General features: G+C 37.9%; 13 protein-coding genes, 1 long non-coding RNA gene and 1 pseudogene across 18 annotated transcripts in view; 12 read left to right on the forward strand and 3 right to left on the reverse strand.

The window, feature by feature from the left end:
* Positions 1–11,803, forward strand: part of LOC131306658 (MATH domain and coiled-coil domain-containing protein At3g58400-like) — a 15,568-nt gene extending 3,765 nt beyond the window's left edge. The window contains exon 7 of the mRNA XM_058333047.1: positions 11,475–11,803. The gene's annotated coding sequence lies outside the window, so the exon portion shown is untranslated. The remainder of the gene's footprint in view (positions 1–11,474) is intronic.
* Positions 11,804–18,901: 7,098 nt separating this feature from the next.
* LOC131306684 (uncharacterized) lies at positions 18,902–19,830 on the reverse strand. Its single transcript, XR_009193973.1, has 3 exons — positions 19,637–19,830; positions 19,200–19,249; positions 18,902–19,027 (listed from the first exon to the last, which is right to left on the reverse strand). It is a non-coding gene; the product is annotated as an uncharacterized LOC131306684 (long non-coding RNA).
* A 5,235-nt stretch (positions 19,831–25,065) lies between these two features.
* Positions 25,066–31,302, forward strand: LOC131306674 (cadmium-induced protein AS8-like). 3 transcript variants are annotated; one of them, XM_058333075.1, is made up of 4 exons: positions 25,066–25,222; positions 29,527–29,773; positions 30,233–30,496; positions 31,081–31,302. In XM_058333075.1, exons 1-4 carry the CDS (start codon positions 25,220–25,222, stop codon positions 31,092–31,094), a joined length of 528 nt encoding a protein of 175 aa, XP_058189058.1. In that variant the 5' UTR covers positions 25,066–25,219; the 3' UTR covers positions 31,095–31,302. The 3 variants fall into 3 exon arrangements, with proteins under 3 accessions (XP_058189058.1, XP_058189059.1, XP_058189060.1); XM_058333076.1 differs by having other exon boundaries at positions 25,067–25,227; XM_058333077.1 differs by lacking the exon at positions 25,066–25,222 and adding an exon at positions 29,246–29,341.
* A 3,727-nt stretch (positions 31,303–35,029) lies between these two features.
* Positions 35,030–36,334, forward strand: LOC131306923 (STOREKEEPER protein-like). Its single transcript, XM_058333354.1, has 2 exons — positions 35,030–35,464; positions 35,564–36,334. The coding sequence occupies exons 1-2, from the start codon at positions 35,030–35,032 to the stop codon at positions 36,332–36,334; spliced, it is 1,206 nt and encodes a 401-aa protein (XP_058189337.1).
* Positions 36,335–44,063: 7,729 nt separating this feature from the next.
* On the forward strand, positions 44,064–45,392 carry LOC131306924 (uncharacterized). Its single transcript, XM_058333355.1, has 3 exons — positions 44,064–44,313; positions 44,355–44,701; positions 44,808–45,392. The coding sequence occupies exons 1-3, from the start codon at positions 44,064–44,066 to the stop codon at positions 45,390–45,392; spliced, it is 1,182 nt and encodes a 393-aa protein (XP_058189338.1).
* A 65-nt stretch (positions 45,393–45,457) lies between these two features.
* Positions 45,458–47,300, forward strand: LOC131306925 (uncharacterized). Its single transcript, XM_058333356.1, has 4 exons — positions 45,458–45,809; positions 45,861–46,188; positions 46,287–46,452; positions 46,509–47,300. Exons 1-4 carry the CDS (start codon positions 45,458–45,460, stop codon positions 47,298–47,300), a joined length of 1,638 nt encoding a protein of 545 aa, XP_058189339.1.
* Positions 47,301–50,222: 2,922 nt separating this feature from the next.
* Positions 50,223–52,957, forward strand: LOC131306926 (MATH domain and coiled-coil domain-containing protein At1g31390-like). The gene is made up of 5 exons (XM_058333357.1): positions 50,223–50,399; positions 50,598–50,668; positions 51,889–52,058; positions 52,185–52,502; positions 52,926–52,957. The coding sequence occupies exons 1-5, from the start codon at positions 50,223–50,225 to the stop codon at positions 52,955–52,957; spliced, it is 768 nt and encodes a 255-aa protein (XP_058189340.1).
* A 27-nt stretch (positions 52,958–52,984) lies between these two features.
* Positions 52,985–54,463, forward strand: LOC131306927 (ubiquitin C-terminal hydrolase 12-like; annotated as a pseudogene).
* A 16,542-nt stretch (positions 54,464–71,005) lies between these two features.
* On the forward strand, positions 71,006–73,607 carry LOC131306928 (uncharacterized). The gene is made up of 5 exons (XM_058333359.1): positions 71,006–71,293; positions 71,378–71,603; positions 71,691–72,062; positions 72,591–72,982; positions 73,065–73,607. The coding sequence occupies exons 1-5, from the start codon at positions 71,006–71,008 to the stop codon at positions 73,581–73,583; spliced, it is 1,797 nt and encodes a 598-aa protein (XP_058189342.1). The 3' UTR covers positions 73,584–73,607.
* Positions 73,608–76,682: 3,075 nt separating this feature from the next.
* On the forward strand, positions 76,683–81,044 carry LOC131306655 (MATH domain and coiled-coil domain-containing protein At3g58410-like). The gene is made up of 6 exons (XM_058333043.1): positions 76,683–76,774; positions 79,508–79,649; positions 79,735–79,904; positions 80,022–80,304; positions 80,402–80,568; positions 80,793–81,044. Exons 1-6 carry the CDS (start codon positions 76,720–76,722, stop codon positions 80,948–80,950), a joined length of 975 nt encoding a protein of 324 aa, XP_058189026.1. The 5' UTR covers positions 76,683–76,719; the 3' UTR covers positions 80,951–81,044.
* Positions 81,045–99,185: 18,141 nt separating this feature from the next.
* LOC131306654 (protein RESTRICTED TEV MOVEMENT 3-like) lies at positions 99,186–105,610 on the forward strand. Its single transcript, XM_058333042.1, has 7 exons — positions 99,186–99,309; positions 102,474–102,615; positions 102,699–102,868; positions 102,982–103,264; positions 103,361–103,530; positions 103,807–103,963; positions 105,312–105,610. Exons 1-7 carry the CDS (start codon positions 99,261–99,263, stop codon positions 105,313–105,315), a joined length of 975 nt encoding a protein of 324 aa, XP_058189025.1. The 5' UTR covers positions 99,186–99,260; the 3' UTR covers positions 105,316–105,610.
* Positions 105,611–107,084: 1,474 nt separating this feature from the next.
* LOC131306656 (protein RESTRICTED TEV MOVEMENT 3-like) lies at positions 107,085–118,175 on the forward strand. Of its 3 annotated transcripts, none has more exons than XM_058333045.1 (7): positions 107,085–107,360; positions 115,451–115,592; positions 115,674–115,843; positions 115,959–116,241; positions 116,337–116,503; positions 116,718–116,874; positions 117,876–118,175. In XM_058333045.1, exons 1-7 carry the CDS (start codon positions 107,318–107,320, stop codon positions 117,877–117,879), a joined length of 966 nt encoding a protein of 321 aa, XP_058189028.1. In that variant the 5' UTR covers positions 107,085–107,317; the 3' UTR covers positions 117,880–118,175. The 3 variants fall into 3 exon arrangements, with proteins under 3 accessions (XP_058189028.1, XP_058189027.1, XP_058189029.1); XM_058333044.1 differs by lacking the exons at positions 115,451–115,592; positions 115,674–115,843; positions 115,959–116,241; ... (1 more) ...; positions 116,718–116,874; positions 117,876–118,175 and adding exons at positions 108,103–108,244; positions 108,323–108,492; positions 108,608–108,890; ... (1 more) ...; positions 109,367–109,523; positions 110,477–110,756 and having other exon boundaries at positions 107,130–107,360; XM_058333046.1 differs by lacking the exon at positions 107,085–107,360 and adding an exon at positions 113,257–113,379.
* Positions 118,176–123,693: 5,518 nt separating this feature from the next.
* Positions 123,694–126,700, forward strand: LOC131306929 (mitogen-activated protein kinase kinase kinase 20-like). Its single transcript, XM_058333360.1, has 4 exons — positions 123,694–124,494; positions 125,257–125,344; positions 125,434–125,549; positions 126,515–126,700. The coding sequence occupies exons 1-4, from the start codon at positions 123,694–123,696 to the stop codon at positions 126,698–126,700; spliced, it is 1,191 nt and encodes a 396-aa protein (XP_058189343.1).
* A 3,906-nt stretch (positions 126,701–130,606) lies between these two features.
* Positions 130,607–133,025, reverse strand: LOC131306647 (probable polyamine transporter At1g31830). The gene is made up of 2 exons (XM_058333031.1): positions 132,837–133,025; positions 130,607–132,377 (listed from the first exon to the last, which is right to left on the reverse strand). Exons 1-2 carry the CDS (start codon positions 132,837–132,839, stop codon positions 130,917–130,919), a joined length of 1,464 nt encoding a protein of 487 aa, XP_058189014.1. The 5' UTR covers positions 132,840–133,025; the 3' UTR covers positions 130,607–130,916.
* Positions 133,026–138,406: 5,381 nt separating this feature from the next.
* On the reverse strand, positions 138,407–139,165 carry LOC131306930 (putative B3 domain-containing protein At5g66980). Its single transcript, XM_058333361.1, has 3 exons — positions 139,094–139,165; positions 138,559–138,943; positions 138,407–138,438 (listed from the first exon to the last, which is right to left on the reverse strand). Exons 1-3 carry the CDS (start codon positions 139,163–139,165, stop codon positions 138,407–138,409), a joined length of 489 nt encoding a protein of 162 aa, XP_058189344.1.
* Positions 139,166–141,990: the final 2,825 nt, after the last annotated feature.

Here is a 141,990-nt window from a genome sequence, read left to right on the forward strand (position 1 = left end):
CATCTTACATCCCTTGTCCCTGTGCTCGCTCATTCGACAATGTCGTTGTTTTCTACTGCTACTCCTCTCTCTCGCCAAACAACCTTGGGTTGCTCTCTCTCTCGCCAAACAACCTTGGGTTGCTCTCTCTCTCTCTCTCTCTTGCGCGCATGCGCACTCTTTCAAAGAACGACCCGTGCACTGGGTGTCCTACGTCCTCTTCTTCTATCTGAAATCAATCTCCTCTTATTGTTTCCACCTCTGTCTAGACATTTGAGGTTCCTCGCTCTTCTCCCACTCTTTCTCTGCAGCAGATCTCTTCAAGGGATGACTCGGAAATGCCGCATGGTAGGCTACACCTCTCCAACATCTCATATCTTGTACTCCTCTTCAAAATATCGCACGAAAAATGAACTTATCGCAACTAAATTCATTACTCCGGCAATATCTCTCCTCATCAGTCAATGTGTCGAGAAAAAAAGTAAGTTTCCTGTTTCCCATGAATCCATAACTGATTTCTCCTCATCTCGACTCATACTGCAAATTTATCGCACAGTAATCTCCCATCTCGGCTCCTACACCTTCTCGGCTTGGTAACGTGATATCCAGTCATATCGCGTCAAAGCTCCTCTCTCGGCTCACGCCTACCTCCAATGTATCGCGATTAGACGCGATAATTACTGAGATCCTCTAAAAATCTTGGCTGAATATTTGAGACGAGCATATGCCACGACGGCCGTTACCACCGTACGTCTTACGGAGGCGCGTGAGGCATCCTCCGACATCCTTCTACAACTGGCCTTACATACCCGGCATCGTCTCGTCGTAACGATGCATATCGTGGTCTAAAAATCGTATTTGGATTGCATTGATTTTTGACCAGGTCTGGTTTCACCATTTCTCTCACAGCGGAAGCACGACTGTTGGTGGGTATAGAGATTCACACACTAAACTCACAACTCTAATTCATTGATTAACTTTCAAGAAATACTAATTACAAACTGCACTAACACATCTCACTCTCATATTTCTTCTCACAGACACTGATGGTGGGAGGAGTCCCCCGCAGGGGCTCCCCGAACTCTCTCAGCTCTCAGCTCTCACTCTTTTCCCACAGAAATTACAATCCCTACAAGCATAGATTTATATACTACACAAACAAAGCACAGCCATACAACCACACCTAATTTCTCCACTCTCCAATTGAAACACCGAATAATGCAGCTAGACTTGGCCCATGTCCATTACTCTGATTTCCTCAATTGTTTTTCTGTCTCTTAACTCCTCACAGAAGACCCCACAACTAATTAAGTTTACATTATCCCAACACTCCCCCTTAAACTTAATTATCTTCTGAGACCCAAACTTATACATAACCTGAGCAGCCCTTAGCCACAAGTTCTACGCCTAATTGTGCGACTCCCATGCAGAGACCTGTGTTTGTCTTTAATAATTTAAATGTTTCATAAGTGCTTGAGTTATTAAAGTGTGGAATGTGAAGTGAATATGTGATTTGGGTTTAAAGTGTAAGACCTTGGTAGTTGCGTGAATTGATGAAACATTTTGATATTTGGAGGGTGTGTATTGTAATTTGGAGTATATAAGGGTAAGTTTGGGGAAATTCCATTATTTACCTCCTCTCATCTCTCTCTCTCTCTCTCTCTCTCTCACTTAACCTCAATCCACCAAGATCCTCCACAAATCCTTCATACCCACCACATGTCCTAGACCTTGGGTTGCTCGCTCGAAGAGGGGTGTTCTTGGTTGAAATCAAATTTGAGATTCTAGGATTGCTTAAAAACTTGTATCTTTGCTCTCAAATTTCGACGTAGGGTTTTCTTGCTTTCTTTACGTGTTTAAGGGTTGATTTGGTGCCTATTTGTTGCCTTTGATTGCCCATCTTGTGCGTGGATGAAATCTGTAAATGGAAAATCGCATTTTGAAACCTAGCTAGTATCGATACCTATGTTTTTTGTGGTACCAGTACTATCCAAAAGTTTTCGATTCTGTTCAGCTAGTACCCGGTACCATATTTTTCCCAGTTCTGGTACTAGGGACTAGTACCTGTACCTCGTTTACCCCAGTACCTGTACTACCTGGAAATTTTCAGAAATATTCTTTCTTCCCTGATTTAGACCCCAATCACTTCTATCCTATTCTAAACACCCCAAACCACTTCATAACATTGAAATACATAATCCTATGATCCCTGGGATATTCGTCATCCGTAGCTTCACATTGAACGAGATTTGGATATCGTTATAACTTTATTGTTTTTGCTAAGCATTATAACTTTATTTGGTTGCTTAGAAAACATATTTGACTCATTGTGTTTTGATAAGACAATTGGGTTGAGTTTAATGATAGAAGTGGAAACCGACGGGTAAGGTGCTAGGCAGGGGGTAATGAGATCCCTTAACAGACCCGGCAGGAGCAATTGCTTGAAATAAATATATATACAGTCATTTTCAAATGAAGAAAAATGAAGAAGTCCTTATTTTAACTAAAATAAGGACCTCTCCATTTCTCCCATTTTCCGTTCGAATTTCGATGATCCGAACCGCTCAATGTGTTCAGAACGTGATTTTAAGAGTACGTATGAGGAATCAGCAAAAAAAAATGATCGGGAAGGGCTTCATCTGAGCAGTTTTTATTTGAACCGTTCGATAAAAAAACAAACAAAAACTGCTCGGATGAAGCCTTTTCGGTCATTTTTTGTTGTTGATTTCTCGCGGGTACCCTTAAAATCACGTCTTGAACACATTGAGCGGCTTGGATCATCGAAATTCTATCGGGAAAGGGAAGTCCTTATTTTATTAAGTTAAGGTGGTTCTTAGGAGAAGAGGAATATATATATTCTAGACCTACCAACGCGTGAGGTGCTAGCCAGGAGTAATGAGATCCCTAAATAGGCGAGATCCCTAAATAGGCCCAACAGGAGCAATTGCTCATGACACATAATGAGGAAATAAAGTTGAGTTACGGATTTGTTGAAAAATGTATGCATTATAATTTGTGAAAATTTATATGCATCTCTATTAATTATTTTGATGATTAATTCAATGATATTTTTATTCGGCAAATACAAAATTATCGAAAAGTCGATTCCCGAATTAAATATTTTCGTGACCTTGAAATATAGCATAAAGTCTCTTGGATTCATGATTTATATTTACAAAGACTTTATTGAGCTCAATACATGCTTTAACGGTTTATTTAGATGAAATTGTGAGCCACAGGTTGACGAACCGGCTGACAAGCCGGCTGTCTGAACAGAAAGCCGTGACAACCGGAAACCACCGGACGACCACCCGGATGACCACTCTGCCAACGGCTAGTTCCAACGGCTAGTTTCCAACGGCTAGTTCCAACGGCTAGTTCCAACGGCTAGTTTCCAACGGCTAGGAAGCATATGGATGGCTATATAAGGCATCAAGAACTCATTAATGAGTACATACACAAGCTACAACATTCCATATTATTGCAAGAGCAAATTCTCAAAAGATCAAAGCCAAAAATTCTCATTGTTCTTCCACTTTCATATTATTCTTGAGAGAAAATTTGTACAAGTCGTGAGCGATAATTTTCATACCTTCTTCACATACTTGTATTTCCTAAGTGAGTGTTTGAGTCAAACACTTGAAAGCTTAGAAGACCAAATTCGGGTTGGAATTTGGGTGTTATTGTTTTTGAGAAGTTTTCGGAGAAAATTCTTGCGGTTGTGCTAGCTCCTCGGGAAAGCTAGAGGCATTCGGTTCTTGTAAGCACCCGCAAGACTTACAAGTTGTAATCTTTTAAAGATTAGTCTAACCTTCAAGTAATTGCTTGAGGAGAAGTGGAGTAGGGCCGGACCGTGGACAAATCCGGACCGAACCACTATAAACGGGTTCTATCTCTCTATCTCTCTATTTTGATTGCATACTTATTGTTTGCATATATTGTTAGAGATAAATTTTTATTGGTAATTATTACTAGCAATCCTATTCACCCCCCCTCTAGGTTGCATAATTTGGGTAACAATTGGTATCAGAGCCTCGGCTCTTGTTTGTAGATTTAACCATCTAAGAGTTAAGATCCATGGCAACCACTAGTAATGTTTCTTGTATCGAAGGTCAATCATCCAATAGACCTCCCTTGTTCACCGGAGAAAATTACTCTCATTGGAAAAATAGAATGATGATCTTTATTCAATCCACGGATTATGATCTATGGAAAATTATCAAAAATGGTCCCATTATTCCTACTAAGAAAGTTGGGGAAGAGACTATGCCTAAATCAGATTATGAGTGGAGTCATTTGGAAAAGGCTTCAATAGAAAAGAACTATAGAGCTATGAACCTTCTTTTTTGTGCTATTACTCCCAATGAATATGATTGTGTTTCCGCATGTGAATCGGCTAAAGAAATATGGGATAAGTTAGAAATGTCACATGAAGGAGATAGTCAAGTTAAGGAGTCCAAAATTGATATTCTTGTGCATAGCTATGAGCTCTTCAAAATGAAACCGGATGAATCTATATCTCAAATGTTTGCTAGATTTGCTAGTATTACTAACGGTTTAAAAGCTCTTGGAAAGATTTACAGTCAATCCGAAATGACAAGGAAGGTGCTCCGTTCCATGCCAACCAATTGGGACACTACCACCTCCATCATCCTACAATCCAAAGATTTCTCAACATACACGATGGACAAGCTCATGGGATCTCTCATGACGGAGGAAATGCATCACAACCTCAAGGGTGAAAAAGAGAAGAAAGTTAAGGATCTTGCCTTCAAAAGTACAACAAGCAAATCAAAAAGCAAGGAGGATTCAAGCAACGAAAGTGAGGATGATGAAATGGCGCTCATCACAAAAACGTTCAAGAAACTCCTCAAAAATAGAGCATCTCACAAAGGCAGAGGATTTTCAAGAAAAGATGGAGGCAAAGAAGAAAATAGTAAAAAGGATCCAATCATTTGCTACGAGTGCAAGAAGCCCGGCCACATCAAAAGTGAATGTCCATATGCAAAAAAATATTCAAAGAAGGACAAAAAGAGAGCTATGATGGCCGCATGGGACAATAGTGACGATAGTAGCTCCGATGAGGACGATGAGCAACAAGAGGTCGCTAACTTGTGTTTCATGGCCATCGAAGAAAACGAGGTAGATCTCGACTCATCCTATTCCTTTGATGAATTATTTATTGCCTATAAAGAGTTGAAAGTAGAATTTGAAAAGGTTGTTTCTAAAAACAAATTTCTTAAAAAGGTTGCTAAAGATCTTTCACTAGAAATAGATGATTTAATTGAAGAGAAAGATATTTTGGAGGAAGAAAATGAAAGTTTAAGAACCTCTTTGGAAAAAGAAAAAGAGTATTTGAAGGATACTTCCAAAAACGAATCTTTAGAAAAACAAATTGATAATTTAACTAATTCTCTTTCAAAACTCACTAATGGAAAAGAAAGTTTAGACATTCTTCTTGGAAAACAAATGGTTTCTTTTCACAAGGCCGGAATTGGTTATAATCCCACTCAACACAAAAATCTTTTTGAAAAAGATGTTCCTCCTTCTAGCCATTCTAAATTGACATGTCATTATTGTGGTAAAATTGGTCATATTTCTCCTACATGTCCTATGAAAGGATACTCATCTTCTAATGCAAAAAAGGTTTGGGTTCCTAAGAACCGTATCAATGCTAACCTTCAAGGACCCAAGATGATTTGGGTACCAAAAGTCAAGAATTGATGTGCTATTGTAGGTATGCTTCAAAAGTTCTCTCAAGGAAGGAAGTTGGTACCTTGATAGTGGATGTTCAAGACACATGACCGGTGACAAGAGGGCTTTCAATTCTCTTTCGTCTAAAGATGGTGGACATGTCACATTTGGAGACAACAACAAAGGTAAAATCATAGGAATCGGCAATATAGGTAATTCTCCTATTATTGAAGATGTTTTACTTGTTAATGGTTTAAAACACAATCTTCTTAGCATAAGTGAATTATGTGATAGAGGAAATCGTGTTATCTTTGAAAAATCCAAATGTATCATTGAAAATGACAAAAGCAACAAGACACTCTTCGTTGGACAAAGATTTGAAAATGTATATGTTTTTAATCTCAATGATTTAAGTAATTGTGATATAAAATGTTTTTCCGCTTTGAGTGAAAATAGTTGGCTTTGGCATAGGCGCCTAGGACATGCAAGTATGGATGCTATTTCAAAACTCTCTAGAAAAAATTTGGTAAAAGGTCTTCCTAAAATCAAATTTGAAAAAGATAGACTTTGTGGTCCTTGCCAACAAGGAAAACAAACCAAGGTTTCTTTTAAGTCCAAAAATGTTGTTTCAACTACTAGACCTTTGCAATTACTTCATATGGATTTGTTTGGACCAACTCGCTCTCCAAGTCTTTGTGGAAACTATTATTGTCTTGTTGTTGTTGATGATTTCTCTAGATATACATGGGTGATGTTCCTAGCTCATAAGAATGAGGCTTATCCTAATTTCACTAAACTTTGTAGAAGAGTTCAAAATGAAAAAGGCTTTGTTATTTCTAACATTCGTACGGATCATGGAAAAGAACTTGACAATTCTTTATATGAAAAGTTTTGTGATGAACATGGTATTGGTCATAACTTTTCCGTACCTCGTACTCCTCAACAAAATGGAGTAGTAGAGAGAAAAAATCGTACTCTGGAAGAAATGGCCCGCACTATGCTTTGTGAAAACTCTTTGCCAAAATATTTTTGGGCGGAAGCCGTTAATACCTCATGCTATATTTTGAATCGAGTTTTAATTAGGCCTATCCTCAAGAAAACTCCTTATGAGCTTTGGAATGGTAGAATACCCAACATTAATTACTTTCATGCCTTCGGTTGTAAATGTTATGTATTAAACAATGGAAAAGATAACTTGGGTAAATTTGATTCAAAATCGGATGAAGGCATCTTTATTGGTTGCTCTCTTACTAGCAAAGCATATAGAATTTATAATAAGCGCACTAATCTTGTTGAAGAATCTATTCACGTTTCCTTTGATGAATCTAATCCTTGTGCTACTAAGGATGTTGTTGATAATGATGACTTAGAGATTACACATAAGATTCATGACTTGACAATTCAAGAAAAAGTTGATGGTGATACTCAAGTAGAAAGCTCTCAAATCAAAGAAGATGAAGTTATTAATCAACCTCAAGATGCCATGGGAGACAACCAAGATCTTTCCAAGGATTGGAGATTCGTGCAAAACCATCCAAAGGACTTGATTCTTGGAGAAGTTTCGAAAGGGGTAACCACTCGCTCGTCTCATAGAAATTTTTGTGAAAATCAAGCTTTTGTTTCTCAAATTGAGCCTAAAAACTTTCCGGAAGCTCAAGATGATGAAAATTGGATTTTGGCCATGCAAGATGAGTTAAATCAATTTGAAAGGAATAAAGTTTGGGCATTAGTACCTAAGCCTCTTGATCACACTATTATAGGTACTAAATGGGTTTTTCGTAACAAGCTAGATGAATCCGGAAATATTGTTAGGAATAAAGCTAGACTTGTTGCTCAAGGTTATAATCAAGAAGAAGGTATTGATTTTGAAGAAACTTTTGCACCGGTAGCTAGATTAGAGGCTATTCGCATATTACTTGCCTTTGCATCTTTCAAAAATTTCAAGCTTTATCAAATGGATGTGAAAAGTGCATTTTTGAATGGGTTCATAAATGAAGAAGTTTATGTCAAACAACCTCCCGGCTTTGAAGATCATGTATACCCCGATCATGTTTTTAAACTCTCAAAAGCTTTATATGGTTTGAAGCAAGCACCACGTGCATGGTATGATAGACTTAGTTCATTCTTGCTTGACAATGGCTTTACTCGTGGAAAAATTGATACTACTCTTTTCATTAAAGCCAAAGGTAAAGATATGCTCATTATTCAAATATATGTTGATGATATTGTCTTTGGTGCCACTAATGATAATATGTGCAAAGAGTTTGCTAAGTGTATGCAAGGTGAATTTGAAATGAGTATGATGGGGGAGCTTAACTTCTTCCTCGGACTTCAAATCAAGCAAACTAATGAGGGGATCCTAATCAACCAAGCCAAGTATGCGAAAGAACTTATTAAGAAGTTTGGCATGGAAGGATCAAAGCCAACGAGCACACCAATGAGCACATCAACTAAGCTAGACAAAGATGAGAATGGTAAGGCCGTCAATGAAAAGATGTATCGAGGTATGATCGGCTCATTACTTTATCTCACTGCAAGTAGACCGGATATAATGTTTAGTGTTTGCATGTGTGCTAGATTTCAATCATGTCCTAAAGAATCGCATTTAAAAGCTATTAAACGTATCTTTAAATATGTTGGCGGTTCTCATGACTTAGGATTGTTTTATCCACGTGGAGTTGCATTTGATTTAATTGGTTATTCGGATGCGGATTTTGGAGGTTTCAAAGTTGATCGTAAAAGTACAAGTGGGACTTGCCAATTTCTAGGGCACTCTCTAGTGTCTTGGCATAGCAAGAAACAAAATTCCGTAGCTCTATCTACCGCCGAGGCGGAATATGTAGCGGCCGGAAGTTGTTGTGCCCAAATATTGTGGATCAAACAACAAATGGAGGATTTCAATTTGCAATATGATCATATTCCTATTAAATGTGATAATACTAGTGCAATTAGCTTAACCAAGAATCCAATTCAACATTCTCGAACAAAACATATTGAGATTAGACATCATTTTATAAGAGATCATGTTCAAAAAGGGGATATTGAACTTAACTTTATTAGTACCGACAAGCAATTGGCGGACATTTTCACAAAACCCCTTGGTGAAGAACAATTTTGTTTCATTCGACGAGAACTCGGCATGTCTAATCATTTATGAAAAAGTTGTGTTCTTGATGTCAAAAGTTTTTTTTTGGATTCAATGTTGAGTTGATTGAATTCGTAAATATCATACTTGATGGAGAGTACAAATGATCTTGATAAAGAAATCACCCTCCAAACATTTTATCATATGTTTCATTTTCCTGTGTTTGGTATGAAGAAAATCAGTTTTATGGTCTTTAATGTTACTCCTCTTAAACGATTTCTGGACTTAACCTGCATTTGTCAGTCGGATGTCCAAGCGGATGTCCAACCGGACAACCGTGAGGTTGAGACTTATTCAAGCTTTTGCGTTGCTAACTCTGATTTATTAAGTCTGTTACACTTAGTTTGTATGAACTTCATGGCTTAGTGCTTAAATTGTCTCTTATATACTTCGCCGATATGAATTTCTTGTCTCTAAGCTTGCAGGGATAATCATTCTCGGTAATACCCCTCGCATTCTTTAAAAAGCTCTCTTTTAGGGGGAGCATGTATTAAGGGGACACAACAATAAACACCCGAACACAATTTTCTTCCCCTATTCTTGTTCTTTTCGGCGCCACCCCTATCCTATCTCTATTCGGCGCCACCCCTATCCTATCCTATTCGGCGCCGCATCCCCTATCCTATCTCTATTCGGTGCCGCATCCCCTATTATCTCTCTTTCGGCGCAGCAATTCAATCAATTCGGCGCACCATTTCAAACAATTCGGCGCAGCATTTCAAACAATTCGGCGCCGCATCTCTATCCCTTATCCTCAAACACTTCTCTCATACTCTATAAATTCAACAACACTCTCTCTATCTCTTCATCTATCTATCTTTCCTTCTCTCTCGGCCTAAATCTCTCATCAAGCAATGGCAAACATACCGCAAAGGTTACCGTTTGAGTTTTACGAAAGAGATGCCGAACGAGCAGAGTTCAGGTTGTTTATCCAAACCATTTGGATGCAACTCTTTATCTTCATTCTGCTGTGTGCGTTACTTACCATGAGAATACCACCATGGTTCGGATGGAATATAAATGTGGATACTCTGTGGTATTGGATTGGCATTATAGCTGCCGTTGTAGCAGCCATTATTCGAGAATACGAAAATCAAGGACGCCAAGCTCTCAATGAACGAAGATAGAGTGCTACAGGGCAAGAGCGGCATGGTGCTGGAACCATGGCCCTATTGTTTTTCTCTTTTTAGTTTTTTTTTATGATGTCACAGGGGGAGAAAAAGCCAAGTTTTAATTGATCTATCTTGCCATTTTGGGCAAATTTAAAAAATTGCTTGCTATGATCTGATGATTATTGCTATTACTCGTTGATCGTAGATAACTGCTTTGGTGCATGTATTAAGGGGGAGATTGGCATAACTCCTACTTGAATAAAAACTATCATTTTGTGTCATCATCAAAAAGGGGGAGATTGTTGAAAAATGTATGCATTATAATTTGTGAAAATTTATATGCATCTCTATTAATTATTTTGATGATTAATTCAATGATATTTTTATTCGGCAAATACAAAATTATCGAAAAGTCGATTCCCGAATTAAATATTTTCGTGACCTTGAAATATAGCATAAAGTCTCTTGGATTCATGATTTATATTTACAAAGACTTTATTGAGCTCAATACATGCTTTAACGGTTTATTTAGATGAAATTGTGAGCCACAGGTTGACGAACCGGCTGACAAGCCGGCTGTCTGAACAGAAAGCCGTGACAACCGGAAACCACCGGACGACCACCCGGATGACCACTCTGCCAACGGCTAGTTCCAACGGCTAGTTTCCAACGGCTAGTTCCAACGGCTAGTTCCAACGGCTAGTTTCCAACGGCTAGGAAGCATATGGATGGCTATATAAGGCATCAAGAACTCATTAATGAGTACATACACAAGCTACAACATTCCATATTATTGCAAGAGCAAATTCTCAAAAGATCAAAGCCAAAAATTCTCATTGTTCTTCCACTTTCATATTATTCTTGAGAGAAAATTTGTACAAGTCGTGAGCGATAATTTTCATACCTTCTTCACATACTTGTATTTCCTAAGTGAGTGTTTGAGTCAAACACTTGAAAGCTTAGAAGACCAAATTCGGGTTGGAATTTGGGTGTTATTGTTTTTGAGAAGTTTTCGGAGAAAATTCTTGCGGTTGTGCTAGCTCCTCGGGAAAGCTAGAGGCATTCGGTTCTTGTAAGCACCCGCAAGACTTACAAGTTGTAATCTTTTAAAGATTAGTCTAACCTTCAAGTAATTGCTTGAGGAGAAGTGGAGTAGGGCCGGACCGTGGACAAATCCGGACCGAACCACTATAAACGGGTTCTATCTCTCTATCTCTCTATTTTGATTGCATACTTATTGTTTGCATATATTGTTAGAGATAAATTTTTATTGGTAATTATTACTAGCAATCCTATTCACCCCCCCTCTAGGTTGCATAATTTGGGTAACAGGATTGATTAATTGATTAAAGTTGTGCAATAAAGAAAGCGTGGGATGATTGTCTGAATTATGAACCATCGAAGTTGCGTTTGTTTCCATTGTACCTGAGTCACTATGCTTTGCTTTCACGATGCATACCTTTTGTCATCTCATTTGCATTTGCATATAAAGATAGTGTAGATTTTTCTACTGGGTTAGTGTAGCTCAACCCTTCAATTTTCAGGTACAAATTAGAGGCAGTTACATGGAGTGACGTGCATGCATGGATTGACATATTTTTTGAAAGCTAACCATGTGGAGTTACTTTACCATCTTTTGTAAAAACTCTTTTTGGAAAGATGTAATTGTAACTTATATTCGTCTTCTTTTGACGTTGGGAAGTTGTATAACACTGAACTTTCTTTCTAAATCCGTACTTATGTAATTAGTGGGCCGTTGTGCCATGGATGTATTATTTTGGAACCAATGGAATTGGGAGTGTAACTTGTGGAGATGGAAATGGTTAACTCTTTTGGGTATTATGTTATATATTGAGTATTTTATTTATTGAAAGTTATATGAATTTATGTTTAAAATTGTGGGCGTGTCATCCCAACTCCCGAATAAAGTTCCTGACAAACACCTCACAGGTAGGCCTTCCTCTCACATGCTCTCACCTGTCATTTATGTCTCACAATTTAGTTTAATTCTCAACAGAGGTTAGCATATTATCCATTATGTGCCCTTGCTGATGGGTTTAAAAAGGAGGTTGGGATCCCTATATTTGTGCGTGGTCACTGGTGACTTGGTGGTATTGGGTATGTTGATGGGTTGAAGTAATTCGAGTTACAAAGAGAAATCAATAGAAATGTTAAATGTTAGATGAAATTTCTTTTAGCTTTTCAAATTTTTACATCCATTGTGCTATGGGTATTTAATACAAAACCCCAATTACTGCATGAGCTTTTCTCATCGGACTTGTAGCTGATGCGTTGTTTGTCATTTTCAGGTGATCATGCACGATGGCTTATTTTTGTTTTTGTTTTGGAAGGTAGTTCTGATGGAGTATTTTATGCATAGTATAGACTTCATGGAGTGTTTTTGCCTTAAAATTGTTGTGACAACAAAGACTCTTGTATGGGGGCTTATGTACATTTTTATGGGCAATGATGAATGTTTTGTTAGGTCCTGTATTTAAGCTAAATAGAATTTGGGCATGCTAATTACTTTGGATTAGCGATCAAAGCTTCATTATTCTTATAGCAAAAATGTTTAGAGACAATTACATATCGTCAAGCTTTGAAATGAATTTTTTCCTTGGTGCTTGCTTGAGCAAGAAGGAAGGAAAAGTGACTATGAGGAGGCAAGATTGAGGTGGTGACTTTTTGCTACTGCTTTGGTTTGATCACAGATATCGAACCTCGAGTTGCATTAGAAATTAATCTGGCATACCGCATTAAAGTTGATAAGTACATATATAATTTTATACATTGCACCTAAAAGGTTTCTGAAAGACCGAATCCTATTTCACAGAGCTCTAGTTGTTTTGCCTGGTGATGTGATGAATGATATTTAAGACCGAAGTATTGGTTTCTTTGTCTTTTAATGTTAAGGTTGATTTTGGGTGCATGGGTTATGTTATTGGCGTTCGAATAGTGGACTTTGTTGGATAGTTTATGCTTTTGGTGTATCTTCTAGTTCTTATTGTTGCTTTTATCTCTCTCTCTCTCTCTCTCTCTCTCTCTCTCTCTCTCTCTCTCTCTCTCTCTCTCCATAACTTCTTGTCCCGTGCAAAATCAAAGCCTCACTCCTCTGCAAAAAAGACTGGCATTAACAATGTACCGCTGCGCAGCAAGCCTCGCCTCGAAAACTCGGTGTCCTTTTGATTTTTAACTATTTCACGTTTCTTCGTGCCACATTGTCGTTTCGAAGTTTTCTAATCTATATTCTTTGACTATTATTGGGCCCGGCTAAATACAACTGCGAATTTGCTACATATAGCCAATTCCCAATTCATAAGGAGGAATTCAAAAATTTCCTCTTATGAATTGGCTACATGTAACAAATTCGCAGTTGTATTTAGCAGCACCCGCTTTGATTCTAATCAGATTCGCCCGAAATAGCACCCATCAACTTATTTCCGCTGACCTCTGTTGGATTAAAAGGATGGATGATAAAATTGGCGTCAAAACTTCTAACAATGCCCTTCTCAATGGCAACACCCTCTAATTTGGGGGTTCCTGTCAGTAAATCAAACACGAGAGAGAGAGAGAGAGAGAGAGAGAGAGAGAGAGCCTAGATTGAATAGAAACTTACTTTCCGAAAAAACTGAATCCGTGGGGAGGGGAAACAAAAAAACTGTAGAAACTCATATGCCAACACCGGTTATACAAAACCCAAATTGAATAGAAACTTCATATGCGGATCAAAAAAAAATGTAAACTTCATATTACCATGGGTTTGAGTTTCTATTCAGTTCCGTTGTAATTTAATGCCAAATTTTTTTTTCTAAATTTTGTGTCAGAAATCAAGAAATTGTAAAAGGAAACAGAACTGCAATTGAGTAGAGAGAGAGAGAGAGAGAGAGAGAGAGAGAGATATTTTTACGTGATTTGAGGGGTGGTGATAAGGGTGGGTAGTTACCAATTCAGTATTTTACAAATTCGTTTTTTTTAAAGTTAAAATGTCCAATATATCCTCATAGTTAATTGTTTTGTATTGTGTTGGTTTTTTTTAAAGGGCATTTTTGGAAAAGGAAAATACATGACAGAAGGGAGACACCAAAGTAGTGTTCTTCCTTTATATATATATATATATATATATATATATATATATATATATATATATATATTAGAATAGAATTGTTTTGTATTGTGTTGATTTTTTTTAGAGGGCATTTTTGGAAAAGGAAAATATATGATAGAAGGGAGACACCAAAATAATGCTCTTCCTTTATATATTAAAATAGATGTTTTGTATTGTGTTGGTTTTTTTTAGAAGGCATTTTTGGAAAAGAAAAATACATAACAGAAGAGAGACACCAAAATAGTGCTCGCTCTTTATATATTAGAATAGATGTGTGGGCTCCCCGCCCGGCGCGTGCTTGAAGAGTCGCCACCCGGATTTTTGAGATGAATAATCCGAGAAACTGAGAGTTCGTTTGAGAGAAAAATGCATTTGATCTAGTAAAAACATCGAGGCTTTGGGCCTGAGAGCCACGTTACGAGCGGAGAAGGTTTTGTTGAAAAAGCATCCCACTCACCCGGTAAAAACCGGTCTTTACTTAGCATTCTAAATGGGGAGTTCAAAATCATTCAAAAACTTTTAACTTTTAGAAATGAAACAGGTGGCACGAAAGTCATTTGTAAATATGTGGCAAATGTGTACAAATGAACGAGGTCATGTACAGTGGAATGGAAACTGGAAATGAAATAAGAATGCTAATGTAAACCAAAATACCGTGCAGTAGGATGGAATGCCGTGCGGCGCTCCTAATGTTCTTCGAAACTTTTATGATTACTCACGGTGGAACAAAACACTGCACGGTATTACCGAAACACCTCGCGGTACTACCGATATACCATAGGAACGCCGCGCGACACACCGAGTGCTGTACAAGAACTGTTTTTGATCTTTGAAAATGTAAGGCTTATGTGCGACCCATACCCAGTACAGAAGACTGCGATGGCCCCACAAGGCCCCCCTTACGGCTATGAGCTTGACCCATACCCAGTACGGAAATAATTTTATTAGATTTTCAGCTCACTTTGGCACGTGAGAACATGCTTGAAAGCCTTGTAGAACTAAGACCAATCTGGAAACAAAAATGAAAATACTGCACGGTATTACAAAATGCCGTGCGAGGTTCAAAACATCTCGCACGGTATTTTGTAACCCGTCTATGTTCTGATTTTTGGTACTGTTGAATATACGGTTTATTTGAAATCCAAACCCAATATAGAAAAGACTAGGATAGGCCTCAGAAGACCTCCCCTAAAAACTAAACAAGGTTTAGCTTAAGGAAATCGATTCATACCTTCTTGTAGGCTTGGATGTGCTTGAGGATAGAGGAATGGAGCGGTTGATTTGGACTGAAAATCCCTTTTGAGCTTGAATGGGGATTGAAGGATGTGAAGATATTTGGATGCTTTAAGGTGGAAGTCCTCCTAAGTCAATAGTTTACTGGACTTAAGAGGAGAGGAAGAATGAGGGTATTTTTAGAGAGAGAGAGAGTCTAGAGAATGCAAGAGTAACTTTCTTTGGAGTTGAAGGGGTGTTGTAGAGAGAGAATCAAGAGGGGTCCTTTTTCTCTAAGAGGAGGGGTGTATTTATAGGCAAAAATATGTTTGGAGTGCACCCAAAGGCAAAAAATGTGAAAAACGTGCTCTAGACAATCTGCTGACGCGCATGGGAATTGTCAGATGCTCCTCCTGACGGTGTTTCAAATTTCAAAAGGCCGAGCGGTCTATTGAAATCTCGTGCGGTGGAGTGATTTTTTGAAATGCCGTGCTGCGTTTCTAGAATGCCGCGCGGTTTTTCGAGACAGCACAGCACACTGAATTTCACGGGGGCCCCCCAGACACTCCCGAACTTGGATTTGAGCACGGTTCAAAGCGTTGGAAAGCTTGTCGAGTCCTCTTTCTAACCCAATTGGTTTCACTCAAAGACGTTTTATACATTCAAATGTGTGCCCATTTTACCATCAGTATGTCATGGAAAAAGTTGTTTTTGACCAAACAAACGCATTTTTCTCTTTGCAATTGAATCGGGGGCCACCTTATACGTTTGGGAAGGGGTTTTCTTGAGGTGTAGAGAAGGAGTAACAAAGGAGCAACAATCCAAGCCTCGAAGTTATATTTTTCCTTATTTCATCATCGGGATGTTTAAAGGCCCTCCGAGATCCGGATTGTAGTGTCTACAAGATGTTTTGTATTGTGTTGGTTTTTTTTAGAGGGCATTTTTTGAAAAGGAAAATACATGACAGAAGGGAGACACCAAAATAGTGCTCTCCCTTTATATATTAGAACTAGCGAATGCCCGTGCCTGAAGGCACGGGTCAAACAATGAGCAAAGGGAGCACCGGAATATGCGCAGGACAAATTGAGGTGCAAAAAATATTCAAGCGGGTCAAAAGTTTCCAAAATCAACAAATCACCCAACACACATAATAAAAATTAAATAAAGTCAAACTGAATATATATTTGTAAAACTTAACGTAACAAATAAAATGTCATTATGAGATTCCCAATATCTTAACAAAGCTCTTATCATGACGACCCCATCGTTCCTTTGTCAGTCCTCGACATTCCTACATAAATAAGATTAAAAATGTGAAGTGATTTATGTATAATCTGGGTATGACAATGAAATAAAAAGGACAACTTATAACACCTACAATCTGTGTAATCATTTATTACCTTTGAAAATGTGCAAACATCCTTCTCACCAATCAACTTTTAATACGAAAGTCACAACAGAGACACAATGGTTAAGATACGCAACCTTTGGAGCAACAATAATAAACACGTATGAGCGTCCATAATATTGAGAAACATAGTCTGTGAGCATTTGCACCCCATTATCTTGGCAAAACATCACAAATAAAGGTATTGCTATATTATTTAAATTCTATCTTGGCAAAACATAACAAATAAAGGTATTGCTATATTATTTTAATTCTATACAGTGTGATTTTGATCTAGCTTTTAAGTATTCACCATTAACATTAATTTCTTCAGATTGGATGCGACACATTGTAAGATAAATTCTGCCTTCGTATCCTTTAGCAAGAGCTCCATTGAGCCAGTGGAGTCTTTCATTGCAATCTTTACATTATATCTAAGATGCATGCAAATAATTCAACCGCTTTGGATGTGTTACATCTAAGTTGTAGTACTCATTATAAAAATGAATACCTGGTTACGGTTTGGACATCTTCTTGTCCGCATTGATTACACACAACCCAACCATACTGATCTTCAACTTGCTTAAAGCATGTATTGCATAAATCAATCCATAGGTGTTCAACATATATTTTTTCGATGCGGCCAATAACGCGATACTATTGTACGCACGAAAAAATTCACAAATTCGAAGTGTATGTATATAATGAAAAAAAATATTAACCATGAAATCATGTACGGAAAAATCTTACATTGGACAGCATGAACGCAAATTGGTTTATTCGAATTCTCTTGGCATTTGAAATTATTAGTGTCTATGGGAGCGAAAATCCATGAGTGCGATTCCATGCTACCAACTTCTGTGCATTTTTGTCTTCGGCGAACCTAGATTAGCACGTAATTTTTTAGAACAATTAATCAAACAAAATAATACTCATCTCAATTATACATTGTAGAGTATGCATCAACATATTAGTTTGATTCACTCTATATCCAACTTAGTTTGGTTCATGCAACATCCTTTAATCTAGCGAACAAAAAAAAAAGTGCAAACTACTATGTGTACCAAACTAATTGCTTAAGTCATTTAGTTTGCCTTTAGGGCCCAAAAAAAAAAAGTGCAAACATCTCTAACGCTTCAATTCGTCCCTTTCTCTTTCGGGCACATGAGAAAATGACTCCATTTAACACCTTTTGATTCTCTATTTGAAGCCGTAGCTTGCTGGCTTTGCTCTGCCCTTGGGTTTGTCAACCAACCTATGGCTATCTTGATGCTCGATCTCTGGAACTAAAGGTACGCTAAGGAAAACCTTGTACAGTACAAAATAGAAGGAATGAACAACAGAGCAGAGCAGAGTAGGAAGGGATTTCCCCAGACCAGACTTTGTTTTGTACAGCTGCCTATTAAACAGTATTACTAATAGTTCTCATAGTCTCTAATCTAATCTGAGAACGGAATGAAAAGAAATAAAAAAAAGGTGAACGGTCAAACTGCATGCAATTGACAGCCAAAAGAGAGAAGCCAGTTGCGGCACACTGACACTGACTATATCCTACCCCGGTGACCAGAGTCATTTCCTTGTTTAACCATCATATTGAACGGCACCAGAAGCATTTCCAATGAGATGCATCAGCAACAGTTCAGTGGGAGTAAGGTGATGTTGAAGATGTGTCAACCTACGTTCAGGAATCTGACTCATCTATGACAATTACCATGTCCCTCAACTGATATACCTTGTCCAACCAACATGACTCTCCCTTGAGTTACCAAAAAAAATCCATGCAAATGGAAAGCGATAATGAAAAACAAAATCCATATGAAATCATTTGTTTAGCAATGAAGGTGGGAGAGTGGTTACCTTTGACCTCGGTGGTTCCTGCTACTCCGATGAAGGCAAAAAAGAAGAAGAAAAAACTACTCTTTGTCGCTAACATAAACAAATGTCCGGCTGTCTCTATTGAGTCTCTCATGCTATCCAAATTACAATAGTTCAAGATCACCAAATTCGTCTGCCATGCTAATGCGAGACAATGTGGCAACTCCTATAACAGGTGACTTCTTTTAGATAAGCATGAGATGGTGACTTCACATATACTCGGTGATATAGAAAATAAATACAGAGATGGTTACAATACCAAAGTTACGAAGAAAAATAGCCACATTACAGGTTAGTCATATTTCAATGCCAAACAAACAAAAATAACCAAATGCCAAACAAATTATCGTAATGACCAACAAAGATTGAGTCTCTTAACAGAATCAAAGAGGACCATTTCCAATCAAACAAAACAAAGGCCAAAGATAGGTTCGAGATTGATTGCTTAAAGTCTTTTCATGTCGTCTCAGTTGAGTTTGAAAGAGCATATTTTGGATGTGGGTATGGTATCTTAAAACCTGTAGAGCAAAAATCAACAACAGTTAATAAGGCAAAAAGGAACAAACTCCATTTGCCAAAAGACATGCTACCTTGATTTTTCAAACAATAACTATATTGGAGTCAAAAAGAATTAAAGGAAAATAATGCAAGTACTTAATGCCCTGAAAAGAAAAACAATGTTTCTTTTACCTCCAAAAGCACTTTCAGACTCACTCATTTTCATCCAAGTACTTCATGCCCTGAAAGTTACAGTAATGATCCTAAGAACACTAAGTTCCAAACAAAAAGTAGCTTCCTCGAATAGGCATAAACAATAACGCAGCACAAAAATATAAATCACCATTTTGGATGCCCTATTTCTTTATAAACAATTTCTCATTTTGAGAAAGATTTTTACTTTTAATCTCTTTCCCTATACCCGATAACACCATTTTGGATGCCCTGTTCCTTTTATATTCCCTACAATTTTTTCCAGAAAAACAGGCAGAATATAGAAGATGAGAAGGAATTTGATTTCCCCCAAATTCTCTTTCTTTATCTTTAAAGCCATAAAAAAAAAGGTTGCGACCAACACTAATTCAACAATTAGGGTTACAAAATTGGAAAAAAGGGGAGCTACAGTATACCTGGACGAATGAGAGAGAGAACCCGAAATCAAAATAGAGAGGGGAGTGGCGGTGGGTATGGCGGAGAGAGACGATTGACAGAGTGATGGAGGGAAAAGAGCGTGTGGACTGGTGGAAGTCATCGGCGGCTTGGCGTTGGTGGGATTCGGAAGACGAAGACGGAGAGGTATTGTTGGTTGTGTGTGTGTGTGTGTGTGTGTGTGAGAGAGAGAGAGAGAGAGAGAGAGAGAGAGAGAGAGAGAGAGAGAGAGAGAGAGAAGATGGAGCAGATCGGTTTCTCCAAAGAGAGAGACGATGATGTGCTCCATCGGTGGCTGCACTTCCCTTTTTTGGAAGGATTCAAATAATATTTCCATAAAAACTGTGCTCTATTCTTGCCCTAATAATGTTAAGTATTTACAAAAATGCCTTTTGTAAGATGAAGGGCAGAGATTTATGTAAGTATGAGGATAAATCTAGAGCGTTGGTTATCTTTTGGATTCAAACACAGCTCTGTTTTATTATATAGATAGATGGGTATTCCCCGATCCGATAAGCAAATGGGGCGGGAATGATATTTGCTTCCCTCGCTTCGTTTTAATTCGATCTGACTCCGATTATAGGTAATTATATTTTTGTATGTATATGTTTAAATAAATTTCATTATTTTCATATAATAAGAGCAATATATCAATTAATAAAATACTAGTAGTTTATACCTTTGTTTTCTTTATTTCTATTTTTTTCTTAACTTTCATCAATCATTAATATCTTGTTTTCTTGTCAAAACACTCTAAAAAAAATAAAATTAGTCAAATTATTACTTTGAATGGGGACCCGATTATTCTCCGACCCCGACACCTCCTTGATTTTTCCCACTCCGACTCCAATCTGATATAGAATGGGGTGGGTTCGGGGGACGCCAAATCCGACTCCGATCTGCTCCATTGCCATCCCTATTCACAATGTGAAGTTTGGTTTTTCTTAATTTATATCTTATGTTTCTTAATATTAATGTTGTCCATTGAATTTGATTTTGGACCATCTTTTCGGGATTTCTTTCCTAGGAAAAGAAATTAGAGGATTAAAGACCTCGTATATAACAAAAAATAAATAAATAATCTAGTGGTGACGAATTTATATAATTTGGGGATAAATTTTTTTCTCAATACAATGGTAGTATTTTTAAAATCGTTATTGTGGTGGTCGCCGCTACTTGTTCCCGAGCCCCCTCGCTCCATCCTTGACTATACGTCTTTTTCATAACCCTTTTTGGAAGTTTCAATGTCTAATGGTAATTTCTCTTTTGAATTATTAGCTCATGATTTCCAGTAATTGTCACTCTAAAAGACTACCTAATACTTTTAGATAGAGGTGGCAAATGGGTGGATTTGAACAGATTAAAAAGGGTCGCGGGTCAAATATGAACAGGTCAAAAAGTAAAGGGGTTGAAATGGATCGGGTCGAATATGGATCAAGTCAAACCCAAACCCACCCGATCCGTTTCCTTTTTCCTCCCTCCTCTTTCCTTCTTTTCATTCTCCACTGTCTTTCAACTATATAAGCCAATTTTTAATTTTTTTTGTATTTGTACGTTTCACGTCAATTTTTTGTCAATTATTGGTTATATTCAAAGAGAGGAATCAAAAAATTAAAAAATTATGGTCCAAACCCACCCGACCCATTTTACTTCATTTTCTCTCTAAGCTAAAATATCCAGTATACCAACGCCGGCTTCGGGTGCGTTTGGATTAAAAATTGAGTGATTTTTTTTTCTTTATTTAATTTTTTTTGTATTTATTTATTTTGCATTAACTTTTGTAGTTTATTGATTCGTCTCAACGAGAGGAATCGAAAAAGTAAAAATTTATGATCGAAACTCATGATTTTTTTAATTAAGACAAAATAAGTAAAAAATAATCTATTTCTTAAAAAAAATCCGAGTTTGATCAAAAAAATTTACTTTTTCGATTCCTCTCAATGAGACGAATCAATAAGTTATAAAAATTTGAAGCAAAATTAACAAATAAAAAAAATTTTGAATAAAGAAAAAAAAATCATTTTGACTTAACAAGCCAAACCCACCCGAAGTCTTCTTCTATGTCCTTTAACAGAAAATCTTATCCGTAAAGAAGGTTTTATGGAGACTAATCGTGCACGTCCAAAGTGTTTTTGGACTGTCCGGATTGAAAATCAATTATGACCGGTAACAATTAATTTGACCGGCCATAATTGAAAACGAATCTCAGCAAAATTAATTGCGCGAATGGATGACTGAAATTGCACCGCTTCACGAAGCCTCTGTGAATAAGATTATCTCGTCCATTAATATTCTTCATTTGCAACTCAACTTCAGTTCCTTTCTACTTCAATATCTCTTTCTCTCTCTCTCTCCTAATTTGGGTTTGGGTCAGTACTGTGGATCTCAATTGCTATACACGACTGCACGTTCATTACATATTTACATACCAAAGAAAATCAGCAAAACCACAAAATCCATATTAAACCCATTTTCAATTCATTTAAACCCACGTAACAATATGAGCTGGTTGGGTTGAATTATAAGTGGGCAGTTTTGGACGGGTTAAAAAATATGAATTGAGATGATCACATCTACTTTCTGGGGTTAGTTTTCGGGAAAATTTCAAAATGCCCCCCAATTTTTACATCAAAATTCAATTATTCCCAACCTTTCAAAAACTTCAATTTTACCATCAACGTTATCTTCCGGTAATCAAAACTCCCTCTTCCGTTCGAATGACTAATGGATTTCGTTAAAAGCTCTGTTAAATACCGTCTCTATCAAATTTTGATGATCCGAGCTGCTCAATGTGTTTAAAACGTGATTTTAAGAGTATTTGCAAGAAATCAGCAAAAAAAATGAACGGGAAAGGCTTCATCTAAACAGCTTTTTATTGAACATTATTCAATAAAAAACTGGTAGATGAAGCCCTTCCCGGTCTTTTTTTTTTGTTGATTTCTAGGAAGTACCCTTAAAATCACGTTTTGAACACATTGAGCGGTTCGGATCATCAAAATTCGATTGAAAAAAGGGAGGTGCGGATCGATCTGGATTTTGTTCAAGTCCAAACATCCAAATTTTGCTTTGGTTTGCACCTCCCTTTTCCGATCTAATTTCAATGATCCAAGCCGCTCAATGTGATTAGAACATAATTTTAAGGGTACCCGCGAGAAATCAACAAAAAAAATGATCGGGAAGGACTTCATCTGAATAGTTTTTTATGAAACTATTCAATAAAAAATTGTTCAGATGAAACCCTTCTCGGTCATTTTTTTTTGCTGATTTCTTGTGATTGCCCTTAAAATCATATTTTGAACACATTGAGCGGCTCAGATCATCAAAATTCGATCGGGACGATATTTAACGGAGCCTTTAGCGAAATCCATTTGTCATTTGACGGAAGGAGGCGTTTTGATTAACGGAAGACAACATTGGGAGTAAAATTGAAATTTTTAAAAGTTTGGGAGTCTAATTGAATTTTGGTGTAAAGGTTGTGGGGTATTTTGAATTTTTCCCTTAGTTTTCAAGAACCTGAACAGAATACAAACCTGGACTCACCCTCTCCGATCCTTTGTTAGCAGGCCAAGCACATTGATATGTGGGCTGCTTATCTGCATTTGATTAGATGTGGAATTACTAGGATACCCCGAATTTCATTGAAATCTTTCTTGGGCTTTTTTTTGTCAACAGGTGAATTTTAATTTAGGGCGCTGTTATTTGCAGCCCTCTATTTACTCCCATAGCCCGTTAAAAATTTTCAATTATACTTGACAGTTAGTTACCGAAATTGAGATATATTTTCAGCATCCAATTACCGAAATATAATATTTTTTTCAACAGATATTTACCGAAAATGCATGTTCGGCAGTTGTTTACCGAAAGTTGAACATATTTTCGACATGTAGTTACCGAAATATAATCTTGTTTTCAACAGTAATTTACCGAAATGTTATTTATGATTTTCAACAACCATTTACCGAAATGTAGTGGGCTACGGGAGAAAATAAAGGGCTGCGAATAGCGGCACCCTTAATTTAATCAATGGAGGCGGCTATTCGCAGTCCCGTATTTTCTCCTTTAGCCCGTTAAAAATTTCCAATTATACTCGACAGTTAGTTACCGAAATTGAGATACATTTTCAGCATACAATTACCGAAATATAATATTTTTTTCAACAGCTATTTACCAAAAATTTATGTTCGGCAGTCGTTTACCGAAGGTTGAACATATTTTCGACATGCAGTTACCGAAATATAATTTTGTTTTCAACAGCTATTTACCGAAATGTTATGTATGATTTTCAACAACTATTTACCGAAATGTAGTGGGCTAAGGGAGAAAATACGGGGCTGCGAATAGTCGCCCCCTAATTAATTTGAAATGGTAGAGTACATGAGTCTAGGATATGTAATTAACCCTGTGGGCATCCGCCCTTAATTAAATACAAATACAACTAGGCATATTATCGAATACATGAAAACCAACATCCATTTGTAGCCTCAAATTTGCCGGTCCGTCCTCGCATGCGTTACCTTCTTGAAAGCTAAGTTTGACTTCCGTCACACCTAACTGCTGCAAGAAGTACCTGCAATCGTTCAATAGAGCACTCAATTGGTGTGTTTCATCGTAATGTGCAGCAAGTAATTGGATCATGACTATGGAGTCCGATTCAACTTTCAAGTTTGATATTTAAAGACTAGATGCTAACTGTAATCCATCATGTAACCCCCAAAAATTTCAGCGGCTAGACTTGTTTTGTTAGAGAAAAACTACTAACATGTATTTCACGTATGCATTCAAGGCACACAAGCGGTTCCCTGCCCACGTGAGATGTTTGTGCAAAGTATGTGTGCAAAGTGTTTGTGTAAGCAGCATGATTGGTAATGTTAGCCCTAATCCGCCTACCTATTCTATCGGTCTTTTTAGTGTAAGTAGCATTTACCACTATTCCTACTAGTTTCTTTTTCAAAACACAACTTCATAGAGATGTTTTAAAAGTTTACTTAGGGCATCTCTAATCTTGACTTAAAAAATGGGGATGTCAAATTTTTTTGAACACCATATTCCAATTTGGCATCTTTTTTTAAGGCTATGAGAAAAATCTCCAATGATCTCTATGAAATTAAAATATCAACCCGTACATAATCTGATTTTGATCAACAATAGAAAAATGTGCAGATCTAATACACAACTTCAAATCTGTCGTTGCTTTTCTTGCCCTCATGATGGATCAACACGAACTTTTTTTTTTCCCTTCATTTTATGCACTTCTTGACAACACAAAATTGGAAGAAAAAACAAAAATGTCACTGCCCTAATCAAAATACTCCTTTTTTTTTAACAAACACATCCTAAAAAAAAGTTGAACAAGGGAAACTTGCTATAAAAGAGGGTATGATTGCAATTTGTAACGAAACAGGGGAGGGTCAACGTAATTTAACAATTGAATTCTTAAACCCGGCAAGAAAACAAAACGGAGCTCCATCTGATATCGGGTCTTCTGCACCAACAGCTTCTTTGGTGCCCGCACGCGGCGAAAGCTCTTGGAAAAGGAAAATATCCAGAGAGAGAAGCTTGGACTCATGGTGAGGTGCTCTCTCTCTCTCTCTCTGATATACGTATTTATATACACGAATTTGGCGAGTTTGCAGTCTTTCATAAGTGGTGTATTTGTCAGTGTGTATGTGTTTGTTTTTGTTAAGAATGTGATCATTTCAGTGTTAAAATGAGACTGGATATTTGTTTAGGATTTTTTTTTTCCTGATACTTATGGCAGAGTATTGTTTTTGGTTGCTGAGAAAACAAATGGAAAAGTGAAGCGAGCCAGCTCTGAAATTAGCGTTTCCCCTTTCTATGTGTCCAACTTGTGTAGATTCAGTGAAATTGAAGTTAGCTGAATGGTTGATTCAGAAAAGTGGGGATTTTTGAGCTGTTTTGATTAACTAGGAATAAACCATTCAAAAGCTTAATGGTTTTCCTTTTTCCTGTTCTCGAAATGGTAAACCAATGGGGCAGGTTGTCTAAATTGGGGAAGGGAAAAGAGAGAATTTGTAATTTGTAAAAGTCATGTCATAAAAACGTAGTCTTCGTTAGATCAGATGTGCAAATTGGTTGATAGCAGGAATTCAAATTATGAAGTTCGTTGGTCATCAAACAGAATATGGTTAGGGTAGTACACTATCACTTCTAATTGCTTTGATCGTTTTGCCAAGTTAATTCTCCACTTCACTGGCTATGATGACATTGTATAAGTATATGATACATACTTTTGTATACCTTAAACTTTTCCCCAATTTGAGTAGGTTAAATTAACCATAATGTGTGAAGATCCGTATCCAGTGGTTAATTTAAACTACTCAAATTGGGGAAAAGTTTAAGCAAAGAATGTACCATCTCTCCTAAAACCAATTGTTGTGTTCCATGTCTGTGCATGTGTCTCTGTCCCCGTTGGTTAAGAAGAAGAATATCTCATTGCACATAGGCAAAAGATTATGAATATGAGTTATGTTAGGGTGTTTCCTTTATGCGACACGTTGCACATGCCTCAGGGTGCTTCGAACAAATGCATTGGGGGTTACGCGTGTCTCAGGTTGCTTTGAAATTTTTCTGAGGGTTGTATTGGCACCCGGGTGCAGTGATAAAGTTCAGTAGTTAGGAGTGATATGGTTAGGGTAGATGGTAGCACTAAGGGGAAGGAGAGACCAAAATTGACTCTACAGGCAGTAGTCTTGAAACACGATGCCCTTGACATAACTCAATGGAGAAAATGGATTCATGTAGCCAACGTCAATTGATTGGATTTAAGACGGTTTTGTTACTATCCAATTGGGCATGTGCCATGTATTAAAGTGGTACCTACTTCAAAATCCAAGCCTTGGATTCCGGGTTTATAACGGTTGCCTTATTGTAAATGTGATAAAGAAAACAAATGTAAAATCTACGTGTGAGTTTTGGAGTAAACTTTTTGATTAATGCTTTAGTCTGCTCTTTTCCTAAAATGTGGTGGGTGGTGTATTTGGAAGATTTAGGTGATTATGTTACCAGTGAGTAGAGAAAAATAAAATCTTCTTACCCCAAAAAAGACATAGAAAGTAAAAATCCCAACTCAGCCTTGTCCCAACTTGTTGGCTGCATGAGTCCTTTTATGCCAAACCCCTTGATCAAAGGCTATGATTTTAGCTAAACCAAATGTATCTTTTTCTTGCTATATCAATCAATTTTGGTTCTGGCCTTTTTTGTCCCTTAGCAAAATCCTTGCTGTGGAAAGAGGGGACTAAATTGATATGTTTTATGCTACTGACTAATACTGACACTGAAGTTCCCATAGAGAGCAAGCAGCTGGGAAGTGAATGCTGGTTGTTTGGTCAATCAGCATGGGATAGATTGTAATTTAGGTGCATGAGAAAGCAAAATAGGTTCCTGACTTAGATGCTCCTACGACTGAGTCCCGACTACTTCTTCCGTTAGCATGTTGGACAAGACAGTTTTGGTCAACTTTGTTTCCAACCCTCTTTTCGTCAACTGAGGTATCTCATTTTGCGTGGACTTCAGTATCAGTTGTTGCGGAAGTGATCCGCGCTAGCCTATTACGTTTTTCAGCAGCAAGCTACGATCGACTTCTACTTACTTTAAGCTTCTCTCTCTTCCGATGGAATCAGTACCGTAAACAGGTATATCCTTTGAAGGAGACGAAATGAATAGAATGCTTTTTACTAGATATGAAGCAATGAAGGAAAGGAATCAAAGACAAATAGGTAGAGCAGAGCAAAAGAAAACAAGTGAAAAAATTCACTGTCAGGGACTGAAAGAGAAGACAAATAAACGAGGCAGTGAAGAGAGGAATCAGATAATACTTGCTCGATAGACTACAATCTGCGATAGCTGCCTATCTTACTGGAACCACAGGAAGAGAGAAATAACAAGAGAAGACGATCAGACAATACATGAAAGAAAGGTCCACGAAATCAAACGTTTCACATCCTTGTCATTGTTGATTACGAGAAGTTTGAAACCTGGGCTGTAAGAATACTTGAGGTGAGTCTCTGGGATGATCACAAAAGGTATTAGAAGAATGAGGTTCTCAATCAAGATTCATGAATGTTAAAAGCATATTTGCCGGTGACTTTGTGTGGAAGATAGGTTATACAACACAATGCTGCCATAAATAAGCGATTCCAGACCTTCAATGCATGACCCTCCTTAATTGACTGTTTACTGAAAGGTCTCATCTTTCTAGGATCATATACCTCCCTTCCCCGAGGAATATTAGTTCTAACTCATTAGCAAATTGACTTAGCTGATGCTTCTGATCCATCACCTTTTTGTGCCCTTCTGCCACTACCCAGGTGGTAAAATGGAATCTGATGGCAGCTCAGATAGCTCAGATGTTGAGATTATGGGTTCCATACAAAATCAGAGTGTCTGGGTCCAGACACAATTAGAGTTTTACATCCTAAGTCCAACTGATTGCCTAAGTCCAACTGATTGGCGAAATAATATACTTTTAAGACTCATCCATAGCATCCTGTTTTCTATCCTAATTTACTCATTGTTGCAATGCCATTTAGTTGAACTGTACACCTTCTTTGTTGGGCCGATATCGGTTCTGTCAAAAATTACAAAATTGACTCAGCTGATGCTTTTGATCCATCACCATGTGGTACCATTCTGTAGAATTAGGGTTTTGTGGATGCATATATATATATATATATATATATATATATATATATATATATATATTTTAACAAAATGAGGGATCCCTCACTTGAAAATTCCTCTATATGAGTTAGGTTCCGGTGAGGGATCCCTCAGTTTATTAAAATGAGGGACTCCCCTTCCCGATTGAATTTCGATGATCCGAGCCGCTCAAAGTGATCAGAACGTGATTTTAAGGGTCCTCGCGAGAAATCAGCAAAAAAAATGACCGGAAAGAGCTTCATCCGAGCAATTTTCATTGAACGGTTCAAAAAAAATTGCTCGGATGACGCCCTTCCTAGTCATTTTTTTTGCTGATTTCTCGCGGGGACCCTTAAAATTACGTTCTGCACACATTGAACGGTTCGGATTTTCAAAATTTGATCGGGAAATGAAAGTCCCTCAATGAGGGATCCCTCACTTGAAAATTCCTCTCTATATATATATATGTTTTTTTTTTTACGATTTTTTCTGTACATTAACCTTGATTGCTCGAGATCATTTTGTTTTCAATTAGAATACAATTTGTTTGAAGACCTCCAAGAGGTACATTCCGTTTCTTTTCTTCTTTTTTTAACGCTACTTTCTTTTTCCTTCCCGTGGGACTTCTTAGTTTTGCATGAAGGTAGAGTAAGTCAAGAATAAGAATATGTTGTTTCTTGATTTTTGCCAATTTTTAGGTGTAAAATCTGAAATAGGAGTCCAACATCGGAGATAATGTTAAGGTCCACGGTCTTCCCATCGTCAATATCACTCTTCTACCCTATATATGTATAGGGCTCACTCCTATTAGTTTCAAGAAATGATGTTCTTTCATGGCGCTTATACGAATAAGAAGAAATTATTTGACGGTAATTTTGGAAAATGATGTGTACATAGTTGAGGAATGCCTATTATTTTATTATATAGGGTGGACTATCCTCGGAGATCTAGTCGCTTTAACTCCTTGTTGTGGAACGGAGCTTCAAAAAGTTACAATCACAACTTGTCCTGAATTAAGCACAACTGAGGTCCGATTCCTCTTTCGTAAAAGGTTGATTCCGTTGCCTAGAAATCTATACGTCTGTATTTGAATGTCTTATATCTAAAGTTCAAAAAGTTTCCTGGAAATATTGTGCATGATGCACATCATGAGTTGCTCTGTTGTGGCTCTTGCAGTAAGGAATTGTTTTGTGTTTACCTACTCTAATTGCAGGTAATAATGATCATAAAAGCCTTGTTCAGGAGATATGAAAGATGGAATCCAGTGCATCCGACTTCTGGAGCCTTTTGGGGCATGGGAATTGGATTTGGCTGTGGGGTCGGATGGGGTCCTGGCTTTGGCCCTGAGGTGATCGGTTATGTTGGAGCTGGCTGTGGTTTTGGTTTTAGTGTTGGCATCACTCTGGCTGGTTTTGGCATCGGTCTTCCTGCCAATTCTGTCCTGGAAGTTCCTTATTCTGGTACTCTCATCACTAATTTACTTGCTTTTATACTACTCTATACGTATGACTAATTATGAAATCATCTTTTACAGTCCTATTCAGCAGGTGTTTGTTGTACCTGAACTTTTAGTAGAAGCTGATTATTGGGAAGTAGAAGCCAAAAAGCATACAAAATTTAGCTTCCCGAAAACCAGGTTTTTCTTGCGTTCTTTTTAAGTACTTTTAGCCCAAAAGTTCGACGAGTGCCAAACTTATTGGCACGACTTCCTAACAGAAAAATTCATAAGGCCTAACACTAGCCAGTAACATGAACACTAACATGAAGAATTAGTATGTAGGAGTTTGGGGTTTTGTTTGTATATGCTTTCTGATATTATAAATGTGCATGGACTTCTACAAGTGTTTGGTCGAAAGTTGATCTCTCTCTCTCTCTCTCTCTCTCTCTCTCTCTCTCTCTCTCTCTCTCTCTCTCTCCAGCTGTTATGGCCACAAGAAGTAGTGCATTGGAGATAGCCAGATCCAGTGGTTTACTCAACTTGAGAAATGGTTCAGCACGTGGTTGGACTAACATTGGTCCACACATCTCCGGCATACAACAGAAAGCGCTCGGAAGGTTTTCGATCTCCAAGCTTGGAGATTCGTTCAATTTGTCTGAGATGCCCAGGGTATTGTCTACCCATACTAGGTCTATTCTGGATCATTTACAAGAATTTGGCACTAACTTACTCCATCCTCCCAAAGGTATGCAAACATTGACATTTCAACTCTAGTAAATGTAGTGTTAGAACTTAGCCCCTCTCTTTTCAAACTTCAGAGTAGGACTTGGAACCCTTTGCCAAAAAACATAAGGGTGCATATAGTTTTCTTACATTTACTCAAAAAATTGCCAGAGTAATGTTTTCTTGCAACTCCATTTTCGTTTCTAAGATGATCTCCAGAACTTCAACGCCAAAATGGACCAAGCGTTAAGACGTTTCATATGTTTGCTTCTCTTTTATTTCTTAGTCCTATTTCATCCAAACATCTAGCATATGCCAGAAAGAGGAAAGTAGGAAATAAAAGATGTTATGACATGGGTTGGTTAATTCATATGGTGGTGTTGTGTTCGTGTCCGGGGAAATTGGTTAGTTATGGAGATCTATTTTTTCGGGATATGTAACCCAGGTGACTGGATCCTTCTTCCTCCTTTATGTTCTACTATTATCATACCAAGTGCAACTTTCTAGTTTCCATTCCTTAAAGTCTACTCTTGGCTCTCCAATTTATTTTCTTTTATTGTCTAAGGAAAAGGCCGAACATGACATTTTGTTGTCACGTATTTGCAGGCTTCAAAGATTGATGCCATGGCCTATCTTGGGAATCAAAGAAGATTGATGCCATGGGCAACTCTCTCTCTCTCTCTCTCTCTCTCTCTCTCTCTCTTGATTGTATTGTATGGTATGTAAGAGCATCCGCAATGGGAATAATCAAAATCAATAATCAAAATGTGTCACGTCAGCATTTGATTATCCATTTAGTTCATAATCAAACTTAACAATCTTTACCTCCACATTAGTTATTTTTGCATCCTTATAAAAAAAAAACCCCCACAGTACGCAATGCACCTATGTTCAATAGCAAACGAGTTCCAATCGTCCACTCGATCACACCAAATTATTCTTCTCGATGAGACGATTCTAATGTGAGGTATTTTTTAGTTATTGAGTTTTGAGTTTGGTTATTGGGTTTGGTTATTGAGTTTTGGTTATTGGTAAAAGTTGTTAAGTTTGGTTATGGAATGAGTGGAATTTGGTTATTTGCTAAAAGATTTGTAACTTTGCTTATTACAATGTGAAGTGTTTTTTTAGCATTGTTGTTAAGTTTGCTTATTCATACCAATTTGATTATTACAATGGGAATGCTCCAAGTAAATGATTTGACAATCTTCTAAACTCGGTCATTGTGAAGAAATTATAATTCTATTGGATCAGTGGGGTCTATAAGTCAACAACGGATCTAATTGACATTGTGGAGTGAAGAGAAGCCTTCTCTGTAAATATATAAGCATTGGACAAGCATTAACATGTACTTGATTTGGTTCAACGACGCACGATCACCAGCAAGATCTTGGGTTCAAATTCCTTTAGAAAATACATGAAGAAAATACAATGAAAGCTTTGGGTATCTAATTTATTAGCATATACACAGAGAATAAGAATATTGCATTTGCAGATGTAAGAACATTGCCCAACTCCCTCTTGGTATCAACAAGGAAAAATTCAAACTTGTTTATTTATTTATTTTAATCTGATGTTTAAGTTTGTTCTTAACTTTTTTTTCAAAAAAAAACTTCTTCAGCAGCTTACTAAAAAGTGTGTGAGTTAACAACCGAGTCTGCCAATGAGCTCTAGCCCAGTTGGCATCTCCTGGTCTTCTCCGTGTGGGAGACCAAAGTTTGAGGTCCGTCATGGGCCTTGGGATTCAAGGCTATAAATAGCCTCTGAAATCCACTGTGGAGTAATCTACTAACTTCCCATTGGGCTCACAAAATGGGAAAAAAATAAAATAAATACAACTGCGTCTAACTTTAGGATGTGTTTCTCTTTGTTTTCTAGGATGCTAGGTAGCATCTTGGTTTATTATTCCTGTTTTTTTTGGCTTTCTCAGGGTTATGCCCTATAGTGTTTGACTGTTTGTATCTTTGCTTTTTTGGTGAAAAGAGTAAAAATTCACCAGAAAGACGTGTGTGTGCTTGTCTTCATTTTTTTTCCCTCTCTTGTTTCAGAACCAGGAGAAGTTTATCCTATGTCAGATGGAAATGATTTTCGCATCCTATTTTCTCATAAATACACTCCAAAATTTATCTCTTTTTCTGGGGGTAAAAATTACAAAAAGAAAAGAAAAGAAAGAAGCACAATTTATAGTGTATACTAGATGAAAGTATGAGAGTGCATTCATAAAAAAATGGCGTGCGAAATGTGCCAAAAAAGAATGAAATCTACATAAACGGGAGACTCAAAGAGTGTTAAAAGAGTGTTAGATTGGTTCCTCTTTGGCTATAAGAAAAAGTGAGTTATAAGTGACTAAATATTGAAATCTATTTATTTTTACTTTATATGATGTTATCTTAGTGACCCTCGACAACAACTTGTCAATCGTTATCATCAACCACCAAAGTCAATAAGACTTCACACTTACAGTTGCGCATTTGGCATTAAATATTATCAATCCATATCTCAAGTCAAATCCAACAATATTGTTGGTCAGCTAAATAAATGAGTTGCCATCTATCCAACGTTATAGCAAAAGCTTGAATAAAATATTTAAATACCATTTTTAGTAACATGTGGAAAATTTCAATAGAAACATTGATTACTTTCAAGAGGGACGAATTATAAACAAAAAATAGAGATCTGAAAAATGGCATAATCATTTGCTCAAAAATCCATGCTAAATTTCTCTTGCATTGCTGTTTGTATTCATTTGCTTCTTTTTCTTTCCTTGAAGAAAAACCATTCCAAGCTTATTGAATTATGCTCTGAGTCCATGAACCCTCATTGGTGCCTCCATTTGATGATCAACGACTTGCGAACTGCAAGAAGTAAAAGTCCCGTTTTCACAGAGGTCGCAATTGACTTAGCGTGTATCTTGTCCAAGAAAATTCACAAGGAGATAATTCTGCTCACAACAAGACAAAAGACTCCGAGTTGAAGTTTTAGTACAACTCGAGTGCCAAAAATTATGAGGATCCCATCAGAGACCTCGAACAAAGCAAGAAACTCTTCAAGAATAACAATGATAACAAGCAGATAGAGATTCAGGTGAATGATGTCGTGGAAGAAGTTCGCTGTAATCTGTCCTTAACAGTAAAACACAAAAGCATAATCACAATTAAGCTCAAAATCAATGTTCCAAGGAAACCACAGAAGAAATACAAACAGAAGGGTGATTTGGATATGCAAATTTGCCTCCAATGTGATTAGAGAACGAATACAAGAAATACTTCATTTCTCGCACAATTTTCTGGATGCAGAAAATGATATAAAACAAAGGAATACAAAGAATACTCACGACTTTTCAGTTTAAAGAGAAAATTAGGTACTCACCCAAACAGATACCATCAATGTAACAATATCCTCAAAAAATCTATTTGGGTATGTCAGCATGAGAGACTTCTTGCCGATCGCACTAAACGTGCAGAAGTCCGCTGATGAAGATACTCGCTCCGGGTTCTCTTTGTTCGGTTCCACAATCAATCCCAGATCCATCCATTTGAGGGAGGTCATATTCCGCGAGCTACTTAAGTCAGGACAATGTCCTGGTCTTGCTTCCTGCTTGGACTATTGATGCGTAGTTCAGACAAATAGACGTAGCTTGCTAAACGGCTTGCTTGTTTCGGTTCCTGTGACTTCTGTTGTACAGGTTCCGATTGTCCTATAGGATGAACGATTGAGATTACTACAATAAACATACAATGGGGCTCACAATGTGTTGCGAAAACCATGAATTTTCACCTCATCCAGAGAGAATTTAAACTCTTTCTTGTATTGTACTGTACTATTTTTGAAAGAATAGTGTTCTACAAAAATAAATTCTCTCTATTTTTTTTGTCTAATTTTTCCTCTTAATTATTTTCTCTTCCCATTCTTTGCTTCCCTCATTTTTCAATTAAGTCCGTCGGTTTAGTTATATTTGTTCTGGTCATAATTTATTTATAGTACATCAGTAGGTCAGAAGGTTGGAGGTTAGTAAGTTAGTTCACCGGAGATTTAGAGGCTGTGCATAGTCCTGAACCCTTCCATATTCCTTGTGGAGCTCGAACTCCTGCCTCCACTGAGAAAGACTTGGGATCTCGCTGCTCAATTGGTTTAGTTTGAAACTCTTGAAAAATGAGGGAAGCGAAGGATGGGATGAGAAAATAATTTGGCTTTGCTAAACCTCCATCCATTAGGTAGAGGATAATATACACATAATTTCAAACAAATTTGAATATTAATGCATATCTCATAGATATGAATATACCATCACAAATATTAATACATCTTTTTCGGATATCAATATACTCTTTTACCTATTATCCTATAGTCTTTTGGATCGACGTTAGAATAACCTTTGAAATATTAATGCAAATATTTTAGGCAGCTTATTTTATTTGTTAATTCCACTGCCACTTTTGTTTTTATCAGATAGGGAAGGTGAGAGGACAGGTCATCGGCAAAAGTGAGGGAACTGCGATCTTCCCAGACTCCTAACTATCTCTCTCTCTCTCTCTCTCTCTCTCTCAAACCATATTCGATGGGTCAAAAAAAGATAGTCCGGAAGAACCGAGCTCCACTGGAAGACCCTCCTTCCGATCCGTCTTCTTCATCATCATTACAAGAAGATGAACAACTCACCGACCAAGAAGAAGAAGAAAACCACTATCAAGAACCAACCAAAGAAACACCAGAATCTGAATCTTCCGAAGACGAAGAAGAACAAGAAGTTCAAGAAGTAGAAGAAAAGGTAGAGAAAACTAAACCCTCTGTTAAAAAACCCATCACTCCAGCAAAACCACAACACCCTCAGTCGTCGGACTCCGACCCGGGATCTGATTCGGAGACCCATTTGGGCTCTCCGACTTTCACGAAGTCCATCGCTTCCAAGCCCAAGAAACCCACCTCTTCTAAACGCCTCATGCAAGAGTTTGAAAAGACTGCTAACCTGTCACAAAAGAAAAAGAAGTCCAAGGTGGTTGAGGAGGAGGAGAAGAAGTATGTCGGCGCGATTAACAGGTTGTGGAGCGAGAAGGATGAGGTTTTGATACTGAAGGGATTGATTGACTTTCAGTCCAAGAACGGTTCCGACACGTATCCGGATATGGGTGAGTTTCATGAACTAATCAAGGAATCTCTTAGTGTTGATGTTTCCAAAAATCAGTTTGTGGATAAGATTAGGAAGCTGAAGAGAAAGTACAATATCAATGTTGAGAAAGCAGTTTTCTCACGGCCCCATGAACGCAAGTGTTTAGAACTTTCAAATAAGATATGGGGTGGGGGAAGGGAGAAGAATGGGATTGATGGGAATGAGAAGACCGTCAAGCTTGGCGATTCTGTTGTTGTGCCTAAAGAAAATGATGGGAAGGAGGGTGCATTGGGAGATGAGAATAAAGATGGAGTTGATGGGAATGGGGAGAGTAACGAAGTTGATGAGAATGGGAAGAGTAGTCGAAGTAAAAGAGCGAGAAAGACTGATTCGGTAGCTTTGCCTAAAGGAAATGGGAAAGAGGAGGTTGCATTGGGAAAGAAATTGAAAGGAGGAAAAATGAAGGATATGGAAGTTGATGAAGTGGGGGACTTCTGGGCAATGCACCCGTGCTTGAAAGAGTCGTTGGAGATGGAGACGGAGACAGGGATGCCTTCCGATTTGTTAAGGAAGAATCCTGTGAGGAGATTTTTGAAGGAAAATATGAGTACAATTGGGAACGAAAAGACGATGGAGCTGGAGAAGAAGTGGAAGAATTTGCGTGCTGCTGAAGTTACTTTAGCTCTAAAGCGGGGGGAATTGATGAACGAGCAGACAAAGCTGGTGTTGGATGCAACGAATGCTTCAAAGGATTAAGGTTTTGTATTATTGAATCACTGGTGAAATGTTATGCTTCTGATGATGGTTATGGGGCATTTTTTTGGTTAAATCCACCGGTGTTTTTGGAATTTTAGCTAAAGTTACTACATGTCTGGTCCTAGGTAGCAACTAATCGTAGCCATGAAGTGTTGGATGATCTTATTTCATATGGTTTATGTTAATATTACTAGTTTTGTTACATATGCATCTCGCATATTTCACGGATAATATATGCCGTTGTACACGGCTGTAGTGGTATCTAACTTCTGATTCATGTTTACATTTCTGATTTTGTTGATGAAAAACTTGAAATATGCCGGAATTAATTAGGATTTTTTTCTTAAGTTTGAAGTAAACTTCTGAGTTATCGATTAGTGTCATGCTTTGTAGATTTAAGAGGTCTCTTATCCAATGGATTTATTTCACTCTTGATTGTTGAGCATTTTGTTCAAGATTGGAGGAGTGAATCTGTAAACACAACACATCAATGCGACACTTCCTCATCGGTGATCGAACATTACTACTGAACTGATTACCAATGAGGCCGTGGCACATTCGGATGTTGTACAAATTCTTGTGTAACTCATCGTGCAAAAAAAAGAAAAGGAAGAAATAAATGCTGGAGTTAATTCAGCATTTCAGCATTTCATCATTGTATCCTTCTTAACTTTTATCTTCAGCTTTGATAGCTATTTTTCTCCTTGTGTAAGTATTCAGCATATGGTTCAAGTTGGTTTGTCGTCATTGACAAATGGTTTATGAAGTGAGTGGGAGCATGTGTCGAGGATCTCTTTCGCACACAATCATTCTGGTTGCGTGCAATGGTAGAAAAAACATATCCCAAAATCTGCTGTTCTAGGTATGGTTCCCCTTAGGAATTAGTGGCGAAACCAACATCGGAGAAGGCAGAAAAGGAAGTTCGGTTTGGTCATTCATCTTCTGCTTGGATTTGCCCTTACTTATTTTTGTAAGTGTCTAAAGTAGTAATATTTATTCTTGTCATTGACGTTTCCCTATTCCTGTCACAGTGCATCTGGTTCGATGGAGGGGGAGGAGAGAGCATTCTAGATGCCTTTGTTTGATGAGCACATCTTGGAGGATGTCCAAGATTTTGCGATGATCGATGAGGAAGGAGCGTTGGTGGAGAAGGATTCACAGACTGAGTTGGGGGCAAACCATAGGTGGTGATAGTAATGCAGTAAACCAAGACTGTGGCTGTAAGAATCGTGTATTTAAAAATAAGAAAAAGAGGGGAAAAAAGAAGAAGAATAGGAGAGAGAAAGCGAGTTCGGGGCAAAAGTGGCATATATTAACTGGTTCTTGTTCTCTGATAACTTCACTTGTTTATTTATACGCATGAAGAAGAAAAAATTAACTGTCTCAGCAAAATACTCCCTTATACTGTCTACATTATGTGTTGTGCGATCCAAGAACAACGCAATTGACTTGAATTCTAATATCAAGTTAGTGCGTTTGTGGCTTTCTCTGTCCGCTACAAAGTACAATTTTAGCAAAAGAAAGCATCGGTTTTTTGGCCTGTGCCCTGTGTTTGGTGTTGGGGAAAGGGTGTTAATGGTCGCATTCTTTTGAATTTGATATCATTTGCAGGTTGTTTCAAACCTTTGTAAATGCTTGAAAGAGAAAACGACATATCTCTTGTGCACTGCCATGGGCTGCCTTGGTGTTTCTGCTTTGATACATCTCGTTAAAGAGGTATATCACTTGATTCATTTCCATTTCCATTTCACTTGATATAGTTATTCTGATGTCATTATCAAATATGCTGAAAGATAGATTTCAAATGAAATTGATGCATTACTTAGACTTTGACTTGAGAGTTGCAGATAAGGTGTTATGGACATATTGAAGTTAGAGTTAGCAGCTTGGTTGAAAAGGAAGAGGATACAAAAAAACCACAAAACTTCAGGTTATTGTTAAGTGTGTGTAAAATGCATATTGTTTTCCCAGTGCATTCAATATTGGCACTTCTCATAAGTAGTTCATGTTTGTTTCCAGTGTGTCCCGGTCGATTGGGGTCGACGATATGAATCTTTTTTATCCATTAAGGATAATTACTCGGTATCCTTTTTTATTAACACATCTCATCTCAATTCATGGCTCACTGTTCACCTATAATTTTCAGATATGTATTTATTGAATTTATAAGTCAAGGATATAGCTGTTGTTGCTTATTTTGTGCTTTTCTTCTGTTTTCACATTTTTAGTTGGTTTCAACGTGTTTTGGTTTTGGATTACTAGTGAATAAAAGTCGCAGGTCGATTATTGAATTTATCATGTTTTTGGATTACTCAGTTTTTTTTTTTTAAATTATTGAACGGCTTGGATTATCCGTGTGGGATCCAGAGTGGGCCCCACGTGCCTGTTAATACCCCATCGGTATGAATTTCATCGGCCCCAATAGATGGGTTCCTCTTATAAACTTGTCAGACTTCCCGATGTGGGAAGCCCGCCCACATTGAAGGTCCAAGAGCCTTGCCAACTCACAAGAGTGGTGGGTACCATGACGTGCCAAAAAATCCCAACATGACATGGCATGTCTGGGCGTCATATATATTTTTATTATCATAAAGCATGGGACTCACTGTAAGACTACATCCAGACAATTGCTTTTTTGATTGAAATCAAATGCGGCTGTGGAAAACCACATTTTTCTTAGTTTGACATTCGAATCATTGAAACTAATCAGGAATGACGACTAATGTTCCGTGTGTTGGAGACCTATAACGTCTTCCATTCATTATATTATTCTGTTCTCAACTACGTTTTCGATTGTTTATTTGCCGTTTATGTTCTCCACGAGATAAACAGTGTCAAAGATAGATTGAACTGAACTCTGAAAGATGCATAATCGGATGCATAATCGGAGATGATCAAAGTGAATTTGTTCTTATGAAAATAGATTTGGTCACACAGTATCAAACCCATTATAGCAAAGATTAAATTCACTCCCGACGACGAAGGGTCGTCCCCGACGGAAAAGGAAAAGGATTCTCACTCCATTGCTCAACAGGTCTGCTTCAGTGCTTCTCTCTCTCTCTCTTAAGGTATTCTTGGTCGATTTTCCTTTGAGATGTTGCCTGATTAATTAATTAATTAAACAAAACTTTGCATTATATTCCGAGTGAATCAATACACACATGCTTGTAGCTCATTAAAGTTTCAAACCAAGCATGAATAAGTTACTACTAGGCTCGTCTGGCTCGTGATATATGGAAAATTCAAACTAATGAGATGGGCACGTGTTCGGTTCTATTAAAGCTCCCCTATGAGATGGGCTCCTCTCAAGGTTGAACATATTTTAGGTGCTCGTGAATCGATGCACACACGCTTGTTTGCTTGTGTGTGTGTGATACTGGCGTTTATGATGAGAAGAAGATTCAGACAATCCAATAAAAATCCCTTAAGAAATCGGTATGAAGAAAGATTATTCGAGTCTATTTGCAACAATGAAACGTGAGATAAGTGAACAAAGATGTCCAGTTCTCGAAAAGAAAGCTCTGAAATGACAGTGAAAGCAAATTGAAAAGATGGCTTAACTCTTGAGCAAATTACATTCTACAAAGTTGCTTGCTTTTTACATTTTCGGCACAGAAAAGTTTCATTCCGGGGACATTGGGTAATTAATTCAAACAACCACTAAATAAGCGTATAAACAATCATTTCAATGATGCTTCAGATTAAGCCATTGCTGACAACACCATAACAATAACTACTCGAAAGGAAAAGACATAACTTGAACCTCACAGGCTCACATTTTAAAAACATTTGAAATCCTCGAAATGGATAATCTAAGGATAATACAACCATGAATGGGCTACAACCTGATTCACCAACATTTTTTACCGTCAGAACTTCAGGAATGCACTGTAGGAATAGTTTATGCGGTAACTGTAGGAAGCAGGGGAATATACTTGATTGGCTCAAACTAAGATATGAATGATAAATATTCTCTTTTCTGAAATAGGAACAAATCGCTAAGTGAATTGTAAGATACGGTTATGCAGATGTGATTGGACATATGGTAGCACCACAAACTTCCCTGGAGTTTGTTGCAACTTCTGAAGTATTGCAATTGCAGGTGTTTATAGTTTGGAAGTACTTACACCGGGCTTAAATTGAATGATGTCTTCAAACCAAACACATTGCCCAAAAGATTGTCTCGTTGACATCGAAGGTTTCCCCTAAACCTATGTCCTCGCCTTTGGGTCCATCTAGGGTTTCGACTCTGGACCTTCCTAGGGTTTCTGTAGACATGTAAAATTTACTGTCAATCACAAGTTGCCACATGTTGCGAGATCTAGTAAATAGGGCATGGTAAATGGCCAATCAAATGTTGCCATGTGTCTCAAGGTCAAAAGTCAAGATGATGCGTATAAGCCAATCAAATGGTGCCACGTGTCAAAGTGACATTATTTTATTAAGCTCGGCCAATCAAATTAAGTCACTTGGTAAAATAATAATTGTGTTTCTTTTCACAAATAATTGTCTTTCTTAACATAAAAGAAAGAAGGATAATTATTGAATTTTAATTACTCCCTCCGTCCCAAATTGTTTGTCCGGTCCGCAAAACGATAACTTAAAAATAATGCAATTTTTTCAAGTAAAAATTCAAATTTTTTTCATAAATTAAAAATACTCATTGATATCTAGTAAGTTGTTGAAATTTTTTTTATTTTTTCTTGCAAAAATTGTATTATTTTTTACACTCCGTTTTGCGGACCGGACAATCATTTTGGGACGGAGGGAGTATTTCTTTTACACTAAAAGAAAAAAGTAATAATTAAAGGGTGATCAATATGAAGGAAGCAGAGATTGGTTATGACTTTTCATCTTACATCTTTATAAATAGATAGAGGTGCTCTCCTCTCATATTTTTCCATTAGCACTTTGAAGCACACAAGCTCTAGAGCTCTGAAGATCAAAGCCCTCAGCCCTCAAGCCCTTCAAAAGTCTTCGGTCTTGAAGTCTGCATCCAGTTCATCCAGTTCTTTGTTCTTCAGATCAGTTCATCCAGTTCTTTGTTCTTCAGATCAAAGCCTCCGAAGAACATTCAAGTCAAGTCGACGGTTCTTCAGATCAAAGCTTAAAAGCCCTGAAGAATGCTCAAGTCAAATCTCCATCATCAAATCCAAACTCCAGAACTCTGAAGATCAAAGCCTCCAAGCCCACACAAGTCAAATCTCCATCATCAAATCCAAACTCCAAACTCCAGAACTCTGAAGATCAAAGCCTCCAAGCCCACACGCAATCTTCTGGAGTTCCTTCTGGAGTTCTGAAGATCAAAGCTGCAATGGCCCTTCAGAATCTTTCAAGTCCACATTAAGCTAGATGCTCTTCAGTTCAAAGTATCCAAGCCCTAAAGAATGTTCAAGCCAAATCCACCAATCATCAGTCTCCTGCTACCGAATTGAAGAAGATCTTAAAGGTCGATTTGTTCAAAAGCCCTCGAATTGGAGAAGATCAAGCAATTCAACTTGAGAAGAAGCTTCAAAGCCCTCAAGTCAAAGCCCAACAAAGTCGTCATCATCTTTGCAAAAACTGCAGAAGATATCGCCGTTCAAATCGAGATCAAGCTGTCAACATTTCAACATCCGAAGAGAAGAATCAGAGGATTGATTTTCTTTGAAAATTTGCATCAGCGATTGTAACCCTAAATTTCTCAAATTAATAAAATTGACTTATTCAGCATCTTTCTGTCTTTTTTTGTAGACTCGAATTTTGCGTGATACAGTTTCGACAGTTTCGACTCTGGAACAAGGTTACCTTGATCACTTGATCCTGGGGGAAACAGTTCCCTCTTTGATGTGCGACAGATTACGGACTTGAATGCTGAGAATATTCAGTTGAAACTTCTTTTGGCTAGGTCTAGCCAGTCTACAGAGTTGGGGCTAACCCTTTTTTGAAGAATGTCGTGATTAGTGATAAAAATGTCTCTTGAAGAATGTCGTGATTAGTGATAAAAATGTCTCTGGTGTGGTTGATAAGGAGTCTTCTACTCCTAATGCTGGTAGAATGAAGCTTGAGTTAATTCTTTCCCCCTACTGTTGAAAATAATAGGATTGTTGTGTCTCCCTCTGAACAAATTGAACAGCTTGGGTAGTCTAAATGGGAAAAGTGCGTTGTTGGGCACTTCCTGGATAAGAAGTTGGGTTTTACAGCTGTGAGGAATATTGCAATGAACATATGGGATAAGTTTGGTATTCGTGAAGTGTTTCAAATGAAAAAGGTTTTTTCTTTTTCCTGTTTGAGGGGGATAAGTTTAGGCAAATATTGGAGTTGGGGCCTTGGCATTTTGGCGGGAAGCTTCTGATCCTGAAGATGTGGCATCCCCACCTCAAGATGGAAAATGAGCAACTGTCTAAGATCCCTATTTGGGTCCATTTCTATAATGTACCCTTGGAATTCTGGACTGGGCCTGGTCTTAGTCATATTGCTAGCTCAGTGGGGTGTCCTTTATATGCAGATCAGTTGACTGAAGCTGGGAAGTGACTAAGTTTTGCAAAAGTTTGTATGGAGGTGGATTGTTTCTCCATCCTTCCTGATTCTTTTGATTTGAAGTATGCTAATGGGGATGTGGTGGTGATTAAGATTCAGTACCCTTGGCGGCCTCAAGTATGTACTGATTGTAATGTGTTTGGGCATGGGACTACAAATTGCCCAAAGAGGATTGGGGTGAGCAAATTGGGGGCCGGTGAAGCTAACGGTTGTAATGGCAAATCTGTGCTGACTAAAAATCAATCTTGGCAGGTGGTGGACTCTCTTAGGCAAGACTCTGGGACTGGGATTGGGGTTCTTAGCTCTCTGGGGCACCTTCCAAGTGTTCTTGCTTCGACTAGTGAACCTTGTGGGTTAACAACTCATGACCCTATTGCAGCTGGAGAGTTGGGACAGCAAGGGAGTGGTGTTGAGTTTGTAATTCCTGAAGGTGATGTGCTTGGCCTTTCTCCTAGGAAGGTTTCTTCTTATGTTAACCGTTCCTCTCCTAAATCTAGGCAAATAGATTTGAGATTCTTATTGCTGCTACTGGTGATGATACTGAATTGCAGGGTTCTGTGAGAAGGTTTGAGCTTGTGGGCAAGATTTTACCAGATGAATTACCTGCTGACTTGTTTGATGTACATCTTGTAGGTGATGCTAGTGTGAGTGCTGATATTGATTCTGAGGTTGTTTTTGTTCCTCAGCAGGTGTCCACCTCTCCTCCTAATTTGGGTGATAATCCAGGGGTCGGAAAAGGTGGTGGGAAAGGTCCCGCTTCTAAGAATGGGAGGAACAAATCCAGGCGTTAAAATTCAGGATTGGATGTTGGAATATTAGGGGACTTAACAATCCCCTAAAACAAAAAGAAGTTAGGTCTCTTATTTGTTCTCAGAGGCTGAGTTTGTGTGGGGTTTTGGAGGCTAAGGTTAGGAAGGAGAATCTTGATACTATTTGAGTAAGGTGTTTTCCTAATTCCTGGTTGATGCTTGAGAACTTTGGAATTCAAGGAATTGCAAGAATTGTTTTAGAATGGGATCCCAGCTCCTTGGATGTTTCTTTGCTATATAGTTCTGCTCAACTCCTTTGTGTACAAGTAAGGTGTTTAACTACTCATAAAGTGTTTCATGTCTCTGCTGTTTATGGAGCCAATGCTATGGTTGATCGAAGGTCTCTTTGGGATTCTATGAGGTTGTTGCATTCTTCTTTCAGAGATTTTCCCTGGATCTAGATGGGGGACTTTAATGTTGTTGCTAGAAGCTCTGAACGAGTGGGGTCGTTTGATGCTACTGCTGCTGCTGAATTTCGTAAATGCTTGTTTAATATTAATATGAAGGATTTGATTACTAGGGGAGCTTGGTTTACCTGGTCCAACAGACGGGGTGGTGGAGGTGCAAATATGAGTAGGATCGATAGAGTTGTGGTTAATGCTGCTTGGATGGATGCTTTCCCTGAAGCTGAAGCTTTAGCTCATTATCCAGGTATCTCTGACCACTGTTCCCTCTTAGTGACTGTGTGTCAGTAGTTTGTTGCAAAAAGCCTTTTCGGTTTTTTAACTTTTGGATGAAGCATCACAAGTTTAAGAGTTTGGTGTCTGATTCTTGGGTTCAGCCTGTCTCTGGGTCTGCTATGTTACGATTATCTTTGAAACTCAAACGGTTGAAACCTGTTCTCTGGGACTTAAATGCAAACTGTTTTTCCAACATTTCTGGGAGAGTGGGGGATGCTAGGCAGACTATGGAAACCCTTCAAGACCTGTGTAACCAGAATATTGGGGATGATAATCTTAGGTTTCAAGAGAAAGAGGCTGTTAGGGTGTTTATGGAGTTGAGTGTTGCTGAGGAGTCTTTTAAAAAACAAAAATCAAGGGTTAATTTGTTAGCCCTGGAAGATCAAAATACTAAATTTTTTCATCATAAAGTTAGTAGCAACAGGATGAGAAACAAGATCTTGAGTTTGGTGAATGCTGATGCAGTGCGGCTGGAAAAGCCAGAAGAGGTCTAGGCTGAGATTTTTGCAATTCTATAAAGGTTTGTTGGGCACTAGATTTATGCATAAACAAGATGCTAAAGCTTGTCTTCAACAAGTCATAAAGAAGAAGGTGCCTATTTCCTTGCATGAGGAGTTAATCAAATCTGTTACTGTTGAAGAGATTCAGAATGCTCTTCGCTCCATAAAGGGGGACAAAGCTCCTAGCCCTGATGGTTATTGCTCTAGTTTTTTTCAGCAGAATTGGGAGATTGTGGGTCAAGATTTGGTGGATGCTGTTTTGTTGTTCTTTGAAAAAGAATTCTTGCTTCGAGAGTGGAATTCTATTGCTCTCACTTTGGTTCCAAAGACCCCTAGCCCTTCATCTGTCAAAGATTATAGGCCCATTGCTTGTTGCAATCTGGCATATAAAGTGATTTCTAAAATCTTGGCTAAGCGGATGCAAGGTACTCTAGATCATGTTATTAGTTCTGCTCAGTCTGCTTTTGTCAAAAGAAAGAGTATTGTAGACAATGTGTTGCTCATGCACGAGCTAATAAGGAATTATCATAGGGATGAAGGCCCACCGTGATGTGCTATTAAGGTTGATCTCATGAAGCGTACGATTCAGTTGACTGGGATTTTTTACTAGATAGCATGGCTGCTATGGAGTTCCCTGCAACTTTTATTGGATGGGTCAGAGCATGTGTTACATCTCCCATGTTTTCTATCATGATAAATGGAGGATTGGTTGGTTATTTTCCGGGTGCTAGAGGGCTTAGGCAGGGAGATCCCATCTCTCCCTACCTATTTTTACTAGTCATGGAGGCTTTTTCCTCTCTACTAACTTGGAATATTGGTCAAGGGGAGTTCACTTTTCACCCTAAATGTCAGGCTCTGGGGATCTCTCATGTTATTTTTGCAGATGACCTTTTTTTGCTTAGTGGTGCTCAGGAAGGATCTTTGCAGATTATATTGAGTACCTTAAGGGAGTTCCATGGTTTTTCAGGTATGCAGCCTAATCTACTCAAGAGTTCTATGTTTTTTGCTGGTGTGTCAGGCACTACCAAGTTATCCTTTTCTGTTCTGATGGGCATTCCTGAGGGCAAACTCCCTGTTAAATATCTAGGAGTTCCTCTTATTAGTACAAGACTCACTTCAACTGATTGTTCTATGCTTAAGGAGAAGATTTTGGCCAGAATTCATAGTTGGACCCAAAAGTTTTTATCTTATGGGGGTAGGGCTCAGCTTATTCAATCTGTCCTTTTTAGTATTCAAACTTATTGGAGTTCAATTTTTACATTACCTCAAAGCATTCTCAAAGAAATAGAAGGGGTTCTTAGTGTTTTCCTATGGTCCGGTGCTGATCTGAACATTCTGGAGCTAAGGTAAGCTGGGTAAATCTCTGTGTTGAAAGAGGTCTTGGTTTTAAATCCTTGAAGGAATGGAATAAAGCTGTTAATATGAAGCATTTGTGGGCCCTTAGCCAAAAAGCAGACAATCTATGGGTTAAATGGGTTCATGTATATATCCTCAAAGGACAGAGTTTATGGGGGATTCAGTGTCCTAGTGAGGCTTCTTGGGTAATGCGGAAGTTGATGAAGCTGAGAGCTACCTGCCAAAGTTGGATTAGGTACATATCATTGGCAATGGTAATGATACTTTCCTTTGGACTGATAATTGGCACCCTTTAGGAGTGTTATACCAGCAATTTGGGGAGGCTGTGGTGACTAATCGGGGTCTTGCTTTGCGTGCTAAAGTTGCTTCTATTATTGATCAAGGACAATGGAAGTGGCCAAGGATAAGGAACAGAGCTGTATTGAGCATTATACGGAATACTCCTGAAATTTTTTTGCCTTCCACCTCTGATTGTGATAAGGTTGTGTGGACCCTAACTTTTGATGGCTCCTTCTCGGTGAAATCTACTTGGGAGGCGTGTCGAAAGCGCAACACCATCCAACCTTGGTATAGCTTGGTTTGGTTTAGTCAAGGTGTGCTGCGTTGGAGTTTTATAGAATGGCTTGCCATTCTAGGCAGGCTATCCACTAGAGATAGGTTGTTTAGTTGGGGTGTAGTTGTGAGCCCTCAGTGTGTGCTGTGCATGGATGATGTGGAGTCACATGATCACCTCCTTTTTGCGTGCCACTTCTCTTCTGACATACGGAAGCAAATTCGGACCCATAATGGTATTCACAAGGCTGTCTTGCCTTTATCTCTAGAAGTTGCTTGGGCTGTGCAGAGTTATGCTGGTAAAGGGTTTAGAAACACCATTTACAAGGTGTCATTAGCTGCTTCTGTTTACTTCTTATGGGGGGAACGTAACGCCAGGATATTCCAGGGCAGATCTAGGAGTGTTACTGAGGTTACTAATGAAATTTTTGATGCTGTTCGTGCCAAACTCAGTTCTTGGAGTACGGTGACGTTCCATACCCAAAATAGGGGGTTGTGTGAGGATTGGCTTCTTGATTCTCGTATTTTTGGGATAAATAATTGTAGATAGAGAGCTTCTGTTTTTTTTGGTGTATAGTTGGGCCAGGGATATGCCGCTGTGAGATTTTGTAGCTTCTTGCGCTGTTTTTTGGTGAAATAAAATTTACTTACCAAAAAAAACCATCAAACCTTCCTCAAGTCATAATAAGCACAATATTCTTGGAGATACTCTAATACTGACACTGAAGTTCCCATAGAGAGCAGAGCAAGCTGCTAGGAAGTGTATGCTCGTCTTTTGGTCAATCAGCATGTGGTAGATAGGTTCCTGAGTTAGATGCGCCTTGGACACAGTCTTGACTACTTCTTCCATTAGCATGTCGGACATGACAGTTTCAGTCAACTTTGATCCACGAAATCACATGTTTCACATCCTTGTCATTGTTGATTATGAGAAGTTTGAAACCTGGGGTGTAAGAACGCTTGAGGTTAGTCTCTATGCTACAATGCATCACATATGGTATTACAATTTGAGGGTTCTGAGTCAAGATCCATGAACATTCAAAGCATATTCACAGGTGAATCTCAGTGTGGAAAATAGGTAAAACAACCCAATGCTACAATAAATAATGGATTCAAGACCTTAAATGCATGACCCTCCTTAATTGACTGTTTACGAATACAAAAAAACTATGAGCAGAGACAATTCGCAGAGAACCACGCAGAGACAAACGCGTTTGGCCCCATTTCGGGTCCCAAAAAAATCTAGAAAAATATCCATAAATTTTTGAATATTATTTTATGGGGCCTTGTAAAAAATCAGCTCCAGTGGATATCGGTAAGTATTACTTTTTGATTCGTAAGGGCGAAACTGAGATTTTTTTGGGACCCGAAATGGGGCCAAACGCGTTTGTCTCTGCGTGGTTCTCTGCGAATTGTCTCTGCTGTTAGCAGAGCTCTTACGAATAAAGGTCTCATCTTTCTAGAATCATATACCTCCTTCCCTGAGGAATGTTGGTTCTACCACTCATTACCAGGTAAAATGGAGTCTGATGCCAGCTCATATATAGCTCAGTTGTTGAGCTTATCGGTTCCATACAAAAATCGGAGTGTCTAGGTCCAGACACGATTGTTACATCCTAAGTCCAACTGATTGGCGAAATAATGTACTTTTCAGACTCTCATACGTCGCATTCCTGTTTTCTATCCTAATTTAGTCATTGTTACAATGCCATTTAGTTGAACCATACACCTTCCTTGTTGGGCTGATATCGGTTCTGTCAAAAATTACCATATTGACTCAGCTGATGCTTTTGATCCGTCACCATGTGGTGCCATTCTGTAGAATTAGGTTTTCGTGGATGCCTTTTTTTTTTTTTTATACAGTTTTTTTTCCTGTACATTGACCTTGATTAGACGAGATCATTTTGTTTTGAATTAGAATACAATTTGTTTGGAGACCTCCAAACAGTAGGTTCCGTTTCTTTTCTTTGTTTTTTAATGGTTATTTCTTATTCCTTCCCGCGTCGTCCAGTAGTTTACCATGTTATCTATATATAACCAAAAATAAGTCAGTAGGAAATTCGTAGTTTTGCATGTAGAGTTACTCAAGAACGAGAATATGTTGTTTCTTGATGTTTGCCAATTTTTAGGTATCTAATCTTGATAAGGTAATCTGAAATAGGAGTCTTAACATTGGAGAAAATGTTCAGGTCCACGGTCTTCCCATCTCCGATATCACTCTTCTACCCTATATATGTGTGGGGCTCACTCCTATTAGTTTCAAGAAATGATGTTATTCCATGGTGCTTAAACGAAGAAGAAATTATTTGACAGTAATTTGGAAAATTATGGGTACATAGTTGGGGTATGCCTATTATCTTATTATATAGGGTGGACTATCCTCAGAGATCCAGTAGCTTTTTACTCCTTGTTGTGGAACGGAGCTTCAAAAAGTAACAATCATAACTTGTTCTGAATTAAGGACAACTGAGGTCTGATTCCTCTTCGTAAAAGGTTGATTCTGTTGCCTAGAAATCCATACATCTGTATTTAAATGTCTTATATCTAAAGTTAAACAAGTTTCCTGAAAATATTGTGCATGAGGCACATTATGAGTTGCACTGTTGTGGCTCTTGCAGTTCGCTTCTTATGAATTGTTTTGTGTTTACCTACTCTGATCGCAGGTAATAATGATCATAAAAGGCTTGTTCAGGAGATACGACTTCTGGAGCCTTTTGGGGCATGGGCAATGGCTTTGGCTGTGGGGTCGGATGGGATCCTGGCTTTGGCCCTTAGGTGATCGGTTATGTTGGAGCTGGCTGTGGCCCTGAGGTGATCAGTTGGATGGGATCCTGGCTGTGGTTTTGGTTTTAGCATTGGCATCACTCTGGCTGGTTTTGGCATCGGTCTTTCTGCCAATTATGTCCTGGAAGTTCCTTATTCTGGTATCTCATCACTAACTAACTTGCTTTTATACCACTCTCTGTACGTATGACTAATTATGAAATCTTCCGTTACAGTCCTATTCAGTAGGAGTTCGTTGTAGCTGAACTTTTAGTAGAAGCTGAGTATTGGGAAGTAGAAGTCAAAAAGCATACAGAATTTAGCTTCCCAAAAATCAGGTTTTTCTTGTGTACTTTTTAAGTACTTTTAGCCCATAAGCCAAAAGTTCAACAAGTGCCAAACGCATTGGCATGACTTCCTCACAGAAAAATTCATAAGGTCTAACACTAGCCAGTAACATGGCCATTAACATGAAGAATTAGTATGTAGGAGGTTTTGTTTGTGTATGCCTTCTGATGTTATAAATGTGCATGGACTTCTTCAAGTGTTCAGGCAAAAGTCTCTCTCTCTCTCTCTCTCTCTCTCTCTCTCTCTCTCTCTCTCTCTCCCTCTCTCTCTCTCTCTCTCTCTCTCTCTCTCTCTCTCTCTTATGGCCACCAGAAGTAGTGCATTGTAGATCGCCAGATCCAGTGGTCTCTCAACTTGAGAAATGGTTCAGCAAGTGGCTGGAGTAACATTATTGGTCCACACATCTCCGGCATACAACAGAAAGCGCTTGGAAGGTTTTCTATCTCCAAGCTTGGAGATTTGTTCAATTTGTCTGAGATGCCCAGGGTTCTGGATCATTTACAGGAATTTGGCGCTAACTTACTCCATCCTCCCAAAGGTATGCAAACAATGACATTTCAACGCTAGTAAATGTAGTGTTAGAACTTAGCCCCTCTCTTTTCAAACTTCAAAGTAGGACTTGGAACCCTTTGCCAAAAAACATAAGGGTGCATATAGTTTTCTTACATTTGCTCAAAAAAATTGCCAGAGTAATGTTTTCTTGCAACTCCATTTTCGTTTCTAAGATGATCTCCAGAACTTCAACGCCAAAATGGACCAAGCATTCAAACGTTTTATATGTTTGCTTCTCTTTTATGACATGGATTGGTTAATTCATATGGTGGTGTTGTGTTCGTGTCCGGGGAAATTGGTTAGTTATGGAGATCTATTTTTTCGGATATGTAACCCAGGTGACTGGATCCTTCTTCCTCCTTTATGTCCTACTATTATCATACCAAGTGCAACTTTCTAGTTTCCATTCCTTGTAGTCTACTCTTGGCTCTCCAATTTATTTTCTTTTATTGTCTAAGGAAAAGGCCGAACATGACATTTGTTGTCACGTATTTGCAGGCTTCAAAGATTGATGCCATGGCCTATTTTGGGAATCAAAGAAGATTGATGCAATGGACAACTCTCTCTCTCTCTCTCTCTCTCTCTCTCTCTCTCTCTCTCTCTCTCTCTCTATTGTATTGTATGGTTTGTAAGTAAATGATTTGACAATCTTCTAAACTTGGTCATTGTAACGAAATTATAATTCTATTGGATCAGTGGGGTCTATAAGTCAACAACTGATCTAATTGACATTGTGGAGTGAAGAGAAGCCTTCTCTGTAAATATATAAGCATTGGACAAGCATTAACAACATGTACTTGATTTGGTTCAACGATACACGATCACCAGCAAGATCTCGGGTTCAAATTCCTTTAGAAAATACATGAAGAGAGAGTGAGAATCACCCGTTTGACAAATCAATGACAATGAAAGCTTTGGGTGTCTAATTTATTAGCATATACTCAGAGAATAAGAATATTGCATTTGCAGATGTAAGAACATTGCCCAACTCCCTCTTGGTATCAACAAGTAAAAATTGGAAATAGTATGTGCATGTAACATAAAGCAAGAAGTATGTGCATCCCATTCAATTTCAAATTTTTAAGCATCCATGCCCTGTTAGGTATGCATCTAATTAGGCATGTATAATGCATGTCCATAGCCTTAACCATGAGTCGTGTTTGACTCTGATTATATAGGGGTTTATAAGAAGTAGCAAGATCCCTGACACTGATTACCTAATAGTTTCTCATGTTTTATCTCTTCAAATTGAGTAGAAGTAGCAAGATAGCTGAGAGATGCACCTCCGGCTCACTACACTATGAAGGTTCAGAAATTCTCACAACTGTCGCAGATGACGCGAAATTCTTCGCTGCAGAAATATGAATCAGAGACTTCGAAGCCAGTGGCTACAAATGGTTGAGTCAATAACCTCTCTTTGTGGAGTTTCCTATTAAGCCACATATAAGCTTACTCTTATTTCTTTTGCGTTGAAGGAAGATGTCTGTGTACCCCAATGGTGATCAAGAAAGAAATGGCAAAGGATATATATCTCTATACTTGAAAATCATGGAGACAATTAATTTACCTCTTGGTTGGGAGGTCAACTTGAACTTCAAATTGTTTCTGTTAGACCAGATCCAAGACAAATACATGGCTGTTCAAGGTAGTCTCATTGGTGATAATATATCTCCACTCTATGTATTGGAAGAATTTTCAAAATTTCATCCTCTTGCACTTTGGGTTGCTCTACGCACCTGAATTTTTTTTTCTTCTTCTGATGCTTGATTAGATGCCAATGGGAAGGTGAGGCACTTTAATGCGATGAAAACTGAGTGGGGATTTCTGCAATTACTCCCACTCGGTACTTTCACGGATGCTGCTAATGGATACCTCATCCACGACACTGGCGTGTTTGGAACTGAAGTTTTTGTAGTAAACTCCACTGGCAGAGGAGAGTGTCTAGATATAATGGAGGAACGTCACAACACTCATATTTGGAAAATTGAAAAGTTTTCGTCTCTACATGATGAATGTTATTGCTCTGATGACTTCACACTTGCAAGTCGGAAGTGGTATGGAATTGTTAACTTTTCTCTTCTCAGCGAAAGTAAGAGCATCTCCAAGAGAATAAGCAAAATTTTACACCAAATATGTACTTTGGTGACCAATGTGCATGTTGGAGAGTTATGCATTCCAAAGGACTCTTACCAAATCAAACCGAGCCTTAAGTCCCAATCACTTGGGGTCGGCTATATGAATCATTTTCCTCCATTGAGCCCTGTTGAGGGCCACTTGTTCAAATTTAATTTTTTATCGCTTTTTTTTTAACTTTAAAGGACCCTTTTTGCCCAAGAAATCAACAATTCACCAATCGTAAGCATTAAATCCGATGAGGTGGCAATTTCAATAATGCTTTCTCTCTCTTCAAAGTTGAAGTGAGAGAGAGAGAGAGAGAGAGAGAGAGAGAGAGAGAGAGAGAGAGAGAGAGGTACACCAAAATAGTGTAGCAAGTTTGCTTTCTCCCTTGCAGATTGTTTTGCTTATATGTCTCTTCAAATGTAGGTTTTGGTTATGCTACTTCCCTTGGAGATGCTAAGCAGGGTTTTTATGGCTTCCTCTGATGAATCCAGGAATGTACTCCTTTATCCCAAAGGACGTAACAGGGCAAGTGACAAGTTCTTGTCTATCTATTTATACTTGGATGATCCCAAAACCTGTCCTTCTGAACGGAAAACATATGCAATATACCAGCTACGTACGCATATTGAACCAATATAATAGCAATCATGTAGAATTTGCAGGTGATGGTTTTTGTTCATCTTGATATCTTTGCTGCAGTTGACATTATGATTACTATTATTTCTTTTCATCTACAAAATGGCTCCAAACTTAAGCTAAATCTCATGTGAAAGAAGACCGTATTAATCACACTCCTTTTCAAAAAGAACTATGAAGAGCTTGTCATTTTCATATGTCTTTTTGCCTTTATTGTACTCAAACAACAATTGGCCGATCATTATTTTGCAGCTACCGCTTGCCTCTCTGCTCCATGCTTCTGCTGGGGTTGGCCTAAATTCTTGTCGTTGAGTGATCTCGAAGATGCTAATAAGGGCTACCTTGTGAATGATACTTTAATTATTGAAGCCGAAGTTAGTGCCGTATCCGCAGCGAAGGATTTGACAGAGTGAGTACCGAGTCTTTTATTTCAGCAATACAAGGATATTATTTCAGCTTCCTTGTCATGTTAATTCGCTAATGTCATCTTGTGCACCAACTCCTTCCAGAAATAAATAATAAAAATCTGGTGGGCCAAGTTATGAGCTGGGATCTTGTATGCAATGTTTGTGATGCAAATCTGTAACGGGGTTGGATTAAATTGTGGATTCCTATGCAGCCTCATTATTTGTATTACTCTTCATTGGATTTCTCAGTCATCGTAGTATCTCATCGTGGGTACTTCTAATCCTGTTAGTCTTTCTGCCTGCTTTGTTTTTCTGCTCCTACTATACCAGTAATAAGCATAGTTACTTTTTCAGAAAATCTGTGTTCTTTACACATACCATTTAAAGTCCAACTATTTCTTTGGCAAGCCATTTGGGTAGACAGACCCGGGCTTGACTGACCTTTGTAAGTTTATCAGACCGATCTAGTCTATCTTCTTCACTGTGCTTTAAAACAGTATTATAAAATCTTGTTCTGATTCTCATTTCATGATTATGGGGTGAGTGTAGAAAATTTCAAAGAACGTTGTACGTTGTGTTTCCTCTTGTCCTTCTTAGGTTCTTCGTCAGGCCCTTTGTTGCTTTTCACATTGTCATTACGGCTAACAAGGAATTTTTATAAGATGTTCATGAGCAGAATCTTGCACGTGTTTCTTCTCCCTCTTCATCTTCCCCGTCTTTCGATTTTTTTTCCCCTTCTTTTCTTTTTTGTTGATTCCCATCATTCTCCTTGCACTGATAAATGTGTTTTTCTTTCTCTATTGACTGCCTTTTCAGGTGTTTCACCTTTTGGAAGGCCTCAGTTTATAGTCTGGCCATAATTTTCTTGACAACTCTTTCTGCTTAATTAGAGCAAAGTATTAAAAGTGGGACCCGAAAATATGTGTTAAAGATTTTTTTGGTAGAAAATGAAAAAAACGGTACATTTGATATTTTTTAGGTTCTTTTGTAGTGTTAGTTAAAGATATTGAAGAATTAAAATGAGACCTACCAACATTTGTTCTCGCTTTCTCTCTCTTCTTCTGTCTCTCTCTCTCCCCTGCGTTTATGACTTTCTGAGAGTCCTCTTCCCTTGTCTCTCTATCTCTCTATTCTTCTTGCTCTCTACCCCAATAGTTGCAAATAAATAAGGTGCTAAAATCGAGGTGTATCGTGTGTGTGTGTGTGTTTTTCTTTCTGGAGAAATCTCTTCAAATGGAGCAATCGAATGTATAAAATGTTGTTAACTCTGTAACATCTGATGCTAAAATGAGTAAAAAGAGTCAACTGGATATGCTCTTATTTGTTGATCTTTTGCTGTTCATTACTTCCTCCTAACTTAGATCTTATTTCTTACTGTAATTCTTTTTTGGGCAGGTAGCAAGGAATAGAGAGATCTTCCAAGCTTCTTACAGCTTTTGTTTCTTTCATCAATCCTTGGGGAGAAATTCCAACATGGAGCCTACCGTTTTGCCACAGTTTTTCCGCGAAGATTAGGATTCCTGGGGATATAAGTTTTTATCATTTTTTGTAGTCCTCACATAGTTTATTAGAGTGTGAATTGTAAAAAATTAAAGGAAGTGCGAAAATCACTTCCTTAAATTTTTTCCTACAAATTTAGCAGTTTTACTGCATGTTTATTTATGGATTACGATGGTGTTAAGAAACATACAATTCGATTTATAGACTTATATGAATAAATTACGAATTACAATTCCTTCGTTTTTTTACACTTAGGGGTGCAAGAGGGATTCTCATGCCGATAAAAAAAGAAAGAAAGAGGGATTCTCATTTTCCCCGGCGTCCCTTTAAACTTGTCAATTTATTTGTCAAATCTTTTTGGTGCTCGCCAAAGGAGAAAGCAGAATGTGGTGGAGATTTGAATTTATGTTACCTGTTATGGGAGAAAGCGGAATGCAGTAGCTCCTCCTCTTAGAAATTTGAATTTATGATGCATGTCGAGAGAGAGCGAGATGTAGTGGTTTCCCTCAATTGGTGCCACATCCGTATCTAAATCCTGGCTCCGCCACTGTATATATTAGTGTTCGAATAATTAAATTCGTCGGATAGTCTATGTTTTAGGTGTATCTTCTACTTTTTGATGATTCGTATTATTGGAGGATTTTGTATTGTTAATGCACTTTCGTTACATGTTACCATTTTGCAAATTGGGAAAGTAAAAAAAAGTTATCGGCATTCACGTTGCTTTGATGATGCCATTGCCTCGTCTCATTGCCCTGCGCTAGGCCTCAAGAGGCCTTGTCGCCTTGGTTTGGGTTTTGGTATTGCCAAATTTTGAAAAGGAAATTGATTTTCGCGCTCCACTTTTGTATACATATGCTGCACTTTGTGCATGAAATTACTACATGTACAAAGTGGAGCGCCAAATTCAGCATCCTTTTGAAAATCACTCAAAACATGCAGTTGGATCTAGTTGTGAGCAGGACAATTTTTGCTTGAGAAAACCAAGTACTGGATATATTATCCAAAGAAGCATATTACTATATAGAATTTTACAATCCTGCTTGAAGGTCGATGTTTAAAGTACTTATTGAAGACAAATCCTGAAAATTCGATGTTGCTTCTATGTGATATAATCATCCATGGTACGGTTTCGACACACTGGGTTTTGTGCATAGCCATAGGTGCTTTGGACGTTCTTCAAGAACATTACTTGCAAAATATCACAATTTTATGGTGTCTAAGTTTGTCCATTATGTTACGCGGGTTTGAGTCACATGAATCATAAAAAAACAAGACTACTAAAAGTGTAAGTTACGCGGGTTTGAGTCACATGAATCATAAAAAAACAAGACTGCTAAAAGTGTAAGTTTATCCGCTATTCTATGATAGAAACGAGCATCACTTCCATACTGCTAAAATCACAGACACAGCTAATTTACCTCTTGGTTGGGAGGTCAACGTGAATGCCAAATTGTTTCTGTTAGACCAGATCCAAGACAAGTACATGACTGTTCAAGGTAGTCTCATTGGTGATAATATATCTCCATTTTATCAATGGAAATCTGAATTTTCATGATTCAGTCCTCTTGCACTTTGGCTTGCTCTACCCTCCTGATGTTTCCTTTTTTCCGATGCTTAATTAGATGCCAATGGGAAGTTGAGGCGCTTTGATGCAATGAAAACTGAGTGGGGGTGTTTGTACCATAACTGAGAATTCCTTTTTACTCGTCGACTGTACGACACGTGGCAAGGGTAAAGGTGAAGGAATAGAATGGACTCACCTTAATAATTTAGAGTGGAAGTAAATCGATGATGAAACTATAAAAAGTCTTGCCCATCAATTGGCCTACACGTGGCATATTCCTACGGCCCTTTGGACCGTCGATCAGATGACAGGTGTCAAGAGGAATTAAGTCCCATGATTCCCATGATTCCACGATTAACGAGGATGCCAACCGCAATTAACAAATCAGTTTTCCCGACGTGGGCATGATCGGCAGTTGAAGAGGGTTCTTCATCAGAATTCGAAGGAGTTTTTTAACTGCTACAGTGGAGGGAAGATTTGAATTCAAATTCATAGAGGCCTATTTAAGTACAAATTAGTAGCAGCTTCAGGGACACACAAACAACGCCAATCAGGCCTTTATCTTTTTGTCTTTTCTAGGAGTAGAGTTAACTTGTAATTGCTCACTCAATCATTTCGATTGATTGTTCTTCTACTTTGAGGGTTAATAAAGTCCATTTTGTTAATTTTCTTCCTCTTCTACTTTGAGGGTTAATAAAGTCCATTTTGTTAATCTTCTTCCATACTTCATCCACTTCATTGTTTGTTTCCAAAGAAGTTCTGAAATACGGCAAGGAATCAAACTCCACTTTTCACACTCACATTCCAGCAAGCTTATGATACAATTTTCCGTCGATTCTCCGTCGATTGGAGAGAAAACAAGAATTTTGGTAACAGGGGGTTTCCGCAATTACTCCAACTCAGTACTTTCACTGATGCTGCTAATGGATACCTCATCCAAGATACTTGCGTGTTTGGATTAGAAGTTTTTGTAGTAAGCTAAACTGGCAGAGGAGAGTGTTTAACTATTCTGGAGGAAGAGCACAACACTCATACTTGGAAGATTGAAAAGTTTTCGTCTCTACTTGGCAAAGTTTATTACTCTGATGTGTTCACAGTTGGAAATCGGAAGTGGTATGGAATTGTCAACTTCCCTCTTCCCAACGAAAGTAAGCAGAGTCATTCTTACAGTAAAATTGTGGCTCTTATGGCTTCCTCCGATGAATTCAGGAAACTATGCCTGTACCCCAAAGGAGCTGGCAGAGAAAAGGTCAGGTTCTTGTCTGTCTTTTTAGAATTAGTTGATTCGAAAACCTTCCCTTCTGAATGGAAAACACATACAAGCTACGCATAAAGAATCAATACGATAGAAGAAAACAACACGTGGAAAGGACAGGTGATGGTTTTTGTACATCTGTACGTCTTTATTGCAGTTTACATTATGATTATGCTGTTGGGAAAAATTCGGCAAATGCAAAAAATCTAGAGAACAATTTCATTGATAACAATTACATGATCGAAACAAATTACAAATACCGAGCAGATTTAACCAAACGAGATACAAACAGAACTTTTCTGAATTGGAACCGAGTCCTGTGTGATACCACAGTCACCTTAAGAAAGATTCACCGCCTAATTGAAAAGTTTATGTATATATTAGTCTCTATATAAAGAATCTTACGTGGTATTTTATAGAGACTAATATATACATATTTTTTTAAAAAAAAGACTGAGTTCTTTATATAGAATTTAGACTGTTTATATATTAAAAATATGGTTAAAAATTAAGCACTCTAATTTTCAATTCATGTGAACAGGTGTGAAGATCTTATTCTTTTGATCATTTTATGCTAAAAGGTTATAATTAATTTTTCTTTCTAGAGCTCTCATAATCAAGTATTTGCTCTAAAAGGTCCCAAATAAAAATAAATATTTAATTATGATAGCCCTAGAGATAAAAATTAATTATGACTCTCTAGAATAATATAATCAGAAAAATAAGATTTTCGCACCGTTCCAAACGGATTGAAAATTCGAGCACTTAATTTTTTTTAGAAGGTTTATATACTAAAAAATATGGTTACAAAATTAAGTATTCCAATTTTCAATTTGTTGAAACTGGTGTGAATGTCTTATTTTTTGGATTATTTTATTTTAAAGGGTCATAATTAATTTTTATTTCTAAGCTTCTCATAATTAAGTATCTGCTCTATAGGGTCCCAAACAAGCCTTATATGGCATTTTCCGTCTAAATTCCTAACTTCCATTATCTTTTGGACTAAGTAGGTAACAGTATGATAGTTGAGAAGATGAAATCGTCAAATTGATAGTTTAGGGACTAAGTAAAAAAAATGTGCATAGTTTGGGGGATAAAAAAAAAAAAAAAACTCGGTTTTTGAATAGATGATATGACCTATTATGCCACCTCTTCATCTCTATATAACTATAGTCCTGCAGAATTAATGGAGTAATTCCTTTTGGGTTGATGGGTACTTATGTAAATATGGAATGCTTTGGCGGGGGGGGGGGGGGGGGGGGGGGGGGGGGGGGCTACTGTGTCATTGTGCCATTCAAATGGGCTTTGTCACGACCTTGAAGATGTGAATGTGATCCAGGATTATCACTTCATAGACCTTGACGCACAAAATAGTCTTAAAAAATCAAGTTGATCAGACGTCGATATCCAGTAATTTAATTATTATCTTGGCATTGTATTCTTTAAGTATTATTTGCTCTTGCTGTTTATTTATTCAAGACAAATAAGATTCGCTTACTAGTTTATGGATGTCTCATCAACTTGATTTTACGAGCCAAGTTGCACGAACTAAACAATCTCTATCTCATTTTTGGATTACAAATAAGCGTACTATGTTATGGATGTTTCATCAACTTGATTTTTCGCACCAAGTTGCACAAAGTAAAGAGTCTTTATCTCATTTTTGGATTACATAGGATGGACTATTTAATTTTGTCTGTGATGGACAAATGATATCTCAAAATATAAAATCCAAAAATGAGGCTCCCAAACGGGTGCTTATGGGGCTTTTGGGAGCCTTATTATTATTATTATTATTATTATTTTTTTGGCATCTTGCAATTTGAATTGTGAATTACAGATTTCTAAATTGTGATTAGTATAGATAATGAATTTGTAGAGTTGAAAAACATTTGCAAAATATATGTTACAACAAAATAGTATAATCATGAAAATAGATTACGGCTGACTTTTTACCATGTCGCCCTTGGAAAACCCTTTTAGAGACACACACAAGTTGGACATGCAAGAAGTGTTAATTGTTAGTGAGATTTGACCCTTTGTCTTGTGCATGGGATATATGATGTCTACCAACTTAGCTCTCACCCCACTTGCCAACATACATATTTTTAGATTATGTTAATCAAAACATCGTTTGGGTCCTTCCACTCACACAAGTACTTGTATCCCATATTTCAAAGTTTCCAGTTTTTTATTTTTTAATACTCCCTCCGTCTCATAATATTTGTTCGGTCCGCAAAACGAGAACGTAAAAATAATATACTTTTTGCAAGAAAAATTTAAATTTTTTTTAACAATTCACTAGATATCGATGAGTTCTTTTAATTTATGAAAAAAATTTGAATTTTTTCTTAAAAGAAATGCATTATTTTTAAGTCCTCATTTTGCGGACCGGACAATCATTTTGGGACGGAGGGAGTATTTTTTAAGGATAAAGTCTCAAAGATTATCTCCAAAAAATGATATTACCATTATTTCATGACCGATATAACAAACAAATAACTAAACTTAGGGGCAGAGATCAAATTCATTCTTTCAATCTGTAGATAAAATAGGTTGAGAGGATAAGGCTAGGGCAACATATATAAATGTAGGGGTTCGTTTATCGGGATCTTGACTGTGGGTCGGTTCTAGTTTCTTTCTCCTCAGCTCCGCACGCCCTCTGTCGGACCTGCAACAAGTCACTAGGGCTGTGGAAACCCAGTGGCCCTCCGACGATCAAGTTAGATGTAGGGAGAAGTGTATAGGTTTAAGGTTATAGTAGAATGGCATACCTCTCTAGGTTATAGTCCTTTTGTATTTATAGACCTTGGTTTGCTTGGCCTCCAAACTAGCGCGTGAAAGATACGCTCAGATAACCGCCTCGGGTGACGTCATATGTGACATAGGGGATAAGGCAGTTACGAAACACATGACCAAGTCAGATCCCAATGATTACTCTCGTGGCGTAACCACATGGGGCCCTCTTGGAGTAACCATCTTCCTTCAGGCGACCTCGGAGAGTTGAGTTGGGAATGCTCCGCTCCTCTAGATAGTGACATACCTCGGACAGACTCCACCTACCGAGCGATGCTCCAAGGGGAATTGGCGGGGTCCTCGGACCCTATGCTCAATGAGGTGCGGGGGTCTTCTAGATCTCGCTTGGTGCACTAGGGCTCGGTGATCGGTTCGAGCCCCATTTCTTGGAGCCACTACAATAAATATAACACAAGGACAACTTCGGAAATTTTGGGTAAATTCAAAAGCCCCTACAAGCCTATTTGTCAAATTGTATCTCTATTGTGTGGTTTGGAGTATGTATCATCGAAGAATGCGTTTTGACATTTGGCCCCCAAACCCCGACAATCTGATGATGCAAATGCACAATTCGAAAATGAGACTCTCAAACGGCCTAAACTAGATTGTAAAATGCATTTTGCCGTAATCTATATATATTCTTCAAGAGAAGTGCTACAATACACGCTCCTTATTTGGGTGTGTATCATATGCACCTTCATTGATTACCATTGGATGTTTGAAAATGATCTGGACCTTTTAAAATGTTACGATAGGTTACTAACAAATTACCTATTACCAGTGCAATAGGTAAACCTTATGAATTAACCAAAATGGAAAGAAAATCCTCTCAAGTCTCTCACTTTCTTCCCAACCAGCGTATATCTTTCTTTTCCTTCGAAAAATTAGGCCCAATTTTATTTTTGATAATTAACTTATGTTAAAGATAATAATTTTATTTTTTAAAAACTTTGAAGCTAAAATTATTTCAAGTGAAAATAATTTACTTCTTTAAAATACGTTGTTCTTGATAATTACTAAAGGAAAAAGATACTATCATTATCATAATGTAATATAAAGTCAAGTTAAAGACTTTTTTTTTCAAAGGATTTTTAATTAAAGTGTTTCATATATGTAGCCAATTTTTTTGGAATTTTTTGAAATATTATAATGTTTAACATTTTTCACAATATCTTTAATTGCATAGTGAATTTTCACACGCGGATCAAAAAAAAAATTCAAACAAATGGTCCAATTAAAAGGAATAGTGAAGTCGATCATCTGTATTAATAAAGTAGGAAACACTAACAAAGTTAATGGGTGATCAAGAGAGTGATGGTGACGAGATAAAATAAAAGACAACAATATTTAGGACGTGCTATTTATTTTTTGGTCAATAGACATACTACTAGAGTTTTGTAAATTAGTGCTCGCATCCGAATTACAAATAACTAATACTCATATTTGATAATGTAATCGATTACAAGTGTTATTGATACCAATCAATTACGCAATTGAAACCGTAGAGAAATATAACCTATCATGTAATCAATTATTTGTGTTATTCAGAACAATTGATTTTGAAATCTATTGCAATGTTGTTTTTAACTTATTTCGCAATTGATTAGAGGACTTACTGAGACCTATCAATTAGCAAATCGATTAAGTAATCGACTTCACATTTTTTCCTAATCGTACTCAATTCAATTATAAATTAAATCGATTATATTGTCTAATCAATTACATAATTGAACATAACAAAATTGATTACATATTTGATTATGATGTCTAATTGATTACAATTTCTATTTACAAAATTGCAAAATCAATTATATATTTGATTATGATGTCTAATCAATTGAAAAATCAATTATAAAGTCTAATTGATTATGGAATTGAACATTGACATAATAGATTACATATTTGATTAACTACCGTTAAAAAAAAAAATTGATTAAGTAATCAATTGCACAACTGATTATACGTTATTAAAAAGTTATGAAATTGATTAAAATGTTACGATTCCGTAGTGAAAATGTTACTAATTGAAAATGTTACAATTTTTTTTATAAAGTTATGAAACACACCATAATGTTATGATTCTAAAAACGTTACGATTAATTAGTGTAAAAGTTACGATATGCACTAAAAGGTTATAATTTGTAAGAAAAATGTTATGAATGAAAAGTTACGAATTTTTAATATAAAATAAATAGACCTAAAATGTTATGAATGGCCAGTTCAGCAGGTAATTTTTTATGAGGTGGCACAATATGGACTACACAATAGGTACATACGATACACACCTTAAAGGAGTGTGTATTGAAGATTTTCCCATTCTGTTCTCATTCTCCAAATCACACAATATGTGAATCACTTTTTTTAAGAGTTTTTGATTTTGCTTTTTGCACTTATTTCCAAAAATGCTACACCAAATTAAAACGATGTTATAAACAAAATTTAAAATTTACAATACAAAACACATAGGAGTATTACATACTCTCTCAGTCTTTTTTTAAGTGTTCCGCTTTGTAACTCCAACTTATTAAGAAAATATCATTATTACACATTTCACGTCAACTGTTACCTCCACTTTCCCTACTTACTCTTTACAGAGATATCATCATTATTTCAAAATGGAATCTACTTTTAGGGGTAAAATGAAAAATGTACCAACTTTTACCCACTAACTTTTCAAAATGGACACTTATTAAGGGACAACTCAATATAGAATACTGAATTTTAAAAAGAGGACGGAGAGAGTAATAAAATAGGCTCCAAACACGAGATAAGCCAGTGTCATCCCCATAGTGCCCCAAGTTTCTATTCTACCACATTAAAGTGGGCCTTTCCTAAGTCACATAATTCGCGCGTACGTGCATGAGTGGAAGCGTGAGATGAAAGTTTATTTTAAACACATTTCAAAGAATCCAAACTACCTCTTACCAAAAAAAAGAATCCAAACTACAAGTACTAAAAATTTGTGAGAACGAATATTATTCGGGGTGGATTTGCCAGAAATCGATCAGGTTTGGGGTATATAATTCGAGGATTGATCCCGACCGGTATTAACTTCGGTTTGGTTCAGTTCAGGGTGAGTTCGGTTTGTTTAGGAATTTTGGGGAGTTCGGTCCACCCGAAATGGGCCTTAGTTGGGTCATTTGGGCCATTTTTAAAAACTAATAGTAGATTATGGGCCATGTTTGGGTTATTTTTTCACCCATATTTAGGCCATTTTCTTATATTTCTCACCCATATTTAAGCCATTTTGTAACATTCTTAAATTTTAGAAAAAAAATTTGAAATGTTAATGTTTAATTCGTTAATTAATTAGATTCATTAATATGACTACATGATTAAATGTATAATTAGAATTAGTCATAAGATAATTCTAAACCTTACATAGATATATATGCATTTATACTTATCTTGTATTCTCTCCTAACTAACTCACCCACACCCTAATATTTTTCCATCCCATAATTTATGGGATTCCCTCTTACCACTCTCGGCAGCTCTCTCTCACTCTCTCTCCTTCTCTTAGTTCCCTCTCACACTCCATCACCTCCACACTTATCCTCCACACTCCTATTATCTCTACACTTGCACCCCCTCTCTCTCACTTCTCTATACAAAACCCACACCTCTTATAATCCGAAAATTGATAGCCAGATCATTTTTGTAGCTGCATAATTGTGGTGAGAAACACCCACCGCTCGACTAAAGGCAACCCCGAGTTCACTGCCGCCACCGTCTTTTTCCTTTTTCTGAAACCATCCAGAATCCGTTTTTCGCTTGTAACCGAATTCGAGGTAGTATAATCGCTCCCTTACTTTCTCCTAAGTATATAAATGTGCTATTATATTAGTTGTAATGATAGGAATTGAAAAGAAACAAATCCATGCATTGTGCGTTGAAGAAATCGAAAATTTTCGTTTTCTGTTCAGATCTGTTTTTTTTTTTTGTGAAACTATTCAAATGGAAAATCTGATCCGTTCATCTTGTTCGTCTTGTCGAGACGATTCTGGAAAGGTATAATAAGCCTATTTTCGATGTAGGGATTGATCACACGACCCAGTCGAAATTCCGGATTTAAACCATATGTTTACGTTATATATATAACTGTGTGCGTACAGTACACTAGGTGGAAGACACTGACGTCATAGAATCCCATCCGACAAAAATTACAGTTTACCCCCTGTGTCTTGGTTTGTACTAAAATATGTGAAATTAATTATTTTACCACTTGTGCTAAATTTTTAAACTTTTAGGATACACCTATGACTATTTCTTTGGGATCTGCGATATATGTTAACCTCGAAAGTGTAACGCCCCGAATTTTGGGTACGTTAAAAGGACATTTTATTGATAACATCAAATGGAGTCTGGCTCTTACTACAACAAATACTCTCACAAGAGTTCAATATTTACACAAATGAAGGGGGTTCTACGGTTCCTAACTACAGCTCCTCAGCTCCTCCATTCTTGCCAGCTCATCAGCTCCAAAAGCCTCCGCGGTGAACTGCTTACCCTAATCATCTACAAAATCTGACACATTATACCGGCGTCGCCACCCATATAATATGTCAGGGTCACCAAAAGATAACACCGTGAGCTACAACAGCTCAACAGGAAAATCCCGTACCCGCTAACCCATACTTACAAACAATAGGAAATAACACATCGATTTCCACATGATACATATATATGCAGCTAACAATGACACATCCACATTCGTTAATCAACTATCGTTGGTGTCCAAGAGTTTCGTATTTCTCTTACGCGACTCATCGTAGACTGTGTCAACATTTTCATTTACAAAAACAATCTTTCAAAAACCACTTTGTTTAAACACACCCAATCTTTTTAAAATCATTTGCATTGGCTCCGTACCGCGGATAACCAAGCTACACACCCAACCTTTTTAAAATTATTTGCATTGGCTCCGTACCGTGGATAACCAAGCTACACACCCAACCTTGGTTCCGCCGCGCCGGGTTTCCAAGTATCCTCACAATGGTTCCGCCGCGCCGGGTTCCCATTGGCACACAAAAATATTTGCATTGGCTCCGTACCGCGGATAACCAAGCTACACACCCAACCTTGGTTCCGCCGCGCCGGGTTTCCAAGTATCCTCACAATGATTCCGCCGCGCCGGGTTCCCATTGGCACACAAAAATATTTGCATTGGCTCCGTACCGCGGATAACCAAGCTACACACCCAACCTTGGTTCCGCCGCGCCGGGTTCCCAAATATCCTCACAATGGTTCCGCCGCGCCGGGTTCCCATTGGCACACAAAAATATTTGCATTGGCTCCGTACCGCGGATAACCAAGCTACACACCCAACCTTGGTTCCGCCGCGCCGGGTTCCCAAGTATCCTCATAATGGTTCCGCCGCGCCGGGTTCCCATTGGCACACACACACCTCACAATGGTTCCGTTTTTCCCGGATCCCATTGGAACACACACAAAACACACACTACACAATGGGCTACCACGTCTGGCCACATTGTGGTTTTCACAATCCACGCAATGGGCTACCAAGTCCGGCCACATTACGAGTTTTCATACACACAACGGGCTACCAAGTCCGGCCACGTTGCGATTTTCAAAATCCACACGATGGGCTACCACGTCCGGCCACATCGCGGTTTCCAAAACATTTCAACATTTTCAAATGTTTCTTTTACACACGCACATAACTCACATAATGCCACCAAAAACCGGTCATTATGTAGTTTCAAAAATATTTCCTTCTTCAAAAAACATTTTTTTAAATCACACCCTAGATGTCATGTTTCTACTTTCTCGGTTCTCGTGTCTCGTTTACATGTAAAGACTCCGCGGTAGGACAAACGTATACAAGAATCATCCTAACAAGATCATCCAATTCTATATTACTCATCACGCTCAATTACTACTTATAGCATAACGCCACATGTACGGACGCCTTTGGAGTGTATCACTTATGCTTTATTCAAAGCACAACGCCACATGTACGGACATCTTTGGAGTGAAATCACTTATACTTTATCACATACCACAAGTAATTCAAGCAATTCATATATGCATTAATCATCTTAAAGATCAAATACAAATACTTCTAAACAAACGATAAGTACGAAAATAAAGATAACCTACTTTATAATTGGGGTGGACGATAAGGATATTCTACTTATACGTTGAATTAGTGGATGAGGGACTCTACCTTCCTTCTTGGCGGTAGTCGGCTACGGAAGGTTAGTCGGCTACGGAAAGTACGTCGGTGGTCGGGCGGAGTAACTTCCTACGGTGGTCTCCAGTAGCTTCGAAAGAGAAAGGTTTCTCTCGAAACTTCTACTTGACTAACACTACTCTACTTTTGGATCGAGAGGGTGGTCGAGTGGCGGTCTAGTGGCGGCTTAGGTTGAGCTTCTTGAAGAACACAAGAAGAACTCAAGAACAAAAAGAACAAAAGAAAGAACAAAGAAAGAACATAATTTTTCTAGAGAGAGAAGTTGCTAGGTGAAGGTGTGAGTTGAATGATAAACATGGGGTGCTATTTATAGGCAAAACCTTGGCTCCCTCTCCCTCTCTAATGGCCGGCCCTCTCTCTCTCTCTAAATCCTCCATGGATTTGCTCCATTAAGTCATCAAATCACCTCACATGTCAAGCCATGCCTTGTCCAATCCAAATCTTAGGTGTAAGGCTATGTAATCAACTAAAATCTTAGGCTTTTTAGGTGAATCTAGGTAATTATAATCTAGGTTTAGCTTGTAGTCAAGGTCTAAGGCTAATAAAGGCTAGGATTGTGTCATAAAGGTCCATCATTGGTTGTCATTAGGCAAAATAGACTTAGGCCTAATAAGGTAGCTTGCAAGGCTAGGTTTAGTCCTTGGATCTGATCTTTGGGAGATTTGTTGGAAGAAAGGGGACAATGGTACAAGATTTGGGAACTAAACAATCCTAGAAGTACAATGGGGGAATTATGTTTGGCTAGGAGAAAGATTCACCAAGGGTGAAGAAAGATCAAGCATGGTACAACCAACCTTCCTCTCTCTTTCCTCCTCCTCCTCCTCCTCCTCTCTCTCTCTCTCTCTCTCTCTCTCTCTCTCCTAGTACACTACACACACACACACACACACATATATATATATATAAATACAAGAAAGAATAAGAAAGGTACAAAGTACAAGATTCTTCCAAATCTAAAAACCAATAAACAAAAATCCAATTAGGCACATGTCCCACTAAATAAATAAACTAGTGTACTTTGTAATCTAGGTAGATCACACCTCCCATTAAACAAATCCAATTGGGTACAAAACCCCAATACAAAATAATAAAAAGGTACTTAGGAGAATATTAGGCCTTAAAGGCTATTAAGGCTACTAATTACTTTAATAATAAAATAATGTGTACTTTCATCACATGGGGTTTAAGAAAATATTATTTTAATGAACCCATGTACTTGGTGAAAGAATAACTCTTTTACCCAATGGACAATAAATCCCCTAACTTTTATTGTCCAATGGACAAAGGTTAAAAGGAAACTTTTATTTAAAATAATCAAGGTTGTCCTTTTAAAGCATGTGACAAAAGCCCTATATTAAATATAGGTGTGGTACCAAGTACCCCAATTAAATAAAAAGATTAGGATTCTTCCCATTAGTTTATAAAAGAATACAAGTACAAGAAAATCTAGGGTTTTAGATATACCCCAAAAGTTTAATGCATAAAAGTACATGGAAATCCAAATCTTGATTATTAAAATGAAACTTTGTACTTGGTAGGAAGATTTGGGCTATTACCCAATGAATAATAATTTTCCTAGCGGGTAAAGACCAAAGGATAAAAGAAGTACAAGTACTTTTATACTTAAAATAAGATTTGAAAAGACTACATGTACTTTTATAATAAAAAGTTTATTATCCAATGGACAAAAATTACCCTTGTGGTTATTAACCAATGGATAATGGAGGGGTGGGAGAATTCCCAATAAACAAAGAATAAATGTACTTTGCACATGTGTTTATAAACCCATTAAAATACTATATCCTTGTACTTATCAAAATATTTTAAAAGAAAGCCTATTGTCCAATGGATAAAAATTACCCTAACCATTATGGATCAATGGGTAAAAGCAAAAGGTTCAAAAGTTTCAAAAGGTCCAAAAGGTTCAATTAGTAACTGGGTGAGTTTGGTTGCTCGGTTCCTCCAAGTCGTCGGTTGAAAATTAACTAAATTGGTCACGTAGGGTTTCTAGTCGAGAGTTTAACCAACGACCGAAATCTAACTACGACGAAAAATAAACAAGAAAACATATAGCCACATAAAAGAAAATAAGTAATTCAATAAAATTCAAATATTTAACGAAATTTTTATTGACCAAAATTCAGGGGCGTTACAGAAAGGATTTAGTAACTAAAAGTATTAAGTTTAGAAAAGAATAAAATTATTTTTGGTATTATTATTTTTATTGTTAACGATCCTAAAAAGAGATTAATAAAAACTAATATCAATTTACTTGTTAACGAACTTTAAGGGCATCGGCCAATCATAAAATATTATGTGTTTACATACTTGCACAATACCAATTGCTATGCTTGCTTTCATTTTGAGATACATGTCGTTTGTTGTTTAAGCTATTATGAAGTATTATTGTTGTGGTTGTAGATTGGACAAATAGGTTTCACAGGGTGGTTACGAGTAGTGACTCATATAGACGATGTTAAGTAAATGGAAATTGGTAAAGTGTTGGAAGTGTGAGTATGTGAGTTGTGATTTGAGCCATGGTGATGGCAAGGGTAACCTATGGGGCCCTGTGTTGAAATGGGTTACCTGCGGGGCCCAGTGTTGTGACACTAACGTATGATACGTCATTAGAAGTTTCTCTTCGAGGAAGAGAATGGGTCTCATGAGACGGTTATAGTTGGTGAGACGTTAATGTATGATACGTCATGGGAAGTTTCTCTTGGAGAAAGAGAATGGGTCCCATGAGACGGTTATAGTTAGCGTGGGATAGTGGATGTCCAACCCAAATGTACGATACGTCATGGGATGACTCGATCCTCCTGTTATGGTCTTAAGTGAGAACATACTCGGTACATAACTTAGGTGCGCTCACCTAGGACCCTGGTGCAGGATAAGCAAGAGGAAGGGTGGACCCATGAGACGGTTGTAATTAGTGGATGTGGGAGGAAAGGATCTCGTAGAGAGTATCCTTAGGCCTTGTTTGATTCAGGGATTAGTTGCATGGGATTGGACTAAGCGCGTCTAATCCCGTATTTTCCCTCGTTTGGTTCCCGTTTTGCGCGTTGGGATAAGCAATCCTGGGATTGTTTTAATCCTTATATGGGGTGTATTATATAATACCATGGGGGGGGGGGGATTATTTATCCCGGACAAAAAAAACACGGAAGTGAACTTCTCAAGAATTGCAAAATTGCCACTGCTATAAAAGCATCGCTTCACGCTGCTTCTTTCACTTTTCCCATTCTTTCGCCGACCTTCTCTCTATACCAGAGCAAGCGATTTGTGGCGATTGTCTTCCGAACCTGGTACTTCGTCTCTCTCTCTCTCTCTCTCTCTCTCTCTCTTTCTCTCTCTCGATTTCTGGAGATGAGTGCGTTTGAGAAACCTGCTTTGTTTTCGTTTGAGATCTTGAGATTTTTGCTTTGATTTCTGCTTCATGTGTTTTAGTTTTAATAATTTTTAGTCACTACTATTTCTAAACCCTAGAATCTGTTTCAGTTGATTTTTTGAAACCCTAGAATATGGTACTTCCGAACGGACCAGTGTAGGCGGGTCCAGATCTAGAACACTTGTATACTTTGTTCTAACACCAGTATCTAGTAATCAAAACAAAATATGCTCGAAGCAAGAGGGATTTTGGAAAAATTCAGATTGATTTGCTCAAAGTCTCTGGTCGTGTCGCAAAAGGAAACAAGATATTTTAATGGGTTTGATTCCTTGGCTCCTAATTATGAGCAGTCAAAATTTGTGCAAACAAGATCATGACAAAGTATAAAAAAAGGGCGGGGGGGGGGGGGTGTTCACGGGTTCTAATATTTTTTTCTGCTTTGATATTTTGTTAGTAGATGGATATCACTGGAAATGAGTTGGATTATACTTCGGAGGAGACCGAGGTGTTCACCATAGTGACGCATTTGATCAGGCAGAAAAAAGTGGTGTGTGGTTTGGCTATAATTGTGGTCCAAGTTGCTCTTGAGAGATATTACTCTCGACAGAATCTAGGTTTATGGAACCGAACCCATTCCAAGAACAAATAGATAACATCAATCGGTTAGTGCGTCGTAGCGACGTAACTTGTTTGGAGCAACTTCGGATGGATAGGAATTGCTTTATGCGTCTGTGTAACCTAATTGAAACAGTTGGAGGGTTGTCCCATTCAAGGTCAGTTTGTTTGGAGGAGAAAGTTGCGATGCTTTTGTACACCATAGCGCACTACCATAAGAATAGAGTTGTTAAGCACCACTTCTTCCGGTCAGGTCAAACTGTTAGTAGGCATTTCAATGATGTTCTTCAGGTTGTCATACGCCTGCAAGGTCAACTACTCGTCAACCCTGAGCCTATAACTCAAGCATGCACAGATGATAGGTGGAAAAGTTTTCAGGTAACATTTGAAATTGAGTACATAACTCGTACGGTTATTTTATGTTTCTAAGTACAAATAATTAACTTCTTGCAATATTTTTAGAATTGTTTGGGGGCATTAGATGGCACATACATTGATGTTCGAGTTAGTCCATCTGTCAGACCAAGGTATAGGAATCGAAAAGGAGAGTTGGCTATAAATGTGTTGAGTGTTTGTAACACAGATATGAACATAATCTATGTCTTATCTGGTTGGGAAGGATCAGCAGCAGACTCTAGAATCTTGCACGATGCTATTACTAGGACTAATGGGCTAAAAATTCCCACCGGTAAGCATTTTTTTTTATTACATATGTAACTTTATCAACATATTTCTTAATAAAAAGTACGTAACTTAGTAAATCAATCATACACAGGTTCGTATTACCTTGTTGACGCTGGCTACACAAATGCAGAAGGATTCTTAGCTCCATACAGAGGAAAGCGTTACCATTTGAAAGAATGGGATGGTCCAGCTCCTCAGGACCATGAGGAGTACTTTAATATGAAGCATGCCCAAGCCCGTAACGTCATTGAGAGGACTTTTGGTTTGTTAAAAATTCGATGGGCTATTCTTAGGAGTTACTCATTCTTCCCCATTAGAACGCAGTCTCGTATTGTTACGGCATGTTGTCTAGTCCATAATCACATTAGAAAAGAGATGAGTGTTGACCCACATGAACATGAACTTGATAATCTCGAAGAGGAAGATAATGATGATGACTACATTGATACAGTCGAGACATCAGGTCAATGGACTGATTGGAGGGATGCCTTTGCACAACATATTTATCAAGAGTGGCAAGCACGAAGGGGCCATGGTGGAAATTAGAGTGCCCTTGTTATTTGTAACATCATGTCATTAATCATGTATTTGTTTGTAAGACTTTATCGGTGGCTTTGATCACATACTATTTGTACGACTTTATGTAACTGTGATGCCTTTTGTGATGAACTTTTGGAACAGAAGCGTAACCTTATGTTATGCCTTTTTGTGATGGTTTTAGCATGTAATGTGATGGCTTTATTATAAGCCTTTTTGTGATGGCTTTAGCATGTTATGTGATGGCTTCAGTATAAGTTTTTGTTTGGTTATGTGACGGCTTTTAGCTGTTTACAGATTTTTTTTTTGTTTGGTTGGCTTTAGCATGTTATAATTGAGAAGGCTTTTTGATCCAAAACAGTGGTAGGACAAATTCTTTGAATCCTTGAATTGAGAATTTGGAATACCAATCCTTGAATTGTGTAAAAATGAATGTGGGCATTGACTATATTAGGGATGGAGAAGCCTACTAAGTATCGTAAGAAGGGAGGGAAGGCAAAGGAAGGAGGGAATGCTGAAGAAAACATTGTTGATGCAACTAGGCGTTCATGGAATCAAAGGGAGGACGATGCACTTCTTAATGCAATGAAGGAAATGGTTGTCAAAGGTGAAAGAATTGAAAATTCTTTCAAATCTGGATACTTGAGGAAAGTTGAGGGAATGTTACTTGTTGCTTTGCCTGGCACTAGCATTCGTGCCGGTCCTCATATTTCGTCTAAGTTGAAGGTTTGGAAAAAAAACTATTACTCTGTCAAGGCTATGCGTGGCTCTAGTGGGTTCGGATGGAATGACTCAACACATATGATAGAAGTAGTAGACGATAAAATTTGGGAGGACTACTGCAAGGTAATCTTTTTTCCCAATCAAGTCTACCAATATATAGCATGTTAATCATGTAAATAACCGTTGCATTTTAAATCTTTTGTAGACAGACAGTAATGCGCAGGGGCTAAGGTTCAAGTCATTCCCTTACTATGATGATTGGTGCATGATTTTTGGGAATGACAGAGCAACGGGAGAGATGGCTGAGAGTGCAGCAGATATGGTTGAGAACTTAGATGAGGCTGCCAATGAAGGTGGTGGTAATTCAACCACGGTGAACAACACTGACAAGTCACCTGAAGAGCATTCGAAGAAAAAGGCTAAGGTTTCTGAGAACATCTTGGCTGGAATGAATAATTTTGCCGACAAGTTGGGGATATATTTTGAGAGGTCTGATGCTAAGATTGAGATGCTTGGAGGTAGGATGGGTTATGCACATGACCTCTCAAAGAAAAGAGGTGAAGTTAATGACGCACTTAGGAAACTTCCAATCACAGTTGAGTCTAGGGTCGTTGTCGGAATGGCAATCACCCAAGATGCACAAAAGGTTGATCACTTTTTCAGCCTTGATGACGAGGAAAAAATGGTAATGGTGAAGAAGTTGGGTGGTGAAGAAGTTGTGTGACTTGTGTCCTTAAGTTTCAAGTCTACTGGGAACAAAAACTTAAAACTATGTTTATTTTAGCTTTTGTTGGCCAGTGTGGGGTGCACTTTTAACAAATATGATGCCTTTTGTGATGCACTTTGGGAACAGGAGCGTAACTTTATGTTATGCCTTTTTGTGATGGCTTTAGCATGTTATGTGATGGCTTTAGCTGTCTACAGATTTGTTTTTGTTTTTGTTTGGTTGGCTTTAGCATGTTACAATGCACAAGTTATATCACATCTTGTTGGTTAGCATGCCCAGGTTATGAATTTCGGTTTGAGAGGAATTCTGGTTGCTGTAATTTTTTTTGGTTTTGTTGTGTTCTTTCCTCTCTTTCTTGTTATTTATCTTTATCTACAATAGGTTCATCTGGCCTAAAAATATGTGTACATATGGTCTGTGGCCTCAAGAAAATACACCAGTGTAGTGTAGTTGTAGATGCTTTTCCTTGATTCTGTCGAGATTCATTTCTTTTGGCTGTATCATATATTACTGCTCCTACAAAATGACAAGAGAAGGAACACCACCAATTGCTCACTCTCATGATTCTCATCAATCATCAGCTCACTCTCATGAATTAGAGCAGTTGATTGAGAAATTGGTTGGAATGCCTAAAAATTAGTTGAATTGCTTGAGAAATTGGATGGAATGCCCATAAATTGGTTGGATTGCTTAAGAGAGAGAGACAGGGGGAGAGAGAGAAATAGTCTTGAAATTAATCCCGAAATTTAGTGACAGAACCAAACATGGGATTGGCCTCAGCATGGGATATCCCAATATTAATCCTGCGCGAACCAAACAGGGGATTGTATAGGATTCAGGATTAAATTAGTACCAGGATAAATAGTCCAGCATTACTAATCCCAGGACTCTTAATCCTGTCTGTTTTAGTCCCCGAATCAAACGATGCCTTAGATTACATGTAAGATGATGGATAGTAAAGAAAATGAACAATGTGATATTATTCTGTACCTCTCGTATGTTATCAATTGTGATATTATTGAAATTATTAAATGTTAATTGTAAGGTAAGGGGTTAGTAGGGTTGAGATTATCTACTGAGTTTCAAAACTCATTATAGTGCCGTTGGGCTGGCGTTTCATGACAGCTAATCAGGAGACCGAAGAGCAGAATCAGCTACAAGATGATCCGTACCAGAATGAGGACCTCCCAACTGAGGAAGGGGAGTTTGTTGAGCCTTGGAGGCCATACCCTTAGAAGCTCTGTCTTTTTGACGTACTTTAATTAAATTTTTCATAAGTGTTATCACATTTGTCAAACTCTATTTCATTTTGTTGGTTTGTAAGACTATTAAGTAGGTTTGAATTTGGTATTTGAAGTTTCCGCTGCTAAACTCTATTTAATAAAATTTCATTTCTTATATCTCAGTTTTTATAAATTTTTAAATCAGTTGAAAATGATTTAAATAACGTGCTCGAAAATCGGGGCATTACACATTTTCAACTTAAGTCAATCACCCATAATTGGGTCATTCTTCCACCTATTGCCAAACAATAAAACTCTTCCACCCATATATTTTCAGCCTTAAAACAATTGTACCTGGTTTTTTTTTCTCAAACACCAATTGAAAAAAATACTCCCTCCGTCCCAAAATGATTGTTCGATCCGCAAAACGGAGTGTTAAAAATAATGCAATTTTTTGAAGAAAAAATTCAAATTTTTTTCACATTAAAAATACTCATTGATATCTAGTAAGTTGTAAAAAAAATTTAATTTTTTCTTGCAAAAATTGTATTATTTTTAACACTCTGTTTTGCGGACCGGACAATCATTTTGGGACGGAGGGAGTAACATATAACAGACATGCTCAAACAATTACAACTTACTACAAATGGTCATACAAGTGAACTTTTGGCACTGTAGCATCTCATATAAGAAAAATAACTGGCATAAAGAACCTTTAGTGTAAATCTTATTTTATATATATATATATATATATATATATATATATATATATATATATATATATATCAATTACTTCAAAAGTTTGTCTACCACTAAAATTGAAGTAATGGGCCTCAATCCAAATTTAAAAGAAATTTTTTATCAAATTGCTTAGTCGATCTTTTTCAAATAGAGAAGTGAATAAATTCTTCAAATAAGAACTTCAATTGTCAAACTGATATTAATGAACTCAAATTAAGTTTTATGCCGGCTATAGGGAAAAGTATAATTTGGGAGTGGATGGTGTAGATTAAAACACCAAATTTATTGACGATTAAGATTAAAACGATTTATATCGGTCAGTTTGGTCCGCATTTGGTTCGGTTCGGTCTGGTCCGCATAGATTTTTAGAAAACCAAGACCGAACCGACCTAGGTTTGGTCCACCCCGAACCACCATAAAACTCCCCCAGACCGACCGAAGGCCGAACTGATCGGTCGATTTTTTCGGTCTTTTTTGATCCAATCGGGGTCGTAAGTGCATCTTCAGACTTGACTCATTTTAAGACTCAAATTTAAAAATGGGGCAAAAACTACAAAAATCTCTCTCCAATCTTTGACCCAAACCCTTCTCCATTTTGGGTTTTACCTATTTTTTTGCCCAAATCTGAGACAACTTTTGCCTTGACCCATTTCTCCAACGGCTAGTTAGAGAGAGAGAAAGAGGGAAATGTGTAAAATTTGGAGAGAGAAAGAGGGAAATGTGTAAAATTTGGGTTTGATGATTGGAGATGTGTCTACCCAAAATGAATTTTTACCCAAAATTTGACTCAAATTTGAAGAAAAATATGGGTGAAGGCTGGAGATGCTCTAAGAGCGCTAGCAAGCATAGTGTACCGATTCATACCGTTTTGTCCAGGGCGCGGTGCCCTTGAAAGTACTCCCCAAACGCCCCCGGACCGTGATACTAGGAACGAAATACTTTACTTTCCTACGGAGTATTTATTCCAAAGAATCCAAAACTGTGCAGAAGCCTTGAAGGAGAGTGCAATTTTGTTCACACTTTAAAAGAGGGTGAACATTATCTTTCTTTTACACCATTTTGTGATGGGATCCATACCATTTCAATCAATAGAAATAGAAAGGAGGAGGGTGAACAAAACTCAACTCCCGGAAGGTTTTTCTTCGAAATCCCTTAGGCAGAGAGAGAACATGGAAGATAAATCATGCCATCCTGATCCTGTCCCCAATGACAACGGCAACTTTGGTACACTCTCTCTCTCTCTCTCTCTCTCTCTCTCTCTCTCTACGTCTACATCCATGCGTGTATGTATATTTGCATGTACGCACTGTATGCGACTTTCAGTGCGTTTAGCTAGGGTTCTGAACACCCTGTTTTTTTTTTTTTGGGGGGGGGGGGGGGGGGGGGTTGGGGTTAGGGTGGGTATGGATTGAAAAGTAGGATGACTTATTGATTTGTCTTGACGAAATGAATCAGAATCGTAAAAAATTTGAATCGAAACTCGTAATTTTTTGAAACTCATAATTTTTTTGAATTAAGACAATTTTTCTTTACTTATTCTTGTTTTTTTTTTTTTTAAATTATGAGTTTTCGATCAAAATTTTTTACTTTAACGATTCCTCTCGCCAAGACGAATCAATAAGTTACAAAAGTTTGACTCTTATCACAAAAGTTTGACGCAAAACTAATAAATGTGAAAAAAATTTGAATAAAGACAAAAAGAAAAAGAAGTTAATGTTTGACTTTTTGAAGCCAAATGAGCCCTTAGTTCCATTTGTGTTTGTGATAAAGACTACTGAGGTATCTTTGCTACAACCACAAACAAACACATTAACTCACATACACATACCCTCAAGATGTGAGTTAAGGACACATTAACTCGTACCCACAAGATGTGAGTTAAGGTTGCATTTTCCGCTAAAAACTTTTGTCTTTGGACTAGTGACAATAGTCGAGTCTTTTTCGCTAAATGGTACTCCCTCCGTCCCGCAATGTTTGGCACTTTTGGGAATTCCCACTTTTAAGAGAAAATTTTTGATGTACAATTGATGAGCTAACTTTCCAAGTTTACCCTTACGTAATTTCCACACTATTTGAAAATTTTCAAATTTGGGCCGGATACCAAAAAGTTTTGGCGGCAATTGTGGCTCCCAAATTGAAAAGTGTACTTTTGTTTCTTTGAATTTTGAATAGATTGTTGTTTAAAGTGCAAAAAAAAGGGTAAAATGGAAAATTCACCTAATTTTGCTATTGACTTTTCAAAGTAGCCAAATATTATGGGACAAAAAAAACACAAAAGTGCCAAACATTGCGGGACGGAGGGAGTATTTTAGTTGATGTATGTAAAGTGAATGATCTACATAAAAATAAAAATACGTGAAAATATGAGCTTTAGTCCATTTTAGTTTATTTAGTTTAGTGAAAACACACCCTGTGTGTGTTTATTTATGGTTATATAAGACTTTTGATATCATCTCACCCGTTGTCTGTGTCTATGACTACTGGTGGCACCACTACTGGTCCGGATTGCTCGGTGTTGTGCGTAATCTCAAGAGTCCGACCGTCTCGGCAATCCTGATTATTGATTGTCGAGAGGGACGGTTCAGCTGTGCACTCACCATCCACCATTCCCCCCACTAGTAGCAAAGGGTATTCACATGAATACTACCATTAGATTTTGTCCGACTGTTGGATACATACGTCAAATTCAACTCACTCTACCACTGGATTTGCAACTGTACTCTATCCCTCCCGTCCCAATTTTGAACACCTACTCCAATTCTTTGTAGATGTTCAACATCATTTTGCTCAACCCGTCGAGCACAATCCTCTAACATTTTTTCTTTTTAATTTTGAATAGGTAATACCCCCCAAAAAATATAAAACCACCAATATAACGCATGATTGTAGTTAGCTGGTAATGTACATTCCAAAATTGGAAGGTCTAGGGCTCATACTTCACCTTGGAAAGGCAATGATTGATCATTTCTTCCCCTGTTAGAGACTCTTTCCTTGTTCGTTTATTTCATCTCTATTACGGGGTTATTTCCTGGGTTGGTTTAGCTGTTAAGACTTCAGGTAGTTGTTGTGTTTGCATGTGGACTCTCACAAGTTGATAAAGTGTATCATTATCATAATTCTCGCCTTCTCGGGACATGAGCGGAAACAATTTCTAATGATTGGGGGGGGGGGGGGGGGGGAACCCTGTTGAAAATGTTGAATTAGGATAATCATACTTTATATAATGCGGCTTTTATCAAAGGATTTCATAACATAACAGAAAGTACAGATAAATTGGTTCAGGTATCTTTTATTATTTTTAACGAACCTATCATAGACTAAGTTGTCTTTTATATCTTGTACTCTGTGTTTTGACATGACTACCTGAGGAGAATTTGTGGAGCCACCCCCGTGCATATCTTTGTGTTTTTATACATTATGGTGAGCTTGCGCGAGCTCTAAGCACTGCGTGATTTGCTTCTAGTGTTATTGAATGATGTAATCATATAAACCACTTCCGTACAGTGTATATGCCTGTAGGTGTAATGATATGGATGAAGAATAGATATGAATGTGTGCGTTTTTGCTAGTTCATCCCTGAGGTGGAGCAATCAATGCATTTAATAGTCCACTCCGATGCTCATATCCGGTCAAGAAAACAGGCCCTTTAGAATTTCGAAATTGTCAATGAATTGAAAGTTTAGTCAAGAACATCGTAATGTAGAAATGCATCAAGGTCATAATTTGTACCTGGTGCGCAAGGCTCTGGTGTACATTCATAAGAGTGCAATTGAGAGGCGCTCAAGTGTGAGTGTAAGAGGACGTAAGAGAGGAAACGCGTACTCTCCTGGAGGAGTAAAGTGCCATGTTTTCTACATGCATGTTTACATCACACATGCAACATAGCCTTAACTGTGTGATAATCACATATTGAATGTTTCCTGGTAGCTTAAATTCCATCCCTTTAACATTCTGCAGAAATATCGAGATCACTCAGAAATATACCACCAGCCCACTACCTTCTGAGGATCGAGTCATTCTCGCTACTTTCCCAGATGATGCTAGATGCTGAAGTGCAGAATTATGAATCCGATGTGTTTGAAGCCAGTGGCTACAAATGGTTGAGTGATAAAATCTTATTATGAGTTTCATTTTCAATTCCTATTAAAACGAACAAGCTGACTCTTAGGTCTTCTATGTTGAAGGAAACTGTCTCTCTACCCGACTGGTGATGAGGAAAGTAAGGGTGAAGGACATATCTCTCTTTACTTGGTAATCACAGAGACAAATGATTTACCGCTTGGTTGGGAGGTCTACGTGAACTTCAAACTGTTCGTGTTTGACCATATCCAAGACAAGTACATGACTGTTCAAGGTAGTCTTTATTAGCTATAATTTCCCTATTATTTTATCTACAAATCTTATAAGTTCTCATCCTCTTGCATATTGGGTCACTCTATACGCTACTATGTTCTTCTGTCCCAATGCTTAGATGCCAATGGGAAGGTTAGACGCTTTCATGCGATGAAAACTGAGTGGGGGTTTCCTCAATTACTCCCACTCAGTACTTTCACTGAAGCTGCTAATGGATACCTCATCCGTGATACTAGCGTATTTGGAGCAAAAGTTTTTGTAGTAAACTCCACTGGCAGGGGAGAGCGTCTTAATATAATGAAGGAACGTTCCAACACTCATACTTGGAAGATTGATAAGTTTTCGTCTCGACATGAGAAATGTTTTTCCTCTGATGTCTTCACGCTTGCAGATCGAAAATGGTATGGAATCGTTTAACTTCCCTTTCCTCAACTACAGTACGCAGAGTGATAGTCTTACAATAATTGTGGTTCTTATGGCTTCCTCTGATGAATCCAGGAAGATACGCCTATATCCCAAAGGAGATTCAAGTAAAAAAGACAAGTTCTTGTCCCTCTTTTTAGAGTTAGATGATCCGGAAACCTTTCCTTTCGAACGGAAAACATATGCAAACTACAAGTTACGTATAAGAAACCAATACAATAGCAATCATGAGGAATGTGGAGGTGATTGTTTTTTGTTCATTCGTTATCTCTGTTGCAGGTGACATTATGAATACGATATTATATTTTGTATGTACAAAATGGCTCCAACCTAAAGTTAACCTCATGAAAAAAGACCGTAGTAATTGGACTCCTTTTTAATATAATCTAGGAAGTGCTTGGCATTTTCATTGGTCTTTTTGCTTTTATGGTACTCAAACAACAATTACCCAATCACTATCTTGCAGGTAGCAGGTGTTTTTGTGCTCCATGCTTCAGCCGGGGTAGCTCTGCATTCTTGCCGTTGACTGATCTCAACGATGCTTCTAAGGGTTTCCTTGTACATGACACTTTAATCGTTGAAGCCAAAGTTACTGCCTCATCCACGGTGAAGAACTTGTCGTAAGTAAGTACTGAGGCTAATGTCAACTTTTGCACAAACTTATGAGCTAGGATCTTGTATGGAATTTCAAATCTGTGACTGTGTTGCCTTATCAACACACTCAGCCTCATTTGGTAATTGCCCGTTACATTTTAGTATCTCATGCGTCATACTTGCTACCCTGTTAGTCTTTTTGCCTGTTTTTTTTTCTACTACTACTAGTAATAAGCATAGTTATTTTTGCAGGAAAAATATTTGGTCTTTTTCCACTTCCATTTAAAGTCCAAATATTTCTTTGGCAAGCCATTTGGGACAGACCCAGGTTCAACTGACCTTTGTCTTCTCTTCTCTCAACATCCAGAATCTTCGGAACCTATCTTTCCTTTTTTGGGCAAGTTTATTGGACCGACAATTCTGCCTTCGTCCCAATGCTTTAAAATTGTATACTTCTGTCAAATGAAATCAAGATCTGATTCTCATTCAAGATTATCGGGTACGTCTGGAAAATTAGAAAGAATATTTGTACGTTGTGGTGATACCTCTTGTTCTTCATCAGACCCCTTGTTTGTTTTCACTTTGTCAAAACAGCCAACAAGGATCTTTGATGAGAAGAATCTCACTCATGTTTCTTTTCCCTTTGCCTCTTCCCCTGACTGCCCTTTTTTTCCCCAAGCTTTGTTTCTTTTTGTTGATTCCCGTCTCCTTGTTCTGAGAAAGTGTTTATCTTCCTCTGGTGCTGCTTTTTCATGTTTTGTTGCGTTTGGGAGGGATTCAGTGTTGGATATTTAAGTATTTTACTATTAATATCATTTTCAAAATCTTGGTTGCATTATTTTTCTTTTGTGGCCGTGAGTGCTACACATTTTCTCCTTATGTGCATGTGTTCAGTCGGCAGACAAACATTTTTAACAGATTGAAAAATCTGCAAATGGAGGAGATCAGGGCAAAGGATGAATAATTGGTAATTCAAGATTTCAATAGTGGAAGCATTGAAAAATAGTCTGTTAGTTTTATTTATGTATGACAGTATGAGAGACTTGTGGGCAAAGTGCAAGGGTGTTTTATTTGTGGAGTTTGGGTTCTCCTACTTGTGCAGAATAGGTTCAAACAATATGATAATTTATCGGGCAGTTATATTCTAGAGAAGACAAGTCAGAGATTTTCTACTGCACCAGCTTGAATCTCCTCAAAGAGAGCGAGATTTTCGCAACTCATCCTGTTAATTTGTCCATTTTAATTTTAATTTTTGGTATTAACTGTTGTAATATCACCAACATTCAGAGAGTTTATAGCTAATTCTAGTCATACTTTTTTTGGCAACTTGATGTTTCTGCTCGATTGCTTCTCAGTTATTCTTTTGCTATTCTATCTTCGTCCTAACTAACATACTATTTTTGAATACTTTCTTGGGCAGGTAGCAGGGAACAGAGATATTCAATCTTCTTGCAGCTTCATTAGGTTATTTTTTTTGGTTTTTTTGGTTTCTTCGCTCAATCCTTCAGAAGGAAGACCTCGTTGGAGCCTACCGTTTAGACGAAGTTTGCAGTGCAGTTTAGGATTCCTTTCGATATGGATTCTTTTTCTTTCTTTCTTTTTTTTTAATACCATTTTTTGGTAGTCCATAGACTCCTAACCTCTGTTACTATGATAAGCATTAAGGCTTTTGAATAAATGGTATGACCTATTATGGACTTCTTCATCTCTAGGTTATCAAAATATTGCAGCTGTATGAATGATTTCTTCCCTTAATGGCTAGTCAAAAGTGCTGCTGGTTTGGCCAAATTTGAAGAAGTGAGACCACATGGGCGTTTTGATCAAAGTGCATTATCAATCACCTAAACTGCTTCTGATAATCTTCCAACGAGTCAAATACCCAACTTTTGTGATGTTCGGAACCAGAATTTTTTGCTGTAATAACAGAATGACAGAATTAGCGTCGAAAGGAAATTGCACGGACGAATATGAGGCGAAACATAATTGGTTTTGAGGCATCTCAACGTTGTGGACACTTTGGGGAGGGGTTTTTTTTTTTCTCCTTTTTCTTCAGAACTGAAATTTAACCATTAGTCTTTTCAAAAAAAAAACAAATTTAACCATTAGGACTGCTATATTGGCCCAAGACCTGAGACTTTTCATTAAGAAACTTCAACTTGGAAATTCAAAAAGTAGGCTAACTGTTGATTTCAATCCTCAACCCCGTCAAAGTTATTACACCCTACGATTTAACAAGTAAAGAAATTTATTCACGGCTCCGCGCAATCTCAACCGTCCGTTTCGGTAATCAATGGTCCGGATTTTTAAAAAAACTATTTGCGTGAAGAGTTAAAACTCTTCTAGCAAATAGTTTTTTCAAAATCCAGATCATCCAAAACACATTTGAACATTGAGCGCCATAAATTATTTTCACGGCTCCGCTGTAAATAAGTTTTTCATCCTCTTTAGGAATGATAATGCCAAAACTGTTTTTGTTGGTGCCAAAATTCTAGTGTACAAAAGGCTTGTACCATGTGCAAAGTTTATGCATTAAAATTTTGACACCAACAAAAACAATTTTAGGCGGATCAAAAAAAAAAAAAACAAAAACAATTTTAGTATTATCACTACCCATGACGTACGTTACGAAAACATACACCATGTTGAGCAATGACAGAGCCTGGTACTCGGGCAGCTAGTTTTTTATATTTTTTATTTTTACCAGCACTCGGTTTCTATAGAATGACTCTTGAAGAATTATTCATTTGAGAGAAACTTATTCTCGGCGGCGGAGCCTCCGCACAATCTCACCCGTTTTTTCCGTAATCAATGGCTACGATATATTTTAAATTTTGACCGATCGAAAATAATTGTTACCGGCTGCGATATGTTTTCAATCCGAACTATTCAAAATACTTTTAGACGTGCGTGATTTAACGCCTTAAATCTTCTTTACAGTACGTTCCATAAAAAGGATTTTCTCTATTCATTCATGGGTCCTTCCCAGGAGGCGGACGATTGGCGTGAATTCCATGACATAATGGACAATCCTTTCTTCAGTGTGTTAGGGTGAAAGCTAGGATAATGGACAGTCCCTTTTTTTTTTTTATTCAAAAATAATAATAAGAAAGTAAATGACCAAAATAACCCTCCAACTTTACCCTGTATGGACCTTCTTTGTTTATATTTGTAAAACTTTCTTCTTCTTTACCTCAGACCAATCGGTACCCCGCCTGCCATTGGTGGACCCCTCTCCTCTACATCTTTTCCCTTTTGCCTTTCACGACGAGAACAAACCCTCTCTCTTCCATTAACCCTCTTTAAAAATGTTTTCCCTTTTGCTTTTCACTACCAAAATAAACCCTCTCCCTCCCATTAACTTTCTTTAAAAGATGGTGAATATTACTTTTTTTTATTGATTGAAATGAGGTAGATCTCACCCATGTAATACACTTTTTAATAAGCATGACATTTTTTTTTGGGTCAAACGGAATAGAAGCATGACATTACTTTGCGGTGGAATTGCACATTTTTTTCTTGAGCAAGCGATATTCCAACTTACACCACGTTTCACCAATACTTTTTTTACTTTTAGAAAAAATGCACATTTAATTTTTTTTTACTTTTTTGATTTGTCTCGTTGAGAATTAAAATTTGTTAGCATTTTTTCTAAAAGTAAAAAAAATTAAAATGTCATTTTTTCTAAAAGTAAAAAAAGTGTTGATGAAACGTGTTGTAAGTTGGAATATCGCTTGCTTAAGAAAAAAATGTGCATTTTTTCTAAAAGTAAAAAATGTAAGTTGAATTTCATCACAAAGTGATGTCATGTTTCTATTCTGTTTGACCAAAAAAAATGTCATACTTACTAAAACGTGTATTAAATGGGTGAGATCTACATCATTTCAATTAATAAAAGGGTAAACTATAGTTAACCCCCTCTAACTAAGCCTCGCGTGCACTTTGCCCCCTCTAACTTTTTTTTTGGCACCCTCTAACTAACTGAAAATCAAACGGTCATAACTTCAAACGGTTATAATTTCTTCGTCCGAAATCGAAAACATGCAAATTATATATCGATTTCGAGGTCTTGAAGTCAGCTTTCCAATGACACCAAATCACATCACGATTCAAAGCACACAAAAAGTTATGATCAAAACGGTCTTTTTATCTACTAGCCCTTACTCTTTTGATCATAACTTTCTGTGTGCTTTGAATCGTGATGTAATTTTAGTGTCATTAGAAAGCTGACTTTAAGACCTCGAAATCGATATATAATTTGCATGTTTTCGATTTCGGACGAAGAAGTTATAACTGTTTGAAATTATGACTGTTTGATTTTCAGTTAGTTAGAGAGAGTTGAGTGCCAAAAAAAAAAAGTTAGAGAGGACAAAGTGCATGCGAGACTTAGTTAAAGGGGGTTAACTATAATTTACCCTTAATAAAAAAGAAAGTGATATTCACCATCTTTTAAAGAAAGTTTAATGGGAGAAAGAGGGTTTGTTCTCGCAGTGAAAAGCAAAAGGGAAAAGATGCAGAGGAGAGGGGTCCACCCCCGGCGGGCGGCGCGGAGTGCTATGTGGTAAAGCAGAAGAAAGTTTTACAAATATAAACAAAAGAGGTCCATTCAAGGTAAAGTTGGAGGGCTATTTTGGTCATTTACTTTCTTAGTCGAAGACTTGAAGTCATCAGCTTTTATACTAGGAACGGAAATCTTTCCTAGTATCCTTTCTTTAGGGGGCCGCTATTCGCAGCCCTCTATTTTCTCCCGGAACCCATTAAAAATTTGCAAGTAATTACAACATGACCCCCTAATGTAAAATGACCTACTTACCCTTATACCTATACATGAAATGACCTATATGCCCTTATAACCAAAATCCCTAAATTATCCACTACCTCCTTCCCCTCAAAATCCCCCCAAAATCATCATTCACGTTTGAAAATAAAAAAAACACACACAAACCTCCAGTTCTTCATTCTCGGCTTTGTACTGTTCATCTTCTCTTCTCCCGTCTCTCTAAATCATTATTCTCTTTTTTCCTCTCTCTCAAATTTTTCAATGGAGGAGGAGCAAAGACCAAATATTGTATTAATGGAAGGTTCAAGTCCTTCCATTGATCCATTTTTTGATCCACTTGTAGGATTAGATTTTGAAATTGAATCAAATTCTATTGGCAACCATATGATGGCAGAGGAGAAGAAAGATATTGTGATGGACATTGTATCTTGGAAGCCGCGTGAGGAGGTAAATTTTTCCATTTACAATGCCTCTGTTTTGTTGTTGTGGCGTCTGGATTTTGTAAACCCAGTTTTTGAAGGGTTTTGTCGATGTATCTGGTTCGAACAGAATGAACAGAATAAAGTAAGTAATTTCGGTAGCTAACCACTGTAAAATATTACCATACTCGACAGCTAGTGTCACGCCCTCGATTTTCAACATAATAAAGTAATACATTTCAATAAAAGAGAAACCTCGCATATCATATACGTTACCCAAATGAGTTTCCCACCTGTTTAATTTACAAACAAGTCCTTAAGTTTAGATAATTACAACTTTAGTCAAAAGAAAATTCAGTAATAATTAGTTACAAAACCACCTTTAACAAAATGAGATCTTCACAAAGATGACGAAATAACCAGTGAAGTCAGCTTCCAAAAGTCTTTTACTGTCAAGCACACAATGCATGCAATAATTTGCCCGGCATCAGAACCTGAAAAGAAAGATTTGGTTGAGCTACACTAGCCCAGTAGAAAATTCTAAACTCAAGCTATATGTAATTTGAATGAACCATGCACCGAGAATGGATGAGTACTGACAGATACGCCTATACCACAAATGACTACCAACAAGCTGCGAATTATCGCCTAAGAGTCCTAGACTTCAGATCAATGTCACTATCCGTTTACTTCTTTAACTAGTTACGTTATTAAACTCACGTCATCCCACATTTGTCTATAATCAAATCAAAATATCTTATTATTCTTCGTATGGTAGTACAATCTTTCTCGTGTCCACATTGATCTTCATTAAATCCCTTAATTGCAACACCTTTCTTTTCCTTTAATCCGGTATTTCCCATCAAATAATCACTAGGGTCACCTCGGGTCTAGTTCCCTCGAGCGCAGGGTCACCCCGAGTCTTTTCCCTCAATAACAATAATCAGGTGGGGTCACCTTGGGTCTAGTTCCCTCGAGCGCAGGGTCACCCCAAGTCTTTTCCTCCAATAATATGAATCAGTTGGGTCACCTCGGGTCTAGTTCCCTCGAGCGCAGGGTCACCCCGAGTCTTTTCCCTCAATAACGACCACTTGGGTCACCTTTCACACTTTTCACAATCGACATCATTTCATAATCAATTTCATCATCCCTTTAACGGTTATACCACTGAATTTTAATTAGTCATTATGTGACTCCACAAATATACATGTTCATGCCTCCTCTTTTGTTTACATACCCGCATCTTACATGACGTACTAAGCCCATACATAAATTCCTACAATACTCTGTCCATTAGTTATTCACTTTCATTCCGCTTCCCATTTCACAAACATCCATTCATTCAATTAAATCCAAAGACCATTTAATCAATCGCATGGTATTATAAGACCAACAATCTACCATATCGCATATACTCAAATACACACGTCCTCACCGTACCCCTAAGTACACCCCCGTACCTTCGCATACCACATATCAACCCACGACTAGACTCTACGATGCCCGATTATCTAGTTTCTATACTCGGAGTCTGTAAAAGCATGCACTGTGGGAATCTAAGAATCTTACGAGTTAAGAGAGAAAACGGATTGCAAAACTACTCATCAAATCCCTAGACATGTTCACTCTAGTCCATTGAATGCCACTCTAAGTGAGGAACGAGTAATACTCACCAAAACACTTGGAATGATGCGTAAACAAACTCATAAGAGTCAAAGAAAAGCTTCGACATACGAGTTGAAGGATATAGGGAAGCAGCTGAAAGATACTGCAGCAGCTCAAATAAGCAGGTGAAAGCAGGTGAAACTTCTAGTCTCCTACCGGTAGGCAAGCAAGTCCTACCGGTAGAACTTGAAAACAGAAAGGCTAACATTCCGGTAAAACCTAGACCTACCGGTAGGTGAACAAGTCCTACCGGTAGAAACTCCAATTCACGTAACCTACCGGTAGGCAAGCAAGTCCTACCGGTAGAACTTGGGAACAGAAAGGCCAACGTTCAAATTTGTGCTTGACCTACCGGTAGGTAAGGAATCCCTACCGGTAGAAGTTCGATACGTTGAGCAGCTTTTGAGCTGCTGCTGTACGTTTGAGCTGGTTACGAAGGAATTTCTCAATCGTTCTACCGGTAGGTGAAGAGTTCCTACCGGTAGGGAATCGATTTTCTGGTAAAGTAACAACGTTCTACCGGTAGAAGGGACGGGCCTACCGGTAGGAAACCAGGAAAAACAGACAATTCTGACAGCAACTACGAATTTTCAATCCAAACTCAAACACAACATTACAAGCACGATTTATGCACTAAATCACTCATAAAACATATAAAGAGAGGTAGAATTCCCTACCTCAAGTGATTCGATCGAAACCCAAGCGATTGATCAAGCCCTAGACTCCGAAAACTTCAAAATCAACCGAATCTCTTCCTCCGAGCGAAACCCACGAAATTTCAAGCTCAACAACGTGAATGGATGAAGGTTTGGAGGTTATTTACCATGGGTTTTGAGTCCGGGTTGGAGAGGGAAAGAGAGAGTGTATGTGTCGAGAGAGAGGGAGAGCCGAGAGGGAGGGGAAAGAGAGAGATGGGAGAATTTTAATCTCCTACACACATACACACCCTTTTATACTAACACCCACAAATATCGCACTTGCACTCCCTCGATTATCAATTCTAACACATTGACCCCAAATAAAATAAACTCAATCAATTTCACATTTTTTTCTCAATATCTAATATTTATGAAACGTTTAAATAATATCCGAAAAATACGGGTCCTTACACCCTACCCTCCTTAAAGAAATTTCGTCCTCGAAATTTGCTAAAACTAATCTGGCTATGCCAAGCAACATATCAACATACTCGAACTGTAGCACTATCCATCACACAACAATTCAATAACCATCCAAGTCTATGTCTAGATTCATATCAAGCAGACCACAACAAACACGCGTATATCTTTTGAATTTCGTACCCCCATTTCCACGTAACCATGCACTAACAACATCGGCTTACCTTTCAACAATGGATTACACGAGTCTACGGTACGCATCGGTTTCTCATCATAGGACACTTGAGCTCCTAATTCAATTTTGGACCTCTCTAACACATGCAATGGATTTATTTCATACCTCCTCAATCTCCGTATACATAATGCGTCATATATTTTGAAAAAGTTAGGCGGCAACGTCAAACGGTTCACAGTTTCTAAACTTTTCTTTATTATACAAATCCTATACACAATTATCTATCTCACCATAGAGATCTTACCTCCTAAGTATAACCAGATAATCCAATTGACTTTCCGAGACTTCCATCTAGAATGGGCGGTGATCAAGCGCCTCTTCCAAGTGGATTTCACCGGTTGTCGCCTGGGTATCCCAAAACATGCACATAGTGTCCGACACTTAAACTATCTTTCTTACGGTGAACGCTTCCTTTCTGCCCAAAACGAGACAAACCCCAACGCAACTATGCTTTACGAAGTTCATGATTTCCCTTCTTCAAATAACATTAGGTGACGTCGACGGTCAACACAATCCTTTGGTCAACCCTCCGCAGTTAGCAATCTTTGACGATCTTTACCTTTCTCTTTTCGGTCATTCTCCCTCGAGCTTCCAACTATCGTTGGCGAATCGAATTAATTGTTTTAGCGGGTCCATAACACAAGCCAATCCTTCTAAAAGTCGCACCAAATTTTCACTCTAGGTTGGGTCATTCTATATTTCGAGAAGGATTCGATTTGTCATCTCAAACGAAACGAATAAGCTACAAAACTCAAGCAGTGTTAATCAAGAATTGGAAGAATGGTAACGAGGCATCCGAAATTTAGAGGACACGCGGAATCTTTAGGGCGGTTTGGCAACAATTCAAACTACCTTTTTATGATAACCCAAGAAATTTGAAGTGACAGATCATAACTCTCTTATTGCTCTACAAGTCAGGGGAGTCAACGGATAACGTTTCTCAAACAAAAGATTTCGATATTAAGAATAAGTACTAGGTAATGAGACTGATCTCTCGCAAACCAATTGATCCAAAATAGGAAATTTCCCATACTAGAAATGAGTAGAACTTTCAACAATTTGAGACTAAGCATTACAAGATGAATCATGTGCCTCCAGAATTGAGGAACCACGACAGAGTAAAATACCACTGAAAGAAATTTCCACAATTGAATTTGTATCGAACGGTGTCAATGAATAGACATCAATAGATATGTCACCACAAGATTGACTCCAACAATGGAAATTCGAACCAACCGAATAGGCAAGGGCAAACAAATAGATACAAAGCGGATATGAGTTCAAATCATATGACCTCTTAGTCATGGGACCAAAATGGATGATGGCCCAAGCAAACAATAGTGGGAACAAGGTCTAAATTTTTGATAGTGCTAACGAATTTGTATTTTATACGGTACATAGCCAAAGGTTGGGTTTAATAGATTGATGTTGCAAATTAAATACTCATATGGAACAACGATTACAAGCAAACGACGAAAATGATAATCGCATCAAGGAAATCCAAACTGACCAATGAAAATTTATCTCAAGCAGGGTAATGTCAAAATAAGACCTTGAATAGGGAACGAGGAACATTTGTCAAATTTGATAGCAACAGTGTCATAAGATACTTCGCTACAAGAATTTAAATATGTCCAAGAAAAGCTAGGAAGGGATCGCATGACAATTGACTCAAATACTGAGAATTATAACGGGTCATCCACCCACTGGATTTCACGGAAGAATAAATTACGATACAATTCTAACAATATTCAGCTTGGCCAATGAAAGATGGTAATAGACGAAACAACTCTTCTAAAATCACATTTGAGATGTCACCAATCATCATGGATACAAACAAGCCCTGTCCAAATCAAACCAAATCTCGATATAAGCAATTTAAAGAGGTCAAGGACAACACTTCAATATGGAATGATTAACCTCTAATCTCGGCAAATATGATCTATCGATATTTCTCAACACGCGGGGACTAAGATTTCTTATTTCTATTCCAAACATGGACAAGAATAGGATTCTCAATGAGTGAAATGCTTCCAAATCAAAAGTATTGTAGAGAACGAGTAGAACAACTAGGAATAAATGATACCTCAAACAAGTGACGCTTCTAAGAGTTAGAGAATAGGGGGGGGTGGTAGTTTAGTGGCGGAACTGCATCTGTTGTTTCGACGTATGTGTATCCTGCTGCATTGAGCTCGACTCATCATGTACGCCCAATCCCCGAGGACAATTCCTTGCCATGTGGCCACGTTCGCCGCAAGTATAACAAGATCCCCCACGCCATGGACATTGAGAACGAATATGACCAAGCTGACGACATCGATAACACATAGTCTGACACTTGAGAAGAGCTCTTGGAGTCCCTATATAAAGAGGTGGCTTAAAGCCCTGCTGGTCCTGAATAAAGTGATCTGATACTCTAGGTTTCTTCCTTCCTGAACCCTCAACACTCTCTAAAGATGATCTTGTGCTAATGACTTGATGCCTAGTTTCTCCCGCATTCACACCATCTTGCGCACCTTCCAGTGTCTCGACACCTTTCCCGCACTCGACAATCTCAGGAAACATCACTTCATCCCTGGTACATTTGCTCGCTTCATTCTCCCCGTATGCACTATAGCCCTGGTGCTCACGATCCTCAGTCTCACCACACCTATTTCCACGTCTCGAAGACATCCTACTATGGAAGCATAAGAAATGAGATCATCAACATTAGCCACCTAATTATGTGCTACAGGTCTCAAACCTTTCCAACCGAAGTCAACAACTTTGCGCTACTCTATTGTGATATATATATATATGCAATGTCACATCGACATACTGACTCTTCATGCAAGCACACATGTGATTTTGTAAAAAGATGCAGCAATATTTTTTTTTTTGAACCCATGAGACCAAAAGTCTCCCCACGGTCTCAAGGTATTCTAAACTTACGCTCTGATACCAAGTTGTCACGCCCTCGATTTTCAACATAATAAAGTAATACATTTCAATAAAAGAGAAACCTCGCATATCATATACGTTACCCAAATGAGTTTCCCACCTGTTTAATTTACAAACAAGTCCTTAAGTTTAGATAATTACAACTTTAGTCAAAAGAAAATTCAGTAATAATTAGTTACAAAACCACCTTTAACAAAATGAGATCTTCACAAAGATGACGAAATAACCAGTGAAGTCAGCTTCCAAAAGTCTTTTACTGTCAAGCACACAATGCATGCAATAATTTGCCCGGCATCAGAACCTGAAAAGAAAGATTTGGTTGAGCTACACTAGCCCAGTAGAAAATTCTAAACTCAAGCTATATGTAATTTGAATGAACCATGCACCGAGAATGGATGAGTACTGACAGATACGCCTATACCACAAATGACTACCAACAAGCTGCGAATTATCGCCTAAGAGTCCTAGACTTCAGATCAATGTCACTATCCGTTTACTTCTTTAACTAGTTACGTTATTAAACTCACGTCATCCCACATTTGTCTATAATCAAATCAAAATATCTTATTATTCTTCGTATGGTAGTACAATCTTTCTCGTGTCCACATTGATCTTCATTAAATCCCTTAATTGCAACACCTTTCTTTTCCTTTAATCCGGTATTTCCCATCAAATAATCACTAGGGTCACCTCGGGTCTAGTTCCCTCGAGCGCAGGGTCACCCCGAGTCTTTTCCCTCAATAACAATAATCAGGTGGGGTCACCTTGGGTCTAGTTCCCTCGAGCGCAGGGTCACCCCAAGTCTTTTCCTCCAATAATATGAATCAGTTGGGTCACCTCGGGTCTAGTTCCCTCGAGCGCAGGGTCACCCCGAGTCTTTTCCCTCAATAACGACCACTTGGGTCACCTTTCACACTTTTCACAATCGACATCATTTCATAATCAATTTCATCATCCCTTTAACGGTTATACCACTGAATTTTAATTAGTCATTATGTGACTCCACAAATATACATGTTCATGCCTCCTCTTTTGTTTACATACCCGCATCTTACATGACGTACTAAGCCCATACATAAATTCCTACAATACTCTGTCCATTAGTTATTCACTTTCATTCCGCTTCCCATTTCACAAACATCCATTCATTCAATTAAATCCAAAGACCATTTAATCAATCGCATGGTATTATAAGACCAACAATCTACCATATCGCATATACTCAAATACACACGTCCTCACCGTACCCCTAAGTACACCCCCGTACCTTCGCATACCACATATCAACCCACGACTAGACTCTACGATGCCCGATTATCTAGTTTCTATACTCGGAGTCTGTAAAAGCATGCACTGTGGGAATCTAAGAATCTTACGAGTTAAGAGAGAAAACGGATTGCAAAACTACTCATCAAATCCCTAGACATGTTCACTCTAGTCCATTGAATGCCACTCTAAGTGAGGAACGAGTAATACTCACCAAAACACTTGGAATGATGCGTAAACAAACTCATAAGAGTCAAAGAAAAGCTTCGACATACGAGTTGAAGGATATAGGGAAGCAGCTGAAAGATACTGCAGCAGCTCAAATAAGCAGGTGAAAGCAGGTGAAACTTCTAGTCTCCTACCGGTAGGCAAGCAAGTCCTACCGGTAGAACTTGAAAACAGAAAGGCTAACATTCCGGTAAAACCTAGACCTACCGGTAGGTGAACAAGTCCTACCGGTAGAAACTCCAATTCACGTAACCTACCGGTAGGCAAGCAAGTCCTACCGGTAGAACTTGGGAACAGAAAGGCCAACGTTCAAATTTGTGCTTGACCTACCGGTAGGTAAGGAATCCCTACCGGTAGAAGTTCGATACGTTGAGCAGCTTTTGAGCTGCTGCTGTACGTTTGAGCTGGTTACGAAGGAATTTCTCAATCGTTCTACCGGTAGGTGAAGAGTTCCTACCGGTAGGGAATCGATTTTCTGGTAAAGTAACAACGTTCTACCGGTAGAAGGGACGGGCCTACCGGTAGGAAACCAGGAAAAACAGACAATTCTGACAGCAACTACGAATTTTCAATCCAAACTCAAACACAACATTACAAGCACGATTTATGCACTAAATCACTCATAAAACATATAAAGAGAGGTAGAATTCCCTACCTCAAGTGATTCGATCGAAACCCAAGCGATTGATCAAGCCCTAGACTCCGAAAACTTCAAAATCAACCGAATCTCTTCCTCCGAGCGAAACCCACGAAATTTCAAGCTCAACAACGTGAATGGATGAAGGTTTGGAGGTTATTTACCATGGGTTTTGAGTCCGGGTTGGAGAGGGAAAGAGAGAGTGTATGTGTCGAGAGAGAGGGAGAGCCGAGAGGGAGGGGAAAGAGAGAGATGGGAGAATTTTAATCTCCTACACACATACACACCCTTTTATACTAACACCCACAAATATCGCACTTGCACTCCCTCGATTATCAATTCTAACACATTGACCCCAAATAAAATAAACTCAATCAATTTCACATTTTTTTCTCAATATCTAATATTTATGAAACGTTTAAATAATATCCGAAAAATACGGGTCCTTACAGCTAGTTACCGAAATTGAGATACATTTTCAACATCTAATTACCGAAATACATGTTTCTTGTTTTTATAGTATGCATTTTCGACATGTAGTTACCGAAATATAATCTTTTTTTCAACAGCTAGTTACCGAAATGTATGTATGATTTTCCTATATAGTATTAAGTTTAGCAGTTCTTTACCGAAATTTGAACATATTTTCGACATGTATTTACCGAAATATAATATTTTCTTCAACAGCAATTTACCGAAATGTATGCATGATTTTCCCTATATAGATAGTTCGGCAGTTGTTTACTGAAGATTGAATATATTTTCGATGTATAGTTACCGAAATATAATCTTATTTTCAATAGCTACTTACCGAAATGTTATGTATAATTTTCCTATACATAGTTCGGCAGTTGGTTACCGAAATTGGAACATATTTTCGACGTGTAGTTACCGAAATGTAATCTTATTTTCAACAGCTACTTACCGAAATGTTATGTATAATTGTCCTATACATAGTTCGGCAGTTGGTTACCGAAGTTGGAACATATTTTCGATGTATAGTTACCAAAATATAATCCGAGCACAATTGGAAGACATGCCGAAATGATTTGCTCTTGGAGATGAATAACCATTATGACCTTTACGAAAAAATGACCGGTATCGGAGGTGCTAACAAGTTACGTTATAGATTGTCATTCTTTCAAGACGAAACTGCACTTGAAGACAAGTGGATGATTTTTCCTGACATGGGTCACGTTGTAGCTTCTACTTATAATGTGGTGGTTGTCCTCCTATCCCAACTTCAATGCCTTATTTTCCTTCCACTCCATTCTCGTCCTCCATCATCGGACAAAATAAGGGTTCTTGGAATTGGACTCGTGAACGGAGATCACTTCGTACAGGTACATACCGTTTAGTTTTCTTTCTCAAAAATTCAACATTACTAGAAATTGCCTTCATGTGCAATTTTCAAAATCCTTTTACTTTGACAGGTTGATCTAAAATCATGTTCCCCCTTGCCACCTATTGCCAACTATTGGTTCAAATTTCGATGGGAGGAGGCCAAGGAATGGGAGAAAATAGAAGCGTTTAAAGCCATAATAGGAAGTGATGTAGCAACTGCCGAGTCCTTTGACATATATTAGTTTCATTTTATATGTATGGTTATCATGTTGACGCTTTACATTGCAATGTTGTTGACTAAGCACCACAAGATCGACCTCGGTTTCGCTCTTTGTGCCATTTATTTTATTATGGGATTGATGTGAAGAAATTGACTGAGCACAGGTTGATTTAAGTATGTCAATTCCGAAGTTCTTGTAATGTTCTAGTAGCTGCATACCGATATTTTTGTAATTTTTTAGCATTTACAACCCGAAATTGTTAGATTTCAGCACTTGGATACTGAATAATTGGTACTATTTCATCATGTGGATGCTGAAACATGCTTTTTTTAGAAGAAACAGTTAGGTGGGCTCAGGTACGGTTTTATTGCCCTGCTCATTTAAACGAATGCCCAAAAACAGCAAAGTGTCATTGATTACAAGAATCTTTTTTCCCAAATATGAGTACCACAATTTACAGAAAATACAAGGCAACATTTGAGTGTCTATCCAACATTTAGAATGTTTCATTGATTATAAGACTCGTTTTCCCACACTATGAGTACCACAACTTACAGAAAACAAGTATAAAATAACATTGAAAATGTCAAACGATACTGTTTGAGGATGGAGCAGGTTGGGGTAGCTCGGCTTCCTGCACAGCAACAGGGCACGACTGCCTATTTGAGTTCGAGGACAAGGTTGACTGTGGCTGTCCTATTTGTCGGCCTCCTCGAGTTCGAACTCGAGGCAGTGAACGCATAACCTACACGTATATGAAAATAATACAATTACACGTTATTCATTTCCACAGGAAGAAAGTTTTAACATTTGCTTGCCGAAATAAGCTTAACATGTCAGACACTGATTACTGAAAATGATAAACAATTTCGATTTTTGGTTACCGAAAGTTGACTAAAATGAAACCAAAAAAGAATTTTGTTTCATAAGTGATTATCATACGTCAAGCTTCTGCTTCTAATCTCCAATAAAACAAGAGGCACAACGCTGTTGCTTATAAACAGTTAATGCCTGAGACATAAACTTTTCCTATTCACACCCTTGAACTCCATTACCAGGAAAAATCTTTCACAAAAAAAGTACTAGTAACAAAGTTCTTTGTTTTTCTCCAGCTAAACATAACCACTTTGACTTAGATGCTTTCAACAAAATATTTTCAATACAGTTCTTATTTATCAATTTGGTTGATCATGCTCGTATCCATTATAAACAAACATCAAGTCAAACATTAGACATTAGACACTACGAAGGAAGATGACAGAATTTGTCTATGACAAAGACTCAAACTATTATACATCTTGTTCCAAAGAAGGTCATGCAAAGTCAAACTTCGATCGAAAAATCAATTATTGAAAGCTGTTTACCTCAGCAGCCTCAGACTCGTCCTGAAGGACACCTCGGCCCCCGGGCCCGACCTCGGCCTCGAATTCCACATGGTGGACGCATAATAACCTGCATATAATAATAATAATACAAATTTACAAGTACGAAAAGGCAACAAAAAGTAAGAATGCCAATAAGACCATGCACTATCAGTAAGCTATGGCTTATGGCAGGAAAAAATGAAGACTCCATAGTAGTACTCTATAGCTTTTCAACCGTTGTCGTCAAAACGTACTCAGACTTCCTCCAATTGATACAAGTGATGCAAATAGAAACAACCAATGTCCAAAGCAAACTCAATAACATTTTCAAACTCATTCGGCTCACTGCAACAAAGTGTTCATTGCTCTCCCTCCTATATGTCATATATAACATCAAGAAGATGAGTATAAATCCAACAGAAGTATAGCAAATACGGATCAACTAGGCGATCCTTGTATTGTTTGCTTCCCAGAACTTGTATAGAAAATTTGTTTGGTTGACAAATCAAGTCAAAAAAGTTTTGTACCAAGTGGTCTGCAAAATAGATTCCGAAACAGAGAAGAAACAGGAAGAATAACAAATTAGCAAGACAACTTATGAAGGCCATACCTTAGCTTTCTATTTGGTCTGATAATAACCCCACTACTATTTTGTTGAGTATGAGGATGCTGTTTCAAATATGAGTACGTCTTTTGGAAAAACTAATATTAGTACCCTATATGAGTACGTCTTTCAAAAAGACTAATATCAGTACCCTCACTAATATTTTGTTGAGGGACACAGGCTATTGGCGAAGTTGTTTATAACCTAAATACATCTTTAGGAAAAAAGACCAAAACCAGTTCTGAGGGCCACAAGTTAACTGGTTTTAGTAACTTTTGAACCTCTACAGTTTAAGTCACTGGATCCACAACTATGAGGGATCAACCATTGTTTTGGAAAAGAACCAACAACTTAGTCGATTCCAAATCAAGGACGAGTGTATTCTGGAAAAAAAAAAAGAAAAAAAAAAGACAAAATAAATAAATAGGTTACTTAAAAGAAGTGGGCTTCATCAAGCTCATTTTCAAGATTATTCTCAATTTCCAGATTATTCAAAGAGCCGTGGCTCAAACTTTTGTCAACTAGCAAATGCACTCCACATATCTAAGACTCGCTATAAACATTTCAAACAGTGAGCATTTCATCGACACAAGCTAAAGCAATCCCATTCATGCAGGGCAATGTAATAAAACAATAAAATCTTAGGAATCCACCTACGAGCAGAGAAGCTCCAACAGGAGCTTCAAATCCTACATGGAGGTATTGGCACTTTTGACAAGTACCACAGCTCAAATTCAGCTGCCTCTCATGAAGCCAAATCCACTTGTATTGGCATGAGGTTCATGCCAAATGTGCTAACCAATACAGGATTAAAAAAAAAAAAAAAAACCCTAGCATCTCACATATAAGCTTACAGATCTCAACATTCACCGTTTTTGGCTACCAATTTCGGGATCTAATTACCAAAACTTCTAAACAAATACGGGATCTAGTTACCAAAATTTCTACACAAATACGGGATCTAATTACCAGAATCTCTACACAAATACATGTATGTAAATGGGTGGACTGGGGTGGCAGCGGTGAAGAACAGAGAGAGAGAGATAGGGAGAGAGAAGAAAAGAGAGAGAGAGAGAGAGAGAGAGAGAGAGAGAGAGAGAGCACGCGCGGCACCTGAGGCGGTGGTGCGGCGGCAGGAGTGGCGGCGGTGGTGCGGCGGCAAGAGTGGCGGCGTTGCGTTGGTGGCTATGGAGGTGGAGATGGTGGGAGCCAGAAATGGAGTGGCGTGGGGAGACGTAAATGGGTGGGCTGGGGGATTAGGGTTTTTATTTGGATGGGTGCAGGAGTTAAAGTGTAATTTTTGGGAGGGAAAGGGTATAATAGGAAGACCTAGTACATTTAATGGGTTACATGGAGAAAATTTTCTTTTTTAAAATATTGAAAATGGGCTCTGTGGAGTAATGGGCTCCGAGAGAACATAGAGGGCTGCGAATAGCAGCCCCCTTTCTTTATTCCAAAGAATCCAAACAGAGTGGAACTGTGGAAGGTTGTTCTTCGAAAGCCCTTGGGGAAGGCAGAGAACATGGAAGAGAAATCATGCCATCCTGTCCCCCGTGAAAATGGAAACTTTGGTTCTCTCTCTCTCTCTCTCTCTCTCTCTCTCTCTCTGCGTTTTGCTAGAGTTCTGCCGAGGAAACTAGAACACCTCTGGGTTTTTTGGTTTGTTTGTTTAACTTTGCTAAAACCACTAAGAAACGCACAAATAGATTAACACACATACACATGTCTTGTGCGTTAAGGGTGCGTTTCCGCTAGAAACTTTTGTCTTCGGACTATTGACAATAGTCAGCTTGTTTCTGCTAAATAGTATTTTAGTTTATGTATCTGAAGAGAATGACTTGCTTAAAAATCAGTAAAAACATGAGCTTTAGTCCATTTAGTTTAGCCACCTTGTGTGTGTGACCGTGTGTGATCCCACCGTCCCTATTTTGAACACCTACTCTAATTCTTTGTAGATGTTCAACATCATTTTGTGCAACCCATCGAGCACAATCCTCCAAATAAATAAATAAAACCACCAATATAACTCATGATTGCAGTTAACTGCTAATGTACATTCCAAATTGGGAGGTTTATGGTTCTAACTTTGCCAAAGGCAATGATTGACATTTCTTCCCCTGTTAGAGGCTCCTTCTTTGCTGGTTTATTTCATCTCTATTATGGTGTTATTTCATGTGATGGCTTAGCTGTTAGATTCAATGTTCTAAAAGGTGCTAGGCGCTAGTCGGGCGGTCGGTCACCTTCAAGTGATTAATCGGATTAATTGGCGATTAATCAGTGCATATTAATTAGTAACTAGCAATTAATTGTTAATCAGACCTAATCGGATGAGCCCCACCAGCGATTAATTCCTTGTTTTAGAACACTGGTTAGGCTTCAGGTATTTGTTGCGATTGTATGGCTATCACAAGTTGATGTTGTATAGTGTTATCATAATTCTCGTGATATGACTGTAAACAATTCCTAATGATTGGCAGAAGAAACGAAAGGAAAATGCTGGATTAAGATAACCTTGCTGTATTAATAATGCGGTTTCTGTGAAACGACTTCACAACATAAGAAAAAGTACCAAGAGATGGATAAAAATGTTCACGCATCTTTATCTTTCTTATCGAAACCGACAACCGTCATAGACTGAGTTCTCTTTTATAGCCGGTTCTCCAAGTTTTTACATGTCTACTGTCTCTTTGATTTAGCAATATGTTGTGCTTGCGCAAGCTGTGTGCACTACATGATTTGGCTCTAAAATCTAGGGTTTTTGGTTGAGATAAACCACTTCCATCCATAAATCCTTTATACTTATTATATATCTCTATTTGTAATGGTATGCATGAGGAGTGGATATGCATGTGTGTGTGTTGTTTGCTTATTCCCAGGTGTTAAAATTTCAATGACTATATTTTATAATGGAATGTTATGAAAGCTAAACAATATACAGTTTGCTGAGTGATATTTGAGAGGTATTGAAGGTGCTTATCCATTAAGTCCATTTATTTGACAAGAGTCACGAGACTACATATGATACGTCATCCCGTTGGACTAATGGCGATGCTACTAATAAATAATAATACCACACTCCCCATGGTATTAGATATTGCACATTTTATGGGTTATTTATTTAATGCATGTTTAATCAGGACCTTAATAATCGTCACCAATCTCCGGCTAGGGGGATATGTAGTTCTATCCGATGCTCATATCGATCAAACAAATAGGCCTTTTAGAATTAGTGAAATTTTTATCGAAGTGGAATTTTAGTCCTTAACACTATAATGTAGAAATCATCAAGGTCTTAACTAGTATCCGGTGCAAAAGGCTCTGACGCATGCCTGCATGAATTCATAGTAAATTAGTCATAAGCATAATACCTACAAGTTGGTGAAAATCTTCTTGTTGTGATGTAAATATGCCATTCTCCAATAATGGAAACTATTGTATTCTTTTTCACACGGAAAAATGTCACAGGCTGCGGGAAATGATATAAGGTGACCTTTTCTTGTTAACGATGGGGATAAAATCTTCAAAAGTCAAGAAAGAAAACACTGTTATGTGGGACTACCAATGTAGTATGCTATTTTCCATTAGGACTTGTTTGTTTGATTGGTGTAATAGTGGAGGGAGGTATAATTCCAATTCCCATGGATGAGTAATTATATCACAGTAGTTGTGAGGGGATTAATAATGCTGCACTCTCCATGGTACTGTTTATTCCATGTTATGACTTATGTGTATCATTTGCGATGGATATTTATCCTAGCTGCAAAAGTTCTGACTAATTGTAGCCACGTAGGATATGTGGTCCCTTTGGATTTACAATCCAATCCGATGCTTTAAACCGGGAAAACAAAATGGGGTCTATGAGTTGAATTACAAGTTGTTTACGGACCCAACTACAAGTTTACATTGTGGAATATTTTGTTGCGGATAAACATTCACATATTTCGAGTATTTTCTCGTAGTTTTCCCTAGAAGAAATTATTGTTTTGTCATATAAGAGATTATTAACTATGTCAGAGACTCATTCATAATAGATAATAGGGAGAGTCTAAGAAGCACGGACACATCTCTGGACCTTCCATATGACATGGACATGCTCGGACACTACCTCGGACATGTTTTGGACACGCTCCAACAACACATCCCTGTCACGTATCAGACATGCACAGGGACACGTTTTGGATTGTGATTTAATTTTAAACTTAAAATTGGGTAATAAATGAAATATCTGCAATGTTAATTGAATTAAAGCCTCATATTGAATATAAGGATAAAAAGTGTACCATTCTATGGTAAAATTAAGAAGTATTCGAGATAAAATCAAGAAATACGAAAATTATAATCTATGTTATCAAGAAAACACAATTTTCTATTCTCATTTTTTTCATTGTATATTTAGCTTTAATGTGAACAAACAATATCTTTATGTGATATATGAATTTTATGTGTATTTAACGTGTCTCCCAACGTGTCCTTGTCCTTGTTTTGGAGAAATCATATGTTAGCGTATCCGTGTCGTGTCCCGTATCCATATCCGTGCTTCTTGGGGGAGAGTGAATATAAATCGTGCTTGCTTGCTTGCTACATGTCCAATTAGTCTTTTCGGATCCCCATCCATACTCTCACGCTCTGACCGAAGTTTCTTGCAGCGTTGGCTGAATTGTGCAAAATGGAAATACGACAAATTAGATGTGTCATGGTGGTCAAATATTTATTTCTTTATCTTTCTGCACTGCAGAAGTAGCAAGATCACTGAGAGAGATTCCACCATCTCACTACACTTTTAAGATCAAGTCATTCTCATTACTCTCACAGCTGTTGCTAGATGCTAAACAGAAGAATTTTGAATCATCTGTTTTTGAAGCTAGTGGCTACAAATGGTTGAGTTGATAAACTCCTCTTTTAATTCCGTTTGAATTCCAATTATGAAAAAGAAGCTAACCTTGTGTCTATTGTGTTGAAGGAAGTTGTCTCTCTACCCACATGGTGATAAAGAAAGAAATGGGGAAGGGCACATCTCTCTGTACTTGGTAATCGCAGATAGAGATAATTTACCTCTTGGTTGGGAGGTCAATGTGAACTTCAAATTGTTTGTGTTTGATCAAATCCAAGACAAGTATGTGACTGTTCAAGGTGGTCTCATGAATAATAAATCTCCGTTTAATTTATAAGGCATCTGAATTCTCGACCTCTAGCACATTTGGTTGCTCTAACCACCATGATGTTTCTTTTGTCCCATTGCTTAGACGCTAATGGGAAGGTAAGGCGTTTTCACAAGATGAAGACTGAGTGGGGTTTCGCACAATTACTCCCACTCGGTACTTTCAGTGATGCTGCTAATGGATACCTGATCAATGACACGTGCGTGTTCGGAGTAGAAATATTTGTTGTAAGTTACAATGGCAGAGGAGAATGTCTAAACCTACTGGAGGGACTTGACACTACCTATACCTGGAAGATTGATAATTTTTCGTCTTTACAAGGTGAAACTCAGTACTCTGATGTCTTTACGATGGGAAAAAGGAACTGGTAAGCAATCATTGACTTTCCTCCTCTCAATTACTGTAAGCAGATTGATTGCCTGTAAATAATTGTCGTTTTATGGCTTGCTCTTAACACATCCAGGACGTTAATGCTCTATCCCAAAGGAGATTCAATAGGAAAGGGCAAAAGCATGTCCCTCTTTATACAGTTGGATGATTCTAATACCTTTCCTTCTTGTCAGAAAACATGTGCAACATACAAGCTATGCATAATGAACCAATACCATGAAGACCAGCATGTAGAATTTACAGGTGATGATTTTCGTTTGCTGGACATCTGATGTGCTGCTTGAAACAATGATAAGACAATTTTTTCCTTTCTTTTACACAGAAAATGACTCCTGCGTGAAGTTAAAAAAGCAGATCAATTGGATCCCTCCTTTTCTTTTCTTTTTTTGGTTTTATAATACTATTTATGTCTTTATTTTTGTGTGCGTGTGTACTTGGTGGGTGGGGGGGTGGTTTGATTAGAATTTACACAGTTCTTTTTGGTAACCAAATAACGATTGCCCAATGGTTCCCTTGCAGGTACTAACTGTTTCTCTGCTCCAAGCTACGGCTGGGGTAGGTCTTCAATGCTGTCGCTGACTGATCTCCATGATGCTTCTAAGGGCTTCCTTGTGAACAATAGTTTAATTATAGAAGCCAATGTCAGTGCTATATCCACGGTGAAGAATTTTTCAAAGTAAATACTGACTCTTTTGTTTCAGTAATACAAGGATGTTTCAGCATCCTTAACATGTCAAGTTGATAATGTTATCTTGTGCACCAGCTTATGTGCTAGGTTCTAATATGCAACTTGAATCTTTACTGTTTGTGATTCACCCCTGTAACTGTTTGTTACATTAAACAATGGAAACATTGACTTGTTTGTTCTTGTTGAGCTGATTTCTCAGTTAATCTTACTACCTTATACTGTATGCGCCCACTCTTGGTAGTCTTTTGCCTTCTTGTTCGTTTACTCCTAGTAATAAGCATATATTTTGTAGAAACATTGGTTGTCTTTTGCCTCCCTTTGAAGTCAATTGTTTCTTTAGCAAGACATTCGGGCAAGCCCAGTTTGACTGACCTTTGCCCTCTCTGCTCTCAACATCTAGAATCTTTAATTACCAAAAAAAGAAACAAACAGAATCTTTGGTACATATCTTTCTTTTGCAAGTTCACCGGACCCATCTAGATTTTAGCCTGTTTTCTTCCCTGTGCTTTAAAACTGTATAGTTCTGATTCTCGTTGCAATCTCTCTGCTGCATTTGAGAAACTCGAAAGAATGGTATCAGTTATGGTGCCTCCTCTTGTTTTTCAGGTTCTTCATCAGACCCTTTGTTTCTTTCCACTTTGTCAAAAGACAGCTAACAAGGATTTGTGACCAAATTGTAATACAAGAAGAATCTTATTCCTGTTTCTTCTCTCTCTAATACTTCCCCCCTCATCCTATTTTGGCGGTTCCGGGGACCCTTAAAAAAACTCTCCAAATCTTAATCTCATAGTTTCCGATCAAATTTTGATGATCTGAGCTGCTCAATGTGTTCAGAACATGATTTTGAGGGTGCCCGCGACAAATTGACAAAAAAAAATAACCGGGAAGGGCTTGATTTGAACAGTTTTTTTATTGAACCGTTCAATAAAGTTCAATAAAAAACTGTTCGGAAGAAACCCTTCCCGGTAATTTTTTTTGGCTGATTTATCATGGGTACCCTTAAAATCACGTTCTGATTACATTGAGTGGCTCAGACCATCAAAATTTGATCGGAAACTTTAGGGGTTTTTTTTAGGAGTCCTCGGAACCGCCCTGTTTTTTTATAATGCCTTTCTTTTTATTGATGCCCCTTCTCGTTGCACTGATAAACGTGTTTATCTTTCCCTAGTGCTGCCTTTTCATGTTTGTTTTTTTGCCCGTGGAAGGGGCTTAGTTTCTAGCTAGTTCTGGCTGTATTTTTCTTGGCAACTCTTTCTGCTGGATTACTTCTCTCTGTTGATCTTTTGCAGTTTCAGTTCTTCATCCTAACTGATACGCTAAGTTATTTCTTGGGCAGGTAGCAGGGTATAGAGATCTTCATCCTTCTTACAGCACCATCGCTTTTTGATATTTTTGTATCTTTACTCAATCCTTCAGAACAAACACGTCCATGGAGCTTCCATTTTGTCGTGGTTTTGGTGCGAAGTTCAGGATTCCTCTCTGGATTTGTGTTTTTTTTATTTTTATCTTGTCTAGTAGTCCTCACATATGATAGCATGACGAGCATTAGGCTTTTAACAGTACGGTATGACCTACGATGGACTTCATCTCTATGTAATTATTGTCTCGTTCGAATGGAATTCTTCCTTTTGGGTTGATGGGTAGTCAAAGCGCTACTGGTTTGGCCAAATATGAAAAGCTTTTGGCGGCCAAGAAACAAGACCATAATGGGACTCGGATCAAAGTTCATTCTAGTTCACCTAACCACTTCTGATACTGCTTCTAAGGGGCAGGGGTCTGAGCACAACACAACACCAGGCTTGCTGTGCAGCAGCCAATATTGAGCACACCAGGCCCGTTCATGTGAGATGAGTTGTTCATTGCTTTGTCTCGTTGAAAACGTGACCCATGCAAAAATTATAGTTGATGTGCTTCGATCATATAGCTATTGATATCTAATCAACATGAATTTTCACATGGATCTCCTACTCAATTAGAAGAACCAAAGAATTTCTGACCTACCAAAAAAGGAAAATAAAAATGAGTTCGATGAGACTTTTCGTTATGAGAAACCTACAGGTTGGAATTTCAGAAAGTAAACAAACTGTTGATTTTCATTCCGTATTCCCGTCGTCAAAGTTATTACCCTGAGTATTTTGACAACGGAAAAGATATAGGTACCGACGGATTTCCCGCCGAAATCGTACCGACGGCCTCGTCGGGCCGTCTCCGGCCACCAAACGGCCGATCCGAACCGTCCAATAATTCTAAAAAAAAACCGAGGGGCCGTACGCGAGAAACAACGGCATCCAATGTGTGTAAGGTGTTGGATCAAGCACTCTTTTTTCGTGTATATATGTATATATACACAAAAAAAGAGTGTTTGATCCAACACCCTACACACATCGAATGCCGTTGTTTCTCGCGATAGGCCCCTCGGTTTTTTGTTTTTAGAAATAAAAGGACGGTTCGGATCGGCCATCTGGTGGCCGGAGACGGCCCAGCGAGGCCGTCTGTGCGATTTCGGTGGGAAATCCGTCGGTACGGATAGCAGCACTCTCTTTTAACAATGTGTTAACGAGCTACTTGCGTCTGATAACGATTTCTAATATATGCAATACCTAGAGACGACATTACGAAGCGAAAAAACAAGCTTTAGGAAGTCCAAACAAGTTAAAAGATTCGAAAATATGCACTGAGTTGAGCAACGCAAAGCCAGGCACCCCCGGGCAGCTAGATGCTGCAACCTACTAAAAAATGGGAGTCTGGTGCTCGGGCAGGGCTTGGCGGCCACTTGAGCATTTGTTATTTGAAGTGAGAATTTCTCCCCTGCCTGCTTGGGCACAGCAAGTGAGGATTGAACCAAAGCCAAATTCGAGCCATATTCTGCATGTATATTTGGATGTCATTCTTTATCGAGTTGATTCGACACATCTTCTCTGTTATACCCTTCTTCAAGTTCTATATATTTCAGTTCTATATATATAAATGTCATTCTTTATCGAGTATAATTCAGATATTAACAGAGCCCTTTTCCGAAGCACCGGGAAAAAAAGATACAAAAGGAGCCCAACAACTATATACAACAATGTGTCCACTAAGATCAAATTTTCAATCCTTGCATTGGAACACACCCTTTCGTGGGTATGGTTCAAATTCCAAACTGCAATGTGGAGAAGCCAAATCCGATTAATAAGTGTCGCTTTGGAATTCCCACACTAATTTGGAAACTGAATCTTTGAGGGGGGAACCGAAAGGTTCTCTTTTCTTCCCTGTATGTATATGTACTCCCATTTTACCAAGTAGTATTGGAAAATTTGTTCATCATCAAAACCCAAATTCTGTGGAGAAGAGCGAAAAAACATGGTAGAGAGATCATGGCATCCTATCCTTGATGACAACTCTGGTTCTCTCTCTCTCTCTCTCTCTCTCTCTCTCTCTCTCTCTCTCTCTCTCTATGTAGATATAGATGGTTCATGTATACATTATACTCTAGATGGATGACTTGGCCAGGGTGTGAGAAACAAAAGCACCTTTCCTTTTTTCAGTTCCATTTCACGTGTATGTTCATGGTGCACTTGTGTGTATGCTTTTGGCCTATGTGTCCTTTAATTAGAGGAAAGTTAAAGAGGTGCAGTGTCTCTGTTAAAAAAATTTCGTTGATTATTACAGTCAAGTTATGGAGCTAATCTAGGATAAAAAAAGGAAGAGAAAGTTATGGACTCCATTACATTTTGGTGCGTGTTTTAGTGATAAAATGGTTGACTTAATAAAGAATGCTCCCAGGAATGCAACTCACACATCCCCAATAATCAAAAAAGAAATTCTACATGGTTTTTCGACCTCAATAACCTTAAAGAATGAGATTTATTCTATATTGTGTCTTCATAGTCTCAATATTCACTGATTATATTAGAACAGTGTATGGGGAGAGTGAATACCAATCATGCTTGCTTGCTACATGTCCAATTAGGCATGTCGGATCTCGATCCATACTAATGGTCTCACTGAAGTTTCATGTTTCCAACATGATTACTCCATACATTTGAACAAACCATTCACATTTGCTGGATTGTGCAAACACAAGTTATATAACTAATTAGATGTTCCGTGGTAGTTGAATATTTATTTCTTTTTTCCTTCTGCAGAAGTAGCAAGGTCACTGAGAAAGATTCCACCAGCTCACTACACTTTTAAAGTCAAGTCATTCTCATTACTCTCACAGATGTTGTTAGATGCTAAACAGAAGAATTTTGAGTCAGCTGTTTTTGAAGCCAGTGGCTACAAATGGTTGAGTTGATCTTTTCTTTGATTGCTTTTGAATTCTAATCATGACCTAGTAGCTAACCTTGTGTCATTGTGTTGAAGGAAGTTGTCTCTCTACCCACGTGGTGATAAAGAAAGAAATGGTGAAGAGCACATCTCCCTGTACTTGGCAATCGCAGATAGAGATAATTTACCCCTTGGTTGGGAGGTCAATGTGAACTTCAAATTGTTTGTGTTTGACCAAATCCAAGACAAGTACATCACCGTGCAAGGTGATCTGTTTAATAATTCCAAATCTCCTTTTAATGTATAAGGCATCTGAATTCTCATCCTCTAGCACATTCGGCAGCTCTAACCACCTGATGTTTCTTTCATTCCATTGCTTAGATGCCAATGGAAAGGTGAGGCGTTTTCACAAGATGAAGACTGAGTGGGGTTTCGCACAATTTCTCCCACTCAGTAGTTTCAGTGATTCTGCTAATGGATACCTGATCAATGACACGTGTGTGTTTGGAGTAGAAATTTTTGTAGTAAGTTACAATGGCAGAGGGGAATGTCTAAACCTACTGAAGGGACTTGACACTACCTATACCTGGAACATTGAAATTTTTTCGTCTCTACAAAACGAATATCATTACTCTGATGTCTTTACAATTGGAAAAAGGAAGTGGTAAGCGATCATTGACTTTCCTCCTCTCAATTACAGTAAGCAGAGTGATTGCCTGTCAATGACAGTGGTTTTATGGCTTCCTCTAACGCATCCAGGAAGTTACAGCTCTTTCCCAAAGGAGTTTCAATAGGAAAGGGCAAAAGCATGTCCCTTTTTATACTATTGGATGATTTGAAAACCTTTCCTTCTGGACAGCAAATAAATGCAACATACAAGCTACGCATAAAGAACCAACATAATGACCAGCATGTAGAGATTACAGGTGATGTTTTTTGTTCATTGCCGAATATCTGAGGTTCTGCTGTTTCAATGATAAGAGAATTTTCCTTTTTAATGCACAAAATAACTCCTGCGTAAAGTAAAAATGCAGATTAAACAGATCTCTGCTTTTTGTTTTTTGTAAATTATGAACAGATTGGATTTTACCTAGAACATTTTGGTAACCAAACAACAATTGCCCAACTGTTACCTTGCAGGTACTAACTGTTTCTCTTCTACAAGCTGCGGCTGGGGTTGCTCTTCGTTGTTGTCCTTGACTGATCTCCTTGATGCTTCTAAGGGCTTCCTTGTGAAAAATAGTTTAATGATTGAAGCTGAAGTTTGTGCCATGTCCACAGTGAAGAACTTTTCAAAGTAAATACTGAGTCTTTTGTTTCAATAATGCAAGGTCAGTTCAGCATCATTAACACGTCAAAATGCTAATTTCATCTTGTGCACCAACTTATGAGCTACGATCTAATATGCAATGTGAGACTTCCTATTATCCAAGATTTTACAGTTTGTGATTCAAACCTGTAACTGGGTTACATTAAACTATGGATGCCCATTGACTGGTATTTCTCTTCTTCAGCTGATTTCTCACTTAATCTTAGTATCTTATCCTGGATACTCCCAATCTTGTTAGTCTTTTGCCTTGTTGTTTGTCTACTCCTCCTAGTAATAAGCATAGTTATTTTTTGAGAATAATAATAGTCTTTCGCCCGGTCCCTTTGAAGTTAATTATTTCTTTGGCAAGACAATTGGGCAAGCCCAGTTTGATGGACCTTGGCCCTCTCTGCTCTCAACATCCAGAATCTTTAATTACCAAAAAATGAAACATCCAGGATCTTTGGAACATATCTTTCTTTTGCAAGTTAGCCGGACCCATCTAGATTTTAGCATTTTTTCTTCCCTGTGCTTTAAAACTGCCTACTTCGGATTCTCGTTTCAATCTCTCTCTGCTGCATGTGAGAAACTCGAAAGAATGGTATCAGTTATGGTGCTTCCTCTTGTCTTTTCAGGTTCTTTATCAGACCCTTTGTTTCTTTTGACGTCAAAAGACTTGAAACAGCTAACTAGAATTTGTGACCAAATGTTAACAAGAAGAATCTTGTTCCTGCCTTTCTTTTTATTGATCCCTCTACTCCTTGCACTGCTAAACGTGCTTATCATTGCTTAACGCTGCCTTTTCATGTTTTTCGCTTTTTCTAGCTAGTTCTGGCTGTAGTTTTCTTGGCAACTCTTTCTGCTGGATTACTTCTCTCTTTTGATCTTTTGTTATTTCAGTTCTTCATCCTAACTGATATGCTAAGTTTTTTCTTGGGCAGGTAGCAGGGGCTAGAGATCTTCATGGCTCCATCGCTTATTGGTATTTTTGTATCTTTGCTCAATCCTTCAGAACAAACACGTCCATGGAGCTTCCATTTTAGCGCGGTTTGGTTCAAAGTTCAGGATTCCTCTGGATTTGTGTTTTTCTATCGTTTCTAGTAGTCCTCACATATGATAACATGACTAGGACTAGGCTTTTAACAGTATGGTATGACCTACGATGGACTCGATCTCTATGTAATTATTGTCTCTTTTGAATGTGAGTTCTTCCTTTTGGGATGATGAGTAGTCAAAGCGCTGCCGGTTTGGCCAAATATGAAAAGCTTTGAAGGCCAAGAAACAAGACCATAATGGGACTTGGATCAAAGTTCATTCTAGTTCGTAACGCTTCTGATACTGCTTCTAAGGGGCAGGGGTCTGAGCACTACACAACACCAGGCTTGTTGTGCAGCCAATATTGAGCCCACTCATGTGAGATGAGTTGTTCATTGCTTTGTCTCGTTGACTAGGTGACCCATGCAAAAATTATAGTTCATGTGCTTCGATCATATTTAGCTATGGATATCTAATCAACTTGAATTTTCTCATGGACGATGAAAGAACCGGACTTGGGACGTGCTCCACATTGGCTGCAAAGCACAAACTCTTGTTCCCTGCTTCTAATGAGTCAAAAGTCCCAACCTTTTTGAGGTTTGCAACAGAATTTTGGCTACAAAAATGTAATGAAAGAATGAACATATGTAAGAATTGCAGGGCAAGATCCACAAGGAAGCAGATGGAAGAACATGTAAGCCCACCATATATAGTAATTGTTTTCAAGATATGCCAACTTTTGGGGTTCCTTTTTCTGTCTTATAAACTGAGGTTTAACCATTAGAACTACTCGTACATAGGCCCAAGACCCAAGACTTTTTGCTATGAAACCTACAGGTTGGAATTTCAGAAAGTAAACAAACTGTTGATTTCATTCCGTATACCCTTCAAAGTTGTTACAGAGTATTTTAACTATGTGTTAACGAGCAATTTGTGTCTGATAACGATTTTGAATATATGCAATTTGCACCTAGAGATGACATTAGGAAACGAAAAAACAAGCTTTAGGAAGTCCAAACAAGCTAAAAGATTCGAAAATAAGCACTGAGTTGAGCAACGCAAAGCCAGGCACCCAGGCAGCTAGATGCTGCGACCGACTAAAAAATGGGAGTCTGGTGCTCGGGCAGGGCTTGGCGGCCACTCGAGCATCAGTTATTTGAAGTGAGAATTTCTCCCCTGCCTGGGCATTGCCAGTGAGGATTGAACCAAAGCCAAATTCAAGCATTAATCTGCATGTATATTTAGATGACATTCTTTATCGAGTTGATTCACAACATATCTTCTCTGATACTATATCCGTGTTCAAGTTCTCTATGTATTTTTCAATTCTATATATATAAATGTCATTCTTTATCAAGTAATTTAGATATTAACAGAGCCCATTCCCGAAGCTCCGGGGAAAAAAATAAGATATAAAAGGAACCCAAAAAAATGACATACAAAACGTGTCCGCTGGCAAGTAGGGTGGTAGCCAATTGGAAGAAACCATATACCACCATGCATAAGACCAAGGGTCAAGTCTCATTAATAACTAACGCTTCTTGCATGTTTTAAACAAACAAAAAACAAATCCCTGCATAGATATCATTATGGGAGGAGAAGTTGGTTTTCCACTGTTCAGTACTATTTCTAGGGGTATACATGGTCCGGATTGGTCCGGTTCTATAAAAAATTAGTAATCGGACCATTTCAAACGGTTCTAGAAAATTAGAAATTAGAACCTAACCAATATATGCATGGAACCTAACCAGAACCAAACCGCAAGACCGGTCCGGTTTTGGTTCGGTTCCGGTTCTATCTAATAAACATCCAAACACTTATTCACAAAAGATGAACTCATAAAATTAAAGAACTATGAAGATAATCTGTTGGAATAGGAAATGAAGGAAGAAAATAAAAACTTTCCTAATAAATGAAATTTCATCTCTAAATAAATTAATTTTAGCAAGGAAAAGATTAACCTATCAAATTTAAATACATATTTAATTACACACACATATGTATATCTACATTTATCTTAGTTTTAAACTGTTCGGTTCTAACCACGGTTCATTAATTGAGAATCAGTAACCAAACTAAAATTAACGGTTCTTATTTTTTTGAAACCATAACCTGGCCGTAAAACAGCAGAACTATGCCAAATAGGACGGTTCGGTCCTGATCAGACCGGTTTTACGGTTCGGACGATTGTTTTAAACACCCCTAACTATTTCAATCCTTGCATTGGAATCCACCCTTTTGTGGGTAGGGAAAGATTACAATACACACTTCTTATTTGGGTGTGTATCATATACACCCTTAAAATATTATGAATTAAAGAGAAAATGTTACGAATCGTATTGTTAAAAAGTTACAAATTGTATAAAGATTACGAGATACACCAAAATATTATGAATCATAATGAAAATATTACGAATCGTACTGCTGAAAAATTATAAACTCTAGGACAAAAATTACGAAACACGCTAAAATGTTATGAATAAATCACAAAATATGTACATATGATACATCTTTTTAAAGAGTGTATATTGTAGACTTTTCCAGGTGGCCGGGTGGGTATGGTTCAAATTCCAAGTTACAATGTCGATAAGCCAAATCTCCCTCACTCGTACTTTTGGGAACTGAAAATCTTTGAGGGGGAAACCGAAAAGGTTCTCTTTTCTTCCCTGTTTATATATGTACTCCCATTTTACCAAGTAGTACTTGTAGTATTGGAAAATTTGTCCATCGTCCAAACGCAATTTCTGCGGAGAAGAGCGAAAAAACATGTTAGAGAGATCAACGCATCCTATCCTTGATTACAACTCTGGTTCTCTCTCTCTCTCTCTCTCTCTCTCTCTCTCTCTCTCTCTGTAGATATAGATGGTTTATGCATACAGTATACTCCAGATGGTTGATTTGGCCAGGGTGTGAGATACAAAAGCGTCTTTCCTTTTTTCATTTCCATTTCAAGTGTATATACATGGGTAATGTGTGTCTAGCATGGTGCATGTTCTTGTGTTGTGTGTATGCTTTTGGCCTATTCGTCCTTTGATTAGAGGAGAACAAGAGGTGCAGTGTCTCTGTAAAAATCATTTCATTGATTATTACAGTCAAGTTTTATGGAGCTAATCTAGGATCAAAAAAAAAAAAAAAGAGAGAGAGACAAAGGTATGGAGATAATCAACATATCTGTTGATGATTGAGACGTATTGAAGAAACTCTCAAAAAAATCTTTGAATACTGAAATCGTCACAAGTGAGAACTCCAGCATGTTGTAACAATATAGTACCGGAGAAATGCATAAAGGTTCTACCCACAGGGCCCAACTATTGGACGATAGGATTTGTTTTTAGGATTAATGGTGGTGCGCGTAAGCTAGCCCGAATATTCTAACAAAAGATATAGTACCCATTGCCCAAGATGCATTCCTAATCCTACCATAAATTGGAAATATTTTCTACAGTGATCGAATCTGTTTTCCCATTATGCAAACAATTTCTTTATTTAATTTAGTCCTGAAAAAATTATGTGCCTGAACGAATATATTCAAAGCTAGACCTTTCTTGCATAAAATATTTAAAAAATAAAATAAAGATTTTAGATTGCGCGAGCTTTGTGCACTACGTGATTTGCTTCTTGGGTTATTGAATGATATAAACCACTTCCGTACATAAATCCCTTATATTTCTATATGTCTGTAGGTGTAATGATATGGATAAGGAATGGATATGAATGTGTGTGTTTTTTGCTAGTTCATCCTTGAGGTGGAGCAATTAATGCATTTAATAGTTATTGAATTGGAAGTTTAGTCATTAACATCGTAATGTAGAAATGCATCAAGGTTGTAAGGTGTACCCAATGTGCAAGGTTCTGGTGCATACCTACATGAGTACATGGTAATATGCATAATACCTACAATTCGGTGAAAATCTTCATGTTGTGATGTAAATTTTCCATGTTCCAATAATGCACTCAATTGTATTCTTTTCGGCACTGAAAAAAATCACTGTCTGCAGATGCATAATAATACCACAATTTGGTGAAAATCTTCGTCTTGTGATGTAAATTTTCCATTTTCCAATAATGGACTCTATTGTATTCTTTTCAGCACTGAAAAAGGTCACTGTCTACAGGAAATTATGCAAGGTGAACCTTTCTTGGTAACGGTGGAGATAAAATCGTCAAAAGTAAAGAAAAAAAGAGTGTTATGTGGGACTAACAATGGAATACACCAGTTTCCATTAGGCTTTGTTTGTCACTGGACTATTAGTGGCCGTAGATATAATCCCTATTACCATGGATCAGTAATCATATCCCTCTGTTAGAGTAATTGTGAACCGATGAATAATGCTGCACACCTCATGGTATTTGTTATTCTATGTTATGAGGGATATCCTTTACGACGATATTTGATCCTAGCAGTGAAAGTTCCGTTTTAACATAGGATATGTGGTCACATTGGGTTTAAAATCCAATCCGATGCTTTAATCTGGGCAAACGAAATGCAGTCTATGAGTTGAATTACAAGTTGTTTACGGTCTCAACCAGAAGTGTCAATAAAAGTTGTGGAATGTTTTCGTAAGAGGTGAACTATGTTTTGTGTATTTTCCCATAATTTACACAGACAAACTATTGTTTTGTTTTTTTAGAGAAAGCTTTTCATATCAGTAATTATTAACAAACTATATTAGAACAGTGAATAGGGAGAGTGAATACCAATCATTCTTGCTTTCCATGTGTCCAATTAGGCATGTCGGATTGTCATCCATACTAACGGTCTCACTGAAGTTTCATACTCCATACATTTGAACAAATCATGCACATTCGCTGGATTGTGCAAATATAACAAATTAGATGTTCCATGGTAGTTGAATATTTATTTCTTTATCCTTCTGCAGAAGTAGCAAGGTCACTGAGAGAGATTCCACCAGCCCACTACACTCTTAAGATCAAGTCATTCTCATTACTCTCGCAGATGTTGTTAGATACTCAACAGAAGAATTTTGAATCAGCTGTTTTTGAAGCCAATGGCTACAAATGGTTGAGTTGATGATCTTTTCTTTGATTCCTTTTGAATTCCAATCATGACCTTGTAGCTAACCTTGTGTCATTGTGTTGAAGGAAGTTGTCTCTCTACCCACATGGTGATAAAGAAAGAAACGGTGAAGGGCACATCTCCTTGTACTTGGTAATCGCAGATAGAGATAATTTACCGCTTGGTTGGGAGGTCAATGTGAACTTCAAATTGTTTGTGTTTGACCAAATCCAAGACAAGTACATGACTGTTCAAGGTGAGCTCTTTAATAATACTAAATCTCCTTTTAATGTAGAAGGCATTTGAATTCTCATCCTCTAGCACATTCGGCAGCTCTAACCACCTGATGTTTCTTTTATTCCATTGCTTAGATGTCAATGGGAAGGTGAGGCGGTTTCACAAGATGAAGACTAAGTGGGGTTTCACACAATTACTCCCACTCAGTAGTTTCAGTGATGCTGCTAATGGATACCTGATCAATGACATGTGCGTGTTTGGAGTAGAAATATTTGTAGTAAGTTACAATGGCAGAGGAGAATGTCTAAACCTACTGAAGGTACTTGACACTACCTATGCCTGGAACATTGAAAAATTTTCGTCTCTACAAGACGAATATCATTACTCCGATGTCTTTACAATTGGACAAAGGAAGTGGTAAGCGATCATTGACTTTCCTCCTCTCAATTACAGTAAGCAGAATGATTGCCTGTCAATGACAGTGGTTTTATGGCTTCCTCTAACACATCCAGGAAGTTACAGCTCTTTCCCAAAGCAAATTCAAGAGGAAAGGGCAAAAGCATGTCCCTTTTTATACTATTGGATGATTTGGAAACCTTTCCTTCTGGACAGAAAATAAATGCAACATACAAGCTACGCATAAAGAACCAATACCATGACAAGCATGGAGAGATTACAGGTGATGTTTTTTGTTCATTGCCGAATATTTGAGGTGCTGCTTACACAACGATAAGAGAAATTTCCTTTTTAATCCACAAATAGCTCCTGCGTAAAGTAAAAATGCAGATTAATTGGATCCCTGCTTTTTGCTTTTTTGTAAATTATGCACAGATTGGAATTTACCTAGAACTTTTTGGTAACCAAACAACAATTGCCCAATTGTTCCCTTGCAGGTACTAACTGTTTCTCTGCTACAAGCTGTGGCCGGGGTTGTTCTTCGTTGTTGTCCTTGACTGATCTCCATGATGCTTCTAAGGGTTTCCTTGTGAACAATAGTTTGATGATTGAAGCCGAAGTTAGTGCCATATCCACGGTGAAGAACTTTTCAGAGTAAATACTGATCCTTTTGTTTCAATAATACAAAGGACGTTTCAGCATCATTAACTTGTCAAGTTGCTAATTTCATCTTGTGCACCAACTTATGAGCTAGGTTCTAATATGCAAAGTGAGACTTCCTATTACCCAGGATTTTACTGTTTGTGATTCAAACCTGTAACTGGGTTACATTAAACTATGGATTCCCATTGACTGGTATTGCTCTTCTTCAGCTGATTTGTCACTTAATCTTACTATCTTATCCTGGACACTCCCAATCCTGTTAGTCTTTTTCCTTCTTGTTTACTCCTTTTAGTGATAAGCATAGTTATTTTTGTAGAGTAATCTAGTGTCTTTTGCCCAGTCCCTTTGACATCAATTATTTCTTCGGCAAGACATTTGGGCAAGCCCAGTTTGACTGACCTTTGCCTTCTTTGCTCTGAACATCAAGAATCTTTAATTGCCAAAAAATGAAACATCCAGGATCTTTGGAACATATCTTTCTTTTGCAAGTTCGCCGGACCCATCTAGATTTTAGCATGTTTTCTTTCCTGTGCTTTAAAATTGCCTACTTCTGATTCTCATTGCACTCTCTCTCTGATGCATGTGAGAAAGTTGAAAGAATGGTATCAGTTATGGTACTTCCTCTTGTCTTTTTCAGGTTCTTCATCAGACCCTTTGTTTCTTTTCACTTTGTCAAAAGACTTGAAACAGCTAACAAGGATTTGTGACCAAATGCTAATAAGAAGAATCTTATTCCTGTTTCTTCTCCCTCTTATACTTCCCCCTCATCCTATTTTTATCCTGCCTTCCTTTTTATTGTTGCCCCTAAAATGTGTTTTATCTTCCCTACTGCTGCCTTTTCATGTTTTTCACCCGTGGGTGGGGCTTAGTTTCTAGGTAGTTCTGGCTGTATTTTTCTTGGTAACTCTTTCTGCTGGATTACTTCTCTCTGTTGATCTTTTGCTGTTTCAGTTCTTTATCCCTTCTGATACACCAAGTTATTTCTTTGGCAGGTAGCAGAGGATAAAGATCTTCATGGCAACATGGCTTTTTGGTATCTTTATATCTTTGCTCAATCCTTCAGAACAAACACGTCCATGGAGCTTCCATTTAGGTGCGGTTTGGTGTAAAGTTCAGAATTCCTCGGGATTTTTGTTTTTTTTTTATCTTGTCTAGTAGTCCTCACATATTATAGCATGACGATCATTAGGCTTTTAACAGTATGGCATGATTTTTAACTGTATGGTATGACCTACTATGGACTTTATCTCCGTGTAATCATTGTCTCTTTCGAATGGAGTTCTTCCTTTTGCGTTGATGAGTAGTCAAAGTGCTGCTGGTTTGGCCAAATATGAAAAGCATTGGCGGTCAAGAAATCAAAACAGAATGGGACTTGGATCAAAGTTCATTCTAGTTCACCTAATCGCTTCTGATACTGCTTGGGCAGGAGTCTGAGCACAACACAACACCAGGCTTGCTGTGCAGCCAATATTGAGACCACCCGAGCCCGGTCCTGTGAAATGAGTTGTTCATTGCTTTGTCTTGTTGAATAGGTGACCCATGCAAAAATTATTGTTCGATCATATAGCTATTGATAGATTCTAATCAACTTGAATTTTCTCATGGATCACCTACTCAATTAGAAGAACCCAAAAAGGAAAATAAGAAAGAGTCAGATGAAATAACCAGTCTCGGGATGTGCTCCACATTGCAGCAAAGCACGGACTCTTGTTCCCTGCTTCTAATGAGTCCAAAGTCCCAAGCTTTTTGGACTTTTGCAACAGAATTTTGGCTATAAAAAAGTAATGACGGAATGAACATTTGTATTCTGTGTTCCCGTCGTCAAAGTTGTTACACTGAGTATTTTTACAATGTGTTAAACGAGCTATTTGTGTCCGAAAATGATTTCGAATGTATGCAATTTGCACCTAGAGACGACATTAGGAAGGGATAAAAAAAAAAAAGAAAGAGCAAGATTTAGAAAGTCCAACCATAGCCAGGCAGCCGGGCAGCTAGATGCTGCAACTGACTTAAAAATAGGAGTCTGTTGCTCGGGCAGGGCTTGGCAGCCACTCGAGCATCTGTTATTTGAAGTGAGAATTTCTCCCCTGCTTGGCCATAGCAAGTGAGGATTGAACCAAAGCCAAATTCGAGCCATATTCTGCATGTATATTTAGACAACGTTCTTTATCGAGTTGATTAGGCATATCTTCCATGTTACATCCTTGTTCATGTTCTATGTATTTCAGTTCCATATACATAAATGTTATTCTTTATAGAGTAATCCAGATATTAACAGAGCCCTTTTTCCGAAGCACCGGAAAAAAAAAGATATGAAAGGAACCCAACAACTATATACAACAATGTGTCCACTGATCAATATTTCAATCCTTCAACTGGAACCCACCCTTTTATGGGTATGGTTCAAATTCCAAACTGCAATGTCGAGAAGCCAAATCCCATTAATAAGTGTCGCTTTGGAATTCTCACACTTACTTTTGGAAACCGAAAAGGTTCTCTTTTCTTCCCGGTATATGCACTCCCATTTTACCAAGTAGTATTAGTAGTATTGGAAAATTTGTTCATCGTCCAAACCCAAATTCTGCGGAGAAAGAGCGAAAAAACATGGTAGAGAGATCTTGGCATCCTATCCTTCATGACAACTCTGGTTCTCTCTCTCTCTCTCTCTCTCTCTCTCTCTCTCTCTCTCTCTCTCTCTCAACTCTGGTAATGTGTGTCTAGCATGGTGCACGTTCTTGTGTGTATGCTTTTGGCCTATTTGTCCTTTGATTAGAGGAAAAAGAGGTGTAGTGGATCTGTGAAAAACATTTCATTGATCTTTATAGTCAAGTTACGGAGCTAATCGAGGATTAAATTATCTGTTGATGATTGATAGGTATCGAACACTGAAATCGTCTCAAGTGAGAACTCCTGCATGATGTAACAATATAGTACCCGAGAAACGCGTTAAGGTTCCACCCACTGGCCTCAACTAGTGGACAATAGGATTTGTTTTCATGATTAATCAAAGGTGTGTAAGCTAATCCGAATATTCTAGCAAAAGATGTACTACCCACTGCCCAAGATGCATTCCTACCATAAATTGGAAATATTTTCTACATGCAGTCATCGAATCTGTTTTCCCATTACGAAAACAATTTCTTTATTTAATTTATTCCTGTGGAGAAAATTATGTGCCTGAAAAAATATATTCAAAGCTAGACCTTTCTTGCATAAAATCTTTGGGAAAATAAAGACAAATGACTTCTAACTATACATAGATAAATTTGGATGATTCATAAGCTTTTTAACCTTTTACCTTTTCACAATTCGGCAGAAGTAGCAACGATGCTGGGTGATAGAGATATAACTTCGGCTCGGTACACTATCAAAATTGAGACATTCTCAGCACTCTCGGAGATGATGTTAGATACAAAAGTGCAGAAATATGAAACAGACCTTTTTGAAGCAAGTGGCTACTCTATTTTATGAGTTTCCTTCTGCATCCCAATTGAGTAACGCGTTTGTAATATCACTCTTCATTCTTCTGAATCTTTTCGATTGAAGGAAATTGTCTCTCTACCCTACCGGTGATAAAGAGAGAAATGGGGAAGGATACATCTCTTTGTACCTGGTGATCGCCGAGACGGATAATTTGCCACTTGGCTGGGAGGTCATGAATGTGTATTTCAAATTGTTTGTGTTTGATCAGATCCAAGACAAGTACACGAATTTTCAAGGTATTCTCTATGGGAATCTTATTCCTATGAATAAGAAATCTCACAAAACATGAGATATTAGTAACTTGCAGAGAGTTTTAATGATCTCCTCACTAGTAGTCAATGAGATCGCGTCAAACGTGTCCTTTATGTCATGAGGTTTTAAGCGTTCATCTTCTTGGATTAGTGAACACAACTGATGCTTTTTTTTGTTCTGTTGCTTAGATGCCAATGGGACGGTAAGACGCTTTCATGCGATGAAAACTGAATGGGGTTCTTCCCAATTAGTTCTACTCAGTGTTTTCAATGATGCTGCTCACGTATACCTGATCAACGACATGTGTGTTTGGAGCAGAAGTTTCTGTTTTGAACAATACTGTCAGAGGAGAGTGTCTAACCTTACGGAAGGAGTTTGGTACTCCTCTCACTTGGAAGGTTCATAAGTTTTCATCTCTTGGCTGCAAAGTTCATTACTCTGATGTGTTCACCATTGGAAATCACAAGTGGTATGTAATCTTAGATTACGTGTATCATGCTTAAGCTGATTAATTGTCCGGTAATAAGTTTTTCTGGCTTCGTCTAATATTCCAGGAGGTTACACTTGCATCCGAAAGGAGATTTCAGGGAAAAGGGCGAATTCCTGTCAATCTTATTCGTTTTGGATGATTGCAACAACTTTCCTCCTGAATGAAAAACCTATGCAACAAACAAGCTGCGTCTAATGAACCAAGGTTATGGTCAGCATGTCAAAATCACAGGTGATGTTACTGCTGACAAATGATTAGATGTCTCTTTGAAACTACATAGCAACTTAGCAAGTGTGATCCTAATATATGGATTCCACAATAAGAGCTTCGCGTTTACATAGTTCTGTTTGGTAATAAAACCACACAAACTATTCTCTCTCAGGTACAAAGTGTTTCTCTGCTTCAGACGCTGGGTGGGGTCGTTCTTGGTTCTTGCCATTAACTGACCTCCGTGATTCTTCTAAGGGCTTTCTTGTTGACGATACTTTGATTGTTGAAGCTGAAGTTTGTTCAATATTCACTGTGACAAATTACTTGGACTAGCTAACCGAGCCTTATATTTCACCGGGTACAATGACGTTAGTACATGTGTTCTTGTCGATCTCCTAGTATGATCTTGCGCACCAAGTTACGAGCTACAATCTTCTATGCAATGTCATGTACGCATGTTGGTAGTTTTGAATGAATTTTTGATTCCCTTTTGAGTTCAATTATATCCTTTTTTCAGATTCATGTAGTTTGCCTCTGATTCCATTGAGTTTAAACTTCGGCTTGGGGATTGGCTATTTATTTAAACTGTTACTTGATTAGCAAACCATGATTTTGAAGTTGTCAATTCTGATCCTCCTTTCCAGCATTCTCTGCTCCATCTGGAGACCTCGTACTGCCATCCTTTTTTAGGATCATGATTCTTTGCAGTCTACAGCCTGAGGTGGAACTGCGTAGAGCTTTACGTGTCATCTCAACGGTGCAAGAATCTTTTCTGGGAAGAGTTGTAGTTAAGATGGACGGTCAAGATTTAGCTGCAGAGACTTCTCTGAAGTCCAACTGCTGAGAAGCCGAGTCTTTTAGTTTGTGCTTCATCTATTCCTCTAATTCTTCTTCGATCTCTTTGTTTCTTCCACTCTAACGATCCTAATGTCCCTCATCAATTAAGTATATGGGTTCGGTCTTGTGCATATAAGCTCTTGAGCATCCTCTCCTTGTGGGCCGTGGTTTTCATGTGTGAGTTCTACCCATGAGTTTGTATCATTTTGTATCAAAGCTAGCCACCACGTCGCGATTATACGCTGGATTAATTTTTTTTTTTAAAGTATGGAATATTGATATGTGAGCGGAGTCGCCAAAAAAGAAAGGGCTACCATCAGGTCAGTGTTGATAGAGTAGGCCGCAGTGGATGTTGCTTGCGGATGGTAGCGCTATCAAAATTAAAGAATTTTTGTGTCAAGAAATTTTAAAATTTATGCACGAAAGTACTCTATATTTTTTTTTCCAAAAATTGAACTTCCCGTAGCAGAAAGTCTATGCCCACTGCTCAACATTCACAACTTCCCCCGCCACTCTCAATCAATCTCACCGTCCAAAATACTTTTTGGACAGTCAGAAAAGTTAAACTCTTTTCAGTGAAAGTTTTTTTAAAATCCGAACCATTGATTGCCGAGACGGACAGTGAAATGTTGAGCGAAGTGTACATTGATTTTCCTTGACCAAACTTCTAATTCATCCAATAGACTTGAGACTACTGGGGCTTCCACTCTCATAGCCTCTTCAATTCCTTTCAAGATGGACCCATCTGCAAGATTTTCAAAGATACCTTGGCTTGTGCAAATTGTGGTTGATTTTTCAGGCCTAATGGATGGCAAGTCCACATGAACACGTTGTTCAACCTTAACCAAGTAGCAGCTGTAACCGCGGATAAGCAAGATTTTCAAAGATACCTTGGCTTGTGCAAATTGTGGTTGATTTTTCAGGCCTAATGGATGGCAAGTCCACATGAACACGTTGTTCAACCTTAACCAAGTAGCAGCTGTAACCGCGGATAAAAAAAAAAAAAAGAAGTAGCAGCAGCTGAAACCCAATTGGAATTTTCCTGGAATGTTGGGTCTTAATAACAGAAAACAAAAGTCCTCCCATTCGTGTTGACATTTCTACCCTAGAATATTATATGAATAAGTAATCTCTTACAATAATAGAAAAAGGGTTCGGATTCTCTCCTCCGTTCAAGTTTTGGACTGGATGAGACAATCCAAATTTGAATCATGCATACAATTAATGGTTCGGATATATTTAAATATTCTTACCGATAATAGTTAATTGAAGTCAACACTTACTGGTAACATTATTTGAGCAAATCCGAATCATTAATTGCAGCAATCGACTGTCGCTTCCGGTTCAAATTGGGGGCGGGAGAGGATCCAATTTTATAGAGAAAAAGAGCCCCTTCTATACCCTTTTTTTCCTCGGACAAGAAAAAAGGCGGCAAGTTTTGTGAATAGAAGTCAACTGGTGAGAATTAGTAAACTCGAGCTTTAGCTTTAAAAAGAGAGAGGAGGAATAATTTGCAGAACAATTGGCACATAAACAGAATGTGGAAGATATCAAGACCGTTGGGAAGAGGCAGTTTTGGGTTTGTTTCCTTAGCAGTGTCACAGCCGAACGACGACGAGTCCAAACTCGATCTTCCCTCTCTAGTGGCTATAAAATCCGCCGAAGTTTTTCAGTCGCATCTTTTCCAGAAAGAATGCGATTTCCACGCGAAGTTACACGACTGTCCCCACATTCTTCGCTGTTTTGGGAGCTTCATCAGCGAAAGGAACGGATTCCTTGTGTACAATATGATTCTGGAATATGCTTCCGGTGGCAGTTTGGCCGATAGGATCCGGTGCTCAGGCGGGGGAGGGTTGCCGGATAACGAAGTGAGATGGTACACCAAGGGCTTGTTAAAAGGACTAAGCCACATGCACAAGTTGGGCTATGTCCACTGTGACATCAAGCCGCACAACATACTGCTAGTGGGTGGCTCGTCGGGCCTGAGTTTCAGCATGAGGCGGACAAGGCTAACACGAGAAACAGTGAAAATCGCGGATTTTGGGCAGACGAAGAAGGCTGGAAAGATGGAAACGGATGGACAACAAGACAACGGACGGAGGGGTAGTCCTCTGTTTATGGCCCCGGAATCTGTTCTGCGCCAAGAATACGAGCCTTGCTCGGATATTTGGGCTGTTGGGTGCACTGTTTTACAGATGATCACGGGAAAACCGGCTTGGAAGTGCGATTCGGAAACCGAGACTTGCGCTATACTGTATCGGATTGGATTTACGGAAAAAGTTCCGGAAATACCGAGTTGGGTTTCGGAGGAGGGAAGGGATTTCTTGAGGAAGTGTTTGGTTAGGGAAACAAAGTCGCGGTGGACCGCTGAAATGTTGTTAGGCCATCCTTTTGTTTCGTCCAGGTTGATGATGAGGGAACCGATGAGGAAAGAATTGTGTTTCTGTTAGGAAGTTTAAATCAGTTAGTTGGGTTCTTCTCTGCTTTCTTTTTATCTTTACCTTTCGTCTTTAGAATTATTGTATCGAATCATATCAGAACCGTTGTTCCTCGGTAAAGGGTATATCATAAGATCACTAAACTTACTTACAAGAGATGATGAAAAGAAATCATCATATGGATGATCAAGAGCAAGTATTGTATCATGCCGAACAAAGGAGCGAGTATCGTTGATGATAACTTTATTGGGTGGAACACGAAATCAAATTTTGAAAAATGCGATACAGACTCATTCCGAAGATGTAATCCCGTCTTAATTTACGACAACAAATATTGGATTTTTCGGTTCCACAAGATTTCATTTCTAAACCCAACCCAAAATGCAAACGTACGAGCCCTAAGGTTTCCTTCATGTACATTTGAAAGGTGAACAATAATATATTTCCGGCCTTTCTTCCTCTGAGAATGAATTGAAGCATCTCGTGCGCACGAGAGTAGTAGGTCTGCCAACAAGAAGTCAGAAACCTAATATTTTTAAGTTTCCAATGTACCACACAAATATGACTGCGTGTATGGTAAACAAGTAACAATAAGAGAAAAAACATTGAAACAAAACATTACTGGGATGATATTGTTGAAACAAGAATTTTCATGATTGTAAGGCTAAGTCTGGCTGCTCTTGGGGTTGGAGGAGCATAGTTTGGGTTAAAGAGTTATTTGTTAAGGGTACTGATTGGAGAGTAGGGGACGGTAAGAGTGTGAGCGTTTTCGGCCATCAGTTAATTCCAAAATGCATGTAACCCGTATCTTGATGCTGGTGCTCCTTGTGGTGGTAATAGTTTTTCGGGTTAGGGATCTTATAATTGGGATTCGTTTGCAATGGAGAAGGCTGTTGCTGGAGGTTTTATTTCCTTCAGAGTTGATTCCTAGGGTTTTATCTATTCATGTTCCCAAGGTTCCTTTGGACGATGTCATTTTATTGGACTAATTCTAAGGATGAGACGGAGCTTTTGGTTAACTCGGCCTATTTTTTGGCGGTCCTTTGGTTACCGTGGAAGGGGGGTTTCAATTATGGAAAAAGGTATGGGTGTTGAATCTTCCTCCTAAGTCAGAATTGTTTCTATGGAAGTTGGTTCATCGCATCTCTCCCGTTGAAGGTTAATTTGCTTTGTAGAGTGTGGGGGGAGGGGGGGGAGACAATTGAGCATGTATTCTTTTATTGTGAGTTTGCTCGGAGTGTTTGAAGGGCTTCTAATCTGGGTTTGGATTTTGCGGTACTGGAGCCTGGGTTGGCAGCGGATTAAATCTGTTGTGCTGGAATCCGTGTGTGTCTTGTGGTCTCTTTGGTGGAGGCAAACGGGCCGAGTTTTACGGTGTTCAAGCTTGTTTATTAAGTTTTTAACGAACACGAGCTCAAGCTCGAGCTCAATGAAAACTTAACGAGTCGAGCTCGAGCCGAGCAGGCCTTGGCTTGACTTGAGCTCGAGCTTGTTCACGAGCCTTAACAAACCAACGAAAAATGTATATATATCCTCGCATAAGCCTAATACAACCAAAAATATTTTGATTGTAAAGGTATATATCTTTCATTTTCCTATGGAGCGGGGTGTATTGATGTGCGTGTGCTGTCGCTTTCCTTGGTTGACTAGAAAGTGAAAATGGAAATAACAAATTATGAAATAACAATAAAAATCCTAAACTTAAGTATATATACCCCGGCTCGCGAGCTGACTCGAGCCGAGCTTATCCTAGCTCGAGCTCGGCTCGTTTACAAAACGAGCGGAAAAAATCGGCTCGAGCTTGTTCGTTTAACTTCCGAGCCGAGCTTGAACGAGCTACTAACAAGCCGAGCTACGAGCCGCTCGCGACCGGCTCAGTTCGTTTGTAGCCCTAGGTGCTAACAAGCTTTTGTTTCAACAGGTTCAGACTGATGTTCATAACTGTTTGGGGAACATTTATCGGCTTCATAGCTTGGTGAAGGCGGCTTATGATGGTATGCGGAAGATGGCGGCACTTATAATGCTCTTTCATGGGCTGAGGTTAAGAATGGAAGCTTATGTTAAATGGGCCTCAAAAAAAAGTATAGCAATTTGCATTTCTCCTTGACAATAAAGGCTCCCAAAAGGTCACATATTAACCGGTCTGGGGCAAAAGCATTGGGAAGTTAGACATAAAAAGCCTTGAGGTGTTTCACTGCTCGGTTGAACGAGTCACTAAATGACCAAAATTGATGGTCAAATGCTTTTTTTTTATAACTAGGTATTTGGGTCAATTTACACCCACTTTGACCTAATGTTAACGAGCGGAGAAACCTTCAGATGCCCCAAAAGAGTTGATAGCATGTGGGATGTTTCGAACGTAAAATATTAGGAGGGAGCATAACTCTAAATCTCAAGCCTTTTAACTACGAGGTCAACCCGATTCATCAAATGCTTTTCAGGAAGTTCTAACAAGAATGGACTACAAAAGTCGGAGTAAAAAGTTGTGGCAGATACTTGTTCAAAGTGGTATACTCCATGTTTCATCAACTTTTGAATTTGGTTTCAAAACAAAACTTTGAAAGAAATCTTCTCTTATCTCAATTCCAGAAAGTGATTCTCAAAGATACGCCATCTAAACAATTACTCCTACTCTATTATAGTTATTGAGAATAAATTATATACACCGCGTAAACATTTGTTTCTTTCAAATCAATTACATTGCGCCACGTCGTCAAAACATTGGTCCCAATTAATAAAACATGGCGATGTGACGCAATGTAATTGATTTGGAGGAAATAAATGTTTACACCACCGGTGTAAATAATAATCTCTTTTTACTCACTACATACTAAAATTTTAGTCCTTGCAAAAGAGGTGCAATTTTTATAAAAAGACCAAGAACTTTCGTGCATACGTTTTTAGTTTTCTGGACCAATTTAAATATAGTACTAATTATGATTTTTAATTTGATTTACAGAAATTCAAAAAATTATCCATAGAAGTTTATTAATTTATTATCCAAAAATTATACGAGTTTTCATTGTGGACTCATATTTTGAGACAGAGAGATCTATCTTGGGTGTACTCATCAAGGATGTTGAAGCCCCTAATCAACAATTGGTCCAAAGTCCGATTAAAAAAACACAATTGGTCCAAAGAAAATTTGATTCTAACAACAAATAGAAAAATACTTCAATTCAGCCATTTCCTCCCATGTCTAACAATTGGTCCTTTTTTCCTTCTTTTTTTTATTTTCAATCGGCATCACTAATTTTTATTTTTTTTGAAAGGCATCACTAATATTTTATTGCTGAAGATTAGAAATATCAAGAGTGGCCTCCCTACTAGCCCAGTTCGGAAAATCTCCTTGCTAGGTCGTAAGGTACTCAATAGATAGGGCATACTTGGTTACGATATGAACCACCCTATCACCTTTCCAAAAAATAAAATGAAAAGAACAAGAATTAAGTAAACTAGCTAGATTAAGACAATCGGTAATGATCACATCCAGACTCGCTTTGGCACTTAATTTCCCTTGAAGCATCTGAACAATATTTTTCGCATCCCCTTCTAGCAAATAACGATTCTGTCCATGGCTGATCGCTGTTGAAACCGCAGCTTGAAACCCCCCATGCTTCAACCGATTCCGTTGACGTAGCACCCACTACAGGAACAGCCTCTATCCTCTTCACAGTTCCAAGCTCATTCCTGTTTCTCAATCTCAGGTGGCAGTTCTGGTGGTACCCATTGCTCCAAAACCGCCGCCTGGGATCGGAAAACAGGGGCTTCCTTCAAATTTGCTTGGAAAAACTCATCAAACTCCGCCAGCGCATCTGCTACCACCTCTGACTCCTCCACCCATACCCGGTTGAAAACCCACTCATTCCGCGCTTACCATATATTCCAACAAAACACAAAAATGAGGCCCAACATCTTCCATTTGTCTCCCCCGTGATCTCTAGCCCCAATATTAGTCCACAAACCTCCGATTTGAGTGACGGCAAGCATTTCTGGCCTAAACCGGAACGGTGAGAGTAGCCAAACCTTCACAGCTCGCTCACATTTTAGCAACGTATAGGTATAGTAAGGAACGCTGTTTCCGATTCCATCCCACAAATAAAGCAAATAAGATCTACTGGAAGTTTCCGATGAGCTAGTGCATTATTAACGGGAAGAACATTTTTAATACCTCGCCACAGAAAAGATTTAACAATTGGTCCAAACGTGTAATTTTTAGATTAACAAACAAAAACCTCCCATGTCTAATTTTTCGAATAATTTCACAATTATATTTAAATAACTATTGGCGATCTTTAATTTGTTATAAAGAAATTTTTAAAGACCATGCGTAAAAGTACTTTAATTTTTATTTGTAAATTGTTCATTTTTTTTTTGTTGATGACTTATTTTTGCGAGATGGAGGAAGTATATTTCACGTGGACCAACTTGACACTGTAGTGCACCATGTACTGCAAATGAGCGCGCGGAACCAGGGAAGAGCCCGAACATGTTGAGTTGGGAAATAGAATCAATAGGTCTAGGGACCAGGATACCAACTCATGAAGTGTCATGGGTTGGTATCCTGATCCCTAAACTTATTAGATTGGTGTTCTTACATGCGCTCAAATTAAAAAAACAAGGGGAGATGTTATTGTGGGGTGCGGAAATGGCTTGAGCTGAGGCTACTCTATGGTCATAAATAATTTTGCCATGACACATCCAAAACCTGGGGGAAAAAACTAAGGGGTCGTTAAAAATTGTACTCCAGTAGTGATTGGAGAGCGTCGTTCCAATTTTATCAGATGTCCCCGAAGAAACTGTGATTGTAGGGTAAAACATAGGAGAATGTACTTCAGAAAATGTACTTTTGTAATGTGGAAGACTCTGCTGCATTGTCTTCTCCGATCACACAAATCCCTGTTAAAACCGAAAACCGCTTGAGAGACTGATGAGAGCATGGAAGGAAAAGAATTGAACCCGACTCAAAAAGTGATAAATGCTCCAATTGCAATCAAAAGTGTCATGAACCTGAGGTTAAGAGTTAAAGATATCGAATGGACAGCATAACGTGAAGCTACTTTAGGTCCCGTTCCGCTAAGGAAAATAAGTACTTATTTTTTAAATTAAAAGTGATGTATTATGAGAAATAATATGTCTCGTAAAACAAAAAATAAATACTTAAAAATATGAATCTTGAAAGAATGGAGCCTTAATATACTATCCTTTAGATGTACAAAGCTAATGAGTACAAGCTGCAACAACCTAACTACTTTTTTTTTTTTTTATAACCGGATGTCTAGGTCACATTTTGTCCACCTCAACTAATTATTAACTTCACCAGTTCACCCTACCGTAACTCACCAATGGTAGCTACGAACCATGGCAAAAGGTACACATAAATTACCTCGTTATCTCTCCTCCAATCCTCTTTTCCTGCACCAATCATTCATCTTTTGAACTATTCAACAAGAATAAACAATATTTTTTTTAAGAATCTGCCTTGTTCTTTTCAGTTTTCAAAAAGAATTTTTCAAAAAATACCCCCTAGATTCTTTCTAGATTCTCTCTACTTTCAATATTTCTCTCTCTATCTCTCTCCACTTATTACCCCTACTATTTTTCAAAAAACTTTTCAAAATCCAAACCAAACACAGCACGATAAAATAAATAGATAACACTGTTAGGGATGCATAACAAATAGTGACACTGACTAGCTAAATTAGAAAACACACTTTTTTGCTAGTAAAATAAATAGCATTTTTGTACATGATATTTGTAAACTTGTCATCACCTGCTCCCTTTCTTGAATAAGCTAGCTCAACTTTGTTGAATAAACTTCATCGCGATTCTTTCTTTGAGAAAAGAGGGGACGTAGGAGAACCAAAACACCGATAAAGAACATAAAACCACGCAAAAGCTACACACAGGCATGCTTGTTTTGACAATTCGGTAACTGAAGCCTTGCATTCCATATTTTGTATAAACTTCAGTAATGAAATGAAGTGATCTAGCATATAAACTGCAGACACAATTCCCCAACCTACTACTAGGTTCCACCAAATTCATTGTCCATTCAAGAGTTTGCATAGCTTAATCAATCATCATTACCATATATCGCAACTCTAAAAGCAAAGATGACAAACAGCTATTGACCATATCTTGTTAAATGATAAGCATCTAAACATGCAAACAGCTTGAGAGATACAAAAGCTAAAGTAGCATCTTTTCGTAGATTGGGAACTTTGCAAAACCTTCATGAAGACACAAAATATTTCTCGTGTAGGCAGCTCGCACCATTATTAGTACACCTTCATTTCCCCTAACAGCGAACAACGGATTACTCACTCGATGAAGGTTTCACTATCCTCCCGCGCAGTACTATGAAGATCTGGTAGATCATCACTTTCTGAAAACTTAAACCATCTCTTTCTCTCGACATGCTTCACACAAGGCTGCATCACAAGCCCAATCACCACAGCAACAAGACTTACAACCATCACTTTGAGCGAAGAAAGAGCCAAAACGACAAAAATCAATATGGTAGGAGGAATACACATCAAAAGGGATCCCACTGTTCCCAAAGGTATCTTGTAAGGCCGAGATGCAGCCGGGTGTTTTATTCTGAGCACTATAAATGCTATGAACTCCAAAATCATTCCAAAACAATACAATATGTTTTCCGCAGCCACTATCTCTTGAAAGCTCATCCACGAAAGCATAACAACTCCAGAAGCCGAAAACAAGATACCAACAAGAGGAGTTCCGTAACGGGATCTCGTGGCGAAAAATTCTGGAAGCATCCCTCTTTCTGCCATACCAAGAAGTTGAAAAGAATCGCTGCTCATTTCGGTCACAAACATACCCATATTAGACATTGCAGCAGCTCCTTGGATCCAAATACTCAACCACACTCCACCCACCATCTTAGCAATATCTGAGAAGTACCCATCGGTCCACAACTCACGGTCAACTGGTATAGCTCCCGTGCCAATGAGTAGAGGAAAGAAATACCCACAAACAACTAGGATCAAAGCATAAAACAAGGCCTTTGGTAGAGTCTTCTTCGGATTATCCACCTCTCCGGCAAGTGTGCTTATTGAATCCCAATAATTCAAATTCCAAAAAAGAGTGTTCAGATACAAATTCCAGTCGACACTCTGTAAATCTACCATTAACCATCTTGAAGGCCTTATTTTTGGGATTGCAATAAGTCCCATGACTACGAATGGAGTGAGTGAGAGAACCCCTAACAAAACAGCAACCCACCCGACAATGGTTAAACCCCTGTAATTCATGTAAGTTAGGAGAGCAGTCAAAACCAATGTCGCAATGACCCTTGGTAAACCACCACCTAATTCTGGAATCGCAGATTTCAAATAGTCGAGAAACAAAACCGGATAGAGAGCGTTATCAATGACCCCACTTAGCCATTTCATCCAACCTTGCTGAAATCCCCAATAGTCACCCAACGCTGACGAAACCCAAACCACATAGCCACCATCTTCTGGGAACATGGTACCCATTTCCGCGGTTATTAGGGCTTCAGGTACACTCCATATGAAAGGGAATACCAAGAACCCGACCAGGGCTAGAAGAGGCCCGGCTGCCTGCACACTGTCCTCAACCCCAAATGGTCCCCCTGAGACCTCATAGAAGATGAGGAAGATAAGGGGCAAAACTGAGACTTTTCTAGCATTACTATTCACCCGTGGAGAAGGCACTTCATTAATCCCTACATAGGATGCACCGTTGCATTCCCCCATTGCAATACAAGTTTGCCTATTAGCTATGTTCCTAAATTTCTGCATTCAAAGTCGAATTCATCACGTAGTAAATATTGGGTCCTTTCCCACTTCAAACAAGTAATGACATAACTAAAGAAGGCCAGAAGGGTCGCTAGATGCAAATAATGCCCACCAAAATTAACACATTTGAAATCACTTTCTATCACACACTTTTTAAATCTTATCCAATGGAGCGGTTAGGAGTTTCGATTGATTGAAAAATTAACACCTCTAAGACAAAATAATAAAAAGTAATGACATCATCATATTGTCCAAACACTTTTTTTTTTTTTTTTTTGTCAATTTGATAGATATATGTTGAACCTGAGTGATATTGTTATAACTTTTGAATTGCTCATAAACTTGTGGGTAAATCTTTTGAGATTTGATTAACTGAACAAGGTTGGGAAATGGCTTAAATGGAAATAGTGAAATTAAAACCAAGGAGAGAGAGCGGTGAGGAATAGAGAAACAAACCATGGACGAAACGCAGCTCTATCTGGGCTTGGGTGGGTATCCCTCGTCATAGAAGAGAGAACCGAGCCCGGAAATTGATTGTCTTCAGCTGAAGCCGAAACTATATAGTAATATACTGTAAATGTGTCTGTGTAGAGAGAGAGAGAGAGAGAGAGAGAGAGCGTTCTGCTTGAGAAAAGGGGAATGCAGAAGAATGGGCCTTTCTCGTTCTCTTTTGTTTTGTTTTAGAGGTGTAAACTGCAAATGATTGTAGTACTATGTAAGATTTAGAAATGGTCCTCTAGTTTATCTGAGTCTCAGTTTTGTCCCTCCAGTATCAATTCTATTATCCTTAGAAGATTTATTGAGGTACCTATTTAGTCCAATAGATACTGTTTGCCACCCAAATTAACGAAAAGTGATTAATGAATGGCAATTTTGACTTTTCAGGACCTTTTCCCGTCAGAATTCGATATTGTGGCGTTAACTTCTTTTTTGTATTTATTTTTGTTTCAAGTCGGTTTATTGGTATATTTGGTCCTCAAAGTATTACTCGCGTGCCGTTTTGGTCTCCAGCATATCAAATGCACAGATTTCGTCCCCAACGTTTGCAATTTAAGTTTAAAAAGTTCCCAAGGCTAGCGCCGCCAGCCTCTCTCCGTTAAATTGATTGGATAAATTATAAATATCATCTTTAAGGTTTATATTTGCATAACAGTTAAGCTCCAACTTAATTTCTACAAGGTTTATATAAAAAGTTTTATATTTGTTTGATTTATGTCCTTTTGCTTTGGATTATCTCGATGAGAGGAATTCAAAAAAGTAAAAAATTATTATCCAATTTTTTTCAATAAATTCAAATATCACCCGACAAAACTATCTCTAGTTTTTTTTTTCCTTTAAACATTACTAACGTACAGTCACTAACGGCAAAGACCTCTATAATGCCCACCAATCCACCGCCACACAATCACATAAAAGTATCAAATTCAACACCACACAAGGCACCAACCACCAATATCTCTCTCAAGAACAACACTATAAACCCCCACCCCCATGACACACACACACACACACACACACACACACACACTCTCTCTCTCTCTCTCTCTCTCTCTCTCTCTCTCTCTCTCTCTCTCTCTCTCTCTCTCTCTCTCTCTCCTTAGACTCAACCAACACATGAAAAATGTCTACAAATTTAAAAATATAAATATTTAAAACAAAGGCCCAAATTACTAATGCTACGGCTTCTGACAAGAAGAATCTAGAAAATAAGAAAATTATCCGCATTTATTTGTTTTGCGTCAATTTTTAAAAAGTTTGTATCGTACTGTTTTACTTTTGGATTCCTTTTTTGAGATCAACCAATAATTCACAAAAATAGATGCAAAACTAACAAATGCGAAAGAACTTAAATAAAGACAAAAAAATTAATCCAGCTTTTTATTTGGCCCAATCAGGCCTTAACACATGTATGTTTATTTTTTTGATCTACATATGTATGGTTTTTTTAATTTCTAAATCCTTTTATATATCTATGTATATACCACAAGCAAAATAATATACAAAGACCCATTTTCCAACATATACCTAAAGATTGACTAATAGATAGGGGAGGAGGGACAATGTGGGAGGCAAATGTGGAGGGTTATGGGGTCTATGAGATGGTGAGTTGAATGAGTGGCTATGGTGTTTTGAAGTGGCGGCGGTGGGTGATTACGGAGGTAAGTTGCTTATTAGTGGTGGGTGATAACAAACAATGTGTTTGGATTAATTTTTTAAACTATTAAAAAATGTCTTGGATAATAATTTTTTACTTTTTGGATTCGTCTCGCTGAGACAAACCGATAATCCAAGATAAATTTACGCAAAAACAAACAAAATGAAAAATATTTGAATAAACCATATAGAACTTGGGTAGGGGCTTAGTTGTTATTCAAATATAAACCTTAAGGGTGATATTTGTAATTTATCCAAATCTCTATCCAAGCAAAAAACAGACCGTACGATGATATTATTCTGATTTAGAATCATCTTCCACACCTTCACTTAATATGCACAAGGGAAGAAAAAATACCGTAAGTGGTTATTAATTTGTCTCAATATTTCACTTTGACACAGACAACAGATATCATCAACTGCCACACCCCAATATCTTTGTTTTTGGTCAAGCGGAAAATCAAATTCTTAGTGGCCATACCCCAATATCTAATCTGTCTATCCAAGCAGATTTAACCGAAAACTGACAATTCTCAGTCAAAACCCACCTTACAGAATCTAGAACAGAGGGGTTGGGAACAAGAGTAGGAAGGTGAAGTGTTAGCTATGAAAGTATTTTCCATGTGACAGCATTAATTTCAAACATAGACTAGCCATCTCCAACCAAAATAGTATTTAATCCTAGGTTGTATGTACATGGTCTCGACGATGGAAAATTTTCCTAATGGTGTGCCATTTCATTATGACCTACCAAATATCCCATCTGAATTTGCGGTGAAGAAGAAAAATGCTCTGCACGTTGTTTCTACCTCAGCTGCACAAAAGGCACACATTTTGAAAAGGCAGACTTGACCGTTAATTGGTTCTCAGCATTCCAGACCCATTGCAGGTGATCCCATCCCTTCTGCATGTTATGCACAAATAGAATTTTCTTCCTTAGCCTTTGCTTGAGTAACCCAGGCCAGTTGTTCTGATTCCCAAACAGATAAGATTCTCCTGAAATGTAAATTCAACTCCCCTGCATAGCCTTCCCAGCCAACTCCGAAACAAACCTTTGGTTGGATTCCCCTCTCCTCTCCTCCAACTTGATATACCTTTTGTCTAGTTTTCTTTTAATAAAATGTTACTTTCGCCTATCAAATTAAAAAATATATATATTTGAAGGTTGAGAATTGAATTTTAAACACTGAAATATTGTTTGAAGTGCTGAGTTATATACAAAGTTCAGAACTCTTTAAAAATTGGCATTTGGTGTTTGAAGGTTTCTCCTCGTTTAGAGATGCCATAGTGCACTGCAAACATGAAATGAGCAACCCAAGTGAACACAGACAAAGGAGATATAACCGGCATATATGGAAAATGACAAGATCTAGGATAAGACTCAGGTCATAAATTTCGTCTTAGAAACCAATTTTTGACGTCAAAAGGTTGCTTCCGTGATGAGATTATGTTTAAGAAAGAAAAAGAGAACCGCAGTGTCAAAACTGGTTATGGTTCTCTCTTTTTTTTTTTCTTTTTCTGATCGGCAAAAGAAGAAAATTTCATTAAACTCAATAAAGATTCATTGAGAAGGAAAAGATGTTAATACAAGCAAAGCATCCAATAAGGGGATCGGGTGATCAACACAGACCTAATAACCAAAAACACAACACGAGAAAGGCTAAATTTAGATTTTTCCCATATCTACTATTACGTCGTGGCGTTCAAGTAGGCACTAGGCAGGGCTATTTACCGCGGGGGGGAGGGGAAACCACTAGTCACAAGAATTACACGAAAGGGATGTTACAGCTTCGGGTTACAAACTATGTTGAGATTTCAAATCTGATTTGAACTGACATATTGATCTTCTGATTTGAACTGACATATTGATCTTGTTCTCTGTGTATTTTAATTCATATGAGAAGAAGTGACTTGGATCATTGTGCTCCCCAAGGCATGACCAGAAGTATATGTTACACAAACATCAGCTTTCATCGCAAGGGTCACTACTAAGTACTATCTTGCTATGGCAGAAACCAAACACAGAGCAATCGCCAAAATATATAATTGAAATGATTTATTTAATTAGTCTTAAAAGCCTACAATACATGTGCCGATGTGCAAAAGATGGGGATCCCAAAAGATCCCTCCATACACCGGGTAAAAACTACTACTACCAAATTTGGTAAAATGCATTGGACGTCACATTAGAGATAACATACCACTCAAGGATGGTTCGCATCTGTGGTCTACGGTGTGGATGGGCCACAATACCCCTTAAATTTTTAGTGATCTCAGATTATAGCAAAAGAGGACAGACACAAGAAAAGAAAAGCTGTCAAAACAATAGCCGGACTTTTTTCTTTTTTTGAGGAACACGAACACATAGTCGGAACATAACAACTTATGATATCACTCACATATATGGCGTGCGAAACTTTGGAATTTGTTTTCCTTAGTGTAACGCAGTACATGGTAGTGTCACATGAACGGAAAAAGGTGAATTATGGTAATTTATCATGCAGTATGATCAGTGTATGACATTGTGATGTGGAGAAAGAAAATTTATTCGATCGTTATGCTCATCATGCCATACATTCTACCCAAAAGGGATTGTATTTACGTAGGGGTTGCTTCTACAAAAAAGAGTCCATACGCCCAACCAAAACACAAGAGGGTAAGTCTAGCCATCCAATCCATTTGCAAATGGAAAGTACCAAATTTACTCTGGCAACAACAGTTTTCCACAAAAGAGAAACCAAAAAACTAGGAACCAAAAGAAACCCCAGATTGTACTTATAGTTTACATTACCAACAGCTTACCCCAACATTCAAGTCTTTTTGGGGTTTGATTTTCGATTTTACCTACCCTCGTCCCGTCTTCTGTACCACAACATCGATCACATTTCGAGCACTTTTGATGAACTTGAACAGACAGGAATCCCCATCTACTATCTTGTTCTGCTTCCAGAAATCAGACCACCCATCCCTTAAATCAATCCTACCAAGGGAGGATGGATAGGTCCTCAAACATATCTCAACTCGCCACACCTTCCCTTCCTCATTTCTCAGCTTCACACGCCTCTTCCTGGCCAATCCTGTAGCCCTCACAAAATCCTTTGGAAGTGTCTGAAGTACGAGAGAGAGAGAGAGAGAGAGAGAGAGAGAGTCACACTACGTGGCATGCTAATATGACATCAAGAAAGATTTTGAGAGACGGCGACGCTACGTGGCGTGCTAATGTGGTGTCACCGGTCCATTCATGTTTTGCCGCTACTCAGCATTGCTAGCTTGGACTAAGTTTCATCGGGCATATAAGGCCGAATATGGATTGATCCGTGACATGACATCAACATTCAACACAGTACGAGTCCTTAGCAAAGTTGAGCGAGGATTTTGCCTTAGGCACCAAAAACTTTGCTAAGATAGGGACCCAAAATTATGGTGTATTATGTATTAAATATAAGTCTATCGTATTAAATTCGTTTTTTAATTTATATTTGATCTTGTTGAATACCAACACTTGCTTTTCAAAGTTGATTTATCTTTCTATCATTTCACTCCTGAAATGCATAAAAGCCCCCACTATTTTAAATTCGCCTCTTGCCCTAAAAATAAGGAATCAGCCACCGTGCCACGCGGCGTTACCACCTCATGGATACTTTCTCTCTACAGGACATGTACCACAAATAAGAAACAAAAAGGAAGAAAAAGAGAAGCCAAAAGGTGTAAATATAGATTCACCAGGCATGATCTGTGGTGTTTCTTGAAAACAACTCCAAAACTTGGATGCTCTGTTTGTTCCCCAGAACCAGTTGCTTCTGCCACTATTCCGCTCGATCTTCTTCTGGAACTTGTATCTGCACGTTAGTATCTCAGGTACCACAAAAATGTTAACCAACAGCCAGTGAAGGATGTAGAGATTCTGAGTATAAAAACAAGAACACTTAGCCTATTAATGATAATCACTAAGTACAAAACAAGAGAGAGAGAGAGAGAGAGAGAGAGAGAGAGAGAGAGAGAGAGAGAGAGAGAGAGAGATTACGAGGTAGTGCCTCCTTGGACTTTCGCGACCGAGTCTCACGGGCCTTAGCAGCTGGGTTTACTCTGATTTGCTCAGAAACAAAGTCTTGGACTGGGAGCTCAATAACGGGGTTACTTATTAGATCCTTCTCACACCCATTTGGAGCATATCTCACAATTTCAAACACCGAGTTCGATATAGGTTTGAAAACCAAGAAATCCTTTTCTTTTAATTCACAATCTCTCACAAACTTTCTCCAACCGCTTCGCATGAAGCTGTAGTGGTTCTTTTCGCCCGTTTTCTTTACTTCCACAGTCCACCAATGCGAATCATTTCGGTCTTTAATCAGTGCCTTTGCTGGTACTTTTCCTTCAAGATTTCTCTCGACAAAAGCTCGAGGTATCAGCTGCCAGACACAATATTGAAACTTAGAGTACATAATCAGCAATGCATTATAGGAAAATATAATCAATAAAGACGATATGGATGAACATTCCTTCATACGGGGGATCATTTTGTTGAGAGAGAGAGAGAGAGAGAGAGAGAGAGAGCTCACAAGTTTGCTGGCGAAGTCATCCATCAAAACTTTGAAGAAGGAAGGGTAATGTTGTTTTGGCTTCCTCCCCATTTGGTCTGCCCTCAATTTGGGAAGCGAAATGGGATGCGTATATACTCCATCTAGTAGTGCTCCACCAAGCTTCTTTTGGTAAACAAAATAGAAAATTGATTTCTACACTCTCCTAATTAATGTAAACACTTCTTTTTCTTTTTTTTCTAGCGAGTAAATTTATGAAATAGTTCCTATATGCATACATTTTTTATAAATTTTAGGGATTGTTTCATAAATTTACCTGCTAAAAAATGAAAAAAAAAATGTGTTTGCATCAATCAGGGGAGTGTAAAAATCAATTTCCAAATGGTTACCAACGAATACCCAAAAACTCATACCCATTTTGGCCCCACACAAAAAAAAAAGCTAGACTTTTTGTTTTGTACCTGGATTCCATTTCGCTAAGAGAAATAAATACTTATTTTTTGAGTTAAAAGATTATGTATTATGAGAGAATGATTTCTCGTAAAACGAGAAATAAATACTTAAAAAATAATAAGAACCTTAGCAAAATAGAGCCTATTCAATTTTTTTTCATATTTTTAAAATTTGCATTAAACTTTTGTGAATTATTAATTTATCTTGATGAGAGAAATAAAAAAATTATGATCGAATCTCATAATTTTTTGAATAAAGACAAAAATAAGCTAAGAAGTCAGACTTTTTTTTTCCTTAGTTTATCTTTATTCAAAATTCTATCACAACTTTTTACCTTTTTTAATTTGACGCAAAACTGATAAATGAAAAGTTATTTTAAATAAAGACAACAAAAGGTCAAGTTGGCTTTTTTTTGCCAAAATGGGGTGAGTTTCCACTAAAATTTTATGTCTTCAGGTTGACAATGATAGTTAATTAAATTATTTTCGCTAAATGATAGAATTTCAGTTGATGTATGTGAAAAGAATTTTTTGCCTAAAATTAGACTAAAGAAGAGTGTAACAATAAATTTTCTTAGTCATAACCATTTAGCCTTGTTACCTATTTACCCTTTCATGCTCTATTCTTTATCCATCCACCCCATAAGCACATTTTTCTAATTGTGGATTTTCATTATTGGATAACGCTATCAATAAACAATGAAGTTTGGCTTGGTGATTCGTTTATCTTACCAACAAAAAACAAAAATCTTCTCTGGTGAATTATTCATATTTCATCTAAATAGATTTTACTTTCGCAATCCATCTCGATGATCGAAATGTAATAATACATCACAAATTCAAAACGGTAGAAGAAAATCCAATAAGCAACAAATTTGCAAAATACTAATATATACCTAGGCTGTTTAGCTTGTTGAGTTTTATAAATTGAGAAAAACTAAATTTTCTTGTAAAACACTAGCTAGAAAACATATTAAAATATAAATAATTACAAGTTTTGAGGGGAGAAAATTTTACCCTATAATAAATTTTTCTCTATCTATCTCTCTTTACTCATTAGTGCTTATTACATAAAATAAAATAAAAAACGTAAAACCATAAGAGAATCATAAAATAGAGGACCAAAATTATGGAGTAATTTCGTGCAATGGCGAAAAGATTCCTAGAAAAAAAGCTTTACAAATGTAGCCATCCAAACGGCTTTCTAGTTCTCGAAGAACCGAGAGAGAGAGAGAGAGAGAGAGAGAGAGTCCTCGTATTTCGTCATCTGATGAGAACCTTTGTGCAGATCTACTTGAGTGCTGTTACTGAACCATCATTTGCAACAAGTCACCTTTCCAAGCCAAATGGACATGTCTCTTCATGCACATTGCACACATGTCATCTTTGAGAAAAAATTCTTTCCACTTTATGTGAAAAACCCTATGGTTTTCACCATGCATTGCGGGTTTTACTGTGTATTTTTTTAATAATTTAAATCGTTCATCTTTTAAGGTTCGCATAGTAGTATATTCATACAAAAGTTATATTTTATCGAAAATCGATAGGCATGTTAAAAATTAAATCTTAGTTTATAAAATAGACGGCTATGAATAGTTTTAACTTTAAACTTATCCACCGTCGATTTTTTAAATCAAATTTCAATTTTTTATATGTCTATCGATGTCCGATAAAACTTATTTTGTGAAGATATACTACTTTGCAAGTTCTACAAGATGAACGATTCAGATTATTATAATATAATATACGCACCATAGGATCCATAATAGATGGATCCATAATATAAGATGAACAGAATCTTTTCTTTTCTGGAAGAGTCCTTCTACTACCACACTCATTCACACACCCAATCACACACCCACACTCACAACAAGGATGGAGCCCGCACACACTATACATTCAGTGTGTGTGGGCCCCACCATTATTGTGAGTGTGGGTGTGTGAATGGGTGTGTGAGTGGGTGTGGTGTTAGAAAACAGGCCAAATATTGTATTTATAAAGCAGCAAAGCCCATCACTCAAGGAGACGATGACCTTGAGGACAAATTACAGACTCTGACTAGTAAAAACCACGACTAGGATGTTTTCAGTGACTAATAAGTTTTGCTAGATTATAACTTTTTGATTTTATTTTTATTCAAAAAAATTTGCTTTTGTTAATTTTGTTCAAAAAATTTATGTATTATAGATTCGTTTTGATGGAAGAAATCAAAAAAGTAAAAGATTATGATTTTTATACAAGTATTTTAGAAAATATTCATGAAAAACAAAAAAAATCAATTTTTTGGGCTTTTTCTTGGTTATTTCACAAAATATTTATGTAAAAGTCATAAATTTTTACTTTTTCGATTTTTCTCGTCAAGACGAACTCATAATACATAAAAGTTTGGCGCAAAATTAATATACGCGAAAAAAATTTAAATAAAGACAAAACCAAAAAGTTGTGATCGACAAGCTTAGGCAATGT

The sequence above is a fragment of the Rhododendron vialii genome, chromosome 11a (assembly GCF_030253575.1).
Source record: "Rhododendron vialii isolate Sample 1 chromosome 11a, ASM3025357v1".
Taxonomy (NCBI): Eukaryota; Viridiplantae; Streptophyta; class Magnoliopsida; order Ericales; family Ericaceae; genus Rhododendron; species Rhododendron vialii.

Bases quoted from the DNA above. Each gene is read 5' to 3' on its own strand.
- LOC131306929 (XM_058333360.1), top strand. From the start codon at position 123,694: ATGTGGAAGATATCAAGACCGTTGGGAAGAGGCAGTTTTGGGTTTGTT. The intron at 124,495-125,256 runs GTTAGGGAAACA...CATGATTGTAAG, and splicing joins ATTTCTTGAGGAAGTGTTTG to GCTAAGTCTGGCTGCTCTTG. The intron at 125,550-126,514 runs GTTCCTTTGGAC...TTGTTTCAACAG, and splicing joins TATCTATTCATGTTCCCAAG to GTTCAGACTGATGTTCATAA.
- LOC131306655 (XM_058333043.1), top strand. From the start codon at position 76,720: ATGGAAGATAAATCATGCCATCCTGATCCTGTCCCCAATGACAACGGC. The intron at 79,650-79,734 runs GTTGAGTGATAA...TCTATGTTGAAG, and splicing joins GAAGCCAGTGGCTACAAATG to GAAACTGTCTCTCTACCCGA. The intron at 80,305-80,401 runs GTATGGAATCGT...TGATGAATCCAG, and splicing joins ACGCTTGCAGATCGAAAATG to GAAGATACGCCTATATCCCA.
- LOC131306926 (XM_058333357.1), top strand. From the start codon at position 50,223: ATGGTTCAGCAAGTGGCTGGAGTAACATTATTGGTCCACACATCTCCG. The intron at 50,669-51,888 runs GTTAATTCATAT...TTTGCGTTGAAG, and splicing joins CTCTTTTATGACATGGATTG to GAAGATGTCTGTGTACCCCA. The intron at 52,059-52,184 runs GTAGTCTCATTG...ATGCTTGATTAG, and splicing joins CAAATACATGGCTGTTCAAG to ATGCCAATGGGAAGGTGAGG.
- LOC131306674 (XM_058333075.1), top strand. The intron at 29,774-30,232 runs GTACTCTCATCA...CTCTCTCTCCAG, and splicing joins CCTGGAAGTTCCTTATTCTG to CTGTTATGGCCACAAGAAGT.
- LOC131306930 (XM_058333361.1), bottom strand. From the start codon at position 139,165: ATGGGGAGGAAGCCAAAACAACATTACCCTTCCTTCTTCAAAGTTTTG. The intron at 138,944-139,093 runs GTGAGCTCTCTC...TGTGTCTGGCAG, and splicing joins ATGACTTCGCCAGCAAACTT to CTGATACCTCGAGCTTTTGT. The intron at 138,439-138,558 runs GTAATCTCTCTC...TTTTATACTCAG, and splicing joins GTCCAAGGAGGCACTACCTC to AATCTCTACATCCTTCACTG.
- LOC131306924 (XM_058333355.1), top strand. From the start codon at position 44,064: ATGGGGGACTTTAATGTTGTTGCTAGAAGCTCTGAACGAGTGGGGTCG. The intron at 44,314-44,354 runs GTATCTCTGACC...ACTGTGTGTCAG, and splicing joins AGCTTTAGCTCATTATCCAG to TAGTTTGTTGCAAAAAGCCT. The intron at 44,702-44,807 runs GTTAATTTGTTA...ATGCTGATGCAG, and splicing joins TTAAAAAACAAAAATCAAGG to TGCGGCTGGAAAAGCCAGAA.
- LOC131306928 (XM_058333359.1), top strand. From the start codon at position 71,006: ATGGATAGGAATTGCTTTATGCGTCTGTGTAACCTAATTGAAACAGTT. The intron at 71,294-71,377 runs GTAACATTTGAA...CAATATTTTTAG, and splicing joins ATAGGTGGAAAAGTTTTCAG to AATTGTTTGGGGGCATTAGA. The intron at 72,983-73,064 runs GTAATCTTTTTT...AATCTTTTGTAG, and splicing joins TTTGGGAGGACTACTGCAAG to ACAGACAGTAATGCGCAGGG.
- LOC131306925 (XM_058333356.1), top strand. From the start codon at position 45,458: ATGGCTGCTATGGAGTTCCCTGCAACTTTTATTGGATGGGTCAGAGCA. The intron at 46,189-46,286 runs GTAAGCTGGGTA...GTGGGCCCTTAG, and splicing joins CTGAACATTCTGGAGCTAAG to CCAAAAAGCAGACAATCTAT. The intron at 46,453-46,508 runs GTAATGATACTT...GTGTTATACCAG, and splicing joins GGTACATATCATTGGCAATG to CAATTTGGGGAGGCTGTGGT.
- LOC131306654 (XM_058333042.1), top strand. From the start codon at position 99,261: ATGGAAGAGAAATCATGCCATCCTGTCCCCCGTGAAAATGGAAACTTT. The intron at 99,310-102,473 runs GTTCTCTCTCTC...TCTGCACTGCAG, and splicing joins CCGTGAAAATGGAAACTTTG to AAGTAGCAAGATCACTGAGA. The intron at 103,265-103,360 runs GTAAGCAATCAT...TAACACATCCAG, and splicing joins ACGATGGGAAAAAGGAACTG to GACGTTAATGCTCTATCCCA.
- LOC131306923 (XM_058333354.1), top strand. From the start codon at position 35,030: ATGGGTCAAAAAAAGATAGTCCGGAAGAACCGAGCTCCACTGGAAGAC. The intron at 35,465-35,563 runs GTGGTTGAGGAG...ATTGACTTTCAG, and splicing joins AAAAGAAAAAGAAGTCCAAG to TCCAAGAACGGTTCCGACAC.
- LOC131306656 (XM_058333045.1), top strand. From the start codon at position 107,318: ATGGTAGAGAGATCATGGCATCCTATCCTTGATGACAACTCTG. The intron at 116,242-116,336 runs GTAAGCGATCAT...TAACACATCCAG, and splicing joins ACAATTGGACAAAGGAAGTG to GAAGTTACAGCTCTTTCCCA. The intron at 116,504-116,717 runs GTGATGTTTTTT...GTTCCCTTGCAG, and splicing joins CAAGCATGGAGAGATTACAG to GTACTAACTGTTTCTCTGCT.